This window comes from Procambarus clarkii, chromosome 90 (genome assembly GCF_040958095.1).
Source record: "Procambarus clarkii isolate CNS0578487 chromosome 90, FALCON_Pclarkii_2.0, whole genome shotgun sequence".
Classification (NCBI taxonomy): Eukaryota; Metazoa; Arthropoda; class Malacostraca; order Decapoda; family Cambaridae; genus Procambarus; species Procambarus clarkii.
Window position 1 is genome coordinate 8,521,118 of NC_091239.1, and position 132,411 is coordinate 8,653,528.

The window sequence follows — 132,411 nt, forward strand, 5'->3', positions numbered from 1 at the left end:
TGCCAAAAATAGTATTTTGAGTAAATCTTCCTAAACAGGAAAGTATATTGAATATTTTAACAAATGCATGTCACTAGGAGAATGTGAATTTTAGTATTTTTATAAAATATTTTTAATAGAAATTGCCCAAAGACTTATGTAAACTGAGAACTGAATTAATATTAAAATTGAATTGAATAAATAACTTCTAATGTTTCTTGCTAGGAATAATATTTAGGTTTACAATTTGGTTAATGGATTATATTTTCTTTCCAGATAACAAATAATATATTATTTACATGAAATAGAATAAATAGCCTAATATTTGTCTTTTTGTATATTTTTATAAATATTTTTATTTACAATAATCAAAATATACATTATCTGTTACATAATAATATATTATGTAAACTGTATTATTGCATATTAGATACTATAATCATTTCTTAAAATTACAATAAAACTCAATTGAAACATAACACACTATTGAAATAATAACACACTGGCTTTTTTTTTTTTAAGAAAAGGTCAGTCATGTCTGTCTGTCCGGCACTTGAAAGCAACTATGTGGAAGACTTTTGGATTTGGTACAAAGCAAAAAAATACACACGATAAAAAGTTTCTAGGTTACATAGGAATATTATAAAAAAAAAAGAGGCAAACTTATGTAAATGATGTACAAGATTTGGACAAAATAATTCTGTAGCGAAATTATTGCATAACTAGACCTCGGTATATTATTTCTTCAATGTTTGTGCTCTTTTGTACTTTCACTCTAGAGGATCAAAACAAAGCAAAAATGTAAATATTCTACAGTACTTGTAAATCACGTCATTTGGAGATTGTCTTGGTAAATATTATAATAGCCAAAGGATTCAAAGACTAGCAAATATTGTACAATGTAGAACAGCGTAAGAATGTTTGTGGAACACAACAGTTGTGGGACATTGCCCAATTAGTTTTCTGTGCAATATGATGGTTTACAACCAAGTTCCAAGTTTCTACCTAATGAACAGGACTGACCACTTAAGGATTAGTGGCCAACCGTCCCTCATTGTACATGGCTCCAGGAAAAGTAATCATTAAGAGAGCTCAAAGCCAGTATATCACTTAGCAGTGATATAAGTACAGAAACGAAGTAGTAGTGACGGCCACATCCCTTGTGCCAGGCGAGTGTAACGGGCTCACCATAGCCCGTGCTACTTGGAACTTATTGTTTCCAATTAGCTGAATCTAAAAGTGAAGGAACGATGCCCTGGGACAATATCGCTTGCGAGGTGTGTGACCAAACATCCTCTCACTGCACGACAGGGATTGTCATGTTCTATACATTTTGGCTTGCTACTAATATAAAAAGATAAACCTTTGGTATGATAGTTCACAAATTGCTGAAAGGAGAACATGGAAGTTGAAACAGCCTTAAAAAAAGGCAACCTGACTAGAAACAATCAAATATGAGGACACTACAGTGGTCATTCCACCTTCAAAAATATCTTATGCGCCCCACATTCACTAACAAATTCGAGCATTGAAATCAAACCTATAGAGAGACTAGGCTTTCTCACTGCAAAAAGTTCAGTGACAAAAATCATATTTAAATTATCAAATTATCAAGGTAGTCTGAGAACTGCAGAACTGTCACGTTTTAATAAGGCACAGTAAGTTCACAGAACTTTGAGAACAGACGATATGTGAAGAAATAACTTTGAAACTCTGTCAAACCACGATGCAGTTCAAACTATAGAAAACTGTCATCAAAACTTCTAGTTCTGATGTCTGGCCACCAGAGCTAGAGGACCTGGCTACAGTTTATAAGCTTCGCATGGACTGGGACAGTATTGTTACCACAGAAATGATATACTGTATATGCATAGGTGTACTCCATTTCTCAGTGCATGTACACTGAGGGCACTTTAGTCCTGGACATGACCAGAATGTACCTGCTGGTTGGTCAGTAAGCTATTGGCTGCAATAGCTATCCAGACCTCAGAGGTGCAGAGGTCTTGAGCCCAACACCAAACTAAGCCTATTAGGCTCACATAGGTCTAGGGCCTAAACCAACCACTAATCTATTTACTGGTAGGTAAACAGGTGCATCAAGTGTAAGTAAATGTGCCATAACGTTTCATCCTACCCGTTTGTAATTATTTTTGTACTTGGGTGATGAATTAAACCTCTTGGGCCTCCTATACTCACCAGAGTCGGTATACACAATGATCAGCAGGTACTTGTAGGTGTAAGACTCTTCATTACTATAAACAATGTATTTTAGATCGCCTTCTGTTAAAGTGCCACAATGATCCATATTTATTGCCTCAGCGCCTTGATAATTATTACTCCATATTACCATTTATCATTTTCATTACTCTGTTTTTGACACATTGTTCAAAATAAATATCTAAGCTAAAATTCACATATTTGCCTGATTATCATGTACTCGTGAAGACTCATTTTCTCTTAGCCTCAGTAAAGACTCTGAGTAGGAACTCTCCAGTCATCTCTGGTTCAAAGGTTGACGGTATGATGACATAAAAGCCAGGAGGGAAACGGAATCTTGTGGTAATTTCACGAGTATTGAGGAAGAAGGGAACTTTAGCTATGCTGGGATTATACTTGAAGAACTCTGTGTCCAGCTTCTTCCCAGGCTGAACATCTGGTGGCAGCTGTGTACAAAAGAAAACTGTTAACAGATGTACTTGATAGTTATTATTTGGTGGACTATAGAAATGATGATTATTTGGTGGACTATAGAAGTGGTTATTTTGTGTTTTATATTAAGTGCAATGTTTTACAATGTTGACCAGACCACACACTAGAAGATGAAGGGACGACGACGTTTCGGTCCGTCCTGGACCATTCTCAAGTCGATTGTGAATGGTCCAGGACGGACCGAAACGTCGTCGTCCCTTCACCTTCTAGTGTGTGGTCTGGTCAACATACTATCACCACGTTATTGTGACTCATCGCCTGCATGTTTTACAATGCTCTTTTCACACTACATTACTCACAGATTTATACTCATTAACTTACGGCATCCATACCTAGTGCTCATCCACCACAAACTACTTTAAATTTATCGTCAATCGGCATAAACCAGCTCTCGGAACCATAACTGAACCAAAATCTGCCCGAAACGCTTTGCGTAATAGTGGCTTTAGGCATTGTATGTACTAGCTCTATCTATAATTCCATCAACTTTGTATCTTGTATGTATGTACCTTACCTGAATAAAAAATTTAATTTAATTTAAAACTGTCTTCACACAACGAAACATACTCCATACATTCTCTCGTGGTCTTCACACTTACAAAACTCTATACCCCAGTACTAACCCTGAATCTGAAATTCCTCCTTGAGGGATGTAGTGGAAAGACCTATCATTGATTCAAGAAAATAATTATAAATTTAATAACAGTCCATAAACTTATTTAATATTTATCTTTGAAATACTTTCACAAGGAAGTGGTTTAATTTTTTATTAGCTTTTTATGAAATATTATTGTTTTCAAACAAATTATGTGTATATTTTGTAATTGTTTATCGTAGTATTTGTTATTTGAACGCACCTTGTATATCGTAAAGCCAATTGGGACGTAGTCAACCCCATAACGTTTAAGTTGTCTGACATTCTTCTGCATGAGGGAGACGACCATAGTACAGAGGTCGTCGTCGTCGTCCACGTCTGGGTCCTCCAGCTGGACGGTGTACTGCGGGTTGCTGGCAAATGTGTCTGAAAATGGTGAGGGCGTAATGTAAATATTACACATCAAGATCTATTACACAGCTTCAAACTATTTAGCATGGGAGTAATGATACAGTATTGTGTTATCGAACATTCTTAGGTGTTCTGCGACAATGTACATTCTTGTTAGAACCCTATAGTGATAAAGTCCTTCACTTCTATTCCCAATATTTAATTTGTATTTCAATCTTCTCCTTTCCTCAAATCTTTGTGCTGTCTTTTTCTATAATATTTTTCCTGCACCGCTTCATACGATTGTTTAGGCTACTGTTCATGTACCAATGTCGTTGTTAGTTTAGTTCATTTATTATGCACCCCATACCCATCTTGTGGGCGGTAGTGGAAAGGGTTACAGAGGCACATAATGGGCTCAGGGACTGAACCCCACAATTCATTTAGCTAAGCAAGTTACAATCTTGATGAGCTAGTTAGAAAATTCAATACAAGTCGTCACATCATCAATGGGTTCGAGATCGACCACAAGTACAGTTTCTAAATTAAGCAACTGACATATGTGGAGAGCTAGTGTCACAATTGATATGTTTGTCCTGCACACCGCCCCCCATCCAGTGGGCAGCGGTGGATAGGTTACACCGCCCTCCATCCAGTGGGCAGCGGTGGATAGGTTACACCGCCCCCCATCCAGTGGGCAGCGGTGGATAGGTTACACCGCCCCCCATCCAGTGGGCAGCGGTGGATAGGTTACACCGCCCCCCATCCAGTGGGCAGCGGTGGATAGGTTACACCGCCCCCCATCCAGTGGGCAGCGGTGGATAGGTTACACCGCCCCCCATCCAGTGGGCAGCGGTGGATAGGTTACACCGCCCCCCATCCAGTGGGCAGAACTAGTGTTTTCCTGAACCTTTAAGCTTTTAACTGTTTTCATCCTTTAGTTGTCAAGATGCAACACTGGCTGTACCTCGTTTTCAACAGATTTAAGACTTGAGTTCTAGTTCCAGCCGCCAGTGACCTCGCGGGTGCAGCTCTTATCAGTAGGCTGTCCGGCGTGTCCCTTCTCCCAGAAGTAAATTCATTACTCTCATTTCTACAGATTGGTTTCCCATTGTTGGGACAGGATATCTGTTAGGATCATCTAGGTCCCCCCCCCCCTCCCTTCTACTCAAAGATGCTACCCACAACAGTGAAAGGAAACGTTTTTCTGTCCTGCCGCGGGATTCGAACCAGTTGGACCTGATTGTGCTGATCATTGTGCTAAGAATAGCATTAAATTACGTAATATCAAATATGACCTATACCCGTGGCGCGCACAACTGAATTTCAGGATTATCGTATTTTCGTATTTTTCATTGCCCACTACATTTCAGGCATATGTCCCTCGACTTTGTCATGAAACTAGTTTTGTTTTGGCATTATGCATTCATTATGCTCTCGTAGTGACATTCTGAATGATATTGTAGCAACTACATCAGAGTCGTTAGCAAGTTCCTATGTCTACACACTACCCTCAATCAGTTAACAAGGTCTGAGCAGTGTCGGTGGGCGGATACATAATGCCGAGAGTACATCAATAATATCATCACTCAATAACATCAACACTACGTCTGACCTACCTTGACCCAGCCGGGACCTGACGGCGTCCCGGGGTCGTATTCCTATACATCAATCACTATACTGTTATATCATATATATAATGTTAAACATATTATGTTTACTGTCCTTCTGTCAGGGTTACTTAAAGGAGTTACGACCACCTCAGTCTGTAGTCAAATCATTTGCAGTATAATAACTAGGTACTCAATATTTTGACTTGTGCAGCCTTCTGGAATTAATTGCTGCTTTCTTTTGATAATTATTTTTAATACAAGTGCTTTTCAGAGTGATTGATCTTTGTTCTATCATATAGAAGTATGCTTTGCATGTCCATTTTCTATTTTATTATTTTCGTAGCTGGGAGTTTATGTACATTTTTTATGTACAAAATGTACAATTTATGTACATTTTTTTGTTAATGTCGATTAATTATAACGTTGAGTCACTCACCAATGAAGTTCCTGCAGCCGCCGGCACTGTGTTGAGACGCCCAGGCTCCCTCGTACAGTACCATCTGGTACCTCTTCTGCACCTGCTCGGCGGGAGGGCGGTGACCATTACCTTCATCATCGCTGTTATCGTCGTCAAACACTTCAGGAGTTACGTCGCAGATCTCAACACACGTGAAGTTCTTGATAAAGTCCTGTATATTGACAATCACGTTATTGCTATTCAATTATGGCATGTGTTGGACGCCGGTAGGCTCATATATTTTCATAATAAAACCCTGGAAAAGCAGTGGGCGTTTGGTACTCCAATTCCTGCCCACTACCGAGTAACCTTCGACCATCCCCGGTCAACAACAACTTAATCATTCTACAACATCAACTGGTGTTACACATGTAGGTGTATCATTTATAATACATTTGAATATTAAATGATTGTATAGACACAATACAAAATAACACTTGGTGCTCGCAATTCTCCTTCATGGACCCACCTGGTAACTCATCCAAAACTCTCCATCGTCGTCGAAGGTAAGACCAAGACGTTGTTTCTCCTGGTCAGCGATGGTAGCCCACTCTGGTGACTTGTCGCTCCACGAACCTTTCCATTCTGTTTCATTACCCCAAGGGTTGTGCAGACGGACTAACTCAGCCTTGCCCTAAGGTGTACCAAAAATTAAGAATTATCTGAAGGAAGTGTATAGCGTCGTACAAACGACGTTGGTGTAATGACTGTCATACAGATCACTGTTTTCTTAACTTGAAACGGAAAACAGGACTAGCACCAAGGTAAAGGTTTTCATCGCCAGTGCTATTGAATAATAATTATACAGAATATGTAGGTGAATGCAGGTGTATCAAGTGCATAAAATAGTATCCCAAAAGACCCATAAGACTCGCTAAGACATGACGTAATGATACAGCGGATCTGGAATAATTTGATCTATTCCAAAGGAATAATAAAGACTAGTCACCGCAAGACTCGTGAGTGAGAAAAATTATCCAGATTGATTAAAGGAACAATGCATTGGTGTACACAGACACTCGAGAGAGTGCGTCACCCATGTCGTTGGGAGAAGTTTCTCGCGCCAAATCCACGAGACATAAACAATGGACTGAGTCACTAGTGTACAAAGGCCGTTTATTCTCCCACTTGGCTGTGGCAGCTTCAAAAGTCCCTGCATAATACAAAAATTCTAAATACAAAACTAGATATTTCAGAAACAAAATAACATAACTAAAATAATATTCATAGTTTTAACTACGCTCTAAACTAGCCACTTCAGTTTGGTGGTGATTATTATGAAATTTATATTTTTTGAAATATACAAAATATGTATTTGTTGTTAAAACACTAAAAAAAATTCACAGTTTGTATGGAATGGATCATGTAACTAATAAAACATTCGTTTGTCTCCACTAGCACATTTTGCACCAAATTAAAGTGTGGTTTATAGGGCGTACATCTTTACCATGTTCACATGAAACCTCAATGTCGAAGCTTCGAATCACAAAACTATTTGTGTACATAATACAAATTAAATTAACTTGTTATTAATTAATATTTTCTAACAAAAAATAATGTGCGTAAACTACGTATATTGAATGTTCTAACTTAAAAATTAGTTTATGCTAAACTTTGTGTGATTTTTTTCTTTATTAAATAATATAGAATATAAGAATCATATTTACATCAATTTACAAGGTAAAATACAACATTTATATATATATATATATATTATATAATTCTGAGTAAACCAATTTTTAATTTCATCATTGAGAATGAGCCGTAAACCCGCAAATGTTATAGTTTGTGATTCGAAGCTTCAGAGAGGTTCGACGCGGACGAGTCGGGAAAATGGCGTAGATCCTCCACACTGACCTCGGGAAAAGCCAGGCTAAGGTTCCAGTTGGTTAAAGAGGCTAGGGAGGACGGGAGGTGGAACCTGTTGAGCATGCTGGTGGCCGCACTCACAGGGGAACCAGCACCCACCAGCGACTTGTTCATAGTGGCCAAGGCGTCCTGGAGGCGAGGTCTGATGAAGGGCGCGGAATGTCTGTTATTCTGCAAGTCAAATATTTGGATAAACAAAGGTGTGTGTGAGAGAGTTTGAGTCCCACGTTCGGATGGTCACAGAATTACCGGAGGAAATGGGAACCATGGTTAAGGGAGACCATTATGAGTTAGTCACACTATTGTTTATGGTAGTAGTTTTGGTATTGTTCCGGGGGGGAGGGGGGTAGTTGACAAAAACATTGTATGGTGCCATTCAAAAATCTTGCAACAAATGATAAATTCCGATATACGTTATATATAATATTTTTAATCAGAAAATCAAGTGAGTAAACAATTTTGCATTAATAAATAGCACCTTTGACAAGGGATAAAAAGCTAATGGAAACTGCTCTTGTAAGTAATAAACACAGCAAATCAATTAGTAAAAATGTGAAGCTCTGCATCTCTACAGGTTAACAATTTGCAAGAGGAACGACTTAAAAAAATTATTCAAGAGGCTACCGCGTTGATTTTAAGAAAGTATATTATTATTTTTAATGACATAGATATGGGTTGAGTAATATAGCATTTAGTAAATTAAAGCTACTGTATATATTAATGCTTTACTAACAAAAATCAACTATTAGATGACTAATTAGGCTGTTTTACTAAAGTTATTCAACTTTTATATTAACAGTTTGACAAAATTCATTCGACGTCTCATTTCAATTTCTTGTAAACATCTCGCACAAACAAGTGAATACACTGAGTGTGCTTCAATTCAGATCCTTCATTTTTTTTAATTCGATTTCCTTTCAAAATTTAGCTGGTAAAAACAAAGATGGTTGTGGAGTAGCAGGCTACACAGTTCACATTCTTCACGTGGAGCAGTTGCATGGGACCGTAAACTTCCGCCTGGGAACAAGTCTGAATGAGTCTTACCTTCACTTTAGGTCCGACAGACTGAATATCTACCACAGTGACGCGTGTGATAGAGTAGGCATGTCTCATTATGAGACCGTTGGGCAGGATACTCTCAGTTTGCACTGCAGGGTTGTTGGGCTGAGGAAATGAGGAACAAGCTAGTGTGAGCCTCATTGAATATGACCATAAATCACTCATAATTCACTAATTCACAACGTATATATGTTTGGGTTTTTAGTGCTAGTCGGTGTGTTCGTTGCAACCCGTTCTCGCACTTGCTTATAGTTAATATTGTGCATATGTGACATACTAATTGATTGTGAATATTTTAGTTTACCTTGAAAAGCTTCATAGAAAACACCGACCTCGCCTAACCTTCTTAGTATGTTAAGATAAGCATCTTATTGCTTCTTACAGGTGTGAGAGAACCTCACACCTGTATTGAAGCAGGTGTAAAATGAGTAACGACTAAGCAGTAATTACTGTTTATGTCTGCAAAATCGAACTGTTAGCTCTTGGACCCCGCCTTTCCTACTGTGTAGTGGTGTCAACAGTGCGCTACTTAATTTTACAACTCTTCAGCACGGGTGGGACACGAACAAGGGGGGACAGGTGGAAACTTAGTACCCAGATGAGCCACAGAGACGTTAGAAAGAATTTTTTCAGTGTCAGAGTAGTTAATAAATGGAATGCACTAGGAAGTGATGTGGTGGAGGCTGACTCCATACACAGTTTCAAATGTAGATATGATAGAGCCCAGTAGGCTCAGGAATCTGTACACCAGTTGATTGACAGTTGAGAGGCGGGACCAAAGAGCCAAAGCTCAACCCCCGCAAGCACAATTAGGTGAGTAATGGTCATACCTCTATAGCGCAGCCTATGAGAGCGCCTCTACGGTAAGCCTTCCACAAGAGGGAGAACAGCTTGGGTGGGGGGTTATGGAGATCAACCATCTCTACGACTCCTCCTGTCAGGTCGACCATACTCTCATTAATGTTGCCTCCTCGGAGGGCTTCGTATCCTCCATACATCCTGTGTGGGACAATATACATTGCTTCAAAATGTTTCCGACATTAAAATGGACATTATATGGACACTCAACGCTTGACAGGTCAGTATATTATAGAAATGTATTATATATTCATTCGTGATATGAGTATTTATGTATTATATATTCATTCATATATGAGTACTCGCTTTAAGGGGATGGATTGGGGCGGGAATGTTGAGTAATTATTGTGAATGTAAATGTTTATTTATTACATTTTCATAAGTTTATATTGTATTTGTAAATTAGGTATAACAGTCAAACGTCTGAAAGTTCTGCAATTATATCTTTCGGGAATATTCCATAATAGATTATTGTCGCGAGACCACCAGTATTGACAATGTTTAGTTATATACACATACATTATACGTGTATGGGTTGAGCTACAGCTCTTGAATCCCGCTTCTCCCGGTGTGTGGTACTCACTTGGCGTATGCTTTCTCCAGAAGAGCACACCAGAATTCATTTTTGGTTTTCGAGTGCATGAAGACAAGCTGTCCATTGTACGTGGGCAGCATGTCATCCACCACCACCTCCTGCCATTTTCCATACTGCCAGAATCTGCAGACATTATAATAGATACACATTGCTATTTACAATACTTCAAATTATTTTGAAATTTGTCATTTCCAGTGCATGCTTCAAGCTGTCTAGGAACTTTGGTATTTACATTGCATACTTAAAACTCTTGGGAACTTTACTATTTACAGTATATACTTCAAACTGTCTTAAGGATTTGAAGTATGCACTGTGAATGTTTAATGTTAGATAACATGCATGAGTTGCAAACTTCCCCATCTGTAAATCAGATATATTTACTCACTTTTTTTTTAATTATTATCCAAGAGGTACTCTGGTGAGGGCGCTAAAGTGAGACACCAGGAAATTGTTAGTTCAGAATCATATACACAAGACCACCCAAAAAAATATCTCAAAAGATCATTTCATATTCTTAGATAATTCCCATACAATTGAGCAAACTTATTATCATTCAAGACACTTATGACTTTATGATGCAGCAATATATATAATATATATATAATATATAATAAAATACTTTGCACTGTGTTAGGATTATTGACACTTAAAATTAAACACTTGGAATTACCGGCACTCACTTTAAATAAGAGACTCACTTAAAATAACAGGGACTCACTTAAAATAACAGGGGACTCTCTTCAAATAACAGGGGACTCTCTTAAAATAACAGGGGACTCTTAAAATAACAGGGACTCACTTAAAATAACGGACTCACTTAAAATAACAGGGACTCACTTAAAATAACAGGGACTCACTTAAAATAACAGGGGACTCTCTTAAAATAACAAGGGACTCTCTTAAAATAACAGGGGACTCTTAAAATAACAGGGGACTCTTAAAATAACAGGGGACTCACTTAAAATAACAGGGACTCACTTAAAATAACAGGGGACTCTCTTAAAATAACAGGGGACTCTCTTAAAATAACAGGGGACTCTTAAAATAACAGGGACTCACTTAAAATAACAGGGACTCACTTAAAATAACAGGGGACTCTCTTAAAATAACAGGGAACTCTCTTAAAATAACAGGGACTCACTAAAAATAACAGGGACTCACTAAAAATAACAAGGACTCACTTAAAATAACAGGGACTCACTAAAAATAACAGGGACTCACTTAAAATGGAAGATGCCGGCATAGAGGTCGGTAAAGCCTTGGTCGCAAGGCACCACCACATGAAACAGCTGAGGGTTGAGAGTGAGGTTGGACACGGCTGCCAGCAACCAACAGTCACCTGAGAGAAAGGATTATGCTCAAATCCTACGCAAAATAATTCGACAAAACTGTCAAACCCGTATACGTCGTTAGGTTAGGATGATTAGCAACGTTTAGGTTGTATTAGGCTAGGGTGGTTAGGCTATGTTAGGCTAGGGTGCGTTAGATTAGGTAAGGGTTAAGTAGGATTTAAAAATCCATTGGCGGACAGTCTTGTGTACGATATTTAGTATTCGCGAGAAGATATATATTTCAATTATGTCATTTATATATTATGCACCCCATACCCACCCCGTGTTAAAAATATACACGCAGATCTGTTATATGTTGACGTCTGTTGTGTTAAGTATGCATGTGGATAAGTAATAGGAGTCGGACTAAGAATATTTCTTCCACTAGGAATGAGTTCTGTGATCCCACTAGGCCACAGAGCTCTATACCCTCCGGTTTGATTCCTTTTAATTCACAATAATTGTGCTATTTAATTGTAAAGTTAAGCCGAAATAATAACACATTATCCAAACATTAGTCAGTAAAATGATTTCTGTCGTGGAGTCAGATGAATAATAATTCGTTGGAGGCATTGTTGCCATGAGTGTATAATGTAGTTGATTGTATTTATACAATCAGTTGCCACGTTATTCACTGAATGTTTGGGGTCGAAACCAGGAACTAGAGTTAGATTGCATTCAGTGTTGCCAAACCACAGCATGGAAGCTCTACCCGAAAGTAAAATGAAAATCTTGTCACCTACCCAGTTCACCCTGTTGGATGTCGAACCGTGTAGCACCATCTATGAAGAACCGTGGGTTGTCTACGATGTCCTGGAAGTAGAAACACCAACGTTTTTTCAATGATATTTGGGGAAGAATTAAGGCATTGTCATTCGTTGCCATTATTAAGTCCACTGTTATTAAAGGATTCCCGGCAATTGGAGGCTAATAAGTCTCCAATTCGAGGTCAACTGAGTGGCAATGTTAATATAGTGCGAGAAATAAAAGCATAAACTACATAGGAGAAAGTGGTGATAACCACTGTAATATATGGTTAAGACTCACGCTAAAACCAGGGCGATATTCTTATACTAGTATAATTAACTACTGTAACAGGAGAGCTTCAACATTTTTCATAGGTATTCTTAAGAAGGCAGTGATGTCATCCCTTCCTCTTTATATATCTTAATGAGATATCATCCCTTCATGAGATATCGTCCCCTCCTCGTGAGATATCCCTCACTATCCCTTTTTTCCGGATCAGATGTGATCGCAATCCCTTTCCTTCAGCGTGAGGTACTCTTTTGATCAGTTAACAAAAACCTATAATGAGAGCAGTTAGGGGCCCCTATAGATACGGGCTCACCATAGCCCGTGCTACATGGACACTTCGTTCTAAGTAGCTAAATCTGAAACGACAACAGCCCTATAGAAACGACATATAATGCCTTACGCGGGGTCTCTTCCAGACGTAGGACCTGCGGGTGACACCGTTGAAGCTGATGGAGTAGTCATTGGGCGGGAACTCCGGGTCCTCGTAGATCTTCTTGGCCTTGAAGCACTCGTCCCTCAGGGTACGGAAGCCCTTCTTGGCCAACTTCAAACCACCCTTAACAATCCGGTTCTGCGTGTACTGGGGGAAAACGATTGGTTAATAGTGTAAAGGAGGAAATGCATATGTTTATCTCTCAGAATTTTCGGTAATACGTTTATTGTTTGTGATGTGTTTATATGTATGTATTAACACGATGTACTGAACGGGGTGAGAATAGCTTGAGCTACCTCATCCCTTTGTGTGTATTTTACCTCAATAAACTTATTTCAATTGGTTAAAACAAATTGTCTCGCATTTGCAAATGCTGCATTACATATGGAGCACAATTTCGTATGATAAAAGTACAGAATAGATGATTTTCATAATACACGACAATTAGTAAATTCCAATTACTTAAAGCTCATTGTCCTGTGGATGAGTTAATTAATAATAATCTGGTTTAAGTATAAAATCATCCTTTGTGCCGACGTCACGCTGGGAGGCGGTGTACGCTGTGTTCGGATTATGTCTATGGCGTCAGACGTGAATAATTAGTTACATTGAACATTTTAGCGTTGAGAATAAATGAGATACAGTACAAAGTTCGATTATTAATATAGTGTGACAGTTGTCATTCTTAACGATAGAACCCCTGATGTGTTATTCATATCTAAACTACATAGACATAACTCGACCACACAACCTTGAGCCGTTCGGCTGACGTTGTTCTCAGCCAACGATACACGAAAAGCCGTTCGTCTGACGTTGTCATAGGCTAACGACACACGAACCGTAGCCGTTCGTCTGACGTTGTCCTAGGCTAACGACACACGAACCTTAGCCGTTCGTCTGACGTTGTCCTAGGCTAACGACACACGAACCTTAGCCGTTCGTCTGACGTTGTCCTAGGCTAACGATACACGAACACGAACGTTAACCGTTCGTCTGACGTTGTCCTGGGCCAACGACAGACGAACGTTAACCATTCTTTTAGTCATATAGATCATCACCCGTATATTTGGTCCTGTTTGATTTTAAGTTCTGTATTACGTTTGCATTTATCTTTATGTGGATCTGAATTTATTTCTAGGATCTTATATGAAGGGCACAACATGCGTAAGTCTCAAAGCAAAATTATGATCCTTACATAGCCAGCGCTGTCATCTGGAAGTCCACACGTCGTATACTGTGAACATATAAAAGAAACAGGATATACTGGAAGAAAGCAATTCTGCTTTTCCAGTAATGGCTACAATTTAAAAAAAAAATAAGCTGAAAAAGTTATGTAGATTCGAACACAACTATTAACAAAATAACTACAAGGAAACCAGACATAAAGCTTTCTACAGCGTTAGAGAAGAAAAAAGCAACAAATTTAAAACGAAAATAGCCTACTATCAGCAATTAATTTCACAATAACATACATAAACAAGAGGTTTCATTTTAATCAATCAAGATACAATTCAGGAATAAAAAAGCAATCACAATACTTCAGGTAATTGGCCAATTGCCTAGTTATTTCAATTATTACTAGGAAAATGTTAAGTTCAGAGCTTTAACCTAGCTTATTAACACATTCCCTCGATGAGCCTTTTTCAGGGCTAATATGGAATGGATAAGCCAGAGGTGAGGGGTGGAACAGGCAGTTGGTTCTCAGGTGGGTCTTATAAGACGCAAAAAGGTTTGGTGTTTGGCTTAAGGCTTATTAACCTCCGGAGGGCTGTTAAGGTCTATCAACTTCCGAAGGGTTATTAATACCACCACAATAGCTCACTGACCAACCGGTAAATATACCTTTCATTCTAAACCCTTTCCAGAACTAAGATAAACTCTTGGGTGCATATAAAGCAAGAAGCGGGACACACATCAGAGTATATATAGCCCTGGAAAAGAGGTTCACCTCAGTGAATATATCTATGGAAGAGAACCAACGTCCTGTCACATTTACGGGCTCACCATAGCCCGTGCTACATGGACATTTCGTTCAGAGTAGCTAAATCTAAAATAACAACAACCACCACCTGTAGCACGGTCATCTCCCACAATATAAACCTTATTGTGCACTTGTTATTCCAGAAGAATTATGCTCTATAGTATTGGTCGTCAAATTAAAAAATAACACATTCCCTTGAAAGCCTAAAAAGAAGCTTGACGGAGATAATTCACTGCATGATAACACACCGAATGAAGCTAACTGAGAGGCAGAGAAGGAACACTTTGGAAAGAAGCACACTAAAGGCAGATCAGACTGAGGAGTACGTGGGGAAAAAAGGCTAAATACTGGGACACAATGTAAGCCGGGCTTATCAAATAAAGGCAGAGTTTGTAATAATTAACTCATGATAGTCGATGTTTATTCAGTTCTTACAAGCTTGTTGTAAGCTGCGTCCTCGGTACTTAGTCGAGACACTCTTATAGTGCCACTATGAGGCACTCTTCCTCTCCCATAATGGGAAAAACACATCACTGAACATTCTGGTTGGTTGGTTTTAACAATGCTTTCATGACGTTTCAGATGATAAAATCATTGCGCATTTCTCGACCATTTTTACGCAAGAACTAACGTGAGGAATAAAAGGAATGTATACCTGTAAGGTCAACAATTATACAGGGAATCCTTGGTATTGGCAAAGTAACCGCTGAAATTCCCATTTTCTGTAAATGCAAGAGGTCGAACAGGTCTGAGTTTTCAACATTTGCTAAATTCACGAAAATCCGCTTTTAAATGTCCTCATAAACAATACTTTATACCACATCCATCCGTATACATCATATCCGACATGGACATCAACATGAAAAATAATACTTATTTTTAAACATTGATACCGGTGTGTATGGGAAATTTATCTCTTGGCTGACTTGGCAACCAATAAAAACTGAAAGCTGCGTTCGTTTTGAACTAAACACGGTATTCAGCCGGTGGGTCAACAAGGGCGCCGCATACTGCTGTCTGCTGAGCTCACATATTCGATTTTCCAAGATTTGAGGAAAATTGGAAGCAGCGTGACAGGGAAGCATAAACAGGGTTGCTCGCCCTCGCCACACTTCCCCAGAAATAGTGAGTGGGAACCCGCCCCCGCGAGCGAACACTACCTAACTACTGAAAAACTCCTCAACTTACGGAAACCATTTTCCTCCTATTCGGAGTATATATTTTCGCCCCTAGACCAAAAGTGTGCATACATATCCTTATTCTTCATAAATTTAATCTTACAGTCATTAAAACACATACGCCTGTAGGAATAAATGGAGATTGAGAGTTATAGAAGAAAACGATACGGGTTAAACATATACCAGGTACTGGTAACTCCCCGTCGCCCTGAACGATACAGTGAGGAACCAGACAGGATGTTACCGGAAGTTACCTGCTAATTTTCCCACGGTGGAAAATGGTGACTGTTATAGGGAGGATTCTGAGGTACAAGGTCTGCCTCCCGCCCTCCTGTAGCTCCATACACGGCTCTTCTCAACACCTCAGCGCTTGCAAGTTGTGTGTGTGCATGTGTGCGGCATTCATTTAAGTTTTGAATAATTGCTTTGTTATATATTATGCATATAAAGTGAGACGCTCACACTATCTTTCTGTGTCGCTGTCTCTCTCTGTCTCTCTCTGTCTCTCTCTGTCTCTATCTGTCTCTATCTGTCTCTCTCTCACTCACTCACTCACTCACTCACTCACTCACTCACTCACTCACTCACTCACTCACTCACTCACTCACTCACTCACACACACACACACACACACACACACACACACACACACACACACACACACACACACACACACACACACACACACACACACACACACACACACACTTTTGTTCGTGTCCAGGAACGTGAATAAATGGAACGCTCTAAGAGGTGAAGCCAACTCTTAGATTATTCCTCGTGGCAAAGTGGTAACGCACTCGCCTAGCGTTTCGCGAGCGCTTTGGCCTGGGTTCGTATGGGGAGGATTTACTTGGCGCCAATCCTTAACTGTAGCCTCTATTCACCCAGCAGTGAATGGGTACCTGGTTGTTAAACGATTTGGCGGGTCGTATTATGGGGATTAAATTAGGACTAAGGATTTGCCCGCTTGTGGTTGTACAAGAATGTGAGAACTTTTGTATAAATAAATTCAGAACCTATACAGCAGTCGCTTACGGCTAGAGAGGTGGGGCCCAAGAGCCGTTGCTCATCCCAAACACATTAAACTTAATACAACTACATACACGCTCGGCATGACATTTAATTATCTAATTTAAATTTTTTGAAAACATTTTTTAGATATGAGTCCGCCCTTTTATTCATAAAGTTAATTGAATTCTAACTTATATTAAACAATTCCAGACTAATATTAAGTTCCAGGAAGGAGACATGCAGTGGCGTGTGAATATGTTTTTAACAATTTGTTTCTTGTTCTTGATTTAGGCTTTGTACATATTCTTAAAACTATCTGTTCAAAGTTAGACCCTGTTCTTAATTATTTGTAATTGTTCCACCAAGTTTTAACTGTTCTTATAGCTGTACGCTTCTTCAAGCCGAATTAAATTTACGAGTTGTTTGGGAGGAAGGTGGTAGTGATGACCACGCAAGACAAGAGGGGAAGATAGGGGGGTTTGAGGGTGTTAATGTGGCGTGTTGACTGTTTTTAGTGATGTGTGGAGAGCAGCGCTGTTGTTGTTGTTATAGATTCAGCTACTCAGAACAAGTTCCGAGTAGCACGGGCTATGGTGAGCCCGTAGTGGACTTACCTGGCACAGGAGCGAGGAGAGCAGTGCTAGGCTCGGGTTGAGGCTTCTGGCACACCTTTCCTCCTGGTCTGGCAAGGTGCTACTCTGTACCTCCACCAGTCGCCACGCTCAGGCACCGCTGCTACTGTTGTTGCTACTACTGCTACTGCTACTGTTACTACTATTGCTACTACCTCTACTGTCAGGATCATTAAAAGTGTAAGACAAACTGTTCAACTTTCGTCTGAAATGAAGAACACGCGAAATATTTGAGTGTCGGGGAGGATACAGGATGGCAGTTGTTGGACGAGAGATGTGAATAGAACAATGAGACGGCATAACCTTGTGGGATTAGCAGCAGGAACTCGATAGAGCTGGGAATTGTGATGAGAGACTAATAGAAAATGGGGGTAAATTGGTCTATGAGGGGGAACTGGTCTCACGCGGATGCCCCTGATATGGTTTCCAATAGTCAAAGACAAGAAACTTGGTACGATTACTAATGAGTCCCCTTGGGCACCTACTGATCTTCCACAGGATGCATCCCACGGTCGTTGCCTATCTCCCTGGGGCCTATTTACTGCTGGGTGAACTGGAAATCATGGAAACGGTGTTCAAACACTTCAGTTCTACTGTGGGAATTGATCCCAGGACCTTCCCGTAACCCGCTACGGTGAGAAAGGGACGCCAGGTCCATTTGTCATACAGCTATTCACGGTGGCATGCTTGGGACATTACAGTGACGATACATATGGAGAAGGGAAGCTTACCTCGCTGGAGACGCGGCTGTAATATGTAGACTTCTGAAGGGAGGGCGCCTCCACGTCGTCGACCATGTGTTTACCGGCGCCATGACCCTTATAGCAGCGGCAATGACGTTCATCATCCTGCTTGGGTTTACAAACGCTGGGTGCCTCCCGCACCTCTGTCAGGGGCATCCTGCCTGGCTTCCTCCTGTCCTGCCCCGCCGCCACACACACACTACCCACACCACTCAATAATACTGCTTTAACTTCTACAGTTTATTAGCTTTCATATCAAGGACATGTGGCCTTCATGCGCGATATTGAGCGTCTATTTACGTAGCCCTGGTGACAGTTCCAAACACTAGATCACAAGCTTAGCAGGCTACACTCTTTGACACTAAAGCTTCCTGTAAATGATATACAATATTTTCATTAATTAAATCGCAAATAACATGGTTAAAGTATTTCACGAAAGGGCAACTGGTAGAACTAGCAGCAAGTAGAGTAGGCTATTAATACTAATGTGTGGTGATATTTAGCATTGTCTTTATTTAGCACTAATAGCCTACTCTACTTAGCAGCAAGTAGAGTAGGCTATTAATACTAATTTGTGGTGATATTTAACACTAATAGCCTACTCTACTTAGCAGCAAGTAGAGTAGGCTATTAATACTAATTTGTGGTGATATTTAGCATTGTTGCTAGCCTCGTTAACAGTGAGGTGACGGATCAGGGAGGCTATTTTACACTTTACAATTTATATTTTGTATGTCCTCAGTGTATGACACCTGTGTAAATATGACACCTGTGTAAATATGACACCAGTGTGGAAGATACCAGTGTGAGTGGCACCAGTGTATGTGTAGTACCAAAATATACCATCGTGATAGACCAATCTAAAAGATTGTTAAGGAGATCGATACTAAGCATAATCATGTTATATTAAAGTTCTCTATAAATTATAATACATTTAAATATCACATTAAATTGCCATAAATAATTCCTTACTAAGTTCCCGCCAAGTATTCCCTTGAAAAGTTCCGCCAAGTCCTTGCAAAGTTCCGCCAAGTCCTTGCAAAGTTCTTGCCGCTTAATTCCCAACAAAAGTTCCTGCCCTATAAAGGTCCCCTATAAAGCTAAGAGCTCGATCCTGCAAGCACAACGAGGTGAGTACAAGTAAGTGCGTACGCATTCCTTGACTTCATCTAATGAATAATATAGCCAAGGTTGCCAACCAGGCGTGAGGCCACAGCCGTGTTGATACCTGATCAACACGACTCGTCTGTCAGACTGCCAGCAGCTGCGTCGAACAGTCTGGTTGACCAGACCACCAACCAGAAGGGGGATCCGTCCGGTCCGTGAGGACATTGATCCCCGGAACCAGCGCAAGGTATAAGGCTTAGCAGCAAGTAGACGCCTCAACCAGCTGGTTGTCTTAATTTGCCACAACGTACAAAATACAAAGTGCCAACCTAACCAGAAACGACCGAACCCAAGCCACCCACCTAACCTAACCAACCGAGGAACAGAAAACGTGGATATATATGTGAGCCGCGAGTTTTCATAGTACTTTGTAATTAGTACGATGGGGGACCATAACTTACAGAATGAGACGTTTTAGTTGCGAGGACGGGTTCCTCAAGACCTACTTCAGTATAGCCTCGTCTTTCAAACTCTTAAATAAAGTCCTAAGTCATAAATAAAGCCTAACGTCTTTTCCCGGAATATTGCTGGCCTCAGGCTGCTCAAAGGCAGTCCAAGATGCTAATAAAGTCCCTCTTTACGAGCAAAAGTTTTGGCTAACTCATCAGTTCTCATTTACCACAACATTGGGAGATATTTAGCATGGACAAAAGGTATTTATCTTGGCTACACGTACGCGATCTAGACTTAAAGAGGTTGTTGACCCGCTAAGAATAGGTGTCACTCCCTAGCCACCAAGGACAGGGGGATATGTACACCCAGAGGTGAACCCTATTTCTTTGTGTGTATACACTGAGTTAACCTTAGTCCTGGTCTACGTTCAGCACTGAAGTATACTTGTTGATTGGTCAGAGAGTAGTTGTCACTGGTCTTAATAACCCTCCAGAGGTTGATAGGCTTTAAGCCCACCACCAAACCAATCAAGCTGTATTGAGATGCATGTCTCTGGCACAATGAGACAAATTCGCACTGCATGAGTGACTGTCAAGCGGAAATGAAGATTGATATTCGTCTTTGGGAAGAATAATTACAGAGTTCAATGTCAGAACTAAACAATGTAAGAATAAATACCACTAAACAATGTGAGGATAATAAAAAATAGAGCCATAAAGCGGAGGAAAATACCAAAAACATGTTATAATCCATAAAAAATCTTGAACCAGCATGGTGCGAAAATCTGGGCACTTTGCCAAGAGAAGGGAGACGTGTTTATGAATTGAGTGCGCATGAGTTTACTGGAAATACTAGAGTTGTAACACACATGTAAACAGTGTGTAAAACGGTCATAATAGCCGCCAGGAATAGTGTGTTGATATGCCCAGGGTGGATAAGGGCACCATACCCAGGGTGGATAAGGGCACCATACCCAGGGTGGATAAGGGCACCATACCCAGGGTGGATAAGGGCACAACACCCAGGGTGGATAAGGGCACAACACCCTGGGTGGATAAGGGCACTACACCCTGGGTGGATAAGGACACCATACCCAGGGTGGATAAGGGCACAACACCCTGGGTGGATAAGGGCACCACACCCTGGGTGGATAAGGCCCTTTGTTAACGGCACCCCGGCCCTTATCTACCGCAGCACCGCTCCTGTGCCAGGTAAGTCCACTACGGGCTCACCATAGCCCGTGCTACTTGGAACTTGCTCAGAGTAGCTGAATCTATAACAACAACAACCTTATCTACCACTGTATGCTGCCACACTGGTGTATGACACCGGACCCCGGCTGCGACACGCAAAACATCACAGATAATCAGCTTCAATGTTTATAAATACTCACTAAACAGGACGTTGCCATAAAAGGACATATATCTATACCAGTTCACCTTCCTGGAACGATAGTACTTGTAACAACTATTTGGTCAAACGTACAAAAATGGACGGTTGCAGCCAGCAATGCTCTGTGCTGTTAATTTTGTCAAGCAACAAAAAAGCAAGCTCAAACATTCATAGGCCTAGTAGCCCTCCTGTTATAATAGGCTTAGGATTGCTTAGATTAGGTTTCTTTGTATTAGGCTGCTTTGTTAATTTTTCTGCGTCCAGCAGTACTTTTGTACTTACTACTCGATGGTTACTATGATTACTATCATTTCTGGAGGATTGGTTATAACATATTATTATATACTGTAGCAATGTTATTAAGAAAGCGTTTAGGCGCGTAATTTACGTGTAAAATGCAAAAATATTATTTTCGAATACAAACTAAAATGGTCGCCAGGTTAAGAAACGTTGGCCCGTGTTCGCACGCTACTTTAATATTGAAATGTCTAAATAACTGCGAAGATTATCTCTAGCCACATACGTCACAAGTTTAACGGAATCAGTTAATCCACTAAAAATAAGCCGGATTAGTAAAACCTTAAGGACTGTTATATTAATGTTGCCTCGCATGGGCCAACTGGTGCTCTGAACTCATTATGTCACTTAAACCTTTGCACTCCCGCTCACAGGATGGGTATGGGGTCCACCACGCTCACAGGATGAGTATGGGCCCCACCACCGCCCACAGGATGAGTATGGGGCCCAGCACCGCCCGCAGAATGAGTATGGGGCCCACCAACGCCCACAGGATGGGTATGGGGTGCACAATAAACAAGCCACAACAATCAAATTGTTGGACTTGACTGATACAAGTATTAGCCTGTTAAAGAGCCACTTTAACAGGTTAATATTAGCGGTATATTGCACTTATAGCACTGGAGAAACAAAGACACATAGGGGACATGGTCACGACATACTTAGACGTATCGACAAGATGAGGAAATTCTGATTGTTCAATAAAAATCAAACATACACGAGAGGACAAGTAATCTCTTGACTACTCCTCGGGGTGGACGGTAGAGCGACGGTCTCCCCTGATGCAGGTCGGCGTTAAATTCCCGACCGTCCAAGTGGGTGGGCCACCATTCCTTACCCCCGTCCCATCCCAAATCTTTATCCTGACCCCAATATACTTAATAGGATCTAAGAGGTGAGTAACTGAGTACCCATCTACGTCATCATTACTATAAGGTCATAATGATCATGCCAGTACAGGCTCTAGATCCTACTGAGAAAACAAATCCATTAGAGGGATACAGAGTGAAGCTCTTGCCCAAAACGCTATGCGTACTAGTGGCATTAGGTATTGTATGTACTAGCTCTATCTATAAATCCAACTTTATGTTTGTAAATCAACTATGTATGTACTTTTCCTGAATAAAGAATTTAAATTTGAAGAATGGGGTACGTATTACCACCTCGGCGTCTGCTGGTGGAGGCTGCCAGAACCTTTTGGCTACTGTTAGTTATTGTTTCTTCAGGGACAATCATACCAGAACTCCGTCCTGGTTCTCCGCGCTGCCAGGTATGTTCTTCAGGGTTACCCGTGCACACTATCGTTCGCTGTTCTCCGCACTACATTGCAACACAAGGTTCAGAAGCATCGTAGCTTGAGGTGAACAGATTGGGGTTCAGTTCCTGAGCCTATTATGTACCTCTGTAACCTGTTCCACTACAGCCCCACAGGATAGGTATGGGGTGCATGATAATTGATCCAAGTCGAAATCGATCGTCTATCATAGCAACTGCTATTGTTGATATAGTCTTCAGAGCTCGCCCTGCTTATTGTTTCAGGTCATACCAAACACACTATTAAAAAAACACACGATTTACACACTAAATGTATGGAATTTACTCAATATATTTGAGTTAGCATGGCGTGACAGCGATAGTAGAGAGTAACGGTGCCGTGACAGCTTAAATAACCGTGCCGTGACAGCGAGAGTAGGCTACGGTGAGGAGGACTGCTATGAGCGAGAGCAGGAGCACTGAGGGAGGAAGACTGGTGAAGGAAGCAGGGGCCAGAGGTCTCCAACAGCACTTGGCACTCACTCACCAACCAAAACAACCACAGCTGTACTGGGAACCGACACCAAGAATGTGCTTGCACACCAGATGTGTACTAAGAACAACCCACCAGCCTTCCGAGTACTTTTTGTAGCTATGTGATCGAAAGTACCAATCATTGGAGCCCCAGTCAGTCACTTTTTGTACTATTGTTATAGTCCGAAAAAATAAAGCTAAATTTCAAACTTAAATATTCGTAGGTTTAGTATAATATAGTCGTATATTTTGGTAGCTTTCTTGTAAACATATGTTGTTAAATATGACCGAAAAAGTAAGATTAATAATTCTAACACGAATTTTCTCAATATTTCTTTTTGAGAATAAAAGAAACATAAGAAATATTGAGAAAATTCGTGTTAGAATTATTAATCTTACTTTTTCGGTTATATTTAACATATATAATATAGTCATATGTGTACTATATTAGGCCTCAGATAGCGTGTATTAAGCCTAGGACGGTTAGCTTAGGTTCTATTAGCATCATCAATATAAAAAATTTTACGGTGTGTCCAAATTCAATAACAGAAAAGTCTACTTTTCTGTTGGTTCATCACGACATATGTGTACCGTACTTCCCCACATGGTTACTGTAAGTACTTTCAGTTTAGGAGAATGGACTAAGAAATACTTGGGAAGGTATCGCAAGAAACTACACATAACGCAAGGTATCGTAAATCAAATACACAATAGATGAAATATAGCTGATAAATGACTGAATAGTCACTGCGGTCGTTTTCTTGCATCTGATGCCTCTCTTCACCAAACAGCAAATGGGTAACCCAGGAGTTAATTAACGGTTGTGGGATGGATCTTGGTGATGGTTAGACCTTGGTTTTAACTAGAGGGACGTCGATAAGCATAAGTTTAGCTGTTCCCGATTATGTATACCTTCTCCTACCTCCCCCACCACTACCCTCCTCCCAGTGAGTGCCATGGGATGCCAGTGTCATGGGATGCCATTGCCATGGGATGCCAGTGCCATGGGATGCCAGTGAGTGCCGAGGATGCTAGCTAGTCCGTGAAGTGTCGCCAGTAAGTGCCCAAGTTACTATGCACTCCTGGGAAATGCTGGCCGAGGTAGTGTCAGGCACTAGTCACCTGTAATGGTACGGCCCCTCCCTTCCGCAACCCTCCACATACACACATACTACACATACAGTATAAACACATATACACATGAAGTGTTGGGACCCCACAGTCTAAATTTAGATCACGCACTTCACAAGAACGGTAAACAGTGTTACCAAAACTCTCACACCATTAAGTATATCCGGGTATACTCTGTTTTTTGCTCTAAACGTTATATATGTGTTATTTAATTATTTCTTTTCCTATATTTTAATACATATATAATTCTTGATAATAATCAGAGAATAATTAAATAGTCACCCTTAAAACAGTGATATTTTATCTCTATTTCTTATAATACATTATCAAATGCTTTCATTTATTTATAATTATCACTTGGTAAAGGGTACATCAAGGGCTAAATCAGGCTATTTACACTGATTTATTAAAGCAAATTAAAGGGATATAAATGTATAAAATACCGGGATATTCACCAATGTTGGGACTTAGCAGAATCCACTTGCCTCGTAACCGGATATGTTGCACACTAAAAGCGCTTTCCGACGCCTCTTGCCACTTGGGCTCAACCTTCAAAATGATCGGCAGGCCTGAGTAGTGTCTGGCCCCCAGAGCTGAAGCCTTACTGTAGAGCGAAGATCCTCTATCTGCGCGTCAATGTGACTGATTGATAGAGGTTTAGTCACCAGCAAGGTGGCACGGGCATGAATAGCATTTTAGATCTCCGAATTGTGAATGTATTGTCTTGGGTCCGACAGTCTGTGAGAATTTCCTGGGTGGAGTGATTCTATTCGCACTTTCGATTCGATGGTCGTTATAAGTACTTTCATTTTAGAATGATATGGGTTGCAGGCCCACAGTGGTCACGTGTGGGTCTGGGGGTCCTCCTGTGGGCTACCCCCTGATAAATACAATTGTGATGATCATTTGCAGCTAAAACACTTTTGATGAGCACTTAAAATATTTTCAGGCTAAACTCTTGCAGTCTAAATACTTGGAACTTAAACACTTGCAGCCTAAACACGTGTAACTTAAACACTTGCAGCCTAAACACGTATAACTTAAACACTTGTAGCTTAAACACTTGCAGCCTAAACACGTGCAACTTAAACACTTGCAGCCTAAACACGTGTAACTTAAACACTTGCAGCCTAAACACTTGTAGCTTAAACACTTGCAGCCTAAACACGTGCAACTTAAACACTTACAGCGTAAATACTTGTAACTTAAACACTTGCAGCCTAAACACGTGTAGCTTAAACACTTGCAGCCTAAACACTTGTAGCCTAAACATTTGCAGTTCCAACGCAACTTGACCAACACGTGATAAATGGGATAGTGTCGGTAGTACAGCTGTGTTCGGTATTGACTCATACTCGGGAATGCCGAATTCGAATCCCGGGTGAGACAGAAATGGTCAAATACGTTTCCATTCACCTTATTCCTCTGTTCACATTAGTACCCTGGAGTTAGTTAACTGTTGAACGATTGAATCCTGGGAAAATGCTATAGTTCGACTTTCAGGTGGGGATATCTCGTTATGTACTTAACGTGTATGTATATATATACAGGCTGCCTGTCTCCGACGAAGTTACAGTTACAGGCAGCCAGTACAATTGTGTTATTTATACTACAAAACGTTTAGAGTGAACATGTAAGGAACTTACTCTGTGGGGCCAAGGTCAGCACCAAAGAAAACGGTGTCCTAACTTCTGTTTTCCGGGATACTTAGGAGAAATTTACACTTTCATTAGTAACGTATTTGCAGGGCCCGACATTGGAATATATATATATTACGTATAATACACTGCAGTATATGTCTATCGGCGCTCTTTTGCGAGTGATAACAACGCCGATAGTATGGTGGCGAGTGATGTAACCACCATGCAGGCACTGTTGTAGAGTGCTGTTATGATATGGTTGGCCGAGGCTGTTTTTGGTGATGCTGTGGTGAAGAGTGCTTTAACTACACGTCCTGTTCACTACTGGCTGGCGATACAACTGGGTAAGGAATATCGTGGCTAAAACGTAAGAGGGTACTCTCATCTGAGGAAGTAATAGTGACTCCTTCCTGGAAGACATGACGTCAAGAAACTCCTCCCTCCCTCCCCGCCCCCTACACATCTTTCCTCATTCCTATACGCAGTCAGCATAACCAAGTAGTATATTTATTTATTTATTTATATATATACAGGAAGGTACATTGGGATTGTAGGATACAAAGCATAGTAATTACATGCTTGTAAAGCCACTAGTACGCGCAGCGTTTCGGGCAGATAAATGAATATGATTTTGTATCCTCACAGGCCGAAACGTTTGGGCATGTTTCCTCAGGGTTGGTGCCTTCCCCAACCCTCTCTTCCGTCTCTGTTCACATAGCAGTAAATATAACCCGGGATAAGGCTAGCCGATCCTGCAGTGTTGAAATAGGACGTCGCATTTTAACGTATACGTTACCTAAGGCCAAAAACTGTCCTTCTAGAATATGGTAGCGGCTCGCGAAATTGAAACATTGTCCCGTTTTCTGTTCTTGAGTCCTCTGGTAGGTTAGGTTAGTACTGGCACAAGATAGAACAAGTGGTCTAGTCAGGTGGAGCCTCCATATTTGTTCTCTCGATTTGCTACTGTACAGAGAGACGGCACCACTCCCTTGCCAGGTAAGTCCACTACGGGCTCACCATAGCCCGTGCTACTTGCCCCTCTCCTGTGCCAGGTAAGTTACGGACTCACCATAGCCCGTGCTACTTGCCCCTCTCCTGTGCCAGGTAAGTTACGGACTCACCATAGCCCGTGCTACTTGCCCCTCTCCTGTGCCAGGTAAGTTACGGACTCACCATAGCCCGTGCTACTTGGAACCTGTTCCGAGTAGCTGAATCTATAACAACAACATGTTACTGTAAAAAAAATACACAACTGTATTACTGTATTCCCTCATCAGACGCCTACAAGCCTAAACAACCCATCTGAATTAGCCTATCAAGGGCAAATCATTGAAAGCGTACATTTACATTCTGTATTTCCCTTCAGGGCTCATGTGGGCAGCCCCTCGCGGGAGTGAGTCATATTTCCTGTGTAATCCGCTAGATATATATCTTTCCTGCTCTGTTTTTGTTTACTTATAGTCATACTTTAGATTTTATTTTATTTTATGTATTATATTATGTATTATTTTATTTATTTTATATTATGTATTAGATTTTATTTTATGTATTTATTTTCTGTTACTATTCTCCAGCGAATTGTGCAGTCAGTTGTGGAGCGGATAATGTCATCTTATTTAGTATAGTAAAGTTGAGTTTGGCGAGTATGTAGCCTAATGATGGCGGATATATAATATATATTTATATATATAGATATATATATAATCCTGAATACGAGTTTGAGGTTAAATAATTCATAATCCAATATGTACTTTACGCTCAATGATTCACAATGCAGGTTTGATTCTGAATTGTTTCCCCTATGATTTATTCTACACATTGTACGATATAAATCTTAAAGTACAAGTTTTAAGTTACCAAATGCATAATACAAATTACACCTAATGAATTTCAGGAATAATAAATTCATCAATGATGGGTACAGGCATTAGGATACAGAGTTTAGGGAGTGCAGGCCTTAAATGGAAAAATTCAGCATTCCTCTCTATCTTGGTGAATTAATACCTCGTAATTACTTGCAACACACAATGTCTCTGACCTTGGTGCTTCTCTCCTCGCCTCCTTGTGAATATCTTATTATATTTGTTATAGCTTTGCATACGACATATAGACAAATGGTGTCAACATTCATCTTAGTGCTTCTCCACATATTAATAAGAATATTTTATTGAAAATATATTAACATGTGCTTTCGGGAGTTGAGCTTCGGCTCTTTGGTCCCGCCTCTCGACTATCAATCGACTAGTGTACAGATTCCTGAGCCTATTGGGCTCTATCATATCTACATTTGAAACTGTGTATGGAGTCAGCCTCCACCACATCACTGTCTAATGCATTCCATTTGTTAACTACTCCGATAGTTAATATGTGTGTGGGGAGGGGAAGGGGTGAATACCAGCCCCACATATAAACACGAGAACATCTACATGTTGATACGTAATAACATTTACATAAACACAAATAAAGCTACATAATAGCTCACCGTGAGAGGTGGACGAGCGGTAAGATGAGGCCTATACAGACGTCCACTAGTACACAGAGGGAGTGTTGGTGTGCAGCCTAGCCAACACCCGCATGTTCTCTAACACCTGTGGAGGTACCCAGACCCCACACCTCTGGCGTCATACAGTCTCGACACCTCTGGCGTCATACAGTCCCTACACCTCTGGCGTCATACAGTCCCTACACCTCTTGCGTCATACAGTCCCTACACCTCTGGCGTCATACAGTCTCGACACCTCTGGCGTCATACAGTCCCTACACCTCTGGCGTCATACAGTCCCTACACCTCTGGCGTCATACAGTCCCTACACCTCTGGCGCCATACAGTCCCTACACCTCTGGCGTCATACAGGCCCAACACCTCTGGCGCCATACAGGCCCTACACCTCTGGCGTCATACAGTCCCTACACCTCTGGCGTCATACAGTCTCTACACCTCTGGCGCCATACAGTCCCTACACCTCTGGCGCCTTACAGGCCCAACACCTCTGGCGCCATACAGGCCCTACACCTCTGGCGTCATACAGTCCCTACACCTCTGGCGTCATACAGTCCCTACACCTCTGGCGTCATACAGTCCCTACACCTCTGGCGTCATACAGTCCCTACACCTCTGGCGTCATACAGTCCCTACACCTCTGGCGTCATACAGTCCCTACACCTCTGGCGTCATACAGTCCCTACACCTCTGGCGTCATACAGTCCCTACACCTCTGGCGTCATACAGTCCCTACACCTCTGGCGTCATACAGTCCCTACACCTCTGGCGTCATACAGTCCCTACACCTCTGGCGTCATACAGTTCCTACACCTCTGGCGTCATACAGGCCCAACACCTCTGGCGTCATACAGTCCCTACACCTCTGGCGTCATACAGTCCCTACACCTCTGGCGTCATACAGGCCCTACACCTCTGGCGTCATACAGTCCCTACACCTCTGGCATCTAGAACCTCCTAAACGAAGAGAAATCAGAATGCTCGTACATCTGACTTCAAGACAGTAGCTATACTGGAGGTAGAAAAGCGAATTAAATGGCCGCATAGAATCGGTGAAGCATTTAATCTCCGAGCACTCGGTCTATACTCTAAAGCATAGACTAATTAAGAGAATGTGCTAAGCCAAGTTATGGAACACATTACCGGGTAAAATAATAATAGTGGGATCGCTGGGTTGTTTCAAGCGTAGGGCAGACGTATGTATGAATGAGTTTGGGTGGTTATAAATAGGAGCTGCCTCGTATAGGCCAATAGGCCTTCTGCAGCGCCCTTAATTCTTATTTTATTAATGGTAGCAAATCATTTGGACCATCAGGGATTGAACGCCGACCCTGCAAGAAACGAGATTTCTTTCACATTTTATGCAAATAATATACTTGAAGGCCTGTTTTGTGATTTATCTTGAGATGATTTTGGGGCTTAGTGTCCCCTCGGCCCGGTCCTCGACCAGGCCTCCACCCCCAGGAAGCAGCCCGTGACAGCTGACTAACTCCCAGGTACCTATTTTACTGCTAGGTAACAGGGGCCTAGGATGAAAGAAACTCTGCCCATTGTTTCTCGCCGGCGCCTGGGATCGAACCCAGGACCACAGGATCACAAGTCCAGCGTGCTGTCCGCTCGGCCGACCGGCTCCCTGTCGGGTGTCGAGGAAATACACGCAGACTTCGTTATGCAAGGCCCTTGGGAATCTCCGCCAGCAGACTTATGGCTCTGGAGGGAAAAAAGAACCAGAGTAATCCTCATCTGCTACGTATCATTGCACAGATGCATATAGAAGCCAACTTGGCATCTGACAGCTGCACATACTTCACAGATGGACCAGTAGACCAGCAGGGGCAAGAAATCGGAGCTGCAGTTAAAGCAGGAAACTCTATAAATAGTTCGAGACTCAAATGGGTGTTCGACTTTACAAACAGAAATGCTAGCCATTCAAAAGGCTTTGGAACATGCTCTTGCTGAACACCACCACCACCACTACCACCATCATCAACAACCACCACCACCACCACCAGTTGTGACCGTGGTCTCCTACACCACTACCACTGGCGTTGAATAATCGTATAACCACCAACCACCAGCAGTGTTGAATAGCAACCACCACTACCACCCGCATCATGTGTTGCACCTATACTCTGTCATTGTTGGGGTCATCTCTCTCTCTCTCTCTCTCTGTCTCTCTCTCTCTCTCTCTCTGTCTCTGTCTCTGTCTCTGTCTCTGTCTCTGTCTCTCTCTCTCTGTCTCTCTCTCTCTCTCTCTCTCTCTCTGTCTCTGTCTCTGTCTCTGTCTCTGTCTCTCTCTCTCTGTCTCTGTCTCTCTCTCTCTGTCTCTCTCTCTCTCTCTCTGTCTCTCTCTCTCTCTGTCTGTCTCTCTCTCTCTGTCTCTCTCTGTCTCTGTCTCTCTCTCTGTGTCTCTCTGTCTGTCTGTCTGTCTGTCTGTCTGTCTGTCTGTCTCTCTCTCTCTCTCTCTCTCTCTCTCTCTCTCTCTCTCTCTCTCTCTCTCTCTCTCTCTCTCTCTCTCTCTCTGCAGGATCGAGCTTTAGCTCTTGTACCCCGCTTTTCTAGCTAATGGGTTGTCTAATGCAATGATTCATGACATTTGCCTATCATACCAGCTTTGTGAGTTATGAAATGAGTTTGCCTCTACAATCTGCTCCTTTAAGTCATTCCATTTACTCACTACCCTTACGCTAAATAAAACTTTCTAATATCTCTTTGACACATCTGAGTTTCAAGCTTCCATCAGTGCTCCCTTGTTCTGTTGATATTCATTGTGAACATTTCTTTTGTTTCCACCCTGTCAATCCCTATAAGTATTTTATAGGTCTATATCATGTCCCCCCCATCTCCCTCATCTTTTCTAACGTCGCCAGGTTTAGTTTCTTCAGTTTGTCTTCGTACCTCATCCCTCGCAGCTCTGGGACGAGTCTCGTTGCAAACTTTTGCACCTTTTCGAGCTTCCTTATGTTTTTTTTTTAATATAGGGGCTCCAGGATGGTGCGGCATACTCTAAGACTGGTCTCACATAGGCGGTATACAGTGATCTAATAGCCTCCTTATTTAAGTTTCTGAAGGATGTTCTGACCTTTGCCAGATTAGAGTATGCGGCTGACGTTATTCTATTTATATGAGCCTCTGGAGTTAAGTTTGGTGTTATGTCCACTCCCAGGTCTTTTTCTCTAGACGTTATAGGGAGGTAATTTCCCTTCATCGTATATTTAGTTTCCGGTTTCCTAGCTGGCTTCATTTCCATCACCTTGCACTTGTTAGTGCTGAACTCTAGTAGACATTTCTCGGACCATCTCTGCAACCTGTTTAAGTCTTCCTGGAGAACCTTACAATCCTCATCTGTCTCAACCTGCCTCATTAGTTTTGCATCATACGTAAACATGAGCATAAAAGACTCAACTCCTGCAGTCAAGTCATTTACATAAATGAGGAATAGTATGGGTCCCAGCACTGATCCTTGAGGCACTCCGCTTGTTACTCTACGCCAGTCAGACTCCTCGCCCCTCACTGTCACTCTCTGACAGCTGTCTGTCAGGTAATTCCTTACCCATGATCGTGTGTTTCCGTCTACTCCCGCCTGCCTCTCAAGTTTGTATAGTAGCCTTTAGTGTGGTACTGTATCAAAGGCTTTTTGGCAGTCCAGAAATATGCAATCTGCCCATCCTCCTCTGTCTTGCTTTATTCTCGTTACCTTATCACAAAAGTACTGTTGAAGTGTGTGTGTGTGTGTGTGTGGTGTGTGGTGTGTGGTGTGTGGTGTGTGGTGTGTGTGTGTGTGTGTGGTGTGTGGTGTGTGGTGTGTGGTGTGTGTGTGTGTGTGTGTGTGTGTGTGTGTGTGTGTGTGTGGTGTGTGTGTGTGTGTGGTGTGTGGTGTGTGTGTGTGTGTGTGGTGTGTGTGTGTGGTGTGGTGTGTGTGTGGTGTGTGGTGTGTGGTGTGTGGTGTGTGGTGTGTGTGTGTGTGTGTGTGTGTGTGTGTGTGTGTGTGTGTGTGTGTGTGTGTGTGTGTGGTGTGTGTGTGTGGTGTGTGTGTGTGTGTGTGTGTGTGGTGTGTGTGTGGTGTGTGTGTGGTGTGTGTGTGGTGTGTGTGTGGTGTGTGTGTGGTGTGTGTGTGGTGTGTGGTGTGTGTGTGTGTGTGTGTGTGTGTGTGTGTGTGTGTGTGTGTGTGTGTGTGTGTGTGTGTGTGTGTGTGTGTGTGTGTGTGTGTTGTCCATTCAACAGTACTTGCGGACAAGCCGAACGTCATTCATAATTATGGGTCTGCTACTGGAATGTCATTCATACTTGTATGTCATTCATAAGTGTGGCCCCTGCTAGCGTGATGATCATTCATAAGTGTGGCCCCTGCTAGCGTGATGATCATTCATAAGTGTGGCCCCTGCTAGCGTGATGATCATTCATAAGTGTGGCCCCTGCTTGCGTGATGATCATTCATAAGTGTGGCCCCTGCTAGCGTGATGATCATTCATAAGTGTGGCCCCTGCTAGCGTGATGATCATTCATAAGTGTGGCCCCTGCTAGCGTGATGTCATTCATAAGTGTGGCCCCTGCTAGCGTGATGTCATTCATAAGTGTGGCCCCTGCTAGCGTGATGTCATTCATAAATGTGGCCCCTGCTAGCGTGATGATCATTCATAAGTGTGGCCCCTGCTAGCGTGATGATCATTCATAAGTGTGGCCCCTGCTAGCGTGATGATCATTCATAAGTGTGGCCCCTGCTAGCGTGATGATCATTCATAAGTGTGGCCCCTGCTAGCGTGATGATCATTCATAAGTGTGGCCCCTGCTAGCGTGATGGTCATTCATAAGTGTGGCCCCTGCTAGCGTGATGATCATTCATAAGTGTGGCCCCTGCTAGCGTGATGATCATTCATAAGTGTGGCCCCTGCTAGCGTGATGATCATTCATAAGTGTGGCCCCTGCTAGCGTGATGATCATTCATAAGTGTGGCCCCTGCTAGCGTGATGTCATTCATACTTCTGGGCCTGCTAGTGTGATGATCATTCATACATGTGGCCCCGCAAGCAAGATGCGGTATTATAAGTGTGAACCCCGCTAGCGTGATGTCACAAAATGACTCAGCGTGACGTCAGTAATGACGTAAGCCCGCGTGGATCGCTAGCGTGACGTCAGGCATAATGTGACTTACTAGCGTGACGTCAGGCATAATGTGGCTTACTAGAGTGACGTCAGACATAATGTGGCTTACTAGAGTGACGTCAGACATAATGTGGCTTACTAGAGTGACGTCAGGCATAATGTGGCCTACTAGCGTGACGTCAGGCATAATGTGGCTTGCTAGAGTGACGTCAGACATAATGTGGCTTGCTAGCGTGACGTCAGGCATAATGTGGCTTGCTAGAGTGACGTCAGGCATAATGTGGCTTGCTAGAGTGACGTCAGGCATAATGTGGCTTGCTAGCGTGACGTCAGGCATAGTGTGGCTTGCTAGCATGACGTCAGACATAATGTGGCTTGCTAGCGTGACGTCAGACATAATGTGACTTACTAGCGTGACGTCAGGTATAATGTGGCTTACTAGAGTGACGTCAGACATAATGTGGCTTGCTAGCGTGACGTCAGGCATAATGTGGCTTGCTAGAGTGACGTCAGGCATAATGTGGCTTGCTAGAGTGACGTCAGGCATAGTGTGGCTTGCTAGCGTGACGTCAGGCATAGTGTGGCTTGCTAGCGTGACGTCAGGCATAATGTGGCTTGCTAGCGTGACGTCAGGCATAATATGGCTCACTAGCGTGACGTCAGGCATAATGTAGCTTGCTAGCTTGACATCAGGCATAGTGTGGCTTACTAGCGTGACGTCAGGCATAATATGGCTTGCTAGCGTGACGTCAATCATGCCTTTTAGCCCCAGCGTGAAGTCTTGACGAGGCAGTTACCATTGATGTCCACGCTGGCTATGGTAACCTGTGAACTGTTTCCCTGTCTTACACTGTAGGGAAGACATCAACTCCCCTGGGAGCCGCGTCGGGGGACTAGGAGCTAGAGACACAGCGAGTGAAAGTGTGTATGTGAAGGGATATATAGCGAGTGCGGGGGTGTAGAGTGAAGGAAACATGTGTGTAAGCGTGAGTGGCGGCGCCTGCGTCAACTCAGTGCTGTGAGGGAGGTTATAGTGTGAGGAGGGTCGAGTGTCCTGCTGCTGCTTCAGGTAAGTTTCCTGTTTTATATCTCTTTCTCTCTCCTTCTCTGTAGGATACAGGTGTTGCTGTAACTCGCGGCCTGTAGCCTGTAAGGGGTTAGGGTGCTCCCCTGTAGCCTTGTAGAGGTATGGTTGGTTGGATGGCTGCCGGCACTATTGAGACGGAACCCATAGCAAATCTCTAAAGCCCTGTGATTAGCTTAAGGTAAATGGCTATGTTAGGTAAGGGGATTAGGATTTGGGAGTGTGAGAGGTGTTTTGTGGTGGTAATGGAGACGGTTCATGCTGGAATTAAATGGTGCTTGTAAGGTTTACAACCACCTTCGCTGTCTTTTAATACTACAAGTATGCCAGTATGTGTATAATGGGTAGAAGGTTTCTATACACAGAGGAGTACCTCCATTTAAGTGTGTATATACACGGAAAGTTTTTAGCCTTGGATTATATTCAGGACTAAAGTATACATTCTGGCTGGTCAGTAAGCTAGTATTATTTACTTAGTTGATAGACCTTAAGACTAGCATGAAATCAGTCATGTTGGTGTATTGTGGTATATTGCATTACGGGAAGGAGGTTGGACACCTATGTCGATGAAAGCTAAATCCTAAATATCTGTTCAGTTCACATTTTAATGCTGGTCTACAAAAAACACTGCTCTTGCATCGCCATCAGTCATTTAGATGTTTTGGGGTCAACGCATAAAAATGGGTAAGGTTAGGTAGATCGATTTGGTTAAACTAGGCAGGGTATGCCCCAAGCCGGGCTTTAGGAGTAGAACATCCAAAACCCTCTCCAAGTATATTCCAGGTATGGACAAATCGTGCAAAAGCGTTTTGACAAAGCTCGTTTTCTAATTGTCAAACCCATGTATGGTACATCGCTAGATTACGAGTGTGTTATCTCGGGGTTAAGCCGATGTTGGGTTGGCTTAGGAACATTTTAAAATACGTTCGTGTCTCATTTTGACTATAAGGTGACTTGCCTGAATTTATCTGAGGGCCAATATCTGTAGTGTCCTTGATGAGGACAGAAAGCCACCAGCTTGTCAAAAGTCCCCCCCCCCCTCTATTTATTCTAATGATTTTATTAAGCCTGATCTTCAATTGCAGCAGTGATTTGGCATTTACAGCTTGGCAGGCAAGGGGTTCCATGAGTTTATATAACCCTGTGTGTGAAAGAGCATCTCCTGTTTTCTGTTGTTGAGCTTTAAATTGTTGTTCCCTTGTTTCTTATATCTTACCTTTCAAAGAAGTGCTCTGGGTCAATATCCTCCAAATTGTTCAGTATTTTAAAAGCTTCAATGAGATCAGCCCTGTCATATCTGGTTTGCAGTGTTGGTAGCCCTGAGGCCCTCAACTATTCAGTACAGTACTGAACAAAATGTCACTAAAAATCATTTACAATGTTTTTGCCATGTAAGGTTTAGCAAAGTTTTCAGGACTACGGTACTGGTTACGTTATATTATCTTGCATAAATAACAGTAGGGGATCTGAATACAATAATGGCAATTCCTTCACTTATTGGTAATTTTGTCATCAATTGTTTTGTTCATCAAATTCGTCAAGAACAGATGGCATGGCTTTGAAAGAATTTTTGAAGTAATATTTTTCAATATTCTTTCCTACATATTCATTTTTCTGCCATAAGTCAATTTTAATAAGATTCTTATACTCTATATAAATAAATACAGTATCTTATATAAATAGCGCAATGTAATGCCCATGGTGTAGTGGTAAGACGCTCGCCTGGCGTTTTGCGAGCGCTTTGTCCTGGGTTCGTATCCTGGCCGGGGAGGATTTACTGGGCACAAATCCTTGGTTGTAGCCTCTGTTTACCCAACAGTAAAATGGGTACCTAGTTGTTAAACGATTTGGCGAGATCGTATTCTGGGGAACAGAATTAAAGACTTGCCCGAAATGCTATGCATGCTAGTGGCTGTATAAGAATTTAAGAACTCCTCTGTGTGTGTGTGTGTGTGTGTAAAAAAAAAAAAAACCCACTATGGACCTGTATTAATATATCGCTGCACACTATGGAACTGCATTAAAATATCACGGCACATCATGCCCCTTCATTAATGGATCACTGCACTTTGTGACTCTGCATCTATAAACCGCAGCACCTCATGTTCCTGCATCTATAGATCGCAGCACCTCATGTTCCAGCATCTATAGATTGCAGCACCTCGTGTCCCAGCATCCATAGATCGCAGCACCTCGTGTCCCAGCATCTATAGATTGCAGCACCTCGTGTCCCAGCATCTATAGATCACAGCACCTCGTGTCCCAGCATCCATAGATCGCAGCACCTCGTGTTCCAGCATCCATAGATCGCAGCACCTCGTGTCCCAGCATCTATAGATCGCAGCACCTCGTGTCCCAGCATCCATAGATCGCAGCACCTCGTGTCCCAGCATCTATAGATCGCAGCACCTCGTGTCCCAGCATCCATAGATCGCAGCATCTCGTGTCCCAGCATCTATAGATCGCAGCATCTCGTGTCCCAGCATCTATAGATCGCAGCATCTCGTGTCCCAGCATCTATAGATCGCAGCATCTCGTGTTCCAGCATCTATAGATCGCAGCATCTCGTGTTCCAGCATCTATAGATCGCAGCATCTCGTGTTCCAGCATCTATAGATCGCAGCATCTCATGTTCCAGCATCTATAGATCGCAGCAGCTCGTGTCCCTACATCTATAGATCACAGCACCTCGTGTCCCAGCATCTATAGATCGCAGCACCTTGTGGACGTGCATGTATAGATCGCAGCAGCTCGTCTACGTGCATGTGTATATTATAGCACATTGTGGACTTGCATGAATAGAACGTAGCACCTCATGGCTCTGCGTGTGTAGATCGCAGCACCTCGTGGACCTGCTCTGTACAGTATAGACTGCAGCACCTCGTAGACATGCATCTATAGATCACACCCCTTCAGTACCTAACCTGACACATTCCTGAATGTCCAGAAGAGCATTGAAAACTGAAAGGGTCAAATTGCCAGTGCTCCTTTTCGTATACAAAAATTCTATTTAAGCTTGTGCAAAAGCCACTGATGTAGGACACTAACCAATTTCTTTTTAAAATTTATATTCAGTATTGTATATAACTTCATTACTTTTAATCTTTGTTTATTTAGTTTACAGTGTAATGATTTTCCTTATTTGCTGGAGGCTTCAGCAAAAATCTTTAAATGCGTCGTTCATAATTAATTTTCCATTTGTCTGATTTGATCACAAATCTAGCTTTGTTTACAGTTATTTGTAATATACACAAAGCTCATACAGGGATTACTGTCAGTCATAATCACCATGTACATAAAGCAAAGTTTAAGATAGTGTAGCAATAAGCCATATCCAATAATAATACAGTAATTCTATAATTATAGGGAGATTCCAGATATTGCACAGTATATACTGCATTATTAGTTATTTTTTATTTATTATTGTGGTTGTTGTTATTATTTTTGTTGTTGTTGTCTCCCTTCTCAAAACCCAGAATATTTTATGAACGTTACTTTTCCCTAAGCTAGGTTTCCTCGGTCATTAAAATTTCTAGCAGAGAGAATTGCATGTGATAAACAAATACTTGAAAAATTATTGCTTTTAATATGATGACTGGATCCTGAAAGAGAGAAGACATAATTTATTTGTAAATCATTGCTGCAAAATTTACTGGCATTAGCCTAAACTGTGCAGCTTATCATAATAGTTTACTGTACAGTATTAGTTAAAGCCCCTCACTCCGAGCTGGTGAATCTCCACCCCTTGAAATTCTTGAAATTGGGAAAAGGGTTTATAGTAATGCATGTATGTGTAACTTTGCATTTTCCAGGCCGCTTGTAACAAACAGTAAAGTTATTGGTACAATATCAACAATGAAAAAAGGATGAACCATAATTAGCCATAGGTTGCAGGTTCTATACAGTACAGTAGTCACAGCTATAGCTACTGGAATATATAACCATTTATTCAAGGATAACCTATTCACAGTGCAGTATTCGGGTGAAGTTGCCAGTTCCCAGACATTAGCACCCAAAATCTCTCCAGTGACTGCACCATTGCATAGAACAAGACCACTAAAATGTCTGGAACTTTTTGAGTATAATGTACTGAAAAGCAAATAAAAAAACGTAAGGTATTTATAATAAAGTGTAGGTGACACAAACAAGCACATGGAAAGGTACTTTATGGTTAATAAATGATATCTGGAATTTTATACCAAAATTAGTACTTGCCTAACTCCTGGGTGCCTATTTACTGCTAGATGAACAAAGGCATTAGTTGAAAGAAAACTTGCCCAATAATTTGTCCTGCTTAGTAATTGAACCTTGGATCTTCGGTTGTGAGTCGAGAATGATGCCAGTTGTACTATGATGATCAATGGTCTCCCCAAGAAATAAGCTATCAAACACCGAGATGTCTGGTGCCTGTCTCCGAATTGTGAAGACGCTAGTTTCCAGACACCCACATGGTATAGCTTATAATTTTATGTAATTAAATGTCATTTTTATGTAATGAAATGGACTTAATGAGCCCAGGGCTATCTGCTCCTCCTGGCAGGCTATAGCATATCTACACTCATTTTAATTTTAAATTGTGTTAAGAGGAATTAATCTGAAATGTCCAAAGCATATCTTATAGGAAATATATAATGAAGTCTTACCACTATATATCTCAAATGCTTCAGTCCTCAGTCTAGCATCCTGGGTATTTATTTAGTTATTTAAGTATTTACAAGGAAATTTGTATAAAGGGTTACTCTCACAATTTTAATGTTTGTAGTACATTCTTGCAAAGCCACTAAAAAGCACAATGCAATACTGTACTGTCTATATAACTTTTAGTAGTGCATTGAGGTATTTAAATTCATTCTGATAAATTATAAAAAAAGTAACTTCTTCAAGCACTTGAACACTACCCACTTCAACGACTTGATCCGAAAGTGAGAACTACTTTAACCCTAACTTAACCACAGGTATTGTAAAAGATAAAGACTATGTAAGCTGATATCCATATTTAAATCCAGCTTCACTCTACCTTGTATGCATGTATCCTACAGCATATTAGGACAAATTGGGCAGGGAGGACTTTTGACAAGCCACTGGCTTACTGTCCTTGTCGAGGCCACAAATGTTTTAAGAAGCTACGTTGTTGAGAAATAGTCAGTCCTACATTTCATTTTACCAAACACCTTTGCTCACTTAGCAGTAAATAGTTACTCTAGAATTAGAGAACTGTTGAGGGCAGCATCCCAGCAAGGTCAGCATAGGCCATGTGAGATGGCCTAGGGGAACCTCAAAGAGCTTAGCAGGCTTCCTTTTCCCAACAAAAGGAGACTATAGTCTGGGTATAGTGATATATTTGCACAACCACTTTTTGAACAAGTGAATGGATAAATAATATTTTACTCAGCCAGGTATGAATGTTGGTTAGTGTTTTGACCAACATTCATGAATAGGTTTTGAAGTGTACCATACTGTACAGTATATTCAAACAATTCTTGGCGTGAAACATAATTTCTAACTATTATGTACTGTACTAAGTAATAGATATGGTTCTCAAACATTGAAAAATCAATCCTATAAAATGTATAATTATTATTATCATTAATATTATTACTGTATTATTATTATTATTATGATAATAATAACAATAACAATAATGAGAAAATCCGGAGACGTGATGAGGGCTTGAACCTATGCGGTGGGTGTTCCCACGCACTCCGTGGGAACTGTGGGTTTTGGATTTTCTCGTTGAAACGTCATGTTAATGTGATTACTGTGTAATAATAATGATAATACTTTATAATAAAAATGTGTATAAAGAGCATAAGACAGGTATACTGTGATTGTAGGTACAGGAGTTGAACATAAAATGAAACCACAACTATGTAGGGTGTTTCAGGCAAAATTTCATACAGTACAGACTGGTATACAGTACTACTACTACTGAATGCACTAAACAACGCAGAATCTAGTATTTGAATAAGTACAGTACTTTTTTTTTGGATACAGCATAGATGCTATGCTGATGGACTTTAGAGTACAGGACAGTACAGTACTATATTAATTTAAGGGGGGATATTAATATGGTGGAAAATATACTGTATCAACATAAAATAGAACATGAAACAATGGATAGGTAGGTGCCAATACATTTAAGACAACTCTTTGTAACTTATTTATGTAAAATTGGTATTACAGGCAGTCTTGTTTTGAATTTATATGTCCTTGATTCACAATCAAGCTCCTATGTTTGATTTCCAAGCAGGACTGAAATGGTGGGGTACGTTTCCTATCATCTAAAGCCTCTGTTCATCTAGCAGTAAATAGGTACCCCAGAGTGGTATCTATTTGGTGTTGCATCCGGGAGGCTTAGTTTTACATACATTCTTGTAAAGCCACTAGTACACGTAGCGTTTCGGGCAGGTCCTTAACCCTAATTTCCCCGGAATACGACCCCGCCGAATCGTTTAACAACCAGGTACCCATTCACTGCTGGGTGAACAGAGGCTACAGTTAAGGATTGGCGCCCGGTCAATCCTCCCCGGCCAGGATTCGAACCCAAGGCAAGGCGCTTGCGAAACGCCAAGCGAGTGTCTTACCACTGCGCCACGGGGACTGCACAGTTCCACACAGTTCCACTGCACAGTAGTAGTTCGACCATGCAAGGACCTCAGTATCAGCTCAACGTATATACAGTACAGTATAATATAATTTTAATTATTATTATACTCAGGTAAGGTAAAAATGAGGGCCTTAAACAAAATACAGGGAACATGGCACAATCATGTCTGGCCATAATAGGAAAGCAGCATGTAAAGGATTTGGGAATAATGATGTCTGATGACCTAATGTATAGGGTACATTATCCCATCTTGAGTACTGCTCGATACTCGCTTTCCCCTTCAGAGCGGGAGAAATTGCTGAAATGGAGGAAATAGAGAAATCATATATGGCATTCATAGACACGATAAAGCACCTAAATTATTGGGATCGTCTCAAGCTCTCCAAGTGTACTCATTAGAAAGGAGACAAGAGAGATATCAAATAATATGCACATGGGAAATACTGGAGGGCCAGGTCCCAAATCTTCACAGTAAAATAACATACTGGAGTGAACGATATGGAAGATAATGCAGAATAGAACCAGTGAAGAGAAGGGGTGCCATAGGCACAATCAGAGAACACTATAAACATCAGAGGTCCATGGTTGTTCAACATACTCCCAGTGAGTATAAGAAATATTGCCGGAACAAACGTGGGCATCTTCAAGAGAAAACTAGATCGTTTTCTTCAAGAAGTGCCGGACCAACCGAGATCTGGTGGATATATTGCCCTGCGGACCTCTCCAAGCAACAGCCTGTTGGACCAAGCTCCCAAAAGTGGGCCAGGCTTGGGGAGTAGAAAAATTCCCAGAATCCCATTCAGCATGTATACAGTAAAGTAAGAAATTTAAAGAAATACCATTTGGATTGAATATTCAATAAAGCTTTAGGATATATTTTCATCACATTGTAACCAGAGAAATTGAAGAGTAATTTATTTTTATATTTTCCTAATATCTTTATATTGTACTGTACAGTATTCCCAATTTTCAATATTTTCTTTGTGGACATTAGCCTTATCATTCCTGCTGTTGGAGACAGGAAGCCTGTACAGTAGTTGCATTTGTATCAAGGTCATCCTTGGCCAACCAATGACCAAACCCAGGGTGCAACCCACAACAGGTGCTTGACTTCGGGTACCTATTTATTTACAGAGGCACCAGGTGAAACGAAATGAACTCGACCATTTCTGTCCTGCCTGGGTATTGAACCCAGAATCCTAGATTGTGAGTTGAAAGACATAGGTTGCTGAACTATAGCACTCCGAGAGGGGAATGCAAAAGTGTTCTCTCTTGCTTTGATGACATTCTTAGATATGATTTTGAAGTTCTTCCTCATAAATATTGCTAATTAATTTTTCAACAAAAATCATTATATTTACCCTTGACAAGGTAAATGTTTTACTTGAAAGCATCCTGCAATTAATACTTCTCAACTAACCAGCTAAATATTGTATTCCCAGTTCACCCCAGGTTATAGACGAGAACTTTACTGTGTAGTGGTTTAATATAATATTAACTTTTTAGCTTGTTAGTTCAGGCATTATTTAATACAGTATATTATTACTGTAGTAAATACTGTATACACTATATTTCTATAATATAAATACTCGCCTGGATTTTACCTGGCAAAGGTTCTGCGAGGTTTTTCTACTTCCCCCAAGTCTGGACTGGAGCTCTTCCTTCCTCGGTTCCTATGCTGGCACTGGAGGTCATCTCGAGGTTATCTTAGAGATGATTTCGGGGCTTAGTGTCCCCACGACCGGGTCCTCGACCAGGCCTCCTTTTTGTTACACATCCCCCATGAAGCAGCCCGTAGCAGCTGTCTAACTCCCAGGTACCTATTTACTGCTGGGTGAACAGGGCATCAGGGTGAAAGAAACTGACCATTTGTTTCCGCCTCCACTGGGGAATGAACCTGGAACCTTAGGACAATGAATCCTGAGCGCTGTCCACTCAGCTGTTAGGCCCCTGATGGGGCCTGGAAGGTTAAACTGGAAAATTAAAATACTGTAAATGGAATAAAATTTAACAAATTTTCTTGCTTGAATATCATCTTGTTAGTTGTTTTAACCTCTGTAGGAAGAATGCACGTACAGCATACAGTAAAATAGTACCGTATGAATTAAAAAGTAAAGATAAAATGAAAAGATTATAATTATTTGTAAGGATGGAAATCATGGGTATTTTTAATGCTGAATAGAATAGTAGAACAACTCACCCAGGACCCAATCCAGGTACAATCCAGGTACTCTGATAAAAAATGAGAAGATGAGAAGAGTTTTTCTTAGCTACTTATCGAGCCTTAGGTGGGAGCAAACCTATTACAGTACAGTACTGTACGTATGGTTATTTGGCTCTTCCGTATTGGGAAGTAAAATACGCTTATGCAAAAAATGTTGCTTACTGCTAACATTCTGATTGGATATTGCATTAATTTTAAATGCCTGGTCTCCAGCTTTCCAACAATGGCAATGTGTGCGATATGCAAAATTGGAAATGCTGTACAGTGATTATTTAATTTGGGTCTAAAAATTTGTTTGGGAGAAATGGATTTGTTACCAGTTGTCCAAGATGTTTTAAAGAACATATTAAACCTTTAGAAAATTAATGCTAAAAATCTGTGAGAGCAGTTTTCATACAAATATTACCGGTAAATACAATACACTGTACTTACTCGCCTAATTGTGCATTAGTTACATACTGAGTACTTGCCTGTATGTGGATATGAGCTTGGAAAAAATACAGCTGTTCAAGGGTTTATTAGACATGGTTTCAGGCAGGAGTTGCTGTAGAGATATTGTGCTGTACTATAAATTGTCATACAAGCACTGTATTTCTAACTAAATTATTAATATTTTCTAATTGAAATTTGTTTATTGATTGTCATAAATGATATATTATTTGTAGTATTTCAAAGATTATTTTATAAAGATAGATAGTTTTCACTGTTTTGTGAATTACCAGGCTCAGCTGTGTGATATACAAAGGCTCTTCAGGCAACATAACTGCTTATTTTGTTTTCATTAATTATCTCGAAGCGTGAAACAATACAATGTTCTGTAATCGGCAGCAGCTTTAGCTAGTTTTTCAAAATTGGCTTCATGACTCTTTATTGAGCATATAGTGTATGATTCTCATTGTTCATTTATGCAGAATTAAGAACGAGTTGTACTGTATATGCATATTCAGTTTATTTTAATTGTTTGAATTTAAATTTGGTAGGGTTGCTGGCTGCATTGGATTTTTAATTATCCTTATAGGAAATACTGGACCAATAATTAACTCTGGCATCTTAACTGATGTAATTGCACCTTAATTTGCAATTACAGTATATTTTTTAAGTTTTAGTACAATATTTATATAAAGCCAATTGCTTAAGCATTATTTTAGGCAAACAGGTGGGGTTTCTTCCTATTAGGGAGTGTTGTACATGATGCTATGGCAGTATGTCCATTCACAGGATGAGTAGTGCTGCGCGAGTTTGTCTTTTCTGCTCGGCCGGGGCAATAATCTATATAAGAGAGAGTGTCTGTCCAAGGTTGGAGGCCAGAAGTTTGGGGCTAACATTGCCCAAATTTCCAATGAAAATGGTCTGGGATAGACAGAAGCTGGTCGGGGTTAGCATAATTTAAGTACTTAAAATAAATATTAGCATTTATAACCCCCACTCCCACCATGTTTTTTTCAGTCAAGTGTGAAATATTTGGTATGTGCTAGTTTTTCAGTGCTTAATAACAAACCTTCTGAGACCCATAGAGTTGTTTCAGTGCAACTTAATACATTTTCTGAAGGGATAAATGAGAGGGGAGGACGAAGTGGAGGAACGAGGGGGAGATGGTGAAGAGGGGGAAAGGCTGCATTACAGCCTTTGCTAATCCAGTGCAGTCAATGCTAATCCATTGAAAAGACTAGGAAGGCTGTAAAAACAATCAAAAGACTGGCATATGCAGATAAACACTAGCAGAGTTAAAGCGGAAAAAAGCACCCGCACCCTGGTAAACTATGGCGTGGTGAAGACAGCCTTGCTAAAAATACACATACTGTTATTTCCGGATAAACCAGGGAATTGCTTGGATTTTGGTGTGTAAGGGAGTTGCTGCATGTAATGTGGTGTTTTCTATATTAATAAATAAGGACTTTATATCCCCTACTGCACTTCCTATTCCATGCCTTCCCTCTCTCTTCCCCACGACCTCTTCCAAGCCTTCCCCCTCCGACGTCTTTCACATTTTTCCATCCTTCCTCTTTCAAGCTATTCGCCACACCCCAATCCTCCAGTTTTATAGAAACTGAGTTAGGTACTGTATTTTCTGCCAGTGTGGTTTCACTAGGCTAGAGGTATGTGTGGGTGTCTGCATCGTCTGTCAAGGCAGATCCAGTCAGATATATGAAGTTGGCCTAATTGAAATTGAAATAAGTTTATTGAGGTAAAATACACACAAAGGGATGAGGTAGCTCAAGCTATTCTCACCCCGTTCAGTACAACGTGTTAATACATACATACACACATCACAAACAATAAACATATTACCAAACATTCTGAGAGATAAACGTCTACATTTCCTAATTGTACTTGCATCATCATACACTTAGGTGTCAAAGAATTGAAAGGCTATTTAATAAGTGTTCAGTAAATATTTGTAATAAAATATTGACTAGGCATGTAGCCAAATATTTCAAATTTGTCAAATTTAAATTTCTCATTACAATTATAAGTAAAAGAACGCTCTAGGGCACTTCCTGGAGGGTATCCGTTGCCATTCTGACCCACTGCCGCACACATTGAGTGCAATATGAAACGATCAAATCATAACCCATTAAAGAGTGAATGAAATCAACCATTCCTTTCTGCACTCTGGTGCAGTTTATCATCCCCCCTCCTTTAGTTGTTGTGATAGAATGACTTTACTAGAGAAAACATTTGTATGCACCTTTTAATCAGCCTATAAATCTCGTTTTGAAGGAAATTGAATGGATTACACAGAACATTTGGAAAAGTATGCGTTGGTGCCGCACTGTGTGTGTATTGGCGTTGCTATGACAAGGTGCATGTGGTGATAGGGGGCGGAGACTCAACATGCACCACCATTCCAATTGGTCGCTGCTCTGGGCCCCCCTATTGCCAGTTTCTAGGTGTAAACAGCCCGCTTGTGATGTCATCATTGAAGCATTGATTTTGACCCGAAGTGGGACTGGCTGCTTTCACTAGTTAGCAGGTCTGGTGAGAGCAGATAGTAGTGAAACATTAAACATATTGTTTGGTCAGAGAAGAGCCTCAACATTTATTACGTGGATTACGTGGATTATTTATTACATTTATTACGTGATGTCATCATTGAAGCATTGATTTTGACCCGAAGTGGTACTGGCCGCTTTCACTAGTTAGCAGGTCTGGTGAGAGCAGATAGTAGTGAAACATTAAACATATTGTTTGGTCAGAGAAGAGCCTCAACATTTATTACGTGGAGCCAAATTATGATTCGAAGCGTAATGTAATCATTACCGTAATCCTCGTTACCGATTATTTTTGTCATGACTTGCCTGGCGACCGGGCGCGACTAGCGTGCGTGTATGTGGAGTATTGGTGAAGAAGATCGATACCGCGCTGGTAATAGTGCATGTTGATGACTGGAGCTCAGGTGAACTGGCAGCCTTGTGCACCTGGACGGTCCGAGGTACAAATCACTGCAAAAGGAGCATCAGACATCAGACAGCGCCATCCTGGGGTTGATGAGCGTTTGGGCTGAGCGTAAGGTGAGAGTAGCACTGATGATGATGACCTTGCTGGGTCAGCATTGTTGGTTCACTTATTGCCATCAATGACAGCATAAAATCTGCAGAGTTCAGTGGTAATAGTTAGAGACGATTTCGGGGCGGGAATGGACTGATGCGTCCACAGGTGTAACACATACGCTTAGCGATCCTTTGGGGCAATTGCTAGACAAATCCCTTCAACTTCTGGCGTACCCCAAGGTGGCTTTGTTATAAAACTCAATTGCAGTATGGCTTTCTTGTAAAGATTATCGAGATAGTGTGTATTTGTTCAATATTCGCGGATACTCGCTGTTCAATAGCGGGCCTGCGTGCCGCTCCAAGCAAGAACCATTTGGAGTAAGTTAGCACAAGTCAAGCGTGGCCCCCGGTCGGGCTTGGAGAGTAGAACAACTCCCAGAACCCACTCCAGGTATATTCCAGGTATCGTGCATGTGAGAGTGTTGGTATACTTGTGGGTTTCACCTGATATCATGAGCAGTGTTACCAGCGGAGGGGGAGAGGGGGATTGTAGATGGCTGTCTTGCACCCGCCTCCCTCCCTCCCCCTCCAATCTACCCCTCCCTCCCTCCCACCCCCTCCAATCTTCCCCTCCCTCCCTCCCACCCCCTCCAATCTTCCCCTCCCTCCCTCCCACCCCCTAAAATCTTCCCGTCCCTCCCTCCCCCTCCAATCTTCCCTTCCCTCCCTCCCATCCCCTCCAATCTTCAACCCCCTCCAATCTTCCCTCAAACTCGTGAACAGCAGGACTCCGATTGCAACAAACTCATCTCGGCAGCAAAAGTATTTTGCAGTCTAAAAGTATTAAAAAGTATTTAATAAAGTATTAAAAGCACAGTCCTATGGACTGTATCCTAATTGCAGTAGTAGCATTAATTATTGTGCTTGGATCAGACGACCAGAAAACTAAGGCAAACATTGCTTCTGGTGTGACCTTAAAAGGTATAGTGTTGGTAGTTAGCATATTCAAACATTCGTTACAGAGGACACAAAAGGTCTTAATCAGATCTCGGCGCAATTTGTTTATATTAAAATTACATCTAACCTGCACCGACTAGGTAACAAGTGGGCCTATGGGCCGCCCCAAGTTACAGCCTATTAGGCCAAGTTTTCACAAGTTAAGCCTAGCCTCAGACCAGGCTTGGGAAAGTGAAGGAACTCCAAGAACCCACTCCACTATATTCCAGGGTCTGGCCAGAGTTCAGCCCACTGGGATATTGATCCATGGAACCAGCATGATAACCAAGTGTAGAACACAGACATGAATATTCTCCTGTTTGTGGATAGCAATAATTTGGTTATTTTCACTAGTGGTACTTTTGCAGCTTTCTCCGCGGCTTCACACGGGAGCTGGAAAGTTGAGCGTGGTGGTGGTGGTTGGCGAGGTGGGTTAAGCTGGCGCACCGGAAGGAAGTGGTTAGAGAGGATGACTCAACCTACTCATTTATTCATTTGCGACCGGACTCGACCTACTCAGTTATTCATCTCAGACCGGAACCCAAACTTCTTCATCCAGCAGCTGTTTAATGTCACTCCCCCACAACCCTTGCCACCCCCCCCCACAACACCTTTGCTACCCCCCCACAACACCTTTGCCATCCCCCATACACCTTTGCCCCCCCCCCCTACAACACCCCCAGAAAACGTACCAGAACTCGGAGTATGTTAGGAAAATTTGATCTTTTCAATGTGTCACAAAGTATTATCTGTAGCCAGAATGGTAGATATTACAGTCTTGGTTCAAACATTTTCCATTATGGTAATACTGCACGTGTCAACATCGTATCAATTAGTTTTTATATCAAGGTTAGGTTTTGTTGCATCGTGCCCAGATCAACCAGGCTGTGGTCCCTACGTTGGACTGCGTGCAGCAGCGTCCTAGTCTGATTTACCAGACTGTCAGTCAGAAGGTCTGGTGCAAGAAGAATTTCAGACCAACCGGGTTGTAGTGGTTATGTAGGCTTGTAGGCCACTCAAAGCAACAGCCTGTTGGATCAAGTTACTACCACAAGTCAAGCTTGACCTCTGGCTTGGCTTGGGGAGTAGAACTTCCAGAGTCCACTCAGATATACTCCAGGTCCTGGGACCAGATTCACGAAAGCACTTACGAACGTGTACATCTTTTCTCAATCTTTGACGGCTTTGGTTACATTTATTAAACAGTTTACAAGCATGAAAACTTGCCAATCAACTGTTGTTATTGTTATAAACAGCCTCCTGGTGCTTCGGTGCTCATTAACTGTTTAATAATTGTAAACAAAGCCGCCAAAGATTGAGAAAAGACGTACAGGTTCGTTAGTGCTTGCGTAGCTGCTTTCGTGAATCTGGCCCCAGGGATCAGGCCACTGGAACATTGGTCGCCATAACCACCCCATTATATCCCCCTCCCCCACCCTCGAGTCTGGTATATGTAGCCTACTAATGGGGTGAGAATAGCTTGAGCTACCTCATCCCTTTGTGTGTATTTTACCTCAATAAACTTATTTCAATTCAATGTAGCCTACTGGCCAGCGCCATTGTCACGTCCAGCTTTACCACTAATGGGGGTATCTTGACCTCTGGTGTTTTCCAGCCGAATCGACAAGTTGTGTGTGTGGCTATAAAGTTGTGCCATCCTGCTTGAAAGAATAGTAACACCCCGCGGGTCTATCCCCAAAAAGCGCAATAGTGAACACCAAAACAAGCGATACTCACCGATAGGTAAGCGAGCAGTCAACATAAATATGAAAGCTGTGTGACTCATGTAAATAAATAAGTTTTCGAACAAGAAATTATTTGATTACTTGAGAAATGTAATACAGTTAGGTGCGTGGTACCACGAGACCTCGCATGGGATTGATTTCAACCAGCCCGGGTTGTGGGCGGCGCCAGTGTGGATGACGGCAAAATGTTGACACTCGTTGTTGAGTTGAAAATGTTGTGACTTGATAGGGGAAATATAGGCTACAGGCGAGGAAGATCCCTGCCCCGTTGATGCCTTTATTAAGACTTAAATGTTATCTAACTCATCACCCCTCGCTGACTGCCTGCCTGCCTGCTTGCCTGCTGGCCTGTATCGAAAACTGTAATCTAAACAATTACAGGATGTAACAATGTTTCCCATTTTCGTGCAGACTAGCAAACAGTGACGTTAACGCTACCTGATACTAGATAAAGCCAGTCAACACAGAAACTGTTGATCTGGTATTGGGGGAAGGTAATACTATGCCATGCCTAGAGGAGGCTACAGATTAGAGTTCAATCGTATTATATTGCCTCAATATTTTACCGTACCATGGGGATTTGTTCTTTAAACAAGTGTGGCTGATCTTAGTCATGAATAGTAGGAAGCTTGTTAATCCTACTTAAGTTATATATATTGTGTGTTCGGTATAGTGAATTCCCAGAGTAGAACATGTGGTCAAAATGGAGGTAGGAATAGCCTAAGCTACTCTATCCCTTTGAGATGTATTACTTTCTTGTCTTTACGGGCTCACCATAGCCCGTGCTACTTGAAACTTGTTCCGAATAGCTGAATCTATAACATCATTCTTGTCTCAATAAATATACTTGAACATGTGGTATTATTAGTTGGGGAAAGGGGAATTTAGACGAGAAATAGACGCAGGTAAAGAAAAGCTATAGAAGTAGGAAATCTTTACATCATGACACACTGTGCTCTCTGACCCCGCTTGAATGTTCGTTCCTGGGCGCCATGTGTGATGAGCACCCGTGTTGAATGTTACCCTCATACTCTCATGTATGCGTGTGTTGGTGCTGAGCAGTGACAGCACCGGCACACTGTCTGGGTTGACGGAACAATTGGTGAAGCAGCTATTGGTGGCCCTCTGCCTCGGTGCTTGGTATGCTGGAGGGTCCGCTTGGGCAATGTGACCCGCATCATGATGTCGTTTTGTTTCGACATTTTCTGTTATTGGGAAAGATGTGCAGGTAGGGAAGGTTGAGAGTAGTGGAGATGTAGAGGTATAGTTCCCGGTCAATCAGGGTTGATAGTAGTGGGGGATATAGAGGTATAGTTCCCGGTCAATTAAGGTTGACAGTAGTGGTATAGAGGTATAGTTCCCGGTCAATCAAGGTTGACAGTAGTGGTATAGAGGTATAGTTCCCGGTCAGTCAAGGTTGAGAGTAGTGGAGATTTAGAGGTATAGTTCCCGGTCAATCAAGGTTGACAGTAGTGGTATAGAGGTATAGTTCCCGGTCAATCAGGGTTGACAGTAGTGGGGATATATAGCGGTATAGTTCCCGGTCAATCAAGGTTGACAGTAGTGGAGATATAGAGGTATAGTTCCCGGTCAATCAAGGTTGACAGTAGTGGAGATATAGAGGTATAGTTCCCGGTCAATCAGGGTTGGTAACTAACCCGGGTTTTTTTCTTAAAACCCAACCCGCCCGGGTTGGGTTTTTGTCTGTTGAATCAATAGATTAAAAATGCGTTTAAATTTAAACAAAAATAACTAAGTTGGGCCATATTAAAGCAATTTTTTTCAGCTTAGCGGTTCTTAAACTAAAAAAAGCCATCCCGGGCGAGTAAGTGGGTAGTTACCACGCCAAGCTTGAGGTGGACGCAACTGTTTTACCTTGCATCCTAAACCCATTCATCAGTCACATTTAAACCCCCGTAAATGTGACTACTTTAAACTATATTAAGTTAATTTGTGTTGAGAGCAAGGTTAGCTCTCCCGTCCTCTCCCTCCCAGCCCGTCCTCTCCCTCCCAGCCCGTCCTCTCCCTCCCAGCCCGTCCTCTCCCTCCCAGCCCGTCCTCTCCCTCCCAGCCCGTCCTCTCCCTCCCAGCCCGTCCTCTCCCTCCCAGCCCGTCCTCTCCCTCCCAGCCCGTCCTCTCCCTCCCAGCCCGTCCTCTCCCTCCCAGCCCGTCCTCTCCAGCGTTGACTACGTCGCTAAACTGATGTACCAAATTCCTTGAACATAAGAACAAGGTAACTGCAGAAGGCCTATTGGCCCATACGAGGCAGCTCCTATCTATAACCACCCAATCCCACTCATAAACATGTCCAACCCATGCTTGAAACAATCGAAGGACCCCCACCTCCACCATGTTACGCGGTAATTGGTTCCAGAAATCAACAACCCTGTTACCGAACCAGTATTTACCCAAGTCTTTCCTAAATCTAAACCTATCCAATTTATACCCATTGTTTCGTGTTCTGTCTTGTGTTGATACTTAATTTGAACCTAACAGACGACCCACAAATAGAAAACGGAACATCGCATCAATTTTGCGAGCCGCTATGATTTTGAGTCCATTGAAATTGCAATAAGTTTATCGAGGTAAAATGCACAAAAAGGGATGAGGTAGCCCAAGCTATTCTCACCCCGTTCAGTACACCGTGTTAATACATACATAGACACACATCACAAACAATAAACGTATTACCGAACATTCTGAGAGATAAACATATACACTTCCTCCTTTACACAAGTAATTTTTGAGTACATCAGTTTAGGGACACAGTCAAAATGCGATGTAGTATTGGAGAGGACGGGATGCTCCTCCCACCCCCCTCGCATTCCCACCCAGGTCTTTCTCCACATATCTTGCTTGTATCAGCTCGGTGGCTGATACGTCTTCAAACATCTTGACGAAATTTGAAAGATGAGGTTTTATAGTGTGTGTCTGACTGGGCCCCTTGGTCTGTAGTGTTCCAGTACTTTGATTGATGTTTCTCTTGCACCGTGTGTGTGTATGTACATATATAGTTGTGTTTGTGGGGTTGAGCTTTGGCTCTTTGGTCATGTCTCTTAACTGTCAATTGGTGTATATATATACTTTTGTGTGTGTGTTTGTATGTGTGAGCCCGCTTGTTTTGTGTGTGTGTTTGTATGTGTGTGTGTGTGTGTGTGTGTGTGTGTGTGTGTGTGTGGTGTAAGAGTTCAGGATGTTGGTTCTTGTTATGCTTATGCTGTTTGGAGTTACTCCACGACTGTGGTGACAGTGTAGGCTGCTTGGAGTTACCCACGACTGTGGTGACAGTGTAGGCTGCTTGGAGTAACTCCACGACTGTGGTGACAGTGTAGGCTGCTTGGAGTTACCCACGACTGTGGTGACAGTGTAGGCTGCTTGGAGTTACTCCACGACTGTGGTGACAGTGTAAGGCTGCTTGGAGTTACTCCACGACTGTGGTGACAGTGTAGGCTGCTTGGAGTTACCCACGACTGTGGTGACAGTGTAGGCTGCTTGGAGTTACCCCACGACTGTGGTGACAGTGTAGGCTGCTTGGAGTTACTCCACGACTGTGGTGACAGTGTAGGCTGCTTGGAGTTACCCACGACTGTGGTGACAGTGTAGGCTGCTTGGAGTTACTCCACGACTGTGGTGACAGTGTAAGGCTGCTTGGAGTTACTCCACGACTGTGGTGACAGTGTAGGCTGCTTGGAGTTACTCCACGACTGTGAGGACAGTGTAAGGCTGCTTGGAGTTACTCCACGACTGTGAGGACAGTGTAAGGCTGCTTGGAGTTACTCCACGACTGTGAGGACAGTGTAAGGCTGCTTGGAGTTACCCCACGACTGTGAGGACAGTGTAAGGCTGCTTGGAGTTACCCACGACTGTGAGGACAGTGTAAGGCTGCTTGGAGTTACTCCACGACTGTGAGGACAGTGTAAGGCTGCTTGGAGTTACCCACGACTGTGAGGACAGTGTAAGGCTGCTTGGAGTTACCCCACGACTGTGAGGACAGTGTAGGCTGCTTGGAGTTCCCCACTCTGGGTTTCTCGTGGTATTTTGAGTCCTCAACTTATGGGTTTGTCACACTTAGTATCCTCCACTTCTCCACTTGTGAAGATTACTCTAATCAGCAACGAGAGAGGGACAGAGAGAGAGAAGAGAACTTCTTCTCTCCGGGGAAGAGAAGGGAAGAGAGATACGAACTGTAGTTGTGACAGATGACAGCACACGTCAACTTTTGGCAGCTAAGACAAAACAGGATGTGACAACTCAGCCAAAGGTCGCACTTCTATAGACTGGAATTATTTTTTAACCCAGGAATATGTAGAACAAAAAAGGCAACAATTTGTCTAATGCCATAAAAAAGCTACGTAGAATAGGCTCCTCAGCTCTCTCTTGCCTATTTAATGCCTGTCCCTACCTCCCCATCACAATCGACTTGAGAATGGTCCAGGACGGACCGAAACGTCGTCGTCCCTTCAATTTCTAGTGTGTGGTCTGGTCAACAGGCTACTGCCAGCATTTCACCAATAATTGTAGACTTAGAATGGGACTACAAGTTGGCAGACGCAAAACACACCTTAGTGGCAGGTTGGCAGGTCTGGACACCACTGGAAACGCTACACAAATTTTATGACATTAGATTAAAGATGACTGGTGAGCGTACCTAGTTTTTTGTGCTCGCTGAAAGGTAGGTTGATGTCCCATGCAAGCTCGGGTGTGTGCGTGCTTGCGTGTGTTAAGAGAGATCTATAATCCAGTAAATTAGTACATGTCGCCTCTTGGCGGTCGGTACAATGAGAGGTCAATGTAGGTCATGTTGTTTTGATGAGACGAAATATAACTCGACAGACGCTCTATACGCTATTATTTTAATTCATCAAGGGTAGTGAAGAGTTTGTGATACACTGTATCGTCGTCACCATCATTGTTGCCATCATCATAATGGTTACCACAGTTCCCCTATTCTATTGGCCCCAATTATTCCCCCCCCCCCCCCCATCCCCCTCGCTATTGGAGCGTGGTATTCTAATAGCAAGGAGGGACTTATTCTAATGGCGAAGAGGCTCCGTGGTTGGGAGATGTGTTTGACTACCCAGAGGACACTAGTGTGTGACATGTGTAACATCTGGTCATAGAATAATAAACCAAGTGTGCTTCCATTCACCTGGGCTCTGGGAGACTCGAACCCTGGACCCAACGCGTGTGAGGCAGAAGCTCTATCGACCGAGCTATTGAGTGATCTTAATAAGGAAAGATTTTTAAAACTGTGTTCTATCCTCGAAAAATAAGTCCAGTTGTTATGATGACAGAGTTGGGGTATTTCTATATTTATCACCCGCATATACCGTTATCTTGAGGTTATCTTGAGATGATTTCGGGGGCTTAGCGTCCCCGCGGCCCGGTCCTCGAACAGGCCTGCTTTTTGTTACACATCCCCCAGGAAGTAGCCCGTAGCAGCTGTCTAACTCCCAGGTACCTATTTACTGCTATGTAACAGGGGCTTCAGGGTGAAAGAAACATTTTGCCCATTTGTCTCCGCCTCCACCGGTGATCGAACCCGGAACCTCAGGACTACGAATCCGGAGTACTGTCCACCCAGCTGTCAGGCGCCCTGCCATTTATTTGTATACAAACGTTGTTGTTAAAGATTTGCTACCTGGAACAAAGTTCCAAGTAGCACGGGCTATGGTGAGCCCGTCTGTATACAAACGCCGTGTGCTCGTGTCCATTGGTAGTGGGTACCACAACAAAACAGGTGCTGGAGAGATACCAAATTGTGAATCCTTGAGTTTCACATTCATGTAATCCCATACACCCTAAAGTAATACGAGGTGGCAGGTATGAATGTTACCATGTATTCTGGGATCACCTAGAGCTATTTATGGTAATGATTTTAGTTAGAATGTGGTAATTATCTTATTGTAATACATAGCCTAACATACTAGGCTTCTGATTGCTTTCTAGAGTTGCATTATTTCAGTTTTATTGCCAGGAATGTCGCTAATATCTAGACACTCTCCTTATAATGTTTAGGGTCTTTGCTAGTGTATTTTTTTGCATACCAGGCATATATACCTAAAGTGGGTTGTGGGAGTTGTTCTATTCCCCAAACCCAGCCTGGGGGCCAGGCTTAACGTATTACTAATATACTGTTACTTAGAGTAGCCCGCAAGCCTCACATCTACTAGAACCCGGGTTAGTCCAGCATTTTTTTTTTATATATAGAATTTTTTTTTTTAACACATCCACTAAGAGATTTTTTTGAACACATACACTTGTGTTCCGATCTTCTTGACTAGAATTCCAGGAGTGTGAATTTTTAGCGGTGTGTGGGGAGATTGTGTACTCACCTAGTTGTGCTTGCGGGGGTTGAGCTCTGGCTCTTTGGTCCCGCCTCTCAATCGTCAATCAACAGGTGTACAGATTCCTGAGCCTATCGGGCTCTATCATATCTACACTTGAAACTGTGTATGGAGTCAGCCTCCACCACATCACTTCCTAATGCATTCCATTTGTCAACCACTCTGACACTAAAAAAGTTCTTTCTAATATCTCTGTGGCTCATTTGGGCACTCAGTTTCCACCTGTGTCCCCTAGTGTGTGTGCGCCCCGTGTGTGTGTGCCCCGTGTGTGTGTGCCCCGTGTGTGTGTGCCCCGTGTGTGTGTGCCCCGTGTGTGTGTGTGTGTGTGTGTGTGTGTGTGTGTGTGTGTGTGTGTGTGTGTGTGTGTGTGTTATACGGATGCTAGTCTACAGCGGGTGAGTGACGTCCCAGATAAATGGAGACATTGATGTGATATGTGACCTTTGAGAGACATTTGCGACACGAGACATTGATGTCACATGACGTGTGACATTCCACATGTTTGTGCGACATTTCTGAATTAATTTAGGCTTTCAGGCTTGTGTGTATTTAGTAATTCAGTGAACAATAGTCGTACCGTGTCCTAAGTATTTCACAAATCCTGTTCCTCCAGTGAATGAATATTCCATCTCCCATTACCTTAGCGAGAGCACAATGCTCAAAGTATTTTGTTTATTTTGAATTTGTATTTTATTTTGAATTTGCAACGCGGATAAATATTCTGTATTATCTTTTATTCGTATATTTTGGTGTTTTTCTCGTATATGTTTTTCTCCTAGGCTTTTGTATGAGGCTTCCAGGTTTGCCTGTTTTACTTTTCATTTTTATAGCGTATTTTTTTGTAGAGAGGGGGAGGGAGGGAGAGACAGACAGACAGGGAGGTAGGGAGGGAGAGACAGACTGTCTATCTGTCTGTCTGACAGACAGGGAGATAAGGGAAGACTTGATAGCATTCGAATAATCCTGTTATTTGCGTTTTCTCTTGTTCCACTTTGCGTATAATTTTCGGTGATGTCTTGGTATTGTTTCTAGTGTGATTGTACCGAGTGTGTCTCAAGACACTGGCGTAGATGTCTCTTACTTTGAGGATCTTCCTAGAATATTATTGTGACGTCATGATTTATGAATGGTAGAATTATTAAATGTGACTTTGTTAAATTATTCTTCACGAGGTTTTGTTCATTTCTTAAAGAGTGGCAAATCTAAGAGAACACGTAGGAAAGAGGACCTTTAGGACTTAAAAATGCGACGTATTATTACAAATTAAAACGCCACTTTTTGGCGTTTTCTGTGTATAAACTTACACAAGTTAAGTGGGTTGCTTGGACTCGTACATTTCTGGTTAGGCAAAAATTGTTTTTTAGGGAGCCGGGAGCCGAGCGGACAGCACACTGGACTTGTGATCTCGTGGTCCCGGGTTCTATCCCGGGTGCCGGCGAGAAACAATGGGCAGAGTTTCTTTCACCCTATGCCCCTGTTACCTAGCAGTAAAATAGGTACCTGGGTGTTAGTCAGTTGTCACGGGCTGCTTCCTGGGGGGGAGGGGGGTAACAAAACGGTCTATATGGTGGCTTCGTCAGCTTCGTGGCCGTTCAAGCCACCTGTGATGGTTTGCAGATTTCACAGAGCTCTGGCGAGAAGAGCAGTTGGTAATAGGCTAGGGGGCCTCGTAGCCTGGTGGATAGCGCGCAGGACTCGTAATTCTGTGGCGCGGGTTCGATTCCCGCACGAGGCAGAAACAAATGGGCAAAGTTTCTTCCACCCTGAATGCCCCTGTTACCTAGCAGTAAATAGGTACCTGGGTGTTAGTCAGCTGTCACGGGCTGCTTCCTGGGGGTGGAGGCCTGGTCGAGGACCGGGCCGCGGGGACACTAAAAAGCCCCGAAATCATCTCAAGATAACCTCAAGATAAGGGAACCGGTTCCTTACAAGGGGACATATTGCGGCTTTCCAACGCTCACACACTACATTTTCCCCTGCACTCTGGTCGATATTGTCGCAAGATGGAGCACCAACCCCGCACATATGCCAGCCCCGCACATATGCCAGCCCCGCACATATGCCAGCCCCGCACATATGCCAGCCCCGCACATATGCCAGCCCCGCACATATGCCAGCCCCGCACATATGCCAGCCCCGCACATATGCCAGCCCCGCACATATGCCAGCCCTGCACATATGCCAGCCCTGCACATATGCCAGCCCCGCACATATGCCAGCCCCGCACATATGCCAGCCCCGCACATATGCCAGCCCCGCACATATGCCAGCCCCGCACATATGCCAGCCCCGCACATATGCCAACCCCGCACATATAACAACCACACAAAGAATTTTTTTCAGTCTTTTTCTCAGAAAGAAAGAATTTTTTCAGTGTCAGAGTAGTTAATAAATGGAATGCATTATGAAGTAATGTGGTGGAGGGTGACTCCATACACAGTTTCAAGTGTAGATATGATAGAGCCCAGTAGGCTCGGGAACCTGTACACCAGTTGATTGACAGTTGAGAGGCGGGACCAAAGAGCCACAGCTCAACCCCCGCAAGCACACAATTAGGCGAGTACACATATAAACAACTCCTGCACTCACTATCTTATCTATTCTCAAAATTGTTGTTCGAATATACTTCTGTTATTTCCTGGTCTAGCTCATTTCCTTTTCCTACTCAAGCGCCCACGCTAATCAGCTTAGAAGGGAACACACGTAGCATTACAGGGAATTTTAAAGTCCCCCCCTAATGCAGGTTCCATGTTCTTTTGTTCTACCCCTCTCTTTCTTATTTTATATATTTAAAAAAATACAAATTAATGGGTAGCGCTTAGAATAAACTTAGAATTGGGCCTTAAAAAGAGGCCCTTTATCCTAGCGATGTGTCCTGTAGTCCTTTTGGGGCATGAGGCTTTTTATAGACCATTGCGGGAGGTGGAAGGAGGGAAGGGGGGGGGGGGGTTATCTTGAGATGATTTCGGGGCTTTAGTGTCCCCGCGGCCCGGTCCTCGACCAGGCCTCCACCCCAGGAAGCAGCCCGTGACAGCTGACTAACACCCAGGTACCTATTTACTGCTAGGTAACAGGGGCATAGGGTGAAACTTTGCCCATTGTTTCTCGCCGGCGCCTGGGATCGAACCCAGGACCACAGGATCACAAGTCCAGTGTGCTGTCCGCTCGGCCGACCGGGGGTTAGGTCAAAGACCTGGGATTGAGGGTAAAGCGATGTATCTGTCAATATTTGTAAAATGTATCTATAAGTAGATGTAGGTTATAGATATGTTGATATAGCGAACGTCACGTGTCTGTGGTGGATATGTTTTGACCTATCGCGATTTATACCCTACTCTTCTATCTCTGCCCCCATCTGTTTCTCTCCCTCCCCCTTTTATATCTCACCGCCCCCCCCCCCTCCTCCCCTACCTCTATCTCCCACGTGTACCGTGTATGTCCTCCCCCCCCCTGCACCCCGCCGGCAGGGGGGCGTCACGTATATAAATACTCGCAGGAGACACCAAACATGGCTTCATCTTCATCTTAACACATTCACAAAGGAGACATCTCCCGTCACGCAGGGTGCAGCCGCACCTCCACAGATCTCCAGTATCAGCTCTTGATACTGGTAATGGCTCAAAAGGGCCACCACTTACGGGCTATTCATGCCCGTGCCACCTTTTGGGTGGCTTAATCTTCATCAATCAATCAATCACACCAAACACTGTTACGGGCTCACCATAGCCCGTGCTACATGGACATTTCGTTCTGAGTAGCTCAATCTGAAACAGGCACTAAACACTTTAAGGGCTATTCATGCCCGTGCCACCTCTTTGTGTGTGGTTTAATCTTTATCAATCAAACACTCATACAGTTACAGCCCCGCTCCTGTGCCAGGTAAGTCCACTACGGGCTCACCATAGCCCGTGCTACTTGCTACTTGCCCCGCTCCTGTGTCAGGTAGTCCACTACGGGCTCACCATAGCCCGTGCTACTTGCAACTTATGGTTCCCAGTATCGCAGGTGTTGGGAATCCCACAGCCTTTTGCGACCCTAGTGAGCTAGCGTGGGTCGAGCTCCGGCTCTTTGGGCCCGGCTCTCAATTGTCCGTCAACTGGCTTACAGCTTTGTGGGCGAATTGGGGGGGGGGGGTCACATCTACATTTCAACCTGTGTATGGTGTCAGATCCACCACCACCAACTGTGTGGTGTCTGCGGTGCTTTGTGTCTTCCTGTCCCCTACATACCAGGGAGCCAATTTCAAAATCAACTTCATAAATGATTTATATTAATGAGTTTACAAAATTAATTATGTAATTAAAAAATGTAATTACATACGTCTTAATAATATGTATTCATTATAATTATGTACTGTGTGTGTGGCGAGTCCAAGGACGCAGGTTCGATGCCATTGTGACTTTAATATGTTCTCATTGATCCATCAAGTTGTTGTGATACTGTGCGTGTGCGGCCGGGTGGGGGGGGGGCTTGTAGGTGAGTAGTGAGACGTCATCAGTGACGTCACTAACCTCCTTAAGGCGGGACCCTTAAACCCTTAAAGGGTTTAAGGGTCCCCTTAAAGGTGTGAGGAACCCGGTCCCAGTTTTCCGGCGAGCTATTTTATAACCAGGGGGCCCTGATGGCTGAGTGGACAGCACTCGGGATTCGTAGTCCTAAGGTTCTGGTTTCAATCCCCGCTGGAGGCGGAAACAATTGGGCAGTTTCTCTTTCACCATGATGCTCATGTTCACTTAGCAGTAAATAGGACATGGGAGTTAGACAGCTGCTACAGGCTGCTTCCTGGGGGGGGGGGGGAGGGGGTGTAACAAAAAGGAGGTCTGGTCGAGGACCGGGTCGCGGGGACGCTAAGTCCCCGAAATCATCTCCAGATAACCCCGAGATAAGATACTGGTGCATAATAGTGGTCTTCTGGACTGTTTTGGTGAGGGGAATATTGGAACAAAGTGGGTCATTCACTTTGGGTCTATAATCGAGAAAAGAAGTTAGGAATCTGTGTACTAGAGAAAGGTTAGAATATATAAATACTAGTGTTGACCAGACCTCACACTAGAAGGTGAAGGGACGACGACGTTTCGGTCCGTCCTGGACCATTCTCAAGTCATTCACAATCGACTTGAGTTTCGGTCCGTCCAGGACGGACCGAAACGTCGTCGTGCCTTCACCTTCTAGTGTGTGGTCTGGTCAACATACTTTGGCCACGTTATTGTGACTCCTCGTCTGCATATAAATACTTGTACTCGCTTAGGGAGCCGGTCGGCCGAGCAGACAGCACGCTGGACTTGTGATCCTGTGGTCCTGGAGTCGATCCCAGGCGCCGGCGAGAAACAATGGGCAGAGTTTCTTTCACCCTATGGCCCTGTTATCTAGCAGTAAAATAAGTACCTGGGTGTTAGTCAGCTGTCACGGGCTGCTTCCTGGGGGTGGAGGCCTGGTCGAGAACCGGGCCGCGGGGACACTGAAGCCCCCGAAATCATCTCAAGATAACCTCAAGATAACCTCGCTTAATTGTGTGGTTAAGCTTTCCTCTCTTGAAAGCTGAATTACCAGCTGTCGGTCGTCAAGTGCCGTTTGGCGCGCTGTGGCCGTTTGGCGCGCTGTGGCCGTTTGGCGCGCTGTGGCCGTTTGGCGCGCTGTGGCCGTTTGGCGCGCTGTGGCCGTTTGGCGCGCTGTGGCCGTTTGGCGCGCTGTGGCCGTTTGGCGCGCTGTGGCCGTTTGGCGCGCTGTGGCCGTTTGGCGCGCTGTGGCCGTTTGGCGCGCTGTGGCCGTTTGGCGCGCTGTGGCCGTTTGGCGCGCTGTGGCCGTTTGGCGCGCTGTGGCCGTTTCCACACCCTCCTGTTGCCTGTTATTGCTGCTTTTGAAACAAGTTATTGAATTAAAGACCAATATCAATATAAGATCAATAATATCCTTTTTTCCCCTCTAGTTCATTTCATTTCCTCACAAGACTTAGTCCACAAACGTTCATTTGAACAGTGGCGTGAAGGTCTGTCCATGTGCCCTTGTCCTAGAGGTATTCACCTAGTTGTGCTTGCGGGGGTTAAGCTCTGCTCCTTGGGCCCGCCTCTCAACTGTCAATCAACAGTTACTAACTACTAACTAAAAAAATGTTCCCACACATTAAGATCTAGTACTGTAGACCTAGTACTAGTAGAACCCTAGTAGACCTTATACACATTAAGGATTAGGTATGAGGTGTTACTCCATGTGAGTGCCCTTGTATGTGAGAGGCGTTACTCCATGTGAGTGCCCTTGTATGTGAGAGATGTTACTCCATGTGAGTGCCCTTGTATGTGAGAGATGTTACTCCATGTGAGTGCCCTTGTATGTGAGAGATGTTACTCCATGTGAGTGTCCTTGTATGTGAGAGGTGTTACTCGCTATGTGCTTACATGTGGGTTATGTTGCCTACAGGGAGGACGGTGCGACCCGGTGTGATGAGCCCCACCTGAAGACGCCCCTGACAATAAAGACATCGCCCCCTCCATCACTCAGACCGCCAATGGTAAGTACTTGGGCTCAGTGATGACTTGTGAGTCTATCAGTCCCTTCTACCCTATTACAGCCAGGGAGAAAACCCAATGTGAACTTCATAACTCTACCATGTTGGGAACTCCGTCATACATTGGACGAGTCGACGGAGTGTGTTTGGGAGGGGGATTTGGCAGTTGTCGATAGTGGGGGAGGGAGTGGGGGGTTTGCAGGTGTCAAGGGAGTGTGTGGGGGCGCGGCAGGTGTCAAGGGTGTGGGTGTGTGTCGGGGAGGCAGGTGTCAAGGGTGTGGGTGTGTGTCGGGGAGGCAGGTGTGGAATGAGTAAGGGGGCACTAAACAGGTGTCCTGGTGTGGGGGGGGGGGTCGGGAGGTACTCGCCTATCAGTGTCTACAGGGAAAGTGAGGTCTGGCTCTTCAGGCCCCGTCAACTAGCCTTGTTGTACCTGTTGCTTTTCAACTTTAAGTACTATTAACTTTCAAATTCTTTGTCGGGATGGGCGTTAGAGTTATGGATGAAGGTTATCTTGAGATGATTTCGGGGCTTAGCGTCCCCGCGGCCCGGTCCTCGACCAGGTCTACTTTTTGTTACACATCCCCCAGGAAGCAGCCCGTAGCAGCTGTCTAACTCCATATGTTGTTGTTATAGATTCAGCTACCCGGAACAAGTTCCTAGTAGCACGGGCTATGGTGAGCCCGTAACTTACCTGGCACAGGAGTGGGGCAAGTAGCACGGGCTATGGTGAGCCCGTGGTGGACTTAATGGCACAGGAGCGGTGCTCTGTAACTCCACAACACCCACTGCCTTTAATACTTCCTCTTGGCACCTGGTCTCATTAACCTACTCACCTGAGTGTGGGGCCATTTGCCCATTTTTTCCTCTGGCGTCTACTTTCACTATTGTGCCCTTTTAAATGGCTCTCTCTCTCGCCTATATTATGTTGTCGCAGACTCGTGTCAGGCCGGACGACCCTCCCCCCTCCCAGCGTGGGGGTGACGACCCCTGGGGGGGGGGGCACATGTGTAGCTCCCCAGGACCTCCTCCCCCCACAAGTAAATACAAGATGTTTGGCGCGCTGTGGCCCTTTGGCGCGCTGTGGCCCTTTGGCGCGCTGCGGCCCTTTGGCGCGCTGCGGCCCTTTGGCGCGCTGTGGCCCTTTGGCGCGCTGTGGCCCTTTGGCGCGCTGTGGCCCTTTGGCGCGCTGTGGCCCTTTGGCGCGCTGTGGCCCTTTGGCGCGCTGTGGCCCTTTGGCGCGCTGTGGCCCTTTGGCGCGCTCCACATACCCCATATTCTTTGACAGGTTCCTAAGTGAACCTAAAAAGACGTGGACTGGAGAACATGATGTTTAGATGTTGGATGTTGTGTAGCCATAGATGTGACCTCGACACACGTGTAGTAGCAACAGCACATCTCGACACGTGTGCCCACACCTGCTGCTGGTGGCTGTGAACACACCTGCCACTGATGGAGGGAGTAGCATGGGAGGGAGTGGGAGGGAGCCAGCGAGTAAACGATATATAGAGCAATCAACCTTATGTAGGGGAGAGTGGAGGGTTCAGAACATATTAGGCGGAGTGCATACACTGCGGGTGTGCGTGTGTCCTCGCCTAGTTGTACTCACCTTGTTGTGTTTGCGTGGGTTGAGCTCTGGCTCTTTGGTCCCGGCTCTCAACCGTCAATCAACAGGTGTACAGGTTCCTGAGCCTACTGGGCTCTATCATATCTACACTTGAAACTGTGTATGGAGTCAGCCTCCACCACATCACTTCCCCGTGTGATAAGGTGTGTGTGTGTGTGTGTGTGTGTGTGTGTGTGTGTGTGTGTGTGTGTGTCAGGGGGGGGGAGGGGGGTGAGTGTACATGTGATAAAATGCTCAGAGACCAACAGTGTTCATCCAGTGGTCAACAGGAAATATGGTGCGCATTCTTAGGAACTTGTATCTACTTCAATATAGGACCAAAAATATAGCCGGAGAGACAATAACTAGGACAAAACCCAGAACTGGATGGTTGGGGCTATATTCTTCACAACAAAATATGCTGATATACCAGCAGTATACCTGGAATGGGTTCTGGGAGTTCTACTCCCCAAGCCATTGGCTTGTAATTACTTGATATAAAATATTGTTGTTTGGAGCGGCCCGAACACGGGAGACATCTCCCGTCACGCAGGGTGCAGTCGCACCTCCACAGATCTCCAGTATCAGCTAATGATACTGGTGATGGCTCAAAAGGGCCACCACTTACGGGCTATTCATGCCCGTGCCACCTCTTGGGTGGCTTCATCTTCATCTTAACACATTCACAAAGGAGACATCTCCCGTCACGCAGGGTGCAGTCGCACCTCCACAGATCTCCAGTATCAGCTAATGATACTGGTGATGGCTCAAAAGGGCCACCACTTACGGGCTATTCATGCCCGTGCCACCTTTTGGGTGGCTTAATCTTCAATCAATCAATCAGCGGCCCGCAGGCTCACACATCCATTACAACTTTGTTAATTCCTGCAAGAAATTGTCTAATTGTTTCTTAAGCACGTCCACGTTTCTTCCTGCAGTGTTTCTTGATGTGTGAGAGATGGTACTCAGAGTACACTCTGATTTCCAACCTTTTAACAGTAAGATCCAGGGATATAGGAAATCAGAGAGTGGAAGCAGAGTCTGTGCGGCTGTTGTTGTTAAAGATTTAGCTACTCAGGACGAAGTGTCCATGTAGCACGGGCTATGGTGATCCCGTGCGGCTGGAACGCACTTGTTTATGTAGTGTGTGGGCGGGTTGAACTGCCCTGGAGGGGGGGGGGGTACTGTCTCAATTATTAAAGCACTCGTGTGTTGACTTGAGAACGCCCGCGGGCTTGTATTACATTTTCCTCAACTGCTTCCTTTCCTAATGCATCCATCTGCCTCACTACCTTCTCGCTCGGTATGTTTATTTTAGCTTCAGGGTCCTTGTTGTGTGTGGGGCAGTGGTCGTGTTTCTCTCCTCCGTCTAGGAAATTGAAATTGAAATAAGTTTATTGAGGTAAAATACACACAAAGGGATGAGGTAGCTCCAGCTATTCTCACCCCGTTCAGTACATCGTGTTAATACATACATAGACACACATCACAAACAATAAACATATTACCAAACATTCTGAGAGATAAACGTCTACAGTTCCTTCTCCGGCTAGAGATCAGTGTGTGTGTGTGTGTGTGTGTGTGTGTGTGTGTGTGTGTGTGTGTGTGTGTGTGTGTGTGTGTGTGTGTGTACTCACCTAGTTGTGCTTGCGGGGGTTGAGCTCTGGCTCTTTGGTCCCGCCTCTCAACCGTCAATCAACAGGTGTACAGGTTCCTGAGCCTATTGGGCTCTATCATATCTACACTTGAAACTGTGTATGGAGTCAGCCTCCACCACATCACTTCCTTATTTATATATGTATGTATGCGAACAAGCCTGAATGGTCCCCAGGACTATATGCGACTGAAAATATGTATGTGTATGTATATATGTATGTATATCAAGAGCGCTGGCTAAGGTAGAGGTGTAGTGGCTCGTTCATGTTATTTAGAGAAACTAAAGCTGCGAGGTGTTAAGAAGTCTTGTGTACTCACCTAGTTGTGCTTGCGGGGGTTGAGCTCTGGCTCTTTGGTGCGTGCTTGGATGATAGTCTTCCATCGATCAACCAGACAGTTGATGGTGGCATTCTGCACTCTGATCTAAACACCACGTTGATTCGGACCATTATGAACTAACGAATCAATATGGGAAAAATGTTAGAATCCTCTAGCGTTCAACAACGTCGCTAAATTGACGTACTAACCTAACCTAACCTAACCTAACAGAGGACTCACATGTAGAAAACGGAATATCACGTGAAGTTTGCGAAGTGATAGTACATCGATTTTAAATTTAAATTTTGCCCCGAGGGGCGAGTTTATTGGGCAGCGCCACTCATCTTGTGAGTGGACACACCGCCATAGCAGAATGTACAACACTCCCCAATAGGAAGAAAACCCGCTGGGTTGCATCTTCAGCATCCTTCCCCCTTGCTTCCCCTGTCTTCATCCTACAGCATCACACACACACAGCCTTGCTCTCTTGTGCCACTCATTACGACCAATTGTGAAGGTCGAGGCTGTGTCATGTGTGTGTGGTTGCCACATATGGAGTCGAGTGTAGCCCTCGAGTAAGTCAGGTGTCTTGTGTGTACATATGTACAGTTGGTACATATGTTTTGACTCTGGCTGGCTCCTCCCTTTCCCTATCCTCCTCCTACCCTTCCCTCTCTCTCTTTCTTTGTCACACATACCCAATCAATCAACCGACCAACTAATCTCAGATACTGTGCAGAATGCCAGCCACAACAACGCCAGTGGAACAAACAGCTCAGCACACACATGACTGTGATCATTAGAGATAATTCTATCACACAGCATCCTCATCACTTTCATCTGCACACACACACACACACACACACACACACACACACACACACACACACACACACACACACACACACACACACACACACACACACACACACACACACACAATAGAGGAGCAACGGGTGCAAAAGAGAGATCATGTGCTCGCATATGCTACACATGGGGCAGCGTGGTTGGCTTTTTGGTTGTAAGGTAACTACTTTGTTATAGTGGACACCCTGTTGACCCCCCCTGATGACCCCTGTTAACCCCTGATGACCCCTGATGACCTCTGTTGAAAACAGGGTGGGGTGGCAGCTGTTTTTGGTCCATACGAGGCAGCTCCCAATCACCCAAACTCATTATATAATATAATCTACCCTTGAATCAGGTAGTTCCACATCAATCAAAAATGGTTGAGAAATCAAATTGGGACAAATTACATACAGCAATTAGAGGAGTTTAAGACTGTAAGAGTTAGTCTTTTCTGCGTAATACACATCATAATCTCTCATCCGGAATGTTTTCCTCGTCTGATGTCCGGTTTGGGAGGTTATCTTGAGGTTATCTTGAGATGATTTCGGGGCCTTTATAGTGTCCCCGCGGCCCGGTCCTCGACCAGGCCTCCACCCCCAGGAAGCAGCCCGTGACAGCTGAATAACTCCCAGGTACCTATTTACTGCTAGGTAACAGGGGCATTCAGGGTGAAAGAAACTTTGCCCATTTGTTTCTGCCTCGTGCGGGAATCGAACCCGCGCCACAGAATTAAGAGTCCTGCGCGCTATCCACCAGGCTACGAGGCTACTACGGAGAAGAAAAAAGTCAACCCAGCATCCGGTTTCTAGTCTTGAAGGAACGTGGCGCGGCGGTAACACACTCGCCTCGCTAGGGATTTGGTCTGAGTTCGAGTCCTGGCCCGGGGAGGATTGACTGGGTGTTAATCCTTAAAACAGTTCGCCTCGGTTAACCTAATTGGGGTACCTTGTTGGGAAGCAGTTGACGGGGGAGCGGGTCGGCCAAGCGGACAGCACGCTGGACTTGTGATCCTATGGTTCCGGGTTCGATCCCGGGCGCCGGCGAGAAACAATGAGCAGTGTTTCACCCTATGCCCCTGTTACCTAGCAGTAAAATAGGTACCCACCTATTTTAAGATTAAGCCACCCAAAAGGTGGCACGGGCATGAATAGCCCGTAAGTGGTGACTCTTTTGAGCCATCACCAGTATCAAGAGCTGATACTGGAGATCTGTGGAGGTGCGACTGCACCCTGCGTGACGGGAGATGTCTTCCGTCCCAAGAGTGATTGATGATTGATTGATGAAGATTAAGCCACCCAAGAGGTGACACGGGCATGAATAACCCGTAAGTGGTGGCCCTTTTGAGCCATTACCAGTATCATTAGCTGATACTGGAGATCTGTGGAGGAAGAGTGATGATACCTTGTATCCAATTTATAGGTAAACACGGCACCAGTTCTCCCAATACACACACACACACACACACACACACACACACACACACACACACACACACACACACACACACACACACACACACACACACACACACACACACACACACACGACACCAGGCTGGTTGTGGTGTCGTGTAACCCAACGCAACACCTTAATTGTAAGCACTTTGCTTGCTAACAACGCACAATTATTTGTGTGTGTGGGTGTGTGTGTGGGTGTGTGTGTGGGTGTGTGTGTGTGGGTGTGTGTGTGTGGGTGTGTGTGTGTGGGTGTGTGTGTGTGGGTGTGTGTGTGTGGGGGTGTGTGTGTGGGGGTGTGTGTGTGGGGGTGTGTGTGTGGGGGTGTGTGTGTGGGGGTGTGTGTGTGGGGGTGTGTGTGTGGGTGTGTGTGTGGGTGTGTGTGTGTGGGTGTGTGTGTGTGTGTGTGTGCTCCCTCTCCTTCCCTCCACAGGTGGGTATATGGGCACAGACGACTACTGTATCTTGTTAAAAATCTCTGCTCAGTCTTCTATGGGTATTGTTCGTACCCCTCCCCCATATATCGTTCAAAAATTATGCAAAAATGTATTGATTTATATACATTTGTGGATTTATAGTACACCTTTATTTGTCCGTCGGGGATTTTGAGGTCATGATGCTTGATACCTGGTTGATGGGGTTCTGGGAGTTCTTCTACTCCCCAAGCCCGTCCCGAGGCCAGGCTTGACTTGTGAGAGTTTGGTCCACCAGGCTGTTGCTTGGAGCGGCCCGGAGGCCCACATATACCTGGTTGATGGGGTTCTGGGAGTTCTACTCCGCAAGCCCGGCCCGAGGCCAGGCTTGACTTGTGAGAGTTTGGTCCACCAGGCTGTTGCTTGAAGCGGCCCGCAAGGGTATTATTCAAGATGGCGGGTGAACGTAGACAGAGTCATTATATTACATGTACTCAACGTGCTTCATTAACTCGTGGTCATGGACTCATTGTACTGATATGTCATATGCTCTCACTCCTGTGTTATACTTTCATTATACTCAATAATTTGTTGCATGCAATTGAAATATAAAAATCTTTCGAATGATTTATTTATTAATAAATTAGCGCACACACACTATTAGCAGTCTCCGTGGTGTAGTGGTAAGACACTCGCCTGGCGTTCCGCGAGCGCTATGTCATGGGTTCGTATCCTGGCCGGGGAGGATTTACTGGGCGCAATTCCTTAACTGTAGCCTCTGTTTAACGCAACAGTAAAATGTGTACTTGGATGAAAATAACGATTCTTCGCGGCAGGGGATCGTATTCCAGGGACCATAGGATTAAGGACTTGCCCGAAACGGCAAGTGGCTGTACAAGAATGTAACAAATCTTGTATATATCTCAAAAAAAAAATTAGCTGTGCTGTATAGTAGTAGTTTTTATGTATACATTATACATTTGTATACCTCAGTATCGTTTACTGTTAAAGTATAATGAATGAGTTCATTTCGTGTGGAGCTCGTTTGATAGGAACTAGGGCGGATTTCACTCATTCTTGTATCTGGGACCGCAAGTTCGATCCTCTCGTATGACCTCACTATTTGTTTCAAATATATCAGTCTTGTGATTTCACAAGAAGATATATCGTATATCAAGAGTTCTTTTATCATGGTGTTATAGACCTGTTATCTGTGCAAGATAAGGGCTTAAATTTTGTGCGTGAAAAATTCATTCTAATGTGTCTGTGGCTCATTTGGGTACTAAGTTTCCACCTGTGTCCCCTTGTTCGTGTCCCCTTGTTCGTGTCCCCTTGTTTGTGTCCCCTTGTTTGTGTCCCCTTGTTCGTGTGGTCCATCCACCTGTGTCCCCTTGTTCGTGTGGTCCATCCACCTGTGTCCCCTTGTTCGTGTGGTCCATCCACCTGTGTCCCCTTGTTCGTGTGGTCCATCCACCTGTGTCCCCTTGTTCGTGTGGTCCATCCACCTGTGTCCCCTTGTTCGTGTGGTCCATCCACCTGTGTCCCCTTGTTCGTGTGGTCCATCCACCTGTGTCCCCTTGTTCGTGTGGTCCATCCACCTGTGTCCCCTTGTTCGTGTGGTCCATCCACCTGTGTCCCCTTGTTCGTGTGGTCCATCCACCTGTGTCCCCTTGTTCGTGTGGTCCATCCACCTGTGTCCCCTTGTTCGTGTGGTCCATCCACCTGTGTCCCCTTGTTCGTGTGGTCCATCCACCTGTGTCCCCTTGTTCGTGTGGTCCATCCACCTGTGTCCCCTTGTTCGTGTGGTCCATCCACCTGTGTCCCCTTGTTCGTGTGGTCCATCCACCTGTGTCCCCTTGTTCGTGTGGTCCATCCACCTGTGTCCCCTTGTTCGTGTGGTCCATCCACCTGTGTCCCCTTGTTCGTGTGGTCCATCCACCTGTGTCCCCTTGTTCGTGTGGTCCATCCACCTGTGTCCCCTTGTTCGTGTGGTCCATCCACCTGTGTCCCCTTGTTCGTGTGGTCCATCCACCTGTGTCCCCTTGTTCGTGTGGTCCATCCACCTGTGTCCCCTTGTTCGTGTGGTCCATCCACCTGTGTCCCCTTGTTCGTGTGGTCCATCCACCTGTGTCCCCTTGTTCGTGTGGTCCATCCACCTGTGTCCCCTTGTTCGTGTGGTCCATCCACCTGTGTCCCCTTGTTCGTGTGGTCCACCCGTGTTAAATAGTTTGTCTTGTGTGTGTGCTCACCTAATTGTGCTTGCGGGAGGTTGAGCTCTGGCTCTTTGGTCCCGCCTCTCAACTGTCAATCTACAGGTGTACGGGTTCCTGAGCCTACTGGGCTCTATCATATCTTCATTTGAAACTGTGTATGGAGTCAGCCTCCTCCACATTACTGCCTGTGTGTGTGTGTGTGTGTGTGTACTCACCTAATTGTGCTTGCCGGGGTTGAGCTCTGGCTCTTTGGTCCCGCCTCTCAACTGGAAGGGCCTGTGATGAGTTTGGGTGTTGTTAGGGTAGACCACCGGTGTATTTTTTTTAGGGGGGGGGGTCGTCCACCTGGGGTGTAGTGGGGGGGTGTAATGTGAGGAGCGTGATGGTCAACGCTGTATTATTCAGGTCCGGGTGTGTGTGTGTGTGTGTTGGCCGCCACCACGAATCAATGTGTGTGTGTGTGTGTGTTTACTAGTTGTGTTTTTTAGTTGTTTTGCGGGGGTTGAGCTTTGCTCTTTCGGCCCGCCTCTCAACTGTCAATCAACTGTTTACTAACTACTTTTTTTTTTTTTTTTTCTTCTCTCCACACCACACACACACACACCCCAGGAAGCAGCCCGTTACAGCTGACTAACTCCCAGGTACCTATTTACTGCTAGGTAACAGGGGCACTTAGGGTGAAAGAAACTTTGCCCATTTGTTTCTGCCTCGTGCGGGAATCGAACCCGCGCCACAGAATTACGAGTCCTGCGCGCTATCCACCAGGCTACGAGGCCCCCGTGTGTGTGTGTGTGTACTCACCTATATGTACTCACCTATATGTGCTTGCAGGATCGAGCATTGACTCTTGGATCCCGCCTTTCGAGCATCGGTTGTTTACAGCAATGACTCCTGTCCCATTTCCCTATCATACCTGGTTTTAAAATTATGAATAGTATTTGCTTCCACAACCTGTTCCCCAAGTGCATTCCATTTCCCCACTACTCTCACGCTAAAAGAAAACTTCCTTACATCTCTGTGACTCATCTGAGTTTCAAGCTTCCATCCATGTCCTCTCGTTCTGTTACTATTCCGTGTGAACATTTCGTCTATGTCCACTCTGTCAATTCCTCTGAGTATCTTATACGTTCCTATCATGTCCCCCCTCTCCCTTCTTCTTTCTAGTGTCGTAAGGCACAGTTCCCTCAGGCGCTCTTCATACCCCATCCCTCGTAGCTCTGGGACGAGTCTCGTTGCAAACCTCTGAACCTTTTCCAGTTTCATTATATGCTTCTTCAGATGGGGACTCCATGATGAGGCGGCATACTCTAAGACTGGCCTTACGTAGGCAGTGTAAAGCGCCCTAAATGCCTCCTTACTTAGGTTTCTGAATGATGTTCTAACTTTTGCCAGTGTAGAGTACGCTGCTGTCGTTATCCTATTAATATGTGCCTCAGGAGATAGATTAGGTGTTACGTCCACCCCCAGGTCTCTTTCACGCGTCGTTACAGGTAGGCTGTTCCCCTTCATTGTGTACTGTCCCTTTGGTCTCCTATCTCCTAGTCCCATTTCCATAACTTTACATTTGCTCGTGTTGAATTCTAGTAGCCATTTCTCTGACCATCTCTGCAATCTGTTCAGGTCCTCTTGGAGGATCCTGCAATCCTCATCTGTCACAACTCTTCTCATCAACTTTGCATCATCCGCAAACATCGACATGTAGGACTCTACGCCTGTAAACATGTCGTTAACATATACAAGAAATAGAATTGGTCCCAGCACCGATCCTTGTGGTACTCCACTTGTTACTGTTCGCCAGTCCGACTTCTCGCCCCTTACCGTAACTCTTTGGCTCCTTCCTGTTAGGTAGTTCCTTATCCATTCTAGGACCTTTCCCCCCACCCCCGCCTGCCTCTCGAGCTTGAACAGAAGTCTCATGTGCGGTACTGTATCAAAGGCTTTTTGGCAGTCCAGAAATATGCAGTCTGCCCAACCATCTCTGTCCTGTCTTATCCTCGTTATTTTATCATAGAATTCCAGAAGGTTTGTTAGGCACGATTTCCCTGTCCAGAACCCATGTTGATGTTTGTTCACAAACCTAATGTTCTCCAGGTGTGCAACCAGTCGTAGCCTAATTATTCTTTCCAGTATTTTACAGGGGATGCTTGTCAGTGATACAGGTCTGTAGTTAAGTGTATCCCTATCTCCTTTCTTGAAGATCGGCACGACATTTGCCTTCTTCCAGCAACTGGGCAATTCTCCTGACATAAGTGACTCATTAAAGATCATTGCCAGAGGCACGCTGAGGGCCTGTGCTGCTTCTTTTAGTATCCACGGTGATACTTTGTCTGGTCCAACTGCTTTAGTTGCATCTAGAGTTGTCAACTGTTTCATTACCTCCTCTGCTGTCACCTCTATATCTGATAGTCTTTCATCTAGGGTAACCCCTTCCAACAATGGGAGCTGCTCAGGCTCGGTAGTGAACACTCCATGGAAACTGGCATTCAGTGCCTCGCAGATTTCCTTGTCACTTTCAGTATATGCCCCCTCTGTCTTCCTTAGTCTTGTCACTTGGTCGTTCACCGACATTTTTCTTCTTATATGACTGTGTAGTAACTTAGGTTGTTTTTTCGCTGTGTGTGTGTGTGTGTGTGTGTGTGTGTGTGTGTGTGTGTGTGTGTGTGTGTGTGTGTGTGTGTGTGTGTGTGTGTGTGTGTTGGGGGCAACCGTCGCCCCCAACACCACTACAACCCCCTCCTCGTCCCCTTACACACACACACACACACACACACACACACACACACACACACACACACACATTACACACACACACACACACACACACACACACACACACACACACACACACACACACACACACACACACACACACACACGAGAGAAAGAGAGAGGGGGAGAGGGGAGGGAGAGAGAAGTATGTGGGGGGGGGGAAGATAAGAGCCCAGGAAGCAGCCAGGAAATGGAGAACTAAGATAATAGTGTGGACACATGGCGGGGGAGGAGGAGAGAGAGAAGGAGCCGTGTTAAGTGATAGGAAGAAAGGAATGACTGTGGAAATAGGAGATAAGCGGAGAGGCAGAAATGGTCACATAAAGAACAGGACAAAGTATAATTAAAAACAAAATAACTGGCTTATAGTATACATCAATACCTAATTTAATGACCAATTCCTCATAATCAACAATTTCAGTCAATCCCGCATTGACTAAATCAATTTCCATTGTACTTTTGAAGATTAAAGATGTTGCCATGTTAAAGGTGTAGAAGGTTTCTAATGACGGTAGTGCCGTAGATGATGGCTTTAAGAAAGTTTAAAGGGAGATAAAGTGAGAGGAAGATGCTTGTTCGGGGGGGGGGGGGTGGAGAGGGAGATAATGAGATGGAAAGAGACCACAATAGGGTTAAGAGAAGTACAAAGGGTGGCATCTTGGGTTCTGGGTTAGGACTGTGCTAATGCTTCTCCTTCCCTCCCGCGTCAGTAATGGCCCCAGGCAGGTGGGCTGGCTGCTCCTGCTACTACTGCTGCTGTTGCTGCTGCTGCTGCTGCTGCTGCTCCTGCTCCTGCTGCCACAAGACTCCAGCAGTGTCTGTGTCTGCCTGGCACTCTTCCCCTCTCCCAGTCACTCCCTCCTCATGGGGTAGCCAGGAGTTACTCCACCCATCGCATCAATCAGTTGGGTGTTCATGGCGATACAGATATGGCAAGGAAATAGAGTAGGGGTGCCACAGACACAGAGAACACTGTATGAACATCAGAGGGTCGAATGGAATGCATTAGGAGGTGATGTGGTGGAGGCTGACTCCATACACAGTTTCAAGTGTAGATATGATGGAGCCCAGTAGGCTCAGGAACCTGTACACCTGTTGATTGACAGTTGAGAGGCGGGACCAAAGAGCCAGAGCTCAACCCCCGCAAACACAACTAGGTGAGTACACACATTAGGAAGTGATGTAGTGGAGGCTGACTCCATACACAGTTTCAAGTGTAGATATGATGGAGCCCAGTAGGCTCAGGAACCTGTACACCAGTTGATTGACAGTTGAGAGGCGGGACCAAAGAGCCAGAGCTCAACCCCCGCAAACACAACTAGGTGAGTACACACATTAGGAAGTGATGTAGTGGAGGCTGACTCCATACACAGTTTCAAGTGTAGATATGATAGAGCCCAGTAGGCTCAGGAACCTATACACCAGTTGATTGACAGTTGAGAGACGGGACCAAAGAGCCAAAGCTCAACCCCCGCAAACACAACTAGGTGAGTACACACATTAGGAAGTGATGTGGTGGAGGCTGACTCCATACACAGTTTCAAGTGTAGATATGATGGAGCCCAGTAGGCTCAGGAACCTGTACACCAGTTGATTGACAGTTGAGAGGCGGGACCAAAGAGCCAGAGCTCAACCCCCGCAAACACAACTAGGTGAGTACACACATTAGGAAGTGATGTAGTGGAGGCTGACTCCATACACAGTTTCAAGTGTAGATATGATGGAGCCCAGTAGGCTCAGGAACCTGTACACCAGTTGATTGACGGTTGAGAGGCGGGACCAAAGAGCCAGAGCTCAACCCCCGCAAACACAACTAGGTGAGTAGAGGTCTACGGTTGTTCAGCATCCTCTCAAGAAATATAATAAATATTGCCGGATCAAAAGAGGATTTTTTCAAGAAAAAACTGGACGGTTTTCTTCAAGAAGTGCCGGATCAACCAGGCTATAATGGATATGTGTGTGCCTGCGGGCTGCTCCAAGCAACAGCCTGTTGGACCAAGCTCCCACAGATCAAGCATGAACCCCGGGACGGGCTTGGGGGAATAGAACAACTCCCAGAACCTCATTCAGGTAAAATTCAGGTGCATCATTCCGTTGTCCTTCCTGTGGAGTGTGTGAGAGAGCCAGCCAGTAGCCTCAGGAGCGGGAGGCAGCCTATCCTTCCATCTTGAGGTTATCTTGAGATGATTTCGGGGCTTTAGTGTCCCCGCGGCCCGGTCCTCGACCAGGCCTCGACCCCCAGGAAGCAGCCAGTGACAGCTGACTAACACCCAGGTACCTATTTTACTGCTAGGTAACAGGGGCATAGGGTGAAAGAAACTGCCCATTGTTTCTCGCCGGTGCCCGGGATCGAACCCGGGACCACAGGATCACAAGTCCAGTGTGCTGTCCGCTCGGCCGACCGGCTCCCTCTCCTCCTGTCTAGTATTGCGTCAGATTTTCACCGTATTCGACGAACTCATCACAGTCGTCGGGTTTGGGGAAACAATGCATCATAGCTTTGATGTTTTCAGAGTCTCGAGTCTATGGGTAAAGTGCGTTGTTTAAATGGAAGTATTGAGGACGTTTAATGGACTCTTAACTCGCATCTCTGGACTCTCTAGATACATTCACTTGTCATTTTATTTGTTTACATCTTGCATTGTTGTTAATTAAGACTTGTGTTGTATACAGGTAAAGAGTGCTGGTGGTGCTATGTTTATCAGGATGTAGATTAAATGTCCACCCTGCACTCTCTCTCGTATCATCTACTCTAGATAATGACAAGAATTAACTCGTTAAATACGCCAGTTTCAAGGAAGGGTGTTCGTTCGCATATGATTAATAATACGTACTGTTCCTGTCTTAAATTCGGTGAACATGGAAGGACAGACAGACAGACAGACAGACAGACAGACAGAGAGACATCAGTGGATTGCTGTCATCGGGTTTAGTCAGCTCTGGCACTTCACACACTAACAACTTGACCCACACGTGTGAATTGAAAGTGACCATCTTTATTGTTTTAGATTCAGCTGCTCGGAACTGAATGTTCCAAGTAGCACGGGCTATGGGGAGCCCGTAGTGGACTTACCTGGCACAGGAGCGGGGCAAGTAGCACGGGCTATGGGGAGCCCGTTGTGGACTTACCTGGCACAGGAGCGGGGCAAGTAGCACGGGCTATGGTGAGCCCGTAGTGGACTTACCTGGCACAGGAGCGGGGCAAGTAGCACGGGCTATGGGGAGCCCGTTGTGGACTTACCTGGCACAGGAGCGGGGCAAGTAGCACGGGCTATGGTGAGCCCGTAGTGGACTTACCTGGCACAGGAGCGGGGCAAGTAGCACGGGCTATGGTGAGCCCGTAGTGGACTTACCTGGCACAGGAGCGGGGCAAGTAGCACGGGCTATGGGGAGCCCGTAGTGGACTTACCTGGCACAGGAGCGGGGCAAGTAGCACGGGCTATGGTGAGCCCGTAGTGGACTTACCTGGCACAGGAGCGGGGCAAGTAGCACGGGCTATGGTGAGCCCGTAGTGGACTTACCTGGCACAGGAGCGGGGCAAGTAGCACGGGCTATGGGGAGCCCGTTGTGGACTTGCCTGGCACAGGAGCGGGGCAAGTAGCACGGGCTATGGGGAGCCCGTAGTGGACTTACCTGGCACAGGAGCGGGGCAAGTAGCACGGGCTATGGTGAGCCCGTTGTGGACTTACCTGGCACAGGAGCGGGGCAAGTAGCACGGGCTATGGTGAGCCCGTAGTGGACTTACCTGGCACAGGAGCGGGGCAAGTAGCACGGGCTATGGTGAGCCCGTTGTGGACTTACCTGGCACAGGAGCGGGGCTGTGGACCATCTTTAGGTCCGTCGGCTTTCGTACTTCTCTTTCCCTTCGTCTCCTTCCCCCCCCCCCCTCTCACCATCTTGTATTGACTCCGTCTTGCCGTCACGACTTGATAAGGTTCCAAAATGTCGATAGTTCTATTCCATATATGTACTCGCTTAGTTGTGTTTGCGGGGGTTGAGCTTCAGCGCTTTGGTCCCGCCTTTGAACTGTCAATCAACTGGTGTACAGGTTCCTGAGCTTATTGAGCTCTATAATATCTCCATTTGAAATATGTATCATATCTTTTCTACACGTGAGTTGGGTTATTGGTTCAGCCATGTTGTTGAGGTATTCTTTACCTAGCCTCACCCAATTACTACCCCTCTCCTGTCCCTTCCCATCCCTCCCCATCCCTCCTACTCACCTTCTCACTAATTTCAGTCTTGACAAAAACAGCGTAGGGCGACTGTGACGTCAGGCACCCACGTGACTTTGTTTACATCATGGAGTGGGCGTCCTTGAGGTGTGTGGGGGGGACTTGGGTGGTGAATAGTACCGGGGTGTAGGTAGTGTATGTGTGTGTGTATGGCGCACCAGTGTCCACCCCGGCAGGTATTGTGCTCCACCACCTCCACTGTCATGGTCACCTGATACACACTGTTACCCCATTGCCCCCCCACGCCCCCCAAGGCCCCCCCACGCCCCCCTCGTATACACGCCCCCTATCTCCTATGCAAATCTCCTCAGCCAACGCACCCAGCTAGCGTACAGGAGACATCTTCCTCCAACTAACGTACTAAGAGGCTAGGAGGCTAGTACTAAGAGGCTAGGAGGCTAGTACTAAGAGGCTAGGAGGCTAGTACTAAGAGGCTAGGAGGCTAGTACTAAGAGGCTAGGAGGCTAGTACTAAGAGGCTAGGAGGCTAGTACTAAGAGGCTAGGAGGGTAGCACTAAGAGGCTAGGAGGGTAGCACTAAGAGGCTAGGAGGGTAGCACTAAGAGGCTAGGAGGGTAGCACTAAGAGGCTAGGAGGGTAGCACTAAGAGGCTAGGAGGGTAGCACTAAGAGGCTAGGAGGGTAGCACTAAGAGGCTAGGAGGGTAGCACTAAGAGGCTAGGAGGCTAGTAGCACTAAGAGGCTAGGAGGCTAGTACTAAGAGGCTAGGAGGCTAGTACTAAGAGGCTAGGAGGCTAGTACTAAGAGGCTAGGAGGCTAGTACTAAGAGGCTAGGAGGCTAGTACTAAGAGGCTAAGAGGGAGATGCAGAAATATGGGCCCTGTCGACCTGTTATGGAAGATGAAGACAAATTGACAAACCTAACCCAAAGGTTGGGTATTGGTTTTACTGCTAGGTGAATAGAGGCATGAGGTGTAAGGCAGCTTTGCCAACCGTGTGTGTCCCGTACGGGGGATTCAGTCCGGGTAGCTGGATTGTGAGCCGAGGACGTAGACCACTGTGCTACGGTACGAGAGGATATCAGACAGACTGTCAATGATACGGTCACTTCTGTTAAGCCTTTCACTTGACTGACTTGTCTGCTGATCTGTCTGCTATCAGTCAAGGTAGTGGACAGACAGACAGACAAGCAGGATGGATGGGTGAGGGAAGGAGCTATCATGTGAAAGCGCCAAGCCATTACGACTATATAGCACTTGGAAGGGGTCAGGATAAGGATTTGGGTTAGGACGAAGGGAAAGGAATGGTGCCCCAACCCACTTGAACAGTCGGGGATTGAACACCGACCTGCTTGAAGCGAGACCGTCACTCTACCGTCCAGCCCAAGTGGATGGATGGATGGATGGATGTAAGGGAAGCCAGATGGACAGAGCAGGTGGAGGGCAGACAAATTGAAATAAGTTTATTGAGGTAAAATACACACAAAGGGATGAGGTAGCTCAAGCTATTCTCACCCCGTTCAGTACATCGTGTTAATACATACATACACACATCACAAACAATAAACATTACTTGAGGGGCCTCGTAGCCTGGTGGATAGCGCGCAGGACTCGTGATTCTTTGGCGCGGGTTCGATTCCCGCACGAGGCAGAAACAAATGGGCAAAGTTTCTTTCACCCTGAATGCCCCTGTTACCTAGCAGTAAATAGGTACCTGGGTGTTAGTCAGCTGTCACGGGCTGCTTCCTGGGGGTGGAGGCCTGGTCGAGGACCGGGCCGCGGGGACACTAAAGCCCCGAAATCATCTCAAGATAACCTCAAGATAACCAAACATTCTGAGAGATAAACATCTACATTTCCTAAGGGCAGGAAAGAGAAGGATTCAAGTTCAAGTATGTTTATTGAGATAAGCAATAAATACATCTCAAAGGGATAGAGTAGCTTAGGCTATTTCTACCCCCCCCCCAAAGAAGGAGGAGGAGGACAAGGAGTGAGAGTGAGGGTATAGGAGTCTCATTTAATTAACTCTGAGATGCTGTAATCCTCTTAGACTTGAGCTCAACACTAAGCCGACTGGGTCGTATTCCTAGGGGGGGGGGGGTGACGTCACGGGAGAAGTGATATCACGTATGAGTGGGCGTGAGAGAGGGGTTATCTTGAGATGATTTTGGGGCTTTAGTGTCCCTGCGGCCCGGTCCTCGACCAGGCCTCCACCCCCCAGGAAGCAGCCCGTGACAGCTGACTAACACCCAGGTACCTAGTTTGTTAATAGTTAACAAGTGGAATACACTAACAGGAAGTTGAGGAAGCCACCTCCATCCACAACTTTTAAGCCCCGATTCGACGAAGAATGTGAAAATCAAGAGAAGTTAAGTACTTAAAGTGCGCAATAGATTGAACAAGGCCATCAGGCGGGGGGGGGGGGGCATAGAGAGCTAAACCTCGCCCCACTTGTAAGGAGGTACCTTACCTTGAGGCGTTTCCGGGGCTTAGCATCCCCGCGGCCCGGTCCTCGACCAGGCCTCCACCTTGCTGGACTACACACACCTACCTCTTCCCAAGTGTCAGGTGTAGCTATTATTTCTCTCATTCCAACACTAAAATGTTTGTGTGTCTGGGATTGGCTCATTTTTTTTTAAACGATAGACACTAAGAGTCGAAACGTCAGGATTACAAACATTGATTCAACCCCCCTTCAAGTCGTCTATTGAGGGGGGGTTGATGGGGACTGGTTGAGGTGGGGGGGTGTTTGGGACTGGTTGAAGGGGGGGGGTTGATGGGGACTGGTTGAAGGGACTGTATTTTGGGAAGGTCAGAGGCTACAACCACATTATTTTAGTCAAAGGTTAAAGGTCAGGTTGGGTCTCTTTAGTTAAAAATATGATTCTGCATACACATTTATTTAGTATATATTTTTGCTTTGTATTATAAATGTATTTTTTGTATTTTGTACGTATTTATAGTTTTTCATACTGTTTTAATATATTTTATTAATGTAGTTTTAAATTTATATTTGTTATGGTTTTATTTATAATTTATTTTCCATAATGGCAAGTCTTATTTTGTGACTTGGAAAACTGGAACTAATTTATGTGCATAAATTTGAATAAGAAAAACATTTGCCAAATACCTTTTCATTTCTCTTTTCAGGTAAGGAAGGAGGCCTGGGCCACTGTTGTCATCTTAACGCTAAGTTATATGCCTTCTTGACGCTCGGTAGTTGATGTACAGCCTTTCTTAAGATGTTTGTGTGTTTACACGTAGTTAGTTTAGTTTTAGGGGCCACATATTCATCCAGTGGGAGGTGGTGGGGTCACATACTCGTCCTGTGGGCGGGTGGTGGGGCCCTATACTTATCCTGTGGGTGGTGGTGGGGCCACATACTTATCCTGTTTGTAAACTGTTTAATAAATGTAACCAAAGGTGTCAAAGATTGAGGAAAGATGTACGGGTTCGTAAGTGCTTGCGTAACTGCTTCGTCTGGAGTGTACCTGGATGGAGTACTGGAAATTCTTTTACTCCCCAAGCCCGGCCCGGGACCTAATGAACGATTTAAAATCATTATTACGAATTACGTACTAGAGCACTTAACATTCTAAGCCATAAATGAATATCTTAGTTAATTTTATCGCCTAAATTAATAATTACTATTGAAATAAAGGACGATTGAATAAGGTAAAGAATAATTGTCCAATCATCCAAGTTATCCAATCATCCTGTTCCTTGTGTGAGCGTAGTACTGGTAAAAGTAGGATGTGAAAAGTAGAATACCTGTCACGCTTGAGATCTGCGGCTGCAACCCGTCCTCGACTCAAGTCCATTACATCCAGCGGTCGACCCCACATACGCATTCATAAATTTTAACATGCTGTTCATTCAGAACGGGAATTTTCTCAAGTATAAAATAATATTATAATATATTAGCATATTGTGTATATATAGACATAGGATAGGTTAGGTTAGGTGTTTAGGTTCTGTTGGCGATTATTTGTATTTGTAGTACGTGGGTGAAGCATTTACAGCGTTGTGATTCGAACACAAGTCGTCAGTGAAGCACTTGTTCCGGATATGTTCGAATGTCAGCAGTTGTGAGTCGTGTGTAAACCGCTTTTCATTCATAAACAGGGGGTTTGGCGGGTGCATGGAATCACTTTTGGATCTTTGTTTGGAGGACGGGCTGGCTACAGCAGCTCGTCCTCAGCATGTTAAAATGTTATGAATGGCTACATGCATGTTAAAATTTATGAATGCGTCTGTGGGGTCGACCGCTGGATGTAATGGACTTGAGTCGAGGACGGGTTGGCTACAGTTACCCATGCTGGCGATACGACGCCGTAAAAGGCTTCATTTAAGTGTTGGTGAATTCCGAAGGGTTTAAGAGGCAGTTTCAATAAGCAGATGATAAGGTCGCGGCGTGTGTGTCATTCATATGTGAGCGCTGTCTGGGATATCTTCCCAGGGAGCCGGTCGGCCGAGCGGACAGCACACTGGACTTGTGATCCTGTGGTCCCGGGTTCGATCCCGGGCGCCGGCGAGAAACAATGGGCAGAGTTTCTTTCATCCTATGCCCCTGTACCTAGCAGTAAAATAGGTACCTGGGTGTTAGTCAGCTGTCACAGGCTGCTTCCTGGGGCTGGAGGACCGGACCGCGGGGACACTAAAGCCCCGAAATCATGTGTAGTTACAAGACCCTTGACACGACTACACATTACAAAGACATTCGTCAGCTGTCGTAGAACGGAACCACTAAGTCACGGATCTTAGAATTAGGAAGTCAGACTACCTAATCAGCACTTAGAGTGCACAGTAAATCCAAGAGTGATAGGGTGGATAATTAGATGATAGGGTGGATAATTAGATGATAGGGTGGATAATTAGATGATAGGGTGGATAATTAAATGTTCCAAAACACTCCAATGATGATAGTTTTCCAAAGCAAGTTGTGTTGTGGTGCGGGAAATGGTAAGGGTCAAGGAGGCCTGGTCAAAGACCGGGCCGCGGGGACACTAAAAGCCCCGAAATCATCTCAAGATCTCATCTCAAGAAGGGTTCCTTGCCCTTCAAGCCAGGCCAGATATCCCAATTATAATATATTCAGAGATCTTTGACTTCCCACATAGAATAAAGGAACTATTTATATTTAAACTAAAACAGTTGTCTCTTAAGCACTCAAATTACTACCTTGGAACGGAGACGAGATACACAGTAATATAAGTATCTCGGCTCCTAGTCTGACGTATCTCAGCTCCTAGTCTGACGTATCTCGGCTCCTAGTCTGACGTATCTCAGCTCCTAGTCTGACGTATCTCAGCTCCTAGTCTGACGTATCTCAGCTCCTAGTCTGACGTATCTCGGCTCCTAGTCTGACGTATCTCAGCTCCTAGTCTGACGTATCTCAGCTCCTAGTCTGACGTATCTCGGCTCCTAGTCTGACGTATCTCGGCTCCTAGTCTGACGTATCTCGGCTCCTAGTCTGACGTATCTCGGCTCCTAGTCTGACGTATCTCGGCTCCTAGTCTGACGTATCTCAGCTCCTAGTCTGACGTATCTCAGCTCCTAGTCTGACGTATCTCGGCTCCTAGGCTGACGTATCTCAGCTCCTAGTCTGACCTCGTATCTCAGCTCCTAGTCTGACGTCGTATCTCAGCTCCTAGTTTGACGTCGTATCTCAGCTCCTAGTCTGACGTCGTATCTCAGCTCCTAGTCTGACGTCGTATCTCAGCTCCTAGTCTGACGTCGTATCTCAGCTCCTAGTCTGACGTCGTATCCCAGCTCCTAGTCTGACGTCGTATCTCGGCTCCTAGTTTGACGTCGTATCTCAGCTCCTAGTTTGACGTCGTATCTCGGCTCCTAGTCTGACGTATCTCAGCTCCTAGTCTGACGTATCTCAGCTCCTAGTCTGACGTATCTCAGCTCCTAGTCTGACGTATCTCAGCTCCTAGTCTGACGTATCTCAGCTCCTAGTCTGACGTCGTATCTCAGCTCCTAGTCTGACGTCGTATCTCAGCTCCTAGTCTGACGTCGTATCTCAGCTCCTAGTCTGACGTATCTCAGCTCCTAGTCTGACGTCGTATCTCGGCTCCTAGTCTGACGTCGTATCTCGGCTCCTAGTCTGACGTCGTATCTCAGCTCCTAGTCAGACGTCGTATCTCGGCTCCTGACGTCGTATCTCGGCTCCTAGTCTGACGTCGTATCTCAGCTCCTAGTCTGACGTCGTATCTCAGCTCCTAGTCAGACGTCGTATCTCAGCTCCTAGTCTGACCTCGTATCTCGGCTCCTAGTCTGAGGTCGTATCTCAGCTCCTAGTCTGACCTCGTATCTCAGCTCCTAGTCTGACCTCGTATCTCAGCTCCTAGTCTGACCTCGTATCTCAGCTCCTAGTCACTTTATGTATATATTACACACGTGTAATATAGATTACATTACATGTAGAGTACATAATGTACATTACGTGTGTAGTAATACTCTATAGTGAATATATTATAATTGTCAAATTAGCACTTTAGTTTGTCATGCTTTCATGCAATTCAAATATTGTCCTGCGAGTAGTCAAATATATTATCTCTGACCATTCACCTTATTTCAGGTCAGTATATTATCAGCAGCTAAAATAGATAGCAGATAACGGCACTGATAAATAGTTCATAACTCAGGTAGCTAAAAAACGCAACATCCAACACATATTGTGTTGTTCGTTGAAAGATTTAGCTACTCAGAACGAAATCTCCATGTAGCACGGGCTATGGTGAGCCCGTGATTGAGTTAACTGCAGAAGGCCTATTGGCCCATACGAGGCAGCTCCTATCTATAACCACCCAATCCCACTCATATACTTGTCCAAACCGCGCTTGAAACAATCGAAGGACCCTCACCTCCACCACGTTACACGGTAATTGGTTCCTCAAATCAACAACCCTGTTACCGAACCAGTATTTACCCAAGTCTTTCCTAAATCTAAACTTATCCAATTTATACCCAAAATGGAGGTGGGGTTTCCTCCTTTTTCCCTGTTTCTTTTTCACTTCTGTTTTAGTTGGGTTTTAATAACATTATTTTGGTGGCGGATGTAGGTGCAGAATGTTATATATATATTGTGCTGGTATAATATATAAATCAAGTCTGGCAAATTATGAGATGAATGCTGTATATCAATTAGCACTTTCCACAGACAAGGTAAGGCGGTTATCAGGAGAACGCGCTAAGCCATTGCCATTATATAGCACTGGGAAGGGATTGGGATTTGGGATGGGACGGGGAGGAAGGGAATGGTGCCCAACCACTTGGACGCTCGGGGGATTAAACACCGACCTGCATGAAGCGAGACCGTCGCTCTACCGTCCAGCCCAAGTGATTGGGTTATAGCACTGGGAAGGGATAGGGATAGTGTCCAACCATTTGGACAGTCGGGGATTGAACGCCGACCTGCAAAGAAGTGAGACCGTCGCTCTCCAAGCCACTCAATGTAGTTTAGGTAATTAACTTCCCCACAGACAAGTGTAACCGAATTAGGTTTTTGTGTACACTTGGTTAGTGATCATGTAATTATGAAATGTTGTTTGCTGTAATTGACACTGTTTACACGTGTTATCTGGCCTAACAAGGAACATGAGAGAAATAAATAAAAATTGGATAAGCTTAGATTTAGGAAAGACTTGGGTAAATACTGGTTCAATAACAGGGTTGTTGATTTGTGGAACCAATTGCCGCGTAACGTGGTGGAGGTGGGGTCCCTCGATTGTTTCAAGCGCGGGTTGGACAAGTATATGAGTGGGATTGGGTGGTTATAGATAGGAGCTGCCTCGTATGGGCCAATAGGCCTTCTGCAGTTACCTTTGTTCTTATGTTCTTAAATAGCCTAACAGGTTAAGCTGTCATCTCTTGTCTACCGTAGACCGCGGACGGCTCTGTCTCTCCAGCTGTTCGTCTATATTTACCTCGGCAGTAATTGGGGGAGCTGGATGTAAATCGATTGGCGGGTCTGGTTGACGACACCGCTAGCCAGGCCTGAGACCGGGCTGCGGAGACATTGATCCTCGGGATTACCACACGGTAGGTAAGGAAGGAAGGGAGGGGTGGGGGTAGGTAAGTGTTCAAGGGTAAACTAGTAGGATAGCGTAAGTGTTGCGTGGGGGCAAGCATGCATGGTTGCGTGCATAGAATGATTGCGTGAGGATGGGCGCGCCGCAGTCCCATGCCGCAGTCCCGTGCCGCAGTCATGATGTATCGTACTCCATCCACCGCAGCATGCGGTTCCAAATGCTGGTGTTAACTGCCACCAATGCAGCTTGGTGAGGACCTTACCTTGAGGTGCTTCCGGGACTTAGCGTCCCCGCGGCCCGGTCGTCAACCAGACCTCTTGGTTGTTGGACTGATCAACCAAGCTGGTTGATCAGTAGCGGACGCCCACAGCACAGTTGAGGCGCGCGCGCATACGTCCCAGTCTGAGTGCTGTGGACGTATGGGAGAAGGGTTCAGGTATATGGGGGAGCGGGGCGAGGGTGGTCCAGATGTGTGACAGACGGTCCGGGGAGGAGGCCAGGTGTGTGGAGGTGAGCCAGGTGTATTAGAGGGCGGGACTGCAACACTGGCACCCTTCCTCTTCACCGTCATGCACCAGTGGTGGCAGCTGCACGCCCCCTCTATATACACGCTTCCTGTCCCCTCCCTCCTCAGTATATATATATATACGGGCTCACCATAGCCCGTGCTACTTGGAATTTTACATTCCAGGTAGCGAATCTTTAACAACAACAACCCTCCCTCCTCCCCATCTCACAAGCTATTCATGCCTCTACTACCCCTTGGTTGGCTTAATCATCAATCAATCACCTTCCCCTTAGCAGCTTGACACCCTCATCAATACTACCAAGCTGTATCCTCCCCCCGCGATAGCAGCCACATAGCAGGTTAATAACCCGCAGATAACGGCCACATAGACTGTGGGTTTTAAATGCACGCTCAGTAAACAGTATATCCTTTCACGACGGATGATCACATTCACTCCAAACATGTCCCACCGGGTGTTCCCGCCACCTCTTGAGTGGGTTAATGTCCATCAGTGAATCAGTCACGCACCCCATCCTGTTACCTAGTAGTAAAATAGGTACCTGGGTATTAGTCAGCTGTCACTGGCTGCTTCCTGGGGGTGGAGGCCTGGTCGAGGACCGGGCTGCGGGGACACTAAAAAAGGCCCGAAATCATCTCAAGATAACCTCAAGTCAGTCAGAGGACACACACACACGTGTGGCAACTGAAGGGACAGATCACCACTAGAGAGACCTAAGATACAGTTTCTCCTAAAGAGTGACAAGTATATAAACGGGCTACAGAAGGGGGGTGACGTCGTTATCTTGAGTTATCTTGATTCTTGTTATCTTGAGTCGAGGCAAACACTAACTGACCAGGTGCATAACTAACAGTGACTAGAGGAGAGTGAGGTCTAGCTCCCGTGTCCCGCCTGCCACACTTTTTTGAACCTGTGCTTAATTGAAGAATTCTGATGTTTGAATTCTTGAGTCTGGCATCGAAGTTGTGGATGGAGGTGGCTGCTACAGATTGACCAGACCACACACTAGAAGGTGAAGGGACGACGACGTTTTGGTCCGTCCTGGACCATTCTCAAGTCGATTCCATAGATTGTTCTTTGAGTGCATTTGTTGAGGTGATGGTAAGGCGGGGCTGGGGAGTCGACCCTAGCGACGTGTTGCGTGCAGGAGTAAGGGGGTGTTGCGTGCAGGAGTAAGGAGGTGTTGCGTGAGCAGGAGGGGTGGCGTGGGCGTGGTTCATCCAGTACTCTTATGGAAATGGAGAAGGGGAGGCTTGGGTGGGGGGGGGTTAACAAGGGGTCATGGACCTGCACCCCTCACCTGTGCGGTGGTGAAAACAGGTGTGTATCACCTGTTTGTTGACGGGCTCACCATAGCCCGTGCTACATGGACACTTCGTCCTGAGTAGCTAAATCTGAAACAACAACCACCTGTTTGCTGTTTAAGATTCACCTACTGGGAACAAAATCCAAGTAGCACGGGCTATGGTGAGCCCGTAGTGGACTACCTGACACAGGAGCGGGGCAAGTAGCACGGGCTATGGTGAGCCCGTAGTGGACTTACCTGGCACAGGAGCGGGGCTGTAACTGGTATATCGACTGATTGATGAAGATTAAGCCACCCAAAAGGTGGCACGGGCATGAATAGCCCATAAGTGGTGGCCCTTTTGAGTCATTACCAGTATCAAGAGCTGATACTGGAGATCTGTGGAGGTGCGACTGCACCCTGCGTGACGGGAGATGTCTCCCGGACCAAGTGGTGACCAGATGGTGTGGTATATCACCCATACTGGCTTCTTAAATGTTACGGGCTATTCATGCCCGTGCCACCTCACTCAATCTTCCTAAATGAGGCAAATTCAGTGTTTGCGGTACTACGTGAAGCCCACATTAAGGATATTAGAGTCATAGTGAAATGTGAACACTAGAATACAATCTAGTCAGCCGTGAAAGGCTACAGGTACTCCGTGTACCCACGCCCAACCACTTGGGCTGGACGGTAGAACCACGGTCTCGCTTCATGCAGGTCGGCGTTCAATTCCCGACCGTCCACAAGTGGTTGGGGCACTATTCCTTTCCCCCGTCCCATCCCAAATCCTTATCCTGACCCCTTCCCAGTGCTCAACCCGTTCTCGCAAATTCGTAAAGTCAATATTGACTTATTAACTACGTGCATAGGTGATATACTAAACATAATAGATACCCTTAAAAAGATTCATAGAAAACACCGACCTTACCTAACCTTGTTAGTATCTTATTAAGATACTATAAGATAAGCATCTTATTGCTTCGTAATTACAATTATTACTTAACCTATACCTATTATAGGTTAGGTAATAATTGTAATTACGAAGCAATGAGATGCTTATCTTAACATACTAATTAGGTTAGGTAAGGTCGGTGTTTTCTATGAATCTTTTTAAGGGTATCTATTATCTTAAGTATGTCACCTATGCACATATTTAATAAGTCAATATTGACTTATTAAATTTGCGAGAACGGGTTGCAGCGCTATATAGTCGTAATGGCTTGGCGCTTTCTCCCTGACAGTTCCCTTCCATGTACCCAGTATATAGAGTACTGGAGGTCACTCTGTACATCATGGGAGACATCTCCCGTCACGCAGGGTGCAGTCGCACCTCCACAGATCTCCAGTATCATCTATTGATACTGGTAATGGCTCCAAAGGGCCACCACTTACGAGCTATTCATGCCCGTGCCACCTTTTGGGGGCTTAATCTTCATCAATCAATCAATTCTAATATGTTTATTGTTTGTGATGTGTGTCTATGTATGTATTAACACGATGCACTGAACAGGGTGAGAATAGCTTGAGCTACCTCATCCCTTGGTGTGTATTTTACCTCAATAAACTTATTTCAATTTCAATCAATTCTGTACATGAGAGACGCTCATCTGCACTGAGCTTGTAAACACCACAAATGGTGCAAGTGCTGAACAATTAAATCAGGAATTATATATATGTCGTTAAATTGTCTGTGTGTGTCGACAAATGCAGTTAAAATAAGTAAAGTAGAATACTGCATGAGGAACTCCCAAGCCCAGCCCCAAACATCACCTTACTTCGTGGCCTTCAATCTAAAATGGAAACATTGAGGCAGTTACATCAAAGAGAATCCCAGGAAGCCGTGTAAATAAAGTTGCATACAAATTGGGGAGTAGAAGAACTCCCAGAACCCCATCAACCAGGTATCAACCAGGTAAATGACTTCTTACGGATGTGTGACAGATTTGCCCAACATTTGGGAGAGTATGGGAGATTTGGGGAGCCGGTCGGCCGAGCTGACAGCACACTGGACTTGTGATCCTGTGGTCCTGCGTTCGATCGCAATCGCCTGCGAGAAACAATGGGCAGATTTTCTTTCACACTATGCTCCTGTTACCTAGCAGTAAAATAGGTACCTGGGTGTTAGTCAGCTGTCACGGGCTGCTTCCTGGGGGTGGAGGCCTGGTCGAGGACCGGGCCGCGGGGATACTAAAGCCCCGAAATCATCTCAAGATAACTTCAAGATAACATACTTCAAATAACGCCACTCCACAAAGGAGGTAGTAAAGTAGACCCAATAAACTATGGACCAATAGCTCTAACATAAGCCTAACATGACGTGAGCGTGATGGGGGGGGGGGGCTGACAGCTGAGTGGACAGCGTTTCGTTTTCGTAGTCCTGAGGTTCCGGGTTCGATCCCCGGTGGAGGCGGAAACAAATGGGCAGAGTTTCTTTCACCCTGATGCCTCCTGTTACCTAGCAGTAAAATAGGTACCTGGGAGTTAGACAGCTGCTACGGGCTGCTTCCTGGGGATGTGTGTAACAAAAAAGGCCTGGTCGAGGACCGGGCCGCGGGGACGCTAAACCCCGAAATCATCTCAAGATAACCTCACACATCAACAAAATATTTGAGATTTTTCTTAAGAAGTTCTTAACAAGAACTTTTCAAGCAAGAGATGACATACTAATGATGATAATCTTCTACAGATCGGATATTATTGGCTTTGCAGGCGATGAGTCACAATAACGTGGCTGAAATATGTTGACCAAACCACACATTAGGTGAAGGGACGACGACGTTTCGGTCCGTCCTGGACCATTCTCAAGTCACAATCGACTTGAGAATGGTACAGGACAGACCGAAACGTCGTCGTCCCTTTACCTTCTAGTGTGTGGTCTGGTCATCATACTTGATGCTTGTTGAACTGTGAGAACCAACAGTGTGTTGAGCTGGTGGAGGATAGCCGTCGTGGCTTGTATGAGTCACCTGTTCATGTTGTCTTCACTCGTCTGCTATCACCAGCGGTTATCTTGTTGACGTAAGGCACCACACTCATAATACTATTCATCCAACTCCTCCTATTCATCCAACTCCTCCTATTCATCCTTCTCAATGTCAAGAAAACGGTCAATGTAAAGTCTCTTATCCTAACCTACCAGAGGATCCAAAACAGAAAACGGGACAGTACGTCACTTTCGCGAACTCCATTTTCTAGTACAATTATTGGCCATTTGTAACGCATACGAGCGAAAAACGACGTTCTAAGACGACAGGTTGATTCATAAACCTTGCATAAACTCCTCACATTTCAAATGTCACATTAATCACATTTGACCTTGAAGAAGTCAAAGCCGCCATGCACTCGGTCTCAGCCCAGACGTTTGGAATTCAACATTGATCAGCACTTGTCGAAAAGCACAAAGTAGCCTACAGAGACGGATCCTAGATATCGGTGACGTCCCTAACATTTGTGGGCCTCGTAGCCTGGTGGATAGCGCGCAGACTCGTAATTCTGTGGCGCGGGTTCGATTCCCGCACGAGGCAGAAACAAATGGGCAAAGTTTCTTTCACCCTGAATGCCCCTGTTACCTAGCAGTAAATAGGTACCTGGGAGTTAGTCAGCTGTTACGGGCTGCTTCCTGGGGGTGGAGGCCTGGTCGAGGACCGGGCCGCGGGGACACTAAAAAGCCCCGAAATCATCTCAAGAATCTCAAGATAACATTACAACTGTACTTCCTCCACACTGATAACAGGAACAGAGCACACCATAACATGCTTTGAAATTAGTGATGAAGTAACATTACCAAACAGTGATAAATTGTTTGAAAGATGGTTCCCCGGTACTGTTTTTCCTCTAGAAGTCCTGATCTCTTATTCTCAAAGCCGACTTAAACTCAGTGCTGTCATCCGTCTAAAATGACACCCAACCACTTGGGCTGGTTGGTAGAGCATCGGTCTCGCTAATTCAGGTCGGCGTTCAATTACCGACCATCCAAGTGGTTGGGCACCATTCGTTCTCTTAGTCCTATCCTAAATACCCTATCCCTTTCAAGTGCTATATAGTGGTAGTTGCTTAGTTGTGAGACAGCCCCGCTCCTGTGCCAGGTAAGTCCACTACGGGCTCACCATAGCCCGTGCTACTTGCCCCGCTCCTGTGCCAGGTAAGTCCACTACTGGCTCACCATAGCCCGTGCTACTTGCAGCTTTGGTTCAGAGTAGCTGAATCTAAACAGAACTACAACAGTCCGTTCTCCTGATAATTATGTTATCTTCTAAGATGACACAAGACGGTATCTTAGTTTCTTGCGCCATAGAGGACGCATCATCACTTCTCCTAACTGAAGTGAACCAAGTTTAACAGCGGGAATGGTACACCAAAAGTATGTTCATTGCACTATGAAAATAGTGCACAAAGAAATCACATTAACGTGATGTATCAATGAGAAAATGAGGAGCCATGAGGAGGATTCGAACCTATACTCCGGGTAGTGATCAAAGGCGTGTGCTTGGGAGGACCCAGAGCTTAGGTTCGAATCCACTTCGTGGTTCTTATTGATTTTCCTAATAATAATAATAATAAATTGATTGATGAAGATTAAGCCACCCAAAAAGTGGCACGGGCATGAATAGCCCCGTAAGTGGTTGCCCTTTGGGGCCATTACCAGTATCATTAGCTGATACTGGAAATCTGTGGAGGTGTAACTGCACCCTACGGAGAGGTCGTGACCTCTCTGCAGGGAAGGGTCAGTCCAGGTGGTGTACGCCTCTAGTATGCCCACCTGACAAGCTGTACATCAAGAACACGCACATACACTCTTTTACTACGGGCTCACCATAGCCCGTGCTGCTTGGAACTTTTTGTTCCGGGTAGCGAATCTTAAACAACAACCCTCACTTAAAGCGTTACACACAAGAGTACAACTAGGTTAGTGTATGGGTTTGTGAGCCCCTTGAGGGACCCTATATAAGACGAGGGTAGAAATAGCCTTAGCTACTTTATCCTTTTAAGATGTACTTCCTTTTCTCAATAAACTTTCTTAAACTAGGTTAATAGGTGGGGCATGGGGAGCACGACCTCAACGCCCCCGTGATCATTGTTAAGGAATAGTGGTAGGAGTGCAGGCGTAAGTGTTGGGGTGACTCGACCCCAATAGGTTGACTCAGGTGTGGGGAGGGTGGGTGAGTAAGTCCTCATACTCGAGACTATGCACAAAACCTGTGTATGTTCAGAATTAGAAAGCCTGACGTATGAATCACAGCCTGGTTGATTAGGTATCCTTGGTGGTGTTTAGCGAATTCTCTCTTGAACACTGTGAGGGGTCGGCCAGTTATGTCCCATATGTGTAGTGGAAGCGTGTTGAACAGTCTCGGGCCTCTGATGTTGATAGTTCTCTCTTGAACACTGTGAGGGGTCTGCCAGTTATGTCCCTTATGTGTAGTGGAAGCGTGTTGAACAGTCTCGGGCCTCTGATGTTGATAATTCTCTGTCAAGAGTACCTATTGCACCTCTACTTCTCAAGGGGGGTTATTCTGCTCATCCTGACATGCCTTCTGGTGTCAGAAGTTCAGAATTCCTGTGTCAAAAGATATATTATCATATATCTTATTAATATAACATGTTACAACTAGGTCTTGCTTGGGTTAAAACAATGCTCCAGTTTCAGCATTATTAAAATGGTTTTAGACACGTGCGCTAAACTCTGAAGGTCTTTAAATTTGATGGCTTGTTTGGTTGGCATGTTTGGTTAAGACAATAATCACAGGGTAGTATTACTGCAAGCAGTGATGGTTGTTTAGGTTATCTGGTCTAGAAATGGAACGCAGCAGAGTTGTGTGGTTTAGGTGGAAAGAAAGGAAGATGAAAGCTCCAAGCCATTACGACTATATAGCACTGGGAAGGGGTCAGGATAAGGATTTAGGATGGGGAGGGGGGGGGGGAGGAATGGTGCCCAACCACTTGGATGGTCGGGTGATTGAACGCCGACCTGCAGGAAGCGAGACCGTCGCTCTACCGTCCAGCCCAAGTGGTTGGAAGGTGGAACGAGCAGATGATAGCGTTGTGGTGACAGCAGCTAGGTCACAGTCTGTCAACAACAGAGGGCATAAATATTTACTCTGATAAATCCTGGTGATTGTGGCCGAATATTGCCATAGAGACGAGGTGCAGGGAAGGGACGGGGGTTAGTCTATAAGGAATAAGAGCTTAGAGTGCTTTTGTCTGTACATGGCAGACTAGATTGGTGTGGACGCACTTTGGCAGGGAAAGAGTGTGTGTGAGGGGTCCGTCTAATTAGCACAAGCTACACAAGCTTCAGAAAGCTTCCTGGCAATACGTTAGTAATGAATAAATATGATAGGTTAGGCTGACCTGACCTAACCTAACCTGACCTGACCTGACCTAACCTGACCTAACCTGACCTGACCTGACCTGACCTGACCTGACCTGACCTGACCTAACCTACCTAACCTGACCTAACCTACCTAACCTGACCTAACCTGACCTAACCTAACCTAACCTAACCTAACCTAACCTAACCTAACCTAACCTAACCTAACCTAACCTAACCTAACCGACGCTTGGATCGTCGACTTGATTTGGCGTCACCAGCTTTTTATTTTCGCCTAATTTCTTTATAAAAAGATACTTTTTCAGATTAAAATTGTTTTTTCGTGTTGTACATTCAGCACCAACATTATAATGAGTAAATATATCATATTTATTCATTACTAATGTATTGCCAGGAAGCTTTCTGAAGCTTGTGTAGCTTGTGGTAATTAGACGGACCGTGTGTGAGGGCGATAAGGCAAGATTGATTGATGAAGATTAAGCCACCCTAAAGGTGGCACGGGCATGAATAGCCCGTAAGTGGTGGCCTTTTGGAGCCATTACCAGTATCATTAGCTGATACTGGAGATCTGTGGAGGTGCGACTGCACCCTACGAAGAGGTCGTGACCTCTGGATAAGGCAAGGATATGCAGGTATTTAAGCAAGATACGGTAAGAGAGGGGTGAGAGTGGTTACCTATTTATGATAGTCCGGTGGGGAAGAGTTCTAGCTCCTGGTCCATGCCCTTATCTATTCCTTGTGCAATTATTTGGTCTTGATTTTAGAATTGTGGCTCGAGTTTGCACATATTCTCTAGTTCATTCTCTTGTTCATTCCACTTCCACAAGTGTTAATTAATTATGTTGTACACCGGCTGTGCTCAGCTACAGTATCCTGTGATAGTTATCTGTATAATGTTGGAGTCTACATGAATTTGTGACAAACTCGGCAGTGCCTCGCACACTCCACAATGGTTCTACATTGTGACTACTGTATACACGCAAACCGTGAAAGCGTTTAACAATTTTACATACCGGTATTACACATTTTGAAGTGCTAGTGCTCATCATCGGTACTAACAATATGGAAATGAAAAGTGTAAGTAGGTAAGTCACTACAAATGTAAATTGCTTTGCTTCAAGTACATTAGTTCAGTTCCTGATCCAGTAATGTGACTGCAACCTTTCTGCCACTGCCAACAATGGGTGTTTAGTCTATAAAAACAAATTAACTTAAAAAACTTAGTGCAATAATATTAACAAATATTGTAAATAGCTGCTGTTTCTGTGAGTGATAAATATTTTTATAAAACCTAAAATAAAAAGTAAATATAGAAAGAAAAACAACTCAGCCTTTAAAAAAAATAGAATTAAAAAAAAAGTGATGAAGAGTTTCAGTACCTGCTTGATGAGGTTCTGGGAGTTGTTCTACTCGCCAAGCTCGTGCCTGGTTTGACGTGTGAGAGTTTGGTTCACTAGACTGTTGCTTGGAGCAGCCCGCAGGCCCATATATGCACCACGGCCTGGTTGGTCCGGCACTTCTTGGGGAATACTATCCAGTTTTCAATGTATTGTTTTCAATGTATTCAGTGTAAACAACTGAGGGAGTGCTGTATAATATAACATTTCAAATGCCTTATCTGAATAACTGCCCATCCTCCTAAAATGATAGTAGTGTACTTGAGTAACTGTTTGCTCTCGGATACCAATGTGTGGTGATGGACCACCAAAAAAAGTTGGTTTTGTATTATTGAATTAGGCCAAATAGGACCCCCCCCCCCCTCTCCTCCCACAATATAAATATAGAACCTAACCTAACTTCTCCTCATAAGCCTAAGCCAAATACATGCTGTCTTAAACCAGTCTCCGTGGTGTAGTGGTAAGACACTCGCCTGGCGTTCCGCGAGCGCTTTGTCTTGGGTTCGTATCCTGGCCGGGGAGGATTTACTGGGCGCAAATCCTTAACTGTAGCCTCTGTTTAACTCAACAGTAAAATGGGTACTTGGTTGTAAGAACGATTCTTCATGGTGGTCGTATTCCAGGGACCTGCCCGAAACGTTACACGTACTAGTGGCTGTACAAGAATGTAACAATTCTTGTATATATAAAAAAAAAAAAAAATATATATATAGTATATATAACCAGAACCAAGTTACCTCTCATACCAAGAACAGTTGAGGGCCAGAGGGCTAACAACACTGCAAACCAGGCATGACAGGGCTGAGTTTATTGAAACTTAAAATTGGAGGATGTTGATTCGCTGATCCGAACAATTTCTTCAAAGGGTCAGATGTAACACAAACAAGGAGCAACGGTTTCAAGCTCAGCAAGCCACAATGATGGACTGAAAACAGGAGATGCATTTTCAGCCACAGGGTTATAACCCATGGAACTGCCTACCCATAGAAGCCATAAGTGCCAAAATTGTTGAATTTTAAAATCCAGTTAGGAAAAAACCAGGACACGGGTGAGGTTTGTCATACCGCCACCTTCCTATCCTCGTTGAGGCTACTAGTGTTAATGGCTCTCGGGTAAATTCAGTAGAGCATTTATAAATTTGGAATAGCCTAGCACAATATATGTGCTATAGAAACTCTAGGAGTGTTTGTTTTGTTTTTAGGTTTTTTTTACTTGGCTATAAAATGAAAGTACGAAAAACAAAGTTTTTGTGGTCCATCATTACATATTTGTGCTTTTTGACCAAATAGCTTCTATAAGTATTGTAAGTTGAGGAGGATGGGCTGGTGAATACATGCGTAGCTTAAGCTGTGTTCATATTTTGTCCTGAAGGGAGAGTTTATTAGGGGACTTGAACTGCTAAGTTAGTATTAGTACATCTTCAGTATGCTAACAAAATTCTACTCCTCACAGACTTGACCTCATTTTAGAATTACTGTTTATTGCTCAAAATTTCAAGTTTGATCAACTGGAACACTTCAGCTTCACAATTTGTGGATGAACAACTTATTATTTTGTTTTACTAGATTTTAGCTTAGTTTAGGCTTTTAGACATTCTGTAGAAGAGTTTTATAGTAGCAGCAGCTTCAGCCTATTCTTTTGTTAAAATACATGTTAACTAACATGTATTAGATTTAGAACTGACGGCATTAGATTTTCATAATTGAGGGAGCTGGTCGGCCGAGCGCACAGCACGCTGGACTTATGATCCTGTGGTCCTGGGTTCGATCCCAGGCGCCGGCGAGAAACAATGGGCAGAGTTTCTTTCACCCTATGCCCCTGTTACCTAGCAGTAAAATAGGTACCTGGGTGTTAGTCAGCTGTCACGGGCTGCTTCCTGGGGGTGGAGGCCTGGTCGAGGACCGGGCCGCGGGGACACTAAAAAGCCCCGAAATCATCTCAAGATAACCTCAAGATTTCTAATACATTTCGAGGTATGACCCTCTTGAGATATACCCCTGTAAAGATTACCATAAATGCTTTTGATTAGCTGTTTTTTTTCACTTTGTCTTGTATGTGCCACTAAGATGGGGTGTGTTCGTGTTGCAGGTGTAGCGTGGTTGAAGAGGAGGATCATGCCGAGGCTAAGATAACTACAACATCCATCACGCGGGAGGTGGGTATTGTACTCGGTTGTGCTTACGGAGGTTGAGGTTTGGCTCTTTGGTCCCACTCCTTGACTGTCGATCAACTGTTTCATTATGTTCAGTCTATTGGTCTAAGATGTTTTTCCTGCTGTGTTTTGTGTTATATTGTAGTTATGGAAATACAGGATACAGGATAAAAGATCCAATCGATCTTTTATAGACCAGAAATAACATACTTCTGGTCTAGGAATAATCATGTTTGACTACCAAATATTTAATAAATATACCTGTAACAGAGCAAACTTAACCTTGGCCAGGAACAGGATTGGATGAATTATGAAAATCTTCAAAAGTAGGGATGCTACTCTAAATCACTCGTGCTGTGTCGTTTTGTAATACTGCTTTTGTCTTCCCTCTCCCCTTCCCGCTTTCAAGACTAAAGAATTATTCAAACTAGAGGATAAATGTCTACTGTAAATGCACCAAAATTATTCAAACCGTCTTATTGGAACAGTCTCGAAACACTTGAAATGTACCTCCTAGATGGAACTGTACCAGCAAATAAGAGTATACCAGTATAAGAACATGAAATATGGGAGGGGGGGGGGTGAGAAAGAGTACCACAGCAGGCCTGGTAACCCGTACAAAGAGGGTGTGAGTTGGAACAAAGGTTGAAGTTTTGAAAAGGTAATGAGAGTTTCCTACAGAAAGTGCTGGATCAGTCAGGTTGTGATGGGTATGCGGACTACTGACAGCTCTAGATAAGAAGTCAGCAGCCTTTAAGTAACCCTGTACAAGGCAATGGTCAAAGCAAAGTTGAGGGGAAAAATAGCCATATTCCATATTTTGAAGGCATAAGGATCTAGAAAATAATGCTACCCAGGGAAAAGACCAATTTGTACAGTGTATCAGATATAGGATTGCTAGATTGCTTCTAGCATAGATTAGGTATATTCAATATATATATATATATATACACATATATGAATGAGAAAATATAAATAGGAGCTGTAACGTTTGGGCCAATAGGAGCTGCATTGTATGGGCCAATAGGCCTTCTGCAGTTACTTTTATTGTTATGTTCTTGACACCTGGTCCATCAACTGTGGTATTCTGCAAATTACAGGTACTGTCACTCAGTCATATCATTCATCAATGTTGTTTATAGCTCATGTAATACCGTTCATTCTTGTGACTCCATGACTCAAAATTGCACTCATTAAAGTTTTGATCTTTCTTTTGCAGCATCTTCATATAATCTTGCACTTTACAGTCTTGCTCTCTTATTGTTGATCTTAATTACATCTCTGTGGGCCATAGTATTTTATTAAATTTTATTTAAATGAAGTAGTTTTTTGTCAGTTATAGTGCATTAAACCTGCAACAGGTTGTTACCTACTCTATTGAAAATTCATATCTTGAACCTAATAAATACTTCACTATCTTGAGCATCATAGTCACATCTGCCTTATCCTGTAACCCTCTAATTTGTGACTGCCAAAGAGTGCTTATTAAAGTCTGGTATTCTCTTCAGGTTCGAAATCTATTTTTATCGTTCAGAATTCTGCTCCGACATCTGTGGTAGCTTCCCCACTTCCAATTTTTTTATGGTATTGAAAAGCTGTTAGTCAAATCACTTCACATGACCTTGCATCTAAGCTCGAGTCATTGGCCTTCTTCTAAGTTGTATATTCCTGTTTTAAACCAGTACTGCCATGCTCTCTACTGTACGTAGTTATATCCTTCTCTTTGAAATATTAAATTTTCATGGTTGTTGATGGGAGGTTGCATGCTCCAGCAAACAGATCCACAAGGGCCGTGACGAGGATTCAAACCTGCGTCCGGGAGCATCCCAGACACTGCCTTAATCAGTGTTAAAAGTGTTAAAACCCTGTCGTAGCTCAGTCGATTAAGGCAGTGTCTGGGATGCTCCCGGACGCAGGTTCGAATCCTCGTCACAGCCCTTGTGGATTTGTTCATTTGATGCATCACGTTAGTGTGATCTCTGTGTGTGATGCTCCAGTAACATGGTGCTCCAGTCTGTTGGTATAAACTCCTTGGCATGTTGGATCACTGAACGTTTTCCTTTCAGTAATACTGTACGTGTAATAGAGTCCAGCCAAGATTGTCAACCAAACCCAAAGATATTGAGGATTATGTGTACAATATAAGGCACCGAGAATGCTGCATACTCTCTTGTTTATTTAAATTTTACAATGTTTTAAGAACTGTCTATTAAACTTTGTTTAACTTTCAGTAATTTTTTATGATTTTCTAAGGAGACAGCAGTAACTTCCTAATGACATGTTATAAAATGGAAAAAAAATCCATGTAGCTTTATTGGTGAAAATTGTCCTTATTAAACATCGTTTTGGAATTTTGATAACATTTGCTTGGAGATTTTTTTGTTTTGGGAGATGCAAGCATGCAGATTCTAAGGTTACCTGCAAAGACAAAGTTGTAACCATGTCGGTATCAAGTGTAAGGAAGAGAAATTGAGAAGTGGAAATCCTGACCTGGGAAAGTGAGCCATGCATGGTGGAATTACCTGTTTTTTTCGTATTAGGTTTTACAGGTAGTAGAAAATTCACCTCCCTGCTATACCAGTTTCTCATTTTGTGGGGTTAATTGTCAAGATTGCATTTGTATGATTTCAGTGGCATCATTTGTTGTACGTGTTAATCTTTTTGTGTACTTACAATGCTTCCGAGATCATGTTACAGTGATCTAACAGTTGCGCAAGGTAGGATCATCTTCTAAAGCAATCTTGCTCTGAATTATATAGATGCTTTACTACAGTGTACAGTATATTGTGAGATTACTCTTGAGCTATATTTTATATACAGTGCATTACCAAACTCCGCTGATCTGTGCTGTTAACCAGTAGATTGTACAGGGTGTTGTGAACCCCTGGAAAGACAAGACTGTAGCACATGAACAGGGTACGGAGTACAAGTCTGACTGTGTCCTTTGTTCTTTATTTGCTAGACGATTATCATGCAAAATAAACGCCCTAGAGCATTTAGTCAGTAATATATTCCAAACCTTAGAAGGTTTTAATACTCGACATCAATTATTATTATATATTAGAACATGTTGTATAATGTGAGATGTAACTTTTCAATGTACAGTACTGGTAATACATTTTACTAGACAAATTAGTTTACCTTTGTACAATGTTATGAATCTGTATTCTCACTATTGCATCTTTACTGATAGTACTTTGACCGAGAGGTTAGATATAACCATGTATACTGGGCAACAAGTTAACATGACTAGTATTTTTTTTAATCTATACAGAATGTTCTTTTTCATTTAAATTCCAATATGCATCCTGTGATGTATCTTCACTGTAAGTTAGGGCCGTGATTGCTTAAACAAGTCTCGTCTGTTGAAGATGTTGTAGTTCTGAATAAATGCAGAACACCTCTTAGTTTGCTACAAACAGAGATCACACTAACGTGATGCATCAAATGAACAAATCCACAAGGGCCGTGACGAGGATTCGAACCTGCGTCCGGGAGCATCCCAGACACTGCCTTAATCAATGACGATTAATCTGCGACTGTCGTAGCTCAGTCGATTAAGGCAGTGTCTGGGATGCTCTCGGACGCAGGTTCGAATCCTCGTCACGGCCCTTGTGGATTTGTTCACCTCTTGGTTTGCTTAAAGCAACCAGCCTAAATTTTTGGGGGGATTGGTTTGATATCTGCAATGGGGCTATTTCAGATGGCTGCAACCTATAATTTGCTTAACAGTTTAGACTCGTTATTTGTTTGGGGGTTTATTCTGGTATATTTTCTTGGTGAATGACTTAATTATTGGTAAGACTCCTAAGGTGCAGTAAAACATTAAAAATCTGGTCCTCTTTACAATGAATCTTTAGTAATAAGGAAGAAAATTGTCAGATCATCATTTGTGAATACTGTATGGATTCCGTCCACGTTCCTAAGTACCTTTACCATAAAATGTGGCTACATTCTCTATAATAATTTCTGCCACATCACATTTTTTCACTTTTATTTTAATTTTTTTGTGCCTTTAGTTGTGTAGTAGGTACAGTACTGTCTTGTGTGTGTATCTGTCTCTCTTTCTCCTCTCTGTCTCTGTCTCTGGGGAGGTTGATATTACTAAGTGCTGAAAACTGCTAAAACATTATTGAAAACAAATGCCCAATTTCAGACTTGATGAAAGTCATGGGTTGTCATAGATTGTGATATTTATTAAATGGTGGCTGGCACTAGTGTTGACCCCAACTGGCCTATAATACTCTCATACCCCTCTTATGTATCACCTTGAAAAGTTGGGCGAGGTTAAACCCATTCATCTGGCTTCTTACTTTGAACAGACATATATGTACTCTTAAAGATAAAGATACTGTGTGTGTAAACAAAAATAATTATTTTGATACAACTGTTTTGCTGTGTTTTACAATGGTATGGTACAAATAGTTTGTGTACGAGAGACACTTATTGCAAGCATACACAATACATTTTACTTGCTTGCAAGTGAAGTATAGCAAACTTGTTGCTATACTGCTGAGGTAGATGTATCCATTTTTGTACATCAGATTGCTTTATCAGAGGATCAAGGAAATTGTTTCGATATTTATCATTTGGTATCATTTGGTGATACAGTCATCATACCAGGTTACCTTGAGGTATAACCTCAAGGTAATTTGGTATGATGACTGTGTCCTTCAAGGCATGTTGTATTCCGACCATGGAGCAATTGTGTGTTTAGGCAATAGGTGTCTGATTAATCCCAGTCATTTGAGAGATTGCCTGATAAAGGATTTCTCTCTCGTGACATTGAAGATTAGGGACCTTTATCTTATCAGGAGAGAGACCTGGGCCTTTCGTACCGCCTGCACAGCAGTGGCTGACTTACCGATTGTGTAGTGAACAGTTACATGTGGAGCATAATTAAGCTAATGCTCAAGTCTGTCTTTTGAGATAGCCTTTGTTCAGATTTGATTAGAAACATAAACATTTTGTAAATTAAATTGTTTTAGAAGTGCATAAAACAGTATTGATAAATTGCTGTTAATGAGTTGGAATCATTTATGAAGGACTTTTGAAACCTACCATTTAGTGATATGCTTTGTTGATAAAGTAAACATTAATTTATTTGTTTGAAAAAATCAGATTTTAAAATTGGATAGTCATTGCTGTTTTTATGGCATATTGTACTGAAAATTAAACTACAGTACATGCATGTCATCAATATTTTGCAAGTACTGTACTGTAATTGCGTATACTCGGTGTATTTCTTTTTTGCTGATTTTTCTATTTGTTTACTGTGTCCCATTTTCCTTCTCACATTGATTTTATTTTCCCCCTAGTTTCTCCACTCTTTGCTCATGCTGCCATGTTTAACAGTGGGCTCCAGGTATCCACAACTGTTTAATATTAAACACTTTCTCACATCACTACATGTTTGTTTTACACTGGTGTAAGTTTGGAGTGGTTGTAGCTGCAGGTGTAGTAATGTGGTATTCCATACCTGTCTTTCCATACCTAGGTAAAGAGCAAAATGTGCTGACAGTGATGTAGACACAGTTGACATTATTTGCAGATGACAAGGCTAGTGCTTATAATGGGAACATTAGGACTGCAGTTAGGTCAGTGTGGTGATGGTTGTACCACAAGTAATTTTTTAAAGTACAGTACTCAATAAGAGCGTTAAGTAATTATCGCAAGAAAGTGCCGAACTAGTACAGCCCACTGTGTGACTATACTCTAGTACTGTATATGTATGGTACAGTTGAACTTCTAAAATCTGAAACTCCATATAAAGAATACATTTGAATAACGAACAGATTTTGTCGCTGGGTCACCCAGCAAAAATACAGATCTCGATAAATTTTGCCAAGCATCCATGACGATATCCAGTGTACTGCACATTGCTTGAATGCGTTGTTTCATATTTTGGAGTATAAATAGCACAATACAGTTTGTGATTTATTTTATGTTGGTGGGCCAATACTGTACTACCATCCTTGTCACATGCAGTGATTGTTGTTAATCTTTAGCTGGTGATGTTCACTTTAGGAGTTTGAGGCATTTTGTTCCGATAGTCATTTGTGAGTGTGAGAAAAAAAGATGTCTAGTAGCAGTAGTAATCTTACTAGAACAGGAGCAAAAAGAATCCTCATAATACAGTATGGACAAGGATACTGAAGTGATTGAGGTTAGGAATAATAATAATACTGCAATAATAAAGAAGCCAAATTACTGTACTGTACAATACTATACAGTATTTGGAAATCTGTGTTATTTGCAGGTTCCTAATCAGGTCCATAACCTCAGTTACAAACCCAATATGATTTCAACTTGGATTCAACAGAGCAGTTGTTGTTGTTAAACACGTGGGACAAAATCTTACTGAAGCGACCATACGAGTCATAAATACTCATTCTCCGCCCAAGTAAAACAGAAACAAGCAACACTTAGTGGGCCAGCCAGAGGCTTAGGGCCCGCGCAGGAATATCCCTGCAAAAAAAATGTCCACAACAGTATAATATGGGTTTATGAAAGTGCCACTCATACTGTAAAAGAAAAAGGGGATGATAGTGGTAACGATTTCTTCGTTTTGAAATCAGATGCCACTTTTGTTTATAGTAGGGGGTTGACCTAAATAAATGAATGTACAGCATCCATCTGTTTTTTTTTTTTTTTTTTTTTTTATTTTTTAACTTAAATTTCTTCAATAATTTTTATTTTATATTAGAGACAGGGCCTTCTAGAGACAGGAGACGTTCTAGAATCGAGGGCAGTTACTGTATGTATTCAGACACTTTATGTATTCACACACATGTATTTGAGTGAGTTACACAATGGAATTAGGGATTTGATTCACTTCCTGTCCTTTCTCTGTTGCAAGTTTCTTGATATATATACCTCTTGAACAATATACTCTGAAGTACAATAGCATGAACTTTCCTCACTATTCCTAAACTGAATTTGAAGTCTTCATATTTGGTCCATTTTCAAAAATCAAGTACTGTACAGTACTTGGAAGCCTTACAGATTGATTTTGTGATGAAGTTCAAGAACTAGCAATGGTAGTAATCGGTGCACTACAGAATTGTGCATTTATTATGTACAGTAATTGAAAACATTAACTGTTAACTATGTTACTCAGGATAAATTAGTTTTTGGCAGCTTCAGGTTGCCCCAAAATACTTATTTGGAATAATGTTTTATTTTGTACAGTACTTTATACAGTAATTGTATTACTGTATTGTATGTGGTGTTGAATATTAGTGACAAACCAGCATGGTCCATGTAATACCAGAAGCAGCCGCATCAACAATAACACTGCCGAGCTTGAAAAGTACTTTGAGAAAAGGTGATGTGCTGCTGGTATTCAATGTCTCTCTTAATAACATTACTGTACTCTTAAGTTAGGAAGTCATGGGCTGATGATTGAATTTGAATCATGCTAGTTATCCACCTCTTGTGGTTTAAGTTGAAACATAAACAGTGAGGTGGAGTTAGTTGTATGTTTGGGATGTGCCGTAAAGTTGATGTTGCTTACACCACAAACAATGTGGTTTGTGCCAGTTTTATCTGTGAATGTTTAGTGGTGAAATGCAGGTGAACGAAGATTACATGATAGTTTGTTGCAGTAAAAAATTACCATTTAAGGTGAAGCAGAGTCAACACACTTGCCCTGATGCCAAGGGATAATTCTAATAATCTCAGTTGCAAACAATATCTAGAAAGTTTTACAAGAAAGATATTCGAATCATATTTATCACAGATGATATTAAACTAAAGTTTGAATATGAACAAAAATAAACGCAGTACAGCGTAGAAAAAATGTCTTGCCTTTTGCAGTGAAGGTCCAATTGTTTTTGTAATTGGAACAAGAAAATACTATAAAAGGGATGGAAGAGAAAAAGTACAAGATGTTATACGCTGTTCACACTGTCATGTGGTGGATATGTGGGCCTGCGGGCCGCTCCAAGCAACAGCCTGGTGGACCAAGCTCTCAGAAGTCAAGTCTGGCCTCAGGCCGGGTTTGGGGAGTAGAAGAACTCCCAGAATCCCATCAAGCAGGTATCATGGCCAAGACAAAAAAGCATTGAATATACCAATGGCTGCCGGTCGGCCAAGCGGACAGCACGCTGGACTTGTGATCCTGTGGTCCCGAGGTTGATCCCGGGCGCCGGCGAGAAACAATGGGCAGTTTCTTTCACCCTATGCTCCTGTTACCTAGCAGTAAAATAGGTACCTGGGTGTTAGTCAGCTGTCACGGGCTGCTTCCTGGGGGTGGAGGCCTGGTCGAGGACCGGGCCTCGGGGACACTAAAAAAGCCCCGAAATCATGTAAAGATAACCTCAAGATCTCAAGATAACCAAAAAAAAAAGTGACAGCAAATGCAAAGAGAAAAAAATATTAGTTTTGGTTTTGGGTCACTGGTGTGTGTAGACATGAGCAGAAAAGTAGCAAAGGGTGTGGAATTGCGAGGTACAAATGCGGTCAGTTTTGCATACAGTTATGGAATGGGTGGCAAGTGAGCCAAAAACTTTAATGGAAGGCAAATAGCAAGCGAATGCTTGGAAGTAGGTTATAGTTACGCACACTTTTATACCTTGGTGAATACCCTGGTGAATACCTTGGGGGGGAATACCTAGGGTAAATAACACAGTAACATGGAATGTTCCTGTAGTAGAAATTTAATTTTTTGAGGTGCAGAGTGAGGAGAATGGAGAATTAAATGATGAGCAATATAAGAGCAAAATGCCAGAATCCTGTTATTCCATAATCATCAAGAATTGAAAAAATAACTATTTTGTTATTTTTGGCCATGTTTCATAGCTAGAAACATGATTTGTAGATAGCCTATAGTTATCCCCAACACTTAAAATGATGGAGATCGTGCCACTTCACAAAGGAGGTAATAAAAATCAAACAGGCGAAGAAAATTAGACAGAGGGCACTATCATCACACATCATGAAAATATTTGAAGGAGTGTTTAGAAGTAAGGTTACAAAACACGCAGAATCACAACATCTGCTTGTTACTTGCTTGATGGGGTTCTGGGAGTTCTTCTACTCTCCAAGCCCGGCCCAAGGCCAGGCTGGCTTTACTTCTGAGAGCTTTGTTCAACAAGCTGTCAAATGAAGCAGTCCGCAGGCCCACATATCCACCACAGCCGGGTTGGTCCAGCACTTCTTGAAGAAAACTATCTAGTTTTATCTTGATCTCCACGGTTGTTTCGGCAATATTTCTTATACTCGCTGGGAGGATGTTGAACAACCATGTACCTCTGATGTTTATACAGTGTTCTCTGATTGTGCTTATGGCACCTGTGCTCTTCACGGGTTCTATTCTGCATTTCTTCCATATCATTCACTCCAGTACGTTGTTATTTTACTGTGTAGATTTGGGACCTGGCCCTCCAGTATTTTCCATGTGTATATTATTTGATCTCTCTCTTGTCTCCTTTCTAGTGAGTACATTTGGAGAGCTTTGAGAGAATCCCAATAATTTAGGTGCTTTATCACGTTTATGTATGCTGTATGTTCTCTGAACACCCTCTATTTCAGCAATCTCTCCTGCTCTGAAGAGGATAAGTGTGTACTGAGCAATACTCAAGACGGGACAGTACGAGTGATTTGTATAGTACAACCATTGTGAAGGAATCCCTGGATTTGAAAGTTCTCGTATTCCATCCTATCATTTTTCTGACTGATGCAATATTTGCTTGGTTATGCTCCCTAAACGTTAGGTCGTCAAACATCATTATTCCCAAATCCTTGACATGCTGCTATCCTCCTATGGGCACATCTGATTGTGCTTTGTCCCCTGTATTGTGTTTAATGTCCTCATTTTTACTGTACCCGAGTACCTGGAATTTATCACTGTTAAACATCATGTTGTTTGATGTTTGTAACATGATGTTAAACATCATGTCATCATATCATCTACATAACCCTAGGAAAATTGGGCTCAAAATAGAGCACTCCTGCCTCTGAGAATTGCTAGATCACTGTGACATGCCCTTGGATGCCATGGAAGATAAGAGAAGCACCGATACAATATACACAAGTTTTGCAAAAATTTGAACCAGTGTTACCATGGGTTATTTGCAAACAAAATGCACACCAAAGGAATTGCTGTCAAAGCAGGAAGCCAGATTTTTTAAATATTTTCTACCCTCTCACTCCCATCCTTGAGTTTAATAGTCTACACGGTACCCTGGGAGACTGAGTTTTGCTCAATTCTTCAGGGAACTGTGTAGAGTAAAAGTACTAGAGTAAGTACTAGAGTACTTACTCTAGTACTTTTTCTCCTTCTCATACTGGACATAAACAAGGACGCAAACTATAGGTCATATCATTCTTTGCAGTTGATGCTGGGATTTCACGAGTAGACAGTAGAAGGAAGGAAGGAAGAGTTGGGAGGAGATAGGGGAAGTGGGGTGAGAGGGAAGAGGGATAGAGGCATGTGAGAGAGGGAAGAGGGATAGGAGAGGGGAAGTGAAAGACCTGACAAACCTCTATATTGATGTTCAGTAAATCAGGTGCTCCAAAGATTACAGAAAATAACATGTTTAATTAATGAAAAGTCGCAGCTCCTGCGATATAGAAAAACATAAATATCGAAACGTAAAACCACACAAATTGGAGTTGAATCACATCTTGGAAGGAAAAAGCAATATACCTGTACTGTAAAAGATTTGGGAATAATCTTGTCTGATGACCTTACTTTTAAAGAACACATTAAAGTAACTGTCACAACTACAAGAAAAGTGACAGGTTGGATAACAGGAACTCTTCCAGACCAATGATACGGATTAAGACACTAATGTCCTTTAGGGCGGACTATTGCTGCACACTAACTGCCTCATTCAAAGCTGGAGAATGTGTGAAGATCTCTAACTGCCTGAATCCATTCAATATAACATCTAAGTTATTGGGACCATTTAAAATGTTAAAAAGCTGTATTCTGTAGAGTGCAGACAAGTGATGCATAATAATTTCCACTTGAAAAATATTGCAGGAGATATGGCAGGAAGGGCAAAATAGCTTTGTTGAAAAGCAGATATGCAGTAAGTACACTGAGAGACTATTCTTTCAACATGAAAGGCTCAAGTCTTTTTCAGCACTCTCCCTCTAAACATAAGAGGCATAACTAGCTGATCTCTCATTGTACTCAAACAGGAAATTGATAAACACACACATCAACTAGGTTGTGATTCATATGTCAGGCTGCGAGCCACATGCATCTAACACCCGGGTTGACCAGACCACCAACCAGGAAGCCTGGTCAAAGAATGGGCCATGAGGACGTTGATCTCTGGGCCCACCACATGGTGGCAAGAATAGCGCAGAGATGAATATCGGTGAGAGGCATAGTACTGTAAGAAGGGTACAATATATGAAATTAATGTAAGGGTTGAAAAAATAAAGCTGGGAAAGCATAAATGATTTAGGTGTGCTGTATGTTGTATAGATAAATGTTATTGAAAGTTTAAGTGCAGAAAAGTGATGAGAGAGAGAGAGGAAAAAGAAAAAATATAGGTTGGAAGATAGAGAATTATGTGGGTGTATGGAGCATCAGTGTAGAATGCATTTGAAGTGGGTAGAGAGAAGAGTACTTGGAGGAGAAACTGTGGTCTTACTTCATCCATTGAATAACTAACCTTACGTGCAGAAACATTTTGATAAACAATGTAACGTTTTCAATGGGAACTCCACATTAAAAGCCTTACATTTTACTTAGACAAAGTTATGATGTTGTTCATTTATTGTGTATAAAGAAAAATAGACGGTTGATTTAGTTATTTACAATAGGAAAAGTAATGATGGGAAAAAGGAAGAGCTTGTATATGTACTGCATTAGATAATTTGAAAACAAGATTTTTACAATAATGAGATACGTTTATCATAGCTTCTCTGGGTATAATTACTTAGGAAATTGTTTGCCTGTTAATTTAATGTTTAAGGGAAATGGTGTGTTTTCTAAACTACAGTAATTGTTTTGTGATAAATTATTTTATATTATTCTACAATTTATAAATCATATTAAAGATTATTTCCAGTTGAAAGAATTTACTTAATGTGTGTGTTTCCCCAGGCACGATGGTGGTGAGTCGGTTGAGCTCGGCCTTCTCGGAGACTCTGCACCTCACCAAACATGTAGCCCATGTGTCTCTCTTCATCACAGTGGTGCTGCTTTTTGAAGTGGGAGCAGGGGGCTTGTGGGGAGACCCTCCCACTTCTGTATCATATCCTCCTCTAGTCACCCTTCTCTTCCAGCTCCTCAGACTACTCCCTTTATTGGCGTTGCCTCAGGTACTGTTTGTCCTCCACTCACATGCATCAAGAGCAGTTTTGAGTGAGTGTTGTTACTGGCCTGTATTGGCTAGACCTTACTATGTGTACTGTTGACCCCTTGCACGTAATCTCACGCCACTACCTCTAGGGTGGCAAGTTTCAATTATGTTTATAGCCGTAAACGGCTATAAGCCGTATAGCCGTATATAGAGTATGTATATAGCCGCATTATAGCCGTATAGATGTAAATAATGAGGTGTATTGCAGGTTCTAGCACTGAAAGTCATAGTTTTCACATTTGCAGCCATAATTTAACTAGGTACAGCATTTTTGTAATTGTGAATGCTCCTTCCACCATTACGGCTCTCATTGCTCTCCTTAGACATAGAGTAATATGAATGCAATGTTGTTTGAACCCCAGCATGTCAGTTCAAGGGGTCTATAGATGTTACACTGTGTACTGTAGATTGATCACTTTGCACTGCAGAATTTGTTCTCACTGCAAACACTATAGTTTTGTGGCTTGTTAGTAAATGTTAAGTATTTAGTCCAAAACTTTAATAATTTGGGGCAATAATCCCTGTAATCTTCTGTTTAATTATATATACAAGGTCAACAAGTATGACACTTGCATGTTAAACTTTCAGAGATTATTAAACTTCATTATTAAGTTTACACATAATTGGCAAAAGCGGTGATTGAATACTCTATGTAGGCCTATAATATAATATAATATACTGTCTGAACACCTTTATTGCATGTAAATAAGTTTTGATTAGTGAAGTGATTGAGTACTCTATGTAGGCCTATAATATAATATAATATACTGTCTGAACACCTTTATTGCATGTAAATAAGTTTCTGGCCTAAAGTGCGAGGAAGTGTCTTGAAACCCACTCCTTTACTGTTTTTCTGTCTTGTAATGTTGTAAAGAAATAGAATTTAACATTGGTGGGAAATGCCAAAATCTGATTTGACAAAAATTGCCTTGATTATTGTACCAGAATAACCTAATCAATAGCAATCAAATAAAAATAATAGTTGAAATTTGCTCAAGTGACTAGGTTTAGTCCATTTCATCTATATACTGTACATAGATGTATAATAACCATTAATTATATAAGAACTGGGTGATGACTAAAATGAACACACATTAATCACGTTACCCTGGGAAGCTACATTTATTTACTTATGTATGTACAAGAAGTTACATTGGGTTGTGAGAACATAATATCGGTGTTCATACACTCTTGCAAAGGCACTAAGACGGATAGCGTTTTGGGCCGAAGGTGATGATTTGTGATGATATTCATATTGTAAGGGTTAAGAGTTCAGTTGAACTTCTGAAAACAGGGAAAAGTAGTTAATGCAGGCGGTGAGTCAGAATAACGTGGCTAAAGTAAGTTGACCAGACCACACACTAGAAGGTGAAGGGATGCCGACGTTTCGGTCCGTCCTGGACCATTCTCAAGTCGATCGACTTAAGAATGGTCCAGGATGGACCGAAACGTCGTCGTCCCTTCACCTTCTAGTGTGTGGTCTGGTCAACAAAAGTAGTTAATATTTTCTTTAACATTTTTATCCATTTAATGCTTTTTAATGACAGTTTGGAAAATCATGACCTTGTCTTACAGATGCCTCACATCTACCTGCAAACTTCCACAAAAAAAATCTTTGAATGTGGTAAGCTGATGAAGAGTATCATTCTTAACCCACATGTAAAGGGGTCAACATAAATACCCTTATGCAGATCTGAAAGCCTATTAATGTGCATGTATACAAGTACAATTGTATTTAATGTCGCTCTGTCAAACTGTATATGTAAGAGTTGAATGTTTTAGTTTTAGGGATGGACTAGTAAAGTGCTAAGGAATCCATTGAGTATATTAAGGTCCTATTTATTCTATATTGAATTTGATTTTAATCTCTCTCTCGCCACGCACATAATATATATTAGAGTAAGTGAAGTATTATAGTTGTATTTAAGCCTTACATGGCTCCAATGGCTATCTTTGATTACCTCTTGTGCTCAATTTGCCATATGGAAATTGTTAATTTTTTTACATTAGTTTTGTTAATTATTTGTTGTCATACACACACCACTGTTGGACTTTTAAATTGCCAAACTATTTAAGGGTTAATGATGGTTATGACAAATATGTATTGAAGCATTTTTAATAGAATGTAAATTTTCATACGATACTTTTCTTTTGTTTTTTCCAGGCCGTTTTTAACCTCTTGGGTCTTATATGCTTTAATGCCTTTCCTGAACGTGCCAAGCTGAAAGGCTCACCTCTTCTGGCACCTTTTCTCTGCCTCAGAGTGGTAACGCGAGGCGACTATCCTGACCTTGTTAGGCAGAATGTCAACCGCAATCTTACAACGTGCCTGAGGGTTGGCTTGGAGAAGTTCATGATTGAGGTTGTCACAGACAAGAAGATTGATTTACCTGAAAATCAGAGAGTTAGACAGGTGTGTACTTGTTACTTGGTCACTGTTCGTGATCTTTAAGCCTTGCAATGTGTATAAGATAAGCAAGCATTATTTATATGTACACCCACACATAGACAAAAATCTAAACAAGTTTTTTGTTTTCTATATTGTTAATGCCCATGCTCAGGGTATAGGAGAAATGTCGCCCCAAAATTGACACTTTTTAAGATGAATGTTTATTTGAGTGCTTTAATACCGATTGGGAATGCTGTGTACCCTGCAGGCGTTTCGAATGTTGCAAAGTAGCTAAAGCATCTTAGGGTGGTATGTATACCATAAGTCAAATTTTTTTAAGATGTATCCATTTCAAGGGCAAAGAAGGATATATGCAAGAATGTGGTTGTGTAGATTTAGATATGTTTTAATATACTGTATATTTTTTCTATCATCTCATGATATTTTTCCACACATTCTTGGCATTATAAAGGTTACTTGCGCAGTGACCTTCGGAGACACTTCAACCAGGACTTTCAGAATTACTGTAACCTATTCTTCTCAATTGTAATTGCTCATCTCATTTATCACAACTCGTATACAGTAATATTACTACAGTACTATCGTGTAACCGGTCGGCCGAGCGGACAGCACGCTGGACTTGTGATCCTGTGGTCCTGGGTTCGATCCCAGGCGCCGGCGAGAAACAATGGGCAGAGTTTCTTTCACCCTATGCCCCTATTACCTAGCAGTAAAATAGGTACCTGGGTGTTAGTCAGCTGTCACAAGGTGCTTCCTGGGGGTGGAGGCCTGGTCGAGGACCGGGCCGCGGGGACACTAAAGCCCCGAAATCATCTCAAGATAACCTCAAGATATCATTGTCATACAGTGAATTTGAAGCTTTCAGTTGTGCAAATACAAACCAAAATAAAAATGCTAAAGAGGAATAGTACAATGAAACAACAAGAATGTGATATACCCATACCTTTGGGGATGGCTTTCGATCCCAGAGTGTTCTGTATTTTCTCGGACAGGAATTGACACCTATATTTTATTCTTTAATTACAGGTGGTGGTCCCCTCCAGTTACCGTCCAAAGAGTGGGGCATTGTTCAAAGCCCGAGCTCTACAATATTGCCTAGAGGAAGATGTCAATATTTTGCTTGACACCGACTGGATTGTCCATCTTGATGAGGAAACGTTGGTGACTGATTCTGCCATCCGGGGAATTCTCAATTTTGTAATTGAGGGCAGACATCAGTTTGGTCAGGTTGGTAATCTTTGTCTTAACTTTGAATCGATGCCATTTGCTAAAAAAATTATTTAAGTTAATTTAATTTGAGAGCATATTGAGTTAAGAGGAATATGACACAATCATATTCAATGGCAGCATGGTCTTGAATGTTGAAGTATTTGTATGTACTGTACGTATATGGATTTATTTTGACTAGTTTGATGTCTCCCTTATATATATCATTATATACAGTAGACCCTAGAAAATGGTGTTATATAAATGTATGTTTAATGAATTAAAATGTGGGGAAAAATATCATTGGATTATGTTACCAGACATGACAAAATTGTACATATCCAAAATTTGTATTACTTTAAAAACTTGCTGAAGAAAATAACCTAGGTGGTGACTGAGGAATGTTAGTACTGTGGTAGAGGTATGCTAGTAGTGGTATGTTGTAGTTTTTGCTTGGATGGTTATTGGGATGTTGAAGACGAGTATGTTTGTTGGCTGATGTCGAATGTGTGATGACACTTTGATTCTTAAGTCTTTTCACATCATTTATATGCTGAATACTTGTGTAGTGTGGAACATGGATTCCCTCCATGCCCATAATGAAGATATTAATACCATATTATTGTACTGTTAAGGTATTATATGGAAGGCTCATGTAATCCTTAGTTTCTCTTCTCGCTCACCACACTACTTCTGCTTGGCATTTCTCTCTGCTTTACTTGTGTTTATGTTGTGGTTACTGTCTCTAGTGCTGTAGCAGGGAGAGGAAGTCTCCCGCCAAACACACACCGAAACTACGACGTTGGTACAACGTTCGAACAAGTTTTAACACCTAACCAGTTATAGCAACCAATATAGTAAGTTGTAACAACGTTCTAATACGTCATAAACACGTTAAGCCAAGATGTAACAACTTTATTGCAAGTTGTAAAAAGCAGAAAATAGAGACAGTTTCGGTTTGTGTTTCCAGGGCTAGCACATACTCTCCTGGGATGTTCTTCACTTCAAGATACAACTGGAAATATTACTTTGGAATAACGAGAAGACCCTCGACACAATTCGTGTCCAAGCCACTTGATCGGGGCCTTTGGGTAAATAGTTATTTTACTAATCTATGCATTATATAATTATTAGTTCATTTTGTAATATTTATTTTATATTTGGCAGGGGTTGATTACATATGCAAATGAAAACATACAAAATTGGTTCACCACTCTGGCCGACAGCTTTAGAGTGTCGGATGATATGGGGAAACTCAGGTTCCAGTTCAAGGTGTTTCACAAACCGCTCTTTGGTTGGAAAGGATCCTACGTTGTCACACAGGTAGATACAATATTTATTATAGTTTTAAAACAATAATTGCTCTTCAAATTTGTTGTTCAATGTAACAGAAGAAAGTTAGTGTTTGTGAAAATCTATACATTATTTGGATTAGTAACAGTACTTTATGTACTGTAGGCAAGTGTTATGGCCGGGAAGTGAAATGGTAAAATGTAATATTAAACCTGGACTGCTGGGGCCAGATTCACGAAAGCACTTACGAACGTGTCCATCTTTCCTCAATCTTTGACGGCTTTAGTTACATTTATTAAACAGTTTACAAGCACGAAAACTTCCCATTCAACTGTTGTTGTTGTTATATACAGCCTCCTGGTGCTTCGGAGCTCATTAACTGTTTAATAATTGTAAACAAAGTCGTCAAAGATTGAAAAAAGATGTACAGGTTCGTAAGTGCTTTCGTGAATCTGGCCCCTGGTACCTGCACTACCAGACAAATGCTTCACTATTCTATGTCTAAGGTCCCCAAATAAACACAAAAGACTGCTTACAACTTAATCATCGATTTACATAAACACTTTCCAAACCAGCAAGTCGTTTACATTTTACAAATGATTCAGGTCCAAGATATGCTGGACATTTACTGGCCAATACTCATGAATTCACAGTGTGTTCCTTTACAATTTTTGTTCTTTAGCATCATTAAAGCTCAAACCTTATCAAAACATTTATAAATACCAACCCTGGTCATAATGGTAAGTAACGGGAGGACAAGGTGACAGTTACTTGCGAGTTTGTAAAATATTTCCGAGCATATTGTAATAGAACGCATTATGAAATCACAAGTGTTGGCCAGTAGCTGTGTAGCATTACCTGGACCTGAATCATGTGTAAAATGTAAACAATATATATACTGGCTGGTCTGGAAAGTTATGTAAATCAGTAATGAGTTTTATGAAGTTTATGACCGAATAATAAGACTGAAACTGTACAGCTAGATAAACAGTACATAGCTAACTGAAAGTACTTCAATTGCACTTGCAAAAATGCTCTCACAATGTTGGTGTGAAAATTATTAGTCGAACTTTGTGTGCAAACGGTATTGAAATATGTGCCTTGAGCAAGGCCAGACGTGGGTATGAAGCCTTGCACTTCTTTGTGATTGACTTCAAACTAAGGGGATGTCTAACAAGAAGTACAGTCTAATGATGAAAACCTCTTTGTTACTTGCCTCTAAACAGTACTTAAAAATATACATAATTGTTGTTAATTGTCAAGGAAAATGAATGGTAATGGACAATATCCCTTATATTGCTTTGTCTTCTGTCTTTACATTACTCGATAATAATCTAGGATGAACCAAAACTGTCATTCTGGTCCTGTTGTCATTTCTTTGTTTACAATTGTGGGTGGATATAAAATGAAAAAAACAAGTTTTGGTGATTTAAGATGTGTTAAAATGTCTACAATTTAAATTGATGTTGTGGATATTTTTAGCTGTAATGTTTACAATATAAATGTCTACACTACTCATTTCAGACTGGTGCTGAGCGACGTGTAACTTTTGACCACGGGCCTGATGGAAGTGTAGCCGAAGATAACTATTTTGGCATGGTAGCCCTTAGGGAAGGCTACTCGTTTGATTTTATTGAAGGAGAGATGTGGGAAAAGTCCCCATTTACTATATATGACTTTTTGCAACAACGGAAGAGATGGCTGCAAGGCATTCTCCTAGTGGTCCACAGTCCACACATACCGGTACGTAGAAACCATCACTTATTAAATTTGGCATTGTGTGAATCCCTTTTGCTGAAATGTTATATTTCAAGGGTTACTTTCAAATTTGATAATAACTAATAAATAACACAATATTTGTTTGTTCCTGGTGCCTTTGTTCGAGTGCCTATGGCTCAAAAACACAGTTTTGAAAATTGCTAATATTGTCTGCAAACATTGCTTTGATCTTTTCCTCAGACAACTTGTGGAAGATGTCTTGCTGATGCCTTAAAGCTGTCTTTTTTGAGGTGTCAAAGGAAAGTTTGAGGGAAATAATAACCATTTTCTGAATGTATTTTAAAGGCATAAGCAATCAGAAAATAACACTTGCTACCTCAGGAACAAAAAAGTATTGTTTATTTTAGTCCTTCTTTGGTGGTTTTTAATTCTTTTTAACTGTATGTTCAAGCTTGTGATATGGCAGAATAAACAAATAATGTAAAAATATCCAAAATCATGAAACTAAAATATATTTTCATATACTTGTACTGTTTAGGATGTGTATTATAAGAGTTAAAACCTGTAATTGACATATATGGGAATACAGTAACCAGTGGCAACTTTAAAATCTGGATAATATATCTCTCCAAACACTATGTAGATTCATGTGAATATAAGTGTTTTGAAAATGACCATTGTTTGGCTTTTAGTCTTAAAAATAATGTATCTAAAAAATAAAATTTTTATACACGCAATGAAATCATACTTTAAATGCTAACTTGCTTATAATAACATAACATTTTGCATTTGCAACAAAATCTTGTATAATAAAACTTGTTTAATCATACGGTGGGAGAAAGGATGTTTGTTACCGACTTAATTACAACATTAAATAATCGATGATGATGAAATATATTGGCATAGAGTTGGCAACTAATGTATCATTGGTTTACAGGTGAGCACAAAATGGCTTCTGGCAATCTCTCTCTACTCTTGGGTCACGATGCCGTTGGCTCTGGCATCTGTAATACTTAGCACCATATTTCCAGTTCCTGTTCCTGGTGTTCTTAATGTAATTGCGGCATTTGTTGGCGGTGTAAATTTTTACATGTACATATTTGGGGTGATAAAGTCATTCCGAGTCGACAGAGTTGGATGGTTACGGATGGCTATGTGCATGGCTGGTGCGCTCATAACAATGCCATTTAATTTCTTGGTTGAAAATATTGCTGTGATTCGTGGATTAGTTGGAAACAAGCACAAATTTTACATTGTCAACAAGTTGACAGGGGCTCCTGATAAAGTTGTTAATACAGTTTAAATCCAGTGGGCTTTGTCTGCCTAGTCATGTCAGCTTCCCGCCCTTTCCCTTCCCTTGCTGCGATTGACCACTACCTAGTGCCACGACACCAGGCCTTCTGACACTGTAAAGTAATGGTGTGTGTGTGTGTTGGCAGCAGCAGGTGCTCTTGACGGGGAAAGCAGTGATACAAGATAATTAAAATAAAAAGTAATTCAGCATGCAATGAAGTACACACACCGTTTTGATTAAAGCTTGGTGCATACGCTTCTTGTAGATGTACAGTATATACCAAATGCATCTTGTTGCATTAGTGTTGTGTGGGTTTCTTTATATGGACATAAACAAATACTTGTGCAGTATTCTCAAAATGTTTGCTTAAAATTTGGGATAATGATATGCCAAATAATATATATTTGGTTTAAGAGCCTTTCGTGCACATGTGACTTTTTGCTGATGGGATGTGGGGAAGTGCTGATATTTAAAATGAGTGAGTGCAAAAACATTGACAGGTTTGAATCTAATCATAAATGTGGTAAAGATATGATTACTAGTGCTCTATTTGAGGTGCTGCCAGTTAGTATTTGAAATATGCTCAGGGATGTGATCTTTGTAAAGTCCTGTAGCAATTTTGCAAGTGTGTGGACATGACGAGGTGCGAGTAGTATGTAGCAGTGGTAAACAACGAAAGCTTATAATCAGGCACAAATCAAAATAGAGTTGCTGAAGCAGAGTCGTCGTTGACCTTATGATTCTCATATACAGTATGTAGATATATATACATAATTTAATATATATATATATATATACACATACATATACACACACATACTACTAAAGCATAGACTGGTTATTCAATGCAAATAATAATTGCCAAATAAGGTGTGTGTTTGCACACGTTAGACCCCGTGCAGTGTCGGCATGTGATGGTGGAGCGCGCATGCTTTACCTATCCCCACCGTTGTGATACCATTCACTGCCAATGGAAAAATCTAATAACCAGCTGATATATAGGGCAGCAATATTTCCCAGTGCCAGGGCATTGTCTTCTGTCTTTCTCAACTTGCAATTTGTTCACATAGCAGATAGTTGAAAGCCAATGTCAATGATATAATTTATTATATTTAGTGTTGTCTATATTTTTTGTTACGTGTTAATATGTTGTAGTTTCACCTAGATTTCTCATTTCATTGTGTTTAATGTTCATAGAGCAAATGTTTTTGTACGAATGATATTGAGAGACGAGTGTTACGTTAATGTCTGTTGTTAATGGATCATGAGTGGTTGGAAGAAATGCTAGTAATGTTATACTGTACATCAGTGAAGATAACTACTATGTCGCATAAAATATATTTGTAAACAAGGCGAGAACATTTTTGAAATATCCATTGTGTGATACCATAAGCAGTGTTTGCTAGAGCACGATACCATGAAAGTTGAACTTATGACTTTGTGTGTGTGTGTGTGTGGGTTTGAGTGGGGGAGTGGTATTAGTACTGGATATATAAAAATACAGTGTGTGTGTGTAATAAATATATAAATATATAAATATATATATATATATATATATATATATATATATATATATATATATATATATATATATGTCGTACCTAGTAGCCAGAACTCACTTCTCAGCCTACTATTCAAGGCCCGATTTGCCTAATAAGCCAAGTTTTCCTGAATTAATATATTTACTATAATTTTTTTCTTATGAAATGATAAAGCTACCCTTTTCACTATGTATGAGGTCAATTTTTTTTTATTGGAGTTAAAATTAACGTAGATATATGACCGAACCTAACCAACCCTACCTAACCTAACCTAACCTATATATATAGGTAAGGTTAGGTTAGGTAGCCAAAAAAAGCTAGGTTAGGTTAGGTTAGGTAGGTTAGGTAGACGAAAAAACATTAATTCATGAAAACTTGGCTTATTAGGCAAATCGGGCCTTGCATAGTAGGCTGAGAAGTGAGTTCTGGCTATTAGGTACGACATATATATATATATATATATATATATATATATATATATATATATATATATATATATATATATATATATAAATTATACACATACATACAGTATATATAGATAGACAGACATAGATAATATAAAAATATAAAAATTACAGAAAGCTATAGACTTTCTGGACACCTATCTGGCTGTGGCTGTTGTTAGTTTTGAGTATTTATAAAAAAAAATTGGAATAAACTGATGAGACAAAGCAAGTGGTCTGAATAAAAATGTGTGATAAAGTGGAGTGTGGGAGTGGTAAAGGTACTTCAACATATGAGAGTACCTTATCAGGCTTGAAAGAACATCTGGTAAATAGTATGTCATTCTAGATAGAATGTCAGTCTAGATAAACTGGAAGTGTAAGCAGTTTATTGGGAGAGAGACTACCCAAACTCGCCTCATACAAGTGTTAACATGTGCTGTAACATCATATAAGCCTGATATTTTATCAAAACCCATGTTATTATCTTTTAAATACAGTATTTGAATGAATAAGTAACCCACCAAATACTGAATAAATGTATTCTGTTGTTTGCATATTATAACAGGATTAAGGAACTGAACCACCTCTGACCCTCACTATCCATAATAAACCTTCCCCAGTTAGGGTTAATGTGAGTGTGAATCTTATGTACCAGTTTTGTCCACCTGTAGTTCACAGAGTACGTGTAAGAGCCGCGAAAATCCTAACGACATCTGTAGTTCACGGAGTACGTGTAAGACCCGCGAAAATCCTAACGACACCATTTCCTCACATTCTTTACTTGATTATGCCCACACACTGACAGCCATACATGGCGACACGAATATATAGGCACTCACACACTGATATCTACACTCCCATGACGGTACTGACACTTGCATGCTAATACCCACACCTGCATGGTAATACATTACCCATACACCAACACACAAATCCACCCCACTCCCAAAACTGTCACTCACTTGTGAGTATGCACATGCACTCCTGACCACTAACACCCACACCCACTTGCGATGCACACTGATGCTAACACCAACACGCAGAAAATATCACATTCATGAGTACAAAATATAAAAAGAAGAATTTTCCCTATCAAAATGTTGATTTTGTCCCATAGAATTTCTGGATGAGTAGCCATGTATCGAGAGACAATGAGATATTCGTTCCGCCTCAGTTCCAAGGTATCCAGAAAGGACGTGGTCGTCTGTATACATATAAATATAACGTCGTACTTAAAAGTTAGAACCGCCCTACTAGGCAAGACCATTTTGCTAACAGCCAGAATGATAATATATGCAATAAAATATTAAAATTAGTTCACCTTTAAAAATATTAATCTGAAATTGATAACATGAATTACAAAGAAATCTATGCCTAGGTTTTACTAGTTCAGCAGAGCAGCATTGAATAATTTGCATACGTGTATTTGGGTTAGGTTGCGAAGTTATAGATGAAAATAAACCAAAGTTGCTCATCACTCTACAGTTAAAATTATAGAAATAAAAACCAGTTTTAAGTGATATTTGATTTATTAGGCAAGTAGTTATTAGGTATGACATACAGTGAGACAAATCATGAATGGGTGTGAATGAGTTATGACGCAAGTGAGAGTTAGTGTAAGAATAGTACATGGCAGTGCCATTTAACAGACCAGGAAGGTATTTGCTACCAGGAGTGAGAAAAAAAAAAGTGCGAAGCTGTGTGTGTGTGTGTGTTGTGTGTTTGTCATTGACGGTAGTGATGATCCGTTTTGTTCATCTGGTTGTGATGTCAACTGTAAACTTAAGATATTTGTTATTGTGTATATGTTTACTCCTAAGAATAATTGGAAGTTATGGTCTTAACCAAAGACTTCATCCTATTTAGTTTTGTCTTGTGTTGACAAATAAAACTGATTGCGGCAATGTTTTGATAGTGTGTTCTGTTCATTGTTGTAAACAACTGTACCTCAAAAGTTGAGAGCCAGTGAAATGTTGGAGTTCCATGCCTTGTGAATGTGTATATAGGTAGTAGCATTGGTATTCCTATAATAGCCAGTCAAATCATACTGAAATATTTTTCCAGTCTTCAATCGGGAACATAAACAGCAGTAGTAGCAGGAGGCAGCTGTGTAATACTTGTGATAGGTTGATGTTTGCTTAAGTGTAAGACCAACTTGACACTAGTATTTTATATTACAAATTCTCATTTATTGAAATGTAAGTTGACCAGACCACACACTAGAAGTTGAAGGGACGACGACGTTTTGGTCCGTCCTGGACCATTCTCAAGTCGATTGTCTTGAGAAATGAGTGAAATGTAAGACACAGTTTACATAATGTTGCAACAGCTATCAAGATTGACAGTATAATATTTGAGACACATTGGTGAATTGATGGTTATATGTAAATAAAGCTGAGGATGGGTTGATAGTTATTTCCAAATCGAGATGTACATCATAGCATGTCTAATGATGCAGTTTCTTGTATTGATTTTGTGTGTCGAGTGATTATGCCTTTGAATATGTACAGTCAAACCGAGTGTGTGTTAATTGTAAATGTTTGTTTTTTTGCACAATTATTTTGAAATAAATAATACAAAAATTAAACACAATGAATAAATTAAAGCTAATTTTTCAAAATAAGATTTTGTGTTTGATTAGGGTGATACATTTAAGTTTCATAATAGTGGTAAAAAATGTAGGGCAGTGCCTTGAATCATTATTGCCTTGAGCACGATACTATTTAGTTACAGACTGTAGAGGCAAGATTTGATAAGAATGCATTGTCCTTTGGATATAAGAAAAACTTGTGTAGCATGTAAATATTATTTCATGTCACTCTAGATACACAGTATAATTGTGTAAATATGGGCAGTGAAAATGTTGAAATGATCATGTTATTCATAAACACTTGTGTTATTTGACAAGAACCACTGCCTCAGAATTGAAAGTACAGTAATATCTTTTTGTTGAGAGGTTTAACACAACTTGTGGATCATGAGCATCGCATTTACTCAATAAAAATCATGAGTTATAAAATTACGTTGAGACAATGATAAAATAATAATAATTTGCAATGTGATAGCCATAATTTGTGTTTGAGGAGAAAATAAGCTATGTTATCTTGTGTTTTGTGCTGTGTTGGAGATTATTAACACTGCAGTGGAATTTTTTTTAGGTATGCAAACTTAGAAATAAAAAATTTTACCTTTTGATTTTTTGAAGGCATAGTATGATGTATAGTTTTGTTTTGCACTTATTTCATAGTTGTATTAACATGTATATGTTTCCAACTGAGAAGTCGTGTGTATAGAAATTTACAAGTTTTGTGCATAATACACATAGTGGGACCAGAATTGACGGCATCTCAACATATCGGTATCCTGCAGACTGTTATAAGATTAAAACATTCATCATGGTGAGTGTACCAGTAGCCTTGTTAATTACTGGTTATTTATAAACCCCCCCAAAAAACCCACAATTTTAAAGGGATATAATTTGTATTAAGAATTATGAAGCTATAAATGAACATTGTGACCTAGTGCCTACAAAACAAAATCCTTAAAGGAATTGTTATAAAGACCCATAAGATTATTGGTAATACATTTTTGGTAAAGTAAGAAAATTGTCAATATCCATGTTATCGTCAAGTCAAACAAAATTGATCTCGACGTAGTTAAAAATAAATCAAATTTACCACTATGTTAATTTGATTGTTAGAGAATGAGAGTGTAAAGAACTGGCAAGAAGAAATTATTGCCAGGATGGATTTTATGAATGTTAGCATAAATAATAAATGTGAAAAATAAATTTATGTGAAATTGCAAGGTAAGGTGTTAACACAATAAATTGTTTAATGTATTTTGATGTGCAATTATATTTCAAATAATGGAAGTTGAAGGAGTAATTAAAATAATAAGTGACATTATTGTTAACATTAAAGATGCTCTTCATTGACTGTTTATAATGTTACAGTAGTTTCTAAAGGGCAGAGGTGTCTGGCTTTAGTAGCAGTTTACCTCTCGAGGGATTATTCATGTTAGGCGATTCTCACAAACGGCACATTATCTTTCTCCAATACTGTTAACAACATATATACTATTGATTACGTGTGAAGATGCTAAGTAAGTCTCCCCCAGCTTGGTTTGGTTTTTGTATTGAAAATTTAATTATACTACCTTTGTTTACTGTGAATAATAGTGTGCGAAGTGTATGTTTGAAAGAAGGTCATGGTTCACTTTGTAATTATTGTGATTGAGGTGTTGAAATGTAAACATAAACGTTTCTAAATACAATGTGCTTTAAAGGGCTTAAAATTTAGGAACAACATTTCTTAAGGGTATTCGAATGCACAAATTTGATGTTATAAAGTAATTGATTAGAGTAGTTTATGGGCTATTCAATTACAAGAATAAAACTTTTTTAGCTTGAATGTTGATTGTTTTCTAATTATGGAATGAGTTTACAAAATTCATAAGGTGCTGCTCCTCGCTCTTTGTTTTAAACGGTGTTGTTCGTAGATTATTCGTAATGTTGGCTTTATAATACAATAGTATGTTGAAAAATAAAAGAAATATGTTTTAAAAGCTTTGACAGTCAATTTGAGGTTTAAAGAGATTGTGGGACAATTTTCCAACAATATGAAGTGGAAAGAAGCTTGGTGCACATACACACACTACGTTACTCACATACCAAAGATGGTCACAGGTGGTGTACTTTACCAACCCTATAATTTGAAGTGTAAGTAGCATATTTATACATTGAGTTGTAGAATTGTTTGTGCCAATATAAGAGTTCATGGTTCTGGTACATGTTGACCAAAAAGGTTTAATTCACACTTAATCATAGAGGATGCAATAGATGTATACTGTCCGTACTTAATGAATATTGCACGCCTCCCAAATTTAAATAAGCACTGGCTAAAGAGAGATGTGGTAATTTATTATCATTTAGCTACTTTGTGTAGCAGAACAGTGAATATAGGTCACAAGAATTGAAGCACAGTAGACTGATTACTCAGTATTGAAATAAGTACAGTAATGTGATAGATGATTTTTCTTTGGAATTACTGTATAATTTATTTATTAAAAGTTGCAGAGCTGCCTGCAACGTATTTATTAAATTAGTTGTATTCAGGAAACTGGTTGATAATAAATTTTTTGAATAAATAGTGTGGTTGGCAGTTCTAATTACCTTTAATCTTTATCTCCTGTCCATCATGGATGCTGCCTTGTTGTGGTGGGGGTGCTCACGTACGCTGGCTGGTGTGGGTTGTCTAACACCCTAATCAAAGGAAGGTAGCAGGCTGGGAAATATGTGGTCCCCAATAAACTAATGAATACATGATTATAAAAAAATATACTGTACCTATAAGAGAGAATATCTTTGTTGTAAGTTACCCTTCCAGAATTTTTTTTTGTTGAGAGAGTGCTCACATTTGACTTTTTTTTTTTTTTTTTGAGGCCATTGAGGATTGACTTGGTGCCCTCTGTGGGTGTTGTGCGTGCTAAGGTACTCACTCGTGGAAATCTTGATCGGGTCAACGGACTTTCCGCTGGAGGGGCTCACCCTTGGTGGATGGTTAGGTGGCCAGACTGGGGCAATAGGAAGAAAGGGGTTTTTGCACCAGTGTGAGAGAATATACGGTACAGTAGGACTCTCATTAAAAACAAGAAGCACTGCTGGGAACGACACCCCCCCCATCGTCTCTCCTCCTGCACTGGCAAGTGTTATGCTTCCCTAGCTGCCCTGGTAGGTGGCATCCCTTGGCTCTGAGACCTAGACTTTTGAAAATAATGCTGTATGAATAGCAGTCTGACTTGACTTCTCTTGCAAAGCTTCATGGGGTGGGCGACCAGGACCCCGAGTCGGCCAATGATGTAAGATCGGGCTCCATAGGCCCCAGACCAGGCTCATCTGTTGACTGCCGACTGACCCTCTCCACGTCCCTCCCACTTTGTTGTCAGGGACGAGCACCAAGCCCCCCAGTGGTGAGCACCTCGTCACCTGGAGAGGCTGCATCTCTCATTGTAGCAACGTAGCCTTTTAACCCCTTCTTCCCCTGAGGTCATACTGGGGGAGCTCGGCACCATAACTTCCGCACTCGAATACACATGATTCCTCCCAACTCGTGTGGTTTTAGTTTTTTTTTTTTTTTTTTTTTTTTTTTTATATAATACTATACTCGCCTAGTTGTTGTGGGTTGAGTTTCGACTCTCTGGTCTCACCTCTCGAGTGGTGTACAGATTTTTGAGGCTATTGGGCTCGTATCAAATCAACATTTGAACCTGTGTATGGTGCCAGACTCCATGACATCACAGACTAATACATTGCATTTGTTAACTACTTTAACACGGAAAAAATTGTTTCAAATGTCTTTCCTGTCCATATCTTTGAGAAAATGGCACACTGTTCCATTTATGTTCCCCCAAATGTTACTGTCTCTTCGTGATTTTAAACACCTGTTGCACTCCTTACCAGAGCCCATGCTCCTTTTGTGTGATTTTTAAGTGTTGGCATGTCCTCTGGGGTGATGTGCTGACAAAAATGTGAGGGCGCCACCTTGAACTATTTGTCCTCTCTTTCTTTTTCTCTCTTTTTGAATTGTGGTGAACCAGTTATATTGACTCGTGCGCTCACACCATTTCCTGTGTTTGATCTTTTGCTCTGCTCGTCTTGTTTTTATTTGGATTCTACATGGCAGGTTCTTGATGATCTCCATAACTGATAATTGTTTCCATCTTTGTCACCTTCTTCCCCTCCTTCCCTAGGTAGCAGTTTGTCAAGGGTGACTGTTATGTACTAACCCTCCATACTAGTCTTCATGATCTCTCCCTTGACCCCTCTCTCCTCTTTCATACTGTTTTCAACGTTGCCCTCTGTTGCTTGCTCTACCCCCGTGGCACATGGAAGTGTGTTACCTGGTGGAATTCAAACTGTACTCGAGGTGAGAGTTGTAAGCGTGCGGCCTGGAAGAAACGGCAGCGGATGCGTGATTGTTTTAATTTGTTTCAGAAGGCAGTGCGGTGGCCCATAGGGCTATCCATATGGCTAAGTGTGAGAGATGGAAATCTTGTGTGTTCATCATAACGGTTGATATCATCTCTCTCAGATCTTGAAGAAAATCCATAAGATAGTGAGTAAGTTTGTTTCAGATATCTTGCCAGTCCTTCACTGCTGTGGTTCTGTTGGGGGGGGGGGAGGTGTTGATTGTATCCGAACAGGGTTCACACTTGTCAAGTGTTAGTTCCAGTTCTCATCTTCCTCCCACTTTCCTTACTCGGAAGGCCCTTCTTGAATCTTGTCTGTTATATTCGCACACATTTCCAGCTCCTGTAACGATCCCTTCTCTTTGTCTGAACTCTAGTCTGCCCTGACCCTGTGCGGTTCAACGGCAGCGGGCTTGTATGACATTCGTTAAGAGATGTTTTGTTATCTCCGTGCACATTTCAGTATTTAGTGAATATTTATAACCGTATGTGGAAGTCGTTATCAGTCTTCGAGGACTGGCTTGAGACAGTTATTCTTCTTCTTATTCGGAAGCCAGGTTCTCTTAAGGATATTCCCTAAGGACTTCAGCTCCATTGATGCAACAAGTTGTATGTGCGAATTTTTTGAACGTATGATCAATGTCTGTCTGATGTGGTTCTTAGAACACAATCACTACCACCTCACATTCACAATTTGGCTTTCACAAGTGATGCAGCACGATTGATGTATTAGTGAACTTGGAGGTCTATATTTGTAGTGCGTTTGCTGTGAAGACCTCCGTTGTTGCCGTCCTTTTTGACCTGGAGAAGGCTTACGACACCACTTGCAATGTCATATTCTGTCCAAACTTCATTCTTTTGGCCTATTTGGTAATCTCCCTCTTTCTCCAAAGGTTCGTTTCTCGTCGTTCCTTTTGGGTGAGGCTTGGTATCGCTCTCTCTGGCTGTTTTCAGCAATACGAAGTTGTGCCCCAGGGTAGTGTTCTGAGCACTACTCTTTTTGTGGTTGCCCTCAATGGTCTTCTTTCCTCTCTTCCTTCTGGTGTCTTCTCCGCTGTCTGTCGACGATCTTACCCTTCGCTGTCAGGGTGATGATTCGCCTCTCCTTCAACGCTGGCATCAACTTGCGATAGATATCGTGTCGTGTTGGGCCACCGATCATGGCTTCAGGTTCTCAACGTCTAAGACTTATGCTATGACTTTTACTCGGAAGAATGTTGTTCTTCGTCCTTCTTTGTCGCTTTATGGTCACGCCATTGTGTACAATGATTGTGCTAAGCTTTTGGGATTGATTTTTGACACTCGTTTGTGTTGGTCGCCCTATATCTCTTACCTCCGAGTTGAATGCTGTATGGCCCTTGGCCTCCTTGAGATGTTTCCCATACTTCTTGGGGAGCGGATAGGCGGATTCTCCTCGTTTTACATACCTCTCTCGTCCTGTCTAAACTGGATTATGGTTGCCCTGCTTACTCGTGTTCTCCTCCTACTCTTCGCCGTCTTGATGCTTTGCACCATACTGTTTTGCGCCTCAGTTCTGTTGCGTTTCGTTCGACTCCCGTCCTTAGGTTGTATGTTGAAACTGGCTTCCTATCTCTCTAGGACCGCTGTGATCGTTACTGCCTTTGCTATCTTGCGCGGTCCTTGCAACATCCTTCCTCTCGCGTTTGTAGTGCTTTAACTTTTGGCCGTCCTGTGATTCCTGTTCCTCTTCATCACCTCCCTCTTTCTGTTCTGTTATCTGGCTTACAGGATTATCTTTCGGTTCGTATTGTTCATATTTTTCCTCGTGTTGTTCCTTTGCCCCAGTGGAGAGTCCCCCTTCCGGAGTTTTGTACATCCTTAACCGGCATCACTAAAGCTTTTACCCCACCTACGGTTCTAAAACGCCTTTTCCTTGAACACCTCTCACTCCCGCTCCGTTTCCATTTTCAATGATGGGTGTAAGTCTGCAGACGGTGTAGGCTACTCTGATGTTTTTCTTGATTGCAATTCTATGTGCCGCTTACCTCTGGAGACAGCATCATCACAGTTGAACTTTATGCTATTCTCTATGCTGTTGGTCTCCTGGTTTCTCGTTGTCAATGTTGCTTTGTAGTTGTTTTTGACTCTCATAGTGCCCTCATGGCTCTCGAGTCCTTTAATCGGGTTCATCCAGTGGTTGTCGAGATCCAGCATTGGTTGTTTCTTGTTCATAGTAAATTTAAGTCAGTTGAGTTTTGTTGGGTTCCCAGCCATATTGGTGTCTTTAATTGAGCGTACAGATGGTGCCGCTAGAGAAGCTGTCTACTCTTGTCCCATCTCTCGTAAAGGTATTTTTGATTCCGAGTTTTATTCAGTTATTCATTCGTCCGTCCTTAGCCGTTGGCAGGCTTGTTTAGGTTCTGTTACTGGTAACAAACTGCGTACTGTTAAGAGTAGTGTGTCGTCCTGACCGTCCTCCTACCACTGTAACCGTGGATGTGGAAACAGGTGTTGTGAGGTTGCGAATTGGTCCTACTCGCTTAACTCACGGTCACTTAATGGAGCGGCGCCCTGCTCCTTATTGTCCAAATTGCATTGTCCCTCTTAAAGTGGTGCATATTCTTATTGAATGTGCTGACTTCCCGGACGAGCGTTTGTCTTGTTTACCGACCATCCCTTGCAGTCGCTCGTCCCTCGATGGAATTCTTTGTGAATCGGATAATTTTTGTATCGTTCGCCTTATGAGTTTCTGTTGTCGTATTGTCATCTTTGGTATTTGATGGTGCTACATAGCCTTCCCGGTTTGGTGCCTTCTTTTGATAATTACTTACCTCCAAGTAGAATGCTGTAAGGGCAATAATCGTAAAGTCGGTCGTAAAAGAAATTTGTTTCAAAATGTGTTCTCAAGTTTCAAGTTTCAGGATTTAATGTTTGTCAATGCCTTTTATTACTTTGCAAGTGTTTTAGTAGTATTGTAAGTATTCTATCACCTTTTATTTTAGTCTAGTTGTGCCATATTTAATGATTCTCGTTGTACCTCTTGTTTTTCAGTTCCAGAAATGGCCACTGCTTCGCAAAGCGGGGATGTTTCTGATGGGGGAGAAAGAAACATTTGCGCAGCGCGTCCCGCGGCGTTGCGCGGGCAGTTTGGGGCCGTATAAATACGGGGGCTCAGAGGGGCTCTGCCTTAGCCCACACGCCCAACACGTCAACTCACCTCACGCCCAACACGCTAGCCAACCTCACGCCCCTAACCCAATACCACACAGGTACAAAGCCCAAAATCCCACAAAATCAGCCCCAAAACGTGTCTTTCTCAGCCAAGAGGACTAACACCTCCCCAGACCACTCCCTCACCCCTACATCAAAACTTCCTAAATTCATACCAGAAACCATGCAAAACGGATGTCATACATATCTCCTACCCAAATCTATAATTACCAAATCTATCTACACAACGAATCAAACCACAAAGGAGAACCCCTCTGGTTCAAACGCCACAAACACTCCCCCATCAAGTCAGTAAATATGAAAATCACACAATTTAACGTTAGAGCATATTACAACATCAGACACCTAATAGCTAACTTTGTGGAGAATGAAAGACCGGATGTGCTGCTACTGAACAGCACATACGTGACGAACTCTCACAAAATTAGACATTTTGGCTTCACAACATACCAATCTCCTGATGAAGCTTACGAAGGGGTTGCTATTCTAATAAAGAACACCTATAAACATGACCTCCTCACTACCAACTGGCAGCACAAACACTTCCTAGCAGTCCGCATTCACACTCAACACGGGCAGATGATCATTGGTACCACATACATTCGTCCAAACTTAGGTCTCCCTCTCCAGGACCTAAACACTCTCTTCAACCACACACACATACCAGTCTTCCTCCTAGCAGACCTAAATGCAAAACACCAAACATTCAACCATCGCCAACACAACATGCACGGTCAACAACTACACCAACTCCACCAAAACAAACACCTCACCTTCCTTGGCCCTGACTTCCAAACAACCTACGCACACAATGGAACTGGGAGACCAGATCTAATCCTCACCAACAGAGCAGGCACCCACCTACAACACTACATCACACCCGGACCCCTCACTGGCTCAGATCACATACCCATATCACTCATACTCTCCAGCAACCCCATACTCATCCCAGCCACCCCACAATATGACTATCAAAATGCAGACTGGGAAGCCTTCAAACAACACCTAACTGCCAGCACACAGCCCTACAACTTCCAAGACAAACCACACACAGACATAGATTCCCAGATCCTCACCATCCAGAATAACATCATACAAGCAGCTGATGCTACCATTCCAAAAACTACCCACAAAACCAGATACTCCTTTTTTCCTTCGATCAGAACAAAAAGACTACTCTCCTGCTATCACAACAGATTCACCCACAACCTTCACAGATACAATCAAGTAAACACAGACCTGACTATACTAAAAAACCACATACTCAACAGCCTTGACCAAGACCATGCTTACCACTGGGAGAAACTCATACATAAAGCTGAAATACAAAGAAAAACAACTCCACAACAATTTTGGAACTTCATAAAGAGGATCAGAGGAAACTCCTCCTCTTCTGCCTTTACATACATCACTCACAACAATCAAAACTACACCGATCCCTCAGAAGTAGTAGGCATATTCAAACAACACTGGCAGGACATCTTCAATCCCCACCCCCCACAGCCAACAGCAATACAAAACATAAACAGAGTAGAAACATGGATACGACACAACCCTCATGCCATCACACACTACCCTACCATTGACCTCACGACACTAGACGACTTAGAAAGTGACCTCACAGAATCAATACTACCTGAAGAAGTTAAACTCATGCTCAAGAACACCAGACGTAAAGCCCCAGGAGCCTCTGGCATTGGCCAAGCTCTCCTCAAGCAACTTCCAGACCCCCTAATGTTTGCACTCACAGACGTCTACAACGCCTCACTAGCATCAGGATATTTCCCAAGCCCATTCAAAGAAGCCACAGCAATCCTCATTCCAAAACCCCCAAAATCCCCGACAGACCCTAAGAACTACAGACCGATCAGCTTACTAGAGACATTAGGGAAAGTATACGAAAAACTCATTAATCATAAACTCAGGAATCAC

General features: G+C 42.9%; 3 protein-coding genes across 14 annotated transcripts in view; 2 read left to right on the forward strand and 1 right to left on the reverse strand.

The window, feature by feature from the left end:
- The window catches only part of LOC123746541 (ras-related protein Rab-21), a 14,799-nt gene extending 12,407 nt beyond the window's left edge, over positions 1 to 2,392 (forward strand). The window contains exon 6 of the mRNA XM_045728116.2: positions 1 to 2,392. This exon is cut by the window's left edge and continues 118 nt beyond it. The gene's annotated coding sequence lies outside the window, so the exon portion shown is untranslated.
- Positions 302 to 28,886, reverse strand: LOC138359250 (calpain-B-like). Of its 8 annotated transcripts, XM_069318265.1 has the most exons (14): positions 26,286 to 26,492; positions 25,095 to 25,519; positions 18,460 to 18,842; positions 12,891 to 13,070; positions 12,199 to 12,268; positions 11,346 to 11,463; positions 10,113 to 10,247; positions 9,502 to 9,670; positions 8,657 to 8,776; positions 7,601 to 7,783; positions 6,213 to 6,377; positions 5,723 to 5,915; positions 3,546 to 3,709; positions 302 to 2,642 (listed from the first exon to the last, which is right to left on the reverse strand). In XM_069318265.1, the coding sequence occupies exons 3-14, from the start codon at positions 18,625 to 18,627 to the stop codon at positions 2,427 to 2,429; spliced, it is 1,881 nt and encodes a 626-aa protein (XP_069174366.1). In that variant the 5' UTR covers positions 18,628 to 18,842; positions 25,095 to 25,519; positions 26,286 to 26,492; the 3' UTR covers positions 302 to 2,426. The 8 variants fall into 8 exon arrangements, with proteins under 8 accessions (XP_069174366.1, XP_069174368.1, XP_069174364.1 ...); XM_069318267.1 differs by lacking the exons at positions 25,095 to 25,519; positions 26,286 to 26,492 and adding an exon at positions 28,762 to 28,886; XM_069318263.1 differs by lacking the exons at positions 25,095 to 25,519; positions 26,286 to 26,492 and adding an exon at positions 26,502 to 26,622.
- A 5,799-nt stretch (positions 28,887 to 34,685) lies between these two features.
- Positions 34,686 to 119,145, forward strand: LOC138349465 (beta-1,4-mannosyltransferase egh-like). Of its 5 annotated transcripts, XM_069318270.1 has the most exons (9): positions 34,687 to 34,951; positions 62,791 to 62,881; positions 98,017 to 98,083; positions 110,148 to 110,365; positions 112,571 to 112,819; positions 113,843 to 114,043; positions 115,190 to 115,345; positions 116,840 to 117,058; positions 117,972 to 119,145. In XM_069318270.1, exons 4-9 carry the CDS (start codon positions 110,153 to 110,155, stop codon positions 118,335 to 118,337), a joined length of 1,404 nt encoding a protein of 467 aa, XP_069174371.1. In that variant the 5' UTR covers positions 34,687 to 34,951; positions 62,791 to 62,881; positions 98,017 to 98,083; positions 110,148 to 110,152; the 3' UTR covers positions 118,338 to 119,145. The 5 variants fall into 5 exon arrangements, with proteins under 5 accessions (XP_069174373.1, XP_069174371.1, XP_069174372.1 ...); XM_069318272.1 differs by lacking the exon at positions 98,017 to 98,083 and having other exon boundaries at positions 34,686 to 34,951; XM_069318271.1 differs by lacking the exon at positions 62,791 to 62,881.
- Positions 119,146 to 132,411: the final 13,266 nt, after the last annotated feature.

What these genes read in the sequence shown, in the direction of transcription:
- LOC138359250 (XM_069318267.1), bottom strand. Translation starts at nt 18,627, where the DNA reads ATGCCCCTGACAGAGGTGCGGGAGGCACCCAGCGTTTGTAAACCCAAG. An exon ending in ACGTCTGGAAGAGACCCCGC is followed by an intron (nt 12,269 to 12,890) that starts GTAAGGCATTAT and finishes TTCTACTTCCAG; the next exon opens with GACATCGTAGACAACCCACG. An exon ending in CATCCAACAGGGTGAACTGG is followed by an intron (nt 11,464 to 12,198) that starts GTAGGTGACAAG and finishes CCTTTCTCTCAG; the next exon opens with GTGACTGTTGGTTGCTGGCA.
- LOC138349465 (XM_069318269.1), top strand. Translation starts at nt 105,335, where the DNA reads ATGGTCCATGTAATACCAGAAGCAGCCGCATCAACAATAACACTGCCG. An exon ending in GAAAAGTACTTTGAGAAAAG is followed by an intron (nt 105,408 to 110,147) that starts GTGATGTGCTGC and finishes GTGTTTCCCCAG; the next exon opens with GCACGATGGTGGTGAGTCGG. An exon ending in GATCCTACGTTGTCACACAG is followed by an intron (nt 115,346 to 116,839) that starts GTAGATACAATA and finishes TACTCATTTCAG; the next exon opens with ACTGGTGCTGAGCGACGTGT.